This window comes from Watersipora subatra, chromosome 11, assembly GCF_963576615.1.
Source record: "Watersipora subatra chromosome 11, tzWatSuba1.1, whole genome shotgun sequence".
Lineage (NCBI taxonomy): Eukaryota > Metazoa > Bryozoa > Gymnolaemata > Cheilostomatida > Watersiporidae > Watersipora > Watersipora subatra.
In genome coordinates, this window is record NC_088718.1 from 36,710,598 (window position 1) to 36,854,776 (window position 144,179).

Genomic DNA, 144,179 nt, shown 5'->3' on the forward strand with positions numbered 1-144,179 from the left:
GAGTGATAGATGAAGGGCGTAGCATCTGTTTATTCTGAAATACTTTGATATTGTTCAACAAAGTTTTTAATTAGGCTTTTTAGTAAAGATTCTTTAGTAAATAGGTTTTTACTAAAAAATATAACTACAATGGTTGCTTGAAAACATTTTTAGTAAAAAAGTGCTTAAGCAAACATTTTCGTTAGATAAAAAAAATTTTAACTAAAAACCTTTTTAGTAAAAATGTTTCTAGTAAAAAACTTTTTTACTAAAAACAAAAGTTTTTTACTAAAAACCTTTTTAGTAAAATAGTTTCATTATGACTTTTTTGTTACTTTTAGTGCAGCAACTTATAAATATTAATATTTTCTAAGTTTATGTACTATCACGGTACGCCAAAGGGCAAGCATGAGGCTTTCAAATTCCAGGTGCGCACCCAACACAATTTTAAAGGTTGACTTGCAACAAAATTCACATTACAGTTATTTGGTATCAAAAGATTCACCATGTCATACTCTGCTGTGTTGTAGGTGCAAAATATGTGGAAATGTGATTACAAGCTTTTAAAATCTAAAGGACGAACAGTTAATCGCCGTCATCACGAAAACGCCGTAGATTAGAATCTTTTTCCAAAGCGGCTCAAATGGGACGTAGTTGTACAACATGGCTTTTGTTTACACGCTCACGCAACCTCATTCGTCAAAAAATTTTTACAAATATACCTCACGCATTCAATAAAACCATGTCTATTGTTCTTACGTGTCTATTTCATCATCATTGTAATGCCGTCATTTTGAGCACTGATATCTTAAAACCTACCGTGAAAATTTGTTTAATTTTTTAACCTTAGCTCGAATTAGTGCATATCATTCTCTGATAAACATGACGAACCTGTGGTAGTCGAAAAATGCTGCAAAAATTATTTGCGCTGTTTGGCAGGAAGTATGGGTCATATGATCAGATTACGACTAGCCAATTAGACCAAAGCCGAAACAAAACTGTAAACTAGCTAGCATCTATATTTGGTAAGGGCTCTTCGATAAAACCCGAAGTGTTTGTCATAAACTAGTGCTACGAGAAGTTTTATATTGAGCCTTTTATTGGCCTTTCAATTTACGTGAGAACATCACGTGAGAAAACAATAACCAAATGTAATGATTACGTCAGAGAAATAAACTGATTTCAATCTACGGCGGTTTCGTGATGGAGGCGATTAATTGTTCATTTTTGAGCTTTTAAGAGCTTGTAATCACATTTCCACATATTTTGCACCTACAACACAGCAGAGTAAGACATGGTGAATCTTTAGATACCAAATAACTGTAATGTGAATTTTGTCGCAAGTCAACCTTTAAAAGCATGTGGTTCATTTTCGCCTTGATTGTAGTAGATCCTAGAAGATAACTGAGTATGGTAGACTCCATTAACAGAAGATAAAAGTTTACGTGGTGATGCATCAGCAAAAGTCGTAGCCCCAAATCATTATACAGTTATACCTGAACATACAAGTGCTCCAACAAATAAAATAAACTGAGATTCGAGCAGAATTTTGAGCAAGTTACTGCCTTGAAGTATGAGAAACCTTTGAGAAACGAGCATGCCGTTGGCTCTCGATGGCCGTTATTATGACAAAACTGATGAGAAAATTAGAGTCAAGTTTTATAAAAGATTAAAACGTGGCTTTAAGCGTGTGTTTACTGAACTAAATTCTTCTTTCAAGTAAAATTCAAAGTTTATGCTATGTTACAAAGAGCCTAATCTCTCTCATGCCACCATTAGCCACTACATCTGTCTCAAAGGTATGAGCTCTATGCAGTACTATAAAGGATAATGTTACAATTTAGTGCAGATCATAACCACTAAATAAGTTAGCTGGTGAGCATCACTACTGAATGACAACAATTAAAAACATGTTTTTCCATCGTATTCTCTCACTTTTAGCTGGGTTTTTCATAGCATGGAAATAGATTAATTTGTGTTTAGTTACTTTATATAGGAAATATTGCATTGACATACGAGCGAATTGACAGACAAGCTCAGTTCCAGAGCAAAATGAGCTCGTATGTCAGAGTATGACTGACTGTATTTTAATGTTTTTAGCATTGAATAACCAAACTTTTGTTTTATATCAAATGTAATTGGCGAATTCCTAAAAAATGTTTAACTGGTTGCGCTTGTGAGTTTTCAATAGAGTTATTACGGGGTCAGTCCCTTATTGATGAAATCAGCATGCAGAAGGTAACTCCAAGCTTTAGGTTCGTCTGGGACAAAACAAATGCTTACCCCATAACGTATTCTACTCCAGATACTACTTTGACATTTTGTCACGTTGGCGCTGCTAGGGTACGAGTCGGGAGTTCAAAAACGCTTTTACTTTCCAAATAATTATCATTATTTATTTATTTCCTGTTATTGAGAGATTGTCAAACCAATAAAAAGCGTGCCTGCGGTAACATTAGCACGGAATCTTTCATAGACTTTACTGTATCAAAAACCACCACAGTTGAATATTCAATGTTATTTATTTATCAAAAGCGTCTTTTTGTCAAACTGCGGGCATTATGCGGTGTCTCTATTAATCATTGAATCTTTGCTCTCTGAATTGAAAAGGATTTTTCAGGTGATCAATTAAGCTCTTTCCTTCTTAGCTGGACATCTATTCAACTGATGGCTCAACATCGGCTGAACTAAATTTAGATGAGCAATCTAAACACCACTGCTGGTAATTGCGTTTCAAGGTTTAGTCACCAAGAACAATAGCTTTCATCTCAGAGAATAATTGAGTCGAAAGTATCAAAACAAAAGGCTATGACAATAGAATGACAGCATCGGCGGAGAGGCAGCAATAAACTATCTCGCTGGTTAACCATAACAAAGGCTTGCACTTAGCTGCCCGCAGCGTGGTTACACCCAGTAGTGGAGGCATGCAGCTGGTTCAGAGCTACTTATCGTTCAAGCTGTCTAGTGTGAGATGACGAGAATAACTGCCTGCTATGTAAACTCCTCTGCGCTTTGGCAAGTTTCATCTGCACATAAAATGTTACTTTTTAGCAATCTACTTACCATGACAAACGAACGGTTATTCTGGTATAAGAAAGACAGAGCCCTGGTCAGACGTTAACTCAACTATTAACTTCTATCAGAGAATGGCAGGTGCTGTTATTTAGCTGCGACAGTTACAACCTCGGGCTTGAAGTTTGGTGTTGCTCTGTTTAGGGCTGCTGTTCACTGTTTAGGGCAGCTGATTGTCTGCGGTCCTGTTGACCAGGACCGCAGACAATCAGGAAAAAAGAGAATGTCATGAAATACTCACATTGACACTCCATCAGTAAATCGTCATTTTGCATTTTTTATGCTACCTATGACACAACTTGTTTTATTATATTTTATGCAATATATATTCGTGGTGCGTGGTCACCACATCCTGCATTCTAGATTTTTTTCTAGCTTATCAATGTTGTTAATATTACCCTTTCATCTTGTCTGCAAATAGAGGTTTTTCTATTCAAGTCAATATATAGCTCATCATTATATTGAATTTGAAATTCATTGCTACGTGGTATCCTTTAAAAGGTCACTCACATCAAAGTTTAAAAATATTTTATCAGAAGTTATAGTTTTCTATCAATTGAGACTTTGTTTGTTGCTTTGAGTGGTCTGACTACCAGGATGTATCAAATCTAAAATCGACAAAACCTAATCACAGTTAAAATGCCCAAAAGACGATATGCCAAAACTTTCCCAAAAATGATACAAGAAGTCATGCATAGTGTTTATAAAATGTAAATATATGGTCTTATTAGCATTGGGTACTCATGTGTTTACACAACATTTAGAGAAAAACAATGAGGCAAATCTCAAACAACCTTTTTTTAAATCATTTTAAGCATCTATATTCTATGCCAATGGATCTGAGGCTGTATTAAAAGTTTTATTAAAACAATCTTGAGCAAATACAAAATATAATATATGTCAATAGGGACGTGTAACACTGCAACTTGAACATATTTGCCAATGTCATAATGAGATAGACAAACAGAAAGTGCAACTATTAATGGCATTTTTGGAGAAATATTTTTCTTATAAGGATTTTCACTGTGATCAAGTTTTGTGGATTTTAATCTTGATACATCCTGGGAGTCAGATCCCTTAAACCATAACTGTCACGAACAACTTTTATCGTATTTACTAGGTAAATCAGACACGCTGATTCCGATTTTGTACTCAAAATAAAGATTAGTCCACTAACCTTCAAAGTCATTTAGGCTTTTTTAAAGCGTTTCAATATCCGCTTCGAAAACAACACAATCGGCATTACAAGCTCTGCCCATAAATATGTGACGAAACCTAGCTTTTTCAGAAACGGAAGTTAGGAATGTTTAGTCCGATTTAGCATAATAGAGATGGGTGTCTTAAAACCCATTATTATCTAAATCCAGCCTGTAAAATAATTTCAGTTTTTTTATGAAAGGGATATAAACTATTTAAAATTGCTTGCAGCTTGTTACATGACGTTTAAATGGACTGGACACCAAGAAAAATGAGCTCAAAAAGCGTGGTTTTATCACAAGCTAGCGTTGTTATCGCGCTTTTTAAATATGCAATGCTAAATAGCTTATCTACCTTTCAGAAAAGACTGATATTATTTTTAAGGCTGAATTAAGATATTAATGGATTTTAAAACACCTATCTCTATTATTCTAAATCAGTCTAAACATCCCTACGTAACTTCTGTTCCTAAAAAGCTAGGTTACGTCACGTATTTATGGGCGGAGCTTGTTATGCCGATCGTGTTGTTTTCGAGACCGATATTAAAACGCTATAAAAAATCCTTCATTACTCTGAAAGTTAGTGGCCTAATCTTTATTTTGATTACAAAATCGGAATCAGCGTGTCTGATTTACCTAGTAAATACAATAAAAGTTGTTCGTGGCAGTTATGATTTGAAGCAACAAAACAAATCTCAAAAGATTGAAAAATATTTATTCTCTTTCATAAAATTATTTCTTATTAAAAATCTCATAACTAATTCCCGTAAATGAAATTTTATCTTTGGAAAAATGGATCTTTATCAAATGTTAAGTTGTGATATTTTTCAGTTGGTTCATGATTTGGTCTATTTTTTCAACTCAATCCATGGTTTATCATTCTTTGCTTTAGTGAGAGCCAAAGTAACAACTGAAGCGATCATGCAAAAGGTGCGTCAATGTTGATAGCAGCAGCACATGACTCGGCAGCAAGATGTCAGGCATATTTAGCTTCTTTCGGCAGAACTGACTTCAATGAGCAAGATTTTCCCATCGGAGTTGATCCTTCAAATTGCATCAACCTTATCTCTGTTGGTTTAATTTTTGTCAAAGTTTGACAACTTTGGGGCGATTAGGAAAACCTAATGAAATTACTTCCTGTATAAAACCTATTACTTGAAGTTTTGATCTGATTGGTCCATTTTGGCAACTTTTAGAAGGAAATGGAGGGCTAATTAAAAGAACCAGCAACTCTTTTGGGGAGCTAATCAGCTGTTAACTGTCAAATTTTTTTTAATCATTGACTGATAGCAACATCAGAAAACAAATTTCAAATCAAATGACAAACGCTCTCCGGATAAATCTATCAATGGTTTACTAATATCACATTTTTCTGGTCAATCTGAAAGTTTTCTCTAAAGATTTTAAGTTGAAGGAAATATTGAGTGTTGTCAGTCTGTGGTAACATTTATTGAGATAATTATTGATGCTTATTTATTTTTTGACTTATTGATCGATTGATTTATTCTCAATTGGCTTCTTGCAAAAAACATGACTTCATGAGGTTTTCTGAAATACTTTTGTGAGTTTCCTGTTTGAGTGCGGCTATTATTCGGAGCTCTTTTGTTTTCATACTGTTACAATTTTGTTTATTGCTCATAAGCTAGTGAATAACAAACCAGCTTTGATAGATATTTAAGAAGCTGCTGGTAGCTCATTTGATGAGAGGCTAGAAGCTTTAACAAACACCTTTCTGGCAACCCAAGAAACGGATCCCGCTATTGCGATCAAATGCTCTGTCGCTATTATGACTCAAATTTTCTAAAACGTTGTTCTCATGCAAATGTTGAAATTGATAGTCCTTGCCAAATAATATAATTCTATGGATATAAAGTTTTGCTATTATTATTTTGTACAATAAAGCTGTATAAAGAACTGTGCGAACTGCACTTAATGGAATTGCTTGATTACTTCCACAGAAGACATTCTGTCTGATAACAAACGATTTGCGTGCTTTTTCTGGCTGTTTTTACATTTTTAAAAAAGGTTTTGCAAGACAATTGTCTCTTACGCAGCGCCCACCTGTATGTTTATCAGTTGTAGAGAAGGAAAATCATTAGACAAGAATTTCTATCAAACTCGAAGAATCAAAGGTTTCAATTTCTATGGTTACTTTTGCTTCATGAAAATATTCAAAACAAGAGGTTGATTAACACACCGTAGAAAGAGATCAAAGGGGTGCGATTTTGGTACAGTAAAACCCCTGATCTTTGCATAAAAAACCTAAACCATTGTCTGCTGAAGAAAATTTTTTGTATGAATAGGTTGAGTTTTGTTTAAGTTAGAATAGAGCCTAAAAACAAAAATAAATATTTGTGGTAGTTGCATATGACATAAAACAAATGCAATAAATAAACTATATAAAAAAGCTAAATCAAAGAACCTAAATTGTATGTAACATTTGAGAAAACAAAGTAACAAATAAAAGATGTTGTTTTAGTAAGTTACTTTAGAGATACCTAAATAACAGGGTAAACTTGGTAATCGATAACTTTAGGGATGGAGTAAGTGATAAAATACACAGAATAACATACTCTAACTTAAACTAAAAACAGTTAAAATGAACGAAATTTATATATAACGAACATATATAACTATTTTTATGTTGTATTTTTTTATTTTCCGGGCTTTTTTATTCTTACTTGATAAAACATTTGTTGAAAAATTTTGGACATGGCATAATAAATAACATCATGCCATAAAACTTGCATCGCGTTTCACGACAAAAAGTTTATAAGGACTTGTCAAAAATTTTTTATGCAGAAAACCTTGTTAACCAAGGTTTGACTGTAATTGTTGAGGGGTTGACTGTAGTAGTTGAAGGTTTGACTGTAATTGTTGAGAACTCATTTGTCAATGGATTACTTATCATACTTGATGAGTGAACTAATACATTGCTTCAGCTATTACTTAGCATATAAATACCAATTAATTTACTGAATTAAAGGATTCAGATCTATTTCTGCTTCTGCAGAGTTTCATTAGTAATAATCCGAAGAAATTTTGAAACCAATTAAAAGAGAATTTTTTTTCTGAAACAACCTGTTCTTTAGTGAAAATATTGTGTTGGTTAGTTTACATTTAGCAGTAAAAAGTTTTCCTTGGAAAGTTTAAAAAAGAGTTTAAGTAATTGAAAAATTGACCAAAAACTTTTAGCAGAAAAATCTAAAAAAAGCATGCATCATTTATTAGTACATAATATTAGTTTTTAACAGATTCTAACCGTTTTACAGTTTATGCAAAGTTTAATGAACAGCTGGAAGAGTTGTATTATACATCAAATTTATGAAAGTTTTTGTTGTGCATGTATTCCATTCATTAATGAATAACTTTGTATCGGCATTGGTGATCATCAACCAAATGATGTTTTTCCTTACAATTTAAAGAACAAAAAATGAAAAACGGAAATCAGAATTTATTGAGTGAGGATTCAGGATTTATTTTGGTGATTCTCACCAAAACTGTTTTAAAAGGTAATAATCTAATATTAATACGTTAGTGAATTGAAGGTTGTCGTAACAGAAAGTTTATAAACTGAAATATAAGAAGGTAGATGTGGTATGTTGATGTTACAAAATAGAAAACAATGTTTTTCATATGTGTGGAACGATACATGCAAATGTTCTGATGGTAGTTAACACAGATTTTTGAATTTAATTATTTTTTGTCCCAAGTAAGCTTTGGAATAAGGCAAAATGTTCAAAGTTTTTGTGATGTGATTGGTGTAAGTGTGGTAGGCTGGAATACATGATAAGTAGTACAAATGTCTTAGTATAGATTTTCATTTTCATGTCTTTATATGTTTTAATGTAGTATTTATAATTTTCGTACACCCTCTGAACCTGATAAAAAATTTGGTGCCATCTATGCCCTTATACCGTTCTCTACATATACAGATAGTGGGGTTTCCTTTGAATGTTTAGTCTTAGAGATTGCTTTGAATATATCTATAACAACAAACAGCATTTTAAAGATGAAGGTCATCATAGCGACCCTTTTTTCAGAGTTAATGAATTCAATTAAAAATTAGAATGTTTAAATACACTTTTTAGTTATAACAGATGAATCCTAAAATCTCAACCGCTATTGTTACTAGAGACTCTTAGAGACTTACCAACTAGTAGTTCTGTTCATTGTGCGCATAAATGAAGAAATCTCAATAGCCACCGCCAATATTATATCTTAAACAAGCATGACGCTGACATAGAAAAATTCTTGTTATAAAGGTAAGGCATGACCTGATGCACTTTAGCTTATGTTCCTTCACGCTAGTAAAATATCGTTCGAACTATTTCTTTTGTAAATTGAAAATCTGGTCCTTTGGTGATGATTCCAGCTAAAAAAGCTTGCTTTTGATGAGAAAACTATTTTATAACTTAAAAAGTAATATTGCGTTTTGCTATTATTCTTTATGAGTGGTACACTTCTTTATCTGTTTCAATATGTATATAAAACTTCTTCTGAAGGAAAGATCTCTCATGCATCCAGATAACAGGCACATTTGTAGCATTATACATGTATGTAGCAATTGTATGCATTCGTATGGCTGTGGAAGTAAAAGCCCTCGGGGATTGTATTCTGCCAAGCTCATTCTCTAACTGAACAGATGAATAGAATTTATCAAAATAAATAAATTTGTTGATAGAGTTAGAATGGTAAAACAGTCTTGATGTGTTTTTTGTTTCATTTTTTTACTTCTCTGTAATTGGCTAAGCTTCTAACTATTGCTCGTAATTATATATTATTTTATAAGCAAAGCAATGCTTGAAAATTAACAAGAATATAAACTGCATAAAATTCATCTGGAAAGTAGGGGTTGTGAGCTAACTTCACATAGATAATTGATGTGGTACAAGGTACACAGGCTGTAGCAACTTGTACTGAATGTTAAAAGTCATACGAAACTGTAAATGGAGCTTTAGAAGTCTTTACCTTCTAGTATCTCTTCAACTATGTTGTGATGGTATTAATCCACTCTCTGGTAAAGCTTTACAGTATGGCAATTTAATTGTTTGGTGGCAATTGTAAAGGTAGATGGTTTGAAAATTGTCACCAATTAAAAAGATATTGCTAATCGTATAATTAATATAATTGTGTAATGGCAATTTATTTTATACCTGGTGATTTTAAGAGTGAGCGATACTGGAACTAAAACGCACGAGTTTTTTAGTCTTATAATACGCTTATTCCATGACCTTCCACAAACCCTGACATTCTTGAAATAAATGTTTTCATCTATCACAAACATAAAAAATTTTCTTTTTCAGTTAAAATATACATATATGTACTAACAAAATTTTCACGTTTGTTTAATAATAATATCGCACAATATATCGTGAATCGTCTATAAATAGACAATTCGTGACATAATGCGATTCGATTTTGCAAATTTGCAATGTCAAATCACCTGGGGATCCTTAAAAAATTAAAGACCTACTCACAGGATGCTTAGCAGCAAATGCCAGGAATGAGCCCACGAAAACATATTTTTCTCAACTGACACTTTGACCTTAATATGTCACAACACTTTTTGAAGATTGACATCTGAATCAAAGTGTCCAATTTAATTCTATCAACCGTAAAGTAAACAAACACTTATAGCTTTAGAAATGACTTTTTGGTATTAGTTCAAAGTTGGTTCGTGTATGACAAAACCTTTTATAAACTGTAGTGAAATAAAGATTTGCCCTCTGAGCTACCTACTAGGATGCTTGTCAGCAGTTTATGTTTTTATAATCAGTGAAGCAATAATGAAATGTTTGTGCTCAGCTCTTGTGGCCGGTATAGGTAACCACCAGCAGAAGTAACTTGAACTATCTTTATTTTTGAGTAACTGAAATATGCCGCTAGACCAATGACAATCTAACCTGATGACCTTAGATGATGTTTTTACCTGACCTGTTCAGTCTCTCACCAATTTTCACACAGTCAACTACATAATGTAACCTTCTTTTAGTAAAGTTGTAAACCTACTTATCCTGTATTATAGCTTGGATTGTTCAAAGAGGCACAGGTTAGTAAGTCTATCTTAAATAACAGTTTTGAACTATATATGTGTTTTGTTTTTTTTTAACTGACTGATTGCACTTGGATAATTTACTTGAAGTATAAATTTCTTGAAGATATCACATGTATTGTCAATTATGAATTTATAACCAATGCTAATTTCACTTAATAATTGTCTGTAATTTCACATGTTTCACGGTGTGAAGGCTTCAGCCCTATATGATTAACAATAAATATAATCAACATCAGTGATTCAAATCTCTCATTAACAATCCGAGTACAAATATGAGTTTGGAGTTTCTATAAAACTCTACATAAACTCTTCCAAACTTTGATGAGACATCTTTTTTCTATTGGTCACCTCTTTGTTGAACCTTACCTAAATATACTATACATATAGTATTGTTGTTTGCGATTTTTTAGCAGGTTGTGGTCAAGAAAATATGAAGGTGTATGTTTAGTCAAGCCAAGGCATGAATAGAAACACTATATTAAAACACTGCTGTAATTTCAATACAATATTTAATTTGTAGCTACTCCTCATAAAACAAAACAAACCAGTAGTGTAAGTAAATATAATAAATTTTCTTTAAACAAGATACATATTGAATGATTGAATATATTGAATATTCCAGATGGCTGTATCAGAATATTTAAAAACAGTCATTAGTTCTTTTCAAATGTACCTGAAAGTATAATCATCTGTAACTTCTAGTGATAGATTCATTTAATCATGACTTTTGTGTGCAATCAGGGTTTACAAAAAATATCAACTCAAAGTTATTGTTTGGATTTACAAAATGTAAATGTTAGTTGGAACCTTGAGAACTTTCAGAAATTAAGAACCTTCCGAAATTAAAGTTGTGAGATAATTTGGACTTTTTACTTTCCGTTTGGTACATTAAAGTACAACTTTTAAAACTGAGCATAATCTGTTTACCGTATGAGGAAGATAGACCACCAGTGGCTGATGATAATAGATGTTCTTAAGATGATAACCACTGCACTAGACTACAACCGTATTGATTTGGCAGATGATCAGTGATTTTGAGTAATTGCCTTTTGTCAAAGTAATTTGCAGACAGATGAGAGACTGCGGGTCAAGCTGTAAGGATGTGGATCTTGGCTAAAAAGTTGCGAAGCTCTCAAAAGGATCTGAACATTTTATTCAGTGAATTTAGTTTAAGTTTTCTATTAAATTTAAATAGTGTTCGTTTTATGGTTTAGCGCTTAGCTTTGTTATTGTATTATGCTTCTTCCAAAAGAATAAATGCCTTTAAACGTGTTTCAACTCATAAAAGTTGTGTTTACCATTTACTAGGATTACATAACTGGTAAATCAAACACAATGATTCTTTGAGATAGCAAGCTGGTATTTCATAAACACTCTGCAAAGTTTCAACTCTATCTTTTTATGAAGGTAAATTAGTTCATATGGTAGGCAGGTTCTCTTAAGCAATCTCAGCATTTCAAATAAGGAACTTTTAAAGATAATTTCTAACTAGTACATTGTATATGACTATTTTTAGTAGAACACGCACCGTGGCAGTACCTTGGACCATGAAAGATCATTAGGTGTAATAACTATGCGTCAAATTCTTCTGAAATGCTTGTCAGCGGGCGAATGATGCAGCTGTTAGTATGTTGGTTTGCTGTGCAAAAAGTTGCGTGTTTGATTCCCGAATGTGATTTTTTTAAACTTCTAACTGTGGCTGCAGACAGACGAACATACAGACAAACATGGCTCTTATTGCAGAAAAGATTATAGTAAAGATTAATGTTACACTTCACACAGAAAGTAAATTCGGGTTATTTAACATTTTTTACCCCTGCAATAGTTCTTGAAATGACTATTTGTAACTTTGATGTTTACTGAAAATCAGTCTGTTCCTATCCTTAGGTATATTTTAAATTAAAGGTGTTCATACTATAATAATAATGCTCTCTATGCATGGCTACATCAAATTACCATGAATGTAATTTTAGATGAGATGCCCTTTCATGAGATACCCAACACCGTATTTGCTTTACTCTGAGGTTAAAGCTTAAAGATAGTGTACAAGTAATTGCTCTAGGTTTGATGGTCAGATGCTCATGTTAGTCTCTGTTTAAAAATGAACTTTAAGTTTGGTAGACTTTATCAGAAAGTGTCGGATTTTCTATCATTTGCAATCTTTTTTTATGTTTGCGGTGGTCTGTCTGCCAGGATGTTTCAAGATTAAAATCGACAAAACTTGTGATCAATCGATCAAAAGAAAGCACAACTATCAAGTGTATACTTGCAAACTTACTGACAGAATTGAGACACGTCACGCTGCAACTTAAACGCAATGGCCAATATCAACTATAGCAACAAACTAATTAGTGACATCACATTGCGGGTACGTTATACTTTATAGATACACACAGAACATATCTCTTACCTTGTGTGTTATACTTTATAGATACACACAGAACACATATATTACCTTGTGTGTTATACACTACGCTATAGATACACGCAGAACATATCTCTTACCTTTTGTGTTATACTTTATAGATACATACAGAACATATCTCTTACCTTTTGTGTTATACTTTATAGATACACACAGAACATATTTCTTACCTTGTGTGTTATACTTTATAGATACATACAGAACATATAGCTTATCTTTTGTGTTATACTTTATAGATACACACAGAACATATCTCTTACCTTTTGTGTTATACTTTATAGATACACTCAGAACATATCTCTTATCTTTTGTGTTACACTTTATAGATACACACAGAACATATATCTTACCTTGAGTGTTATACTTTATAGATACACACAGAACATATCTTTTACCTTGCGTGTTATACTTTATAGATACACACAGAACATATCTCTTATCTTGTGTGTTATACTTTATAGATACACACAGAACATATATCTTACCTTGAGTGTTATTCTTTATAGATACACACAGAACATATCTCTTACCTTGCGTGTTATACTTTATAGATTCACAGAACATATATCTTACCTTGTGTGTTATACTTTATAGATACACACAGAACATATATCTTACCTTTTGTGTTATACTTTATAGATACACAGAACATATATCTTACTTTGTGTGTTATACATTATAGATACACACAGAACATATCTCTTACCTTGTGTGTTACACTTTATAGATACACACAGAACATATATCTTACCTTGTGTGTTATACTTTACAGATACACACAGAACATATATCTTACCTTGAGTGTTATACTTTATAGATACACACAGAACATATCTCTTACCCTGTGTGTTATACTTTATAGATAAATACAGAACATATATCTTACCTATTGTGTTCTGAGCCCATGTTTATGCGCCGTCTTTCTTACAAGTGTCGTGTCCAGCTGTTTGTCCAAAGCCACGGTTGGAGGTTTGGAAAAAGATTGCATCACACAGGGTTTGAACTTGCCGCATTCAGCGTGGTGGGCCAGAGCTTTCATAACTTCACCATTTGACCACCCTTTGACCTGTCTAAAGAATTTTACATGGAACTATTATACATGATGGTCTTTTACAGCACACTGAACAACAAGGGTAATAGTAATAGTGCAGTATAAACAACATAGACCTATTAACTATGCATTATATATATTATTATATACATTATTATATATTATTAATAGGTCTATGTCTCTATGATAAACTATGACAAGCTTTTGTTTGTCAGAGAGAGCAGAGCCTTATTATTGTAGTTATTTACAACATGGTAGACTCGTTTGTACTTGATATAGCCTATTACATACACCATGGAAATATTTGGTTGAAGGCAGCTAGAAATGAAAGCATTAATGACTACGTGTCAATGAAAAATTGTTACTTTTTTAAAGATTCCATATTTTTATGATTTGAAGGAGTATGAGCACTATCGTAGCTCATTTCTCTAAACAGTGCAGAAATGTATAAGATAGATATTTATTTAAAAGATTTTTAACTTTTGAAATATATTTCATTTTGATGTTTGGTACGGAGTATAGACAAAATAATTAACAGTAAAGTTGGGATTCTTTGAACATCATTAAATACGCTTTAATAATACCCACAAATCAATACATTCAAGTTTGCTAAAATAGTTTCCAATCCACTTGATTTTTTAATAGATAAAAATTGATGACAGGAAGCTTCCCAGAATGCGTCATGTTTCAATATTCAAAAATATGTATGGTATGTGGTGGGGGTCAATGGACAGCCCAAAGAACAAGGTCAGGTAATTGGGCCACGTGTAATCAAGCTCCACAGTGTCACGAGTGCGTTTCACAGCCTGGCATTTATTGATGGTGTCTAAGGAATTCCTTTAAGTTCATTGTAAATCAATACAGAGAAGAAGTGACCATTTAGTTTGTTCACCGCACATCTGCTTAAAAATAGAGCTCGATATTTTTAGAACCAACTCGTAACGTTCTTCTTCCGATAGTACAATTTCCTGATTGAAATTTACATGAGCTGTGATAATGGGTTAGATGACCAAAACTGTTTATTTATATATATAAGATTTGCCTCAGAGCATACTGAGAAACGAAGAGATGTGACGTATATTCTATTTTCTGGGACCCCGTTTGATGTTCCATTATGTGAGTTGGCTTTATAACTTGTCAATAACTTCAGTTACATAAATAGTGGTATATTGTACTAAAGTCTTGTTAGAGTTGACCTCTTTATTTCTTCTTTGGTTGTTCAAAGCATGATATATAAAAAGTACCGTAACTTTATTTAAAGATGAACTTACACAAAATTTTAGTAGATTTCCTCCGAAATTATCGGTATTTTTCTATCATTTGTGATTGTTTTTATTGTTTGAGGAGATCTGATTGCCAGAATGTTTCAATATTAAAATTGACAAAACTTGGTAGAAGTTATATTGCTCCAAAGGAAAATGTGTGCGAAATGACACCACTATACTGTAGTTGTTATCATTGCTATAGTTAATATCGGCTGTTGTGGTCAAGTTGAATCGTTACCAGTCTCTATTCTGTCGGTCTCTGCAATTATAGACGCCATAATCACACTGTTGTTTGATGTTAGCATTTTAATCGCGATCAAGTTTGATCGATTTAAACTTTAAAATATTTTTTTCAAACTTTAAAATATAAGACAAAATACATCTATAGAAATTTTTTTGTATCAAATGAGATAAAATACTTCTATAGAAATATTACAGTGAAGCTAAGTCTATCAAGGACAAGGTTTTGTCATAAAACTGACTTAGTTTTGTCAAATTACAGCCTGATATCAATGATATACAGCCCCACGGGGGGGGGGGGGGGGGGGGGCTGTATATTGCTGATATACAGCCGAAATATGGCAGAAAATGGACAGCTAATTAAAAGAACCATCAAATTTTTTGGCGAGCTAATCAGCTGCCAACTGTCAAATTTTTTTTTAATCATTGACTGATAGCAAAATCAGAAAATAAATTTCAAACCGAATGACAAATGCTCTCCAGATAAATCTATCAATGGTTTACTAATATCACATTTTTCTTGTTAATCTGAATGTTTTTTTTAGAGATTTTAAGGTGGAGGCAAGATTGAGTTGTACCTCAGAATGTATGTCTGCGGTGAAAAGCAATGGAAGACTAATCCACATTTTCCCCTCAAGTATGTAGTGGAAGCTTAGCTTTATTGATCAAACTCATTTGCGACCAAAGGCGTTCAAATAGCTCTATGTCGTAATGGATTTACTCTCTAGACACTCAAAATATGGTATTTGTGGCATTTTGAAATAGTGCAATAGATTTTTTAGATTGATAACCTAATTTAGTTACATATGTTTGCTGGGAGAAATACAAGAGTACGTGATGAGAAGAGAAAATTTTATGCTCAATTCCGGTACCACCCTGACCCCAATAGAAGGAAGCTGGAAACAAACAGAGATTAAAACGAGACAGAAGTATTGCAAAATATTTAAAAAAATGCGTACCAAAACAACATATGCCAACAAAGCAGATTTCAATTGCTGTCTTATATAATTTTAATGTTATATAATCTTATAAAGGACACGAGTACTAAAATGTACAACGGCACAATTTGGGTCTCAAATACTATTACAATAACGTAAATACATGCATACGGTTGGAATACTAAACAGCAAACATATGCAGTCCAGTTCTAGAGATAAATTGCATTGTGAAAAAAGTTTAGACTGATCCAATCATATTGATTTGCTGCAAAAGATTCACTTAGCAACCAGTCAGTTCTTTTGAGCTGATGCTAATGATTTTCATAGGTAAACAAGCGCAAAAAGTTAGCAATGGTAGATTATATTTAAGTGCACTTTTTAACTCATGTTGTTTAATTCTAAAATACATTATAAAAGTTAATTTCAAAATGACAAATTACATATTTAAATGTTTTGCAATAAAGTACATCGCAAAACATTTAAAGTCGCATTCATTTAAAGTCGCATTCGTACACCAATGAATGCAATACACATCTATAAACTGCAGATCCTGAGCTGTTTGTAGTGAAATTGCCATGTAGAACCATTGCAACCTTCTAAGAACATATGAGTAAATGAGGTAAATATATGTATTAACCGTATTTGTCAATAGCATAGACAAAACATTTTACAGAAAGATTTACAGAAGATAGTTTCCATAGAGACGCTAGCAAATAGCAGGCTTAAGAGCCACTCCCTGTCTGGAGAACAACATCGGTAAACACAGCCTGACGAAAGCACTTTGAATATTATTGATTCAATTTGCTAATCCTTTAGTTTTAGAAAAGGAACCTCCCTTTTGTGATATCCTGCAGCTGGACTCTTTCCTTCTGATGTATTTTAACACAACTTTCTACCAAAGTGTGAATCATAACATATTAGAGGCAGCGTACAATGAATGACCTTTTCACCAAGTCTTCTCTGTACAAAAATCAAACCGGTGAGCAAACTCGAATTTTGCTCTCAGAAAATTCTGACTCATAAATGATCCTAAACTTATAGCTCGTGTTGAAATTTCTCAAACATTTGAGTAATAACGACGCTCCTAATTTAATATCTAAACTTGAGCAAGACCTCTGATAATCGTGAGTGGTATAAAAACTAACTTTTTACTTGATAAAACTACGCGATAACAGTTGTATTGATTTATTTGGCGTTATTAGTGTTACATAGTCAGTTATTAGCACGCAAGACTCTCTTTAGGCGCATCAACGGTTCAATCCGCATCATGGATACTTTTGCAATATCCTTCAACAAACTGCCGATTCTCATCTGTTGAGTCTGGCTGAATCAAAAACTAAATTATGGACATTCTAAAATCAGTTTCTATTTGAGAACAAAAAATGTTTTTGGCATGTAGAATAGGCAGCTTCAACTTCTATTTGGCAGAAAAGTGTCTGGCTAGCAAAGAAACTAAAAAAAATAAATTTATCTTTTTTGACTTCTGGCAATAAAAAGGCATCAAGATGTAAAACTTGGAAAAAACCTTCAAATAAGTTAACATTGAAGTTACGTAGTTTGAATTCAGCTGAAGCACTGCCTAGAATGAAGTTGTGCTTAACTGCCATTTATAACAATGTTAAATCATATGTCTTGCAATCTATACTAGACAATAAACATATATTTTGATTATTTATTTTATATCTATGATTAAATGGTAAATATTCTGCCCAGCATATGTATGAAAACTGCATATAAAATCAAAGACTTGAAGACTGTTTTTGTCAGATAAACTATTTTCATGTTATAAAGTTTGAACTGTAAAACCAGAAAAATTGTTTAGCGTTGTTCAGGTAAGTAAACCTATCGAAAATTTATATTACAAAATTTGATTAATAAAACCAATTTTAGCATTGGAAAACTATAAAAATTCATTTAAACGCACGACTTAAAACTGTTACAAAAATGTGTATAGAATAGATGAGGTCAAAGGTCATGAAACAATAATGCATATTCACCTCTTTAATCTTGAAAAAAATGAGATAGGAAGGCAAAAGCTGACTGTTTACATTCATTTTTTTGGAGTATCTATGAATGTAATTTACTATATCCTGCAACTTCAACAAACTAAAGTGCAAAAAATACGCCAGTAACAAATAATTAACAAGCACATGATGTCATGAGATCCTGAAATATGCTTAACATTATTGGTTTGTTGCATGAATAATAAGTGATTCTCAAAATGCATCCAGAAGCCATCTGCAGATGGTCGCCTGCCATTTGTGGTTTTATAAGCCAAGTCATAATCTCACTCTTTCCTTGCTAATCTCCGAAACATCATACGTTTTCACAGAGTGAGGGGTGAAGAGAACAATTGCACTGAGAAAATCATACATAAGTTAATGAAAATAACATCTGCAACAACTTTAATGTTAGCATAAACTTTAAACCTGCTAGTAAGCTGGGATAAATTGTCTACTAATAAACAATACGTGTTAACTTTTATTACAAGACTTTTTCTTCAAAAGGTATTACGTCCATAAAATGTCCTCCAAGCCATTTTACATAACTAAACAAGATTCAATGGTTGTATCTCTACTTTTCGGCTAATAAAAAAAAACACATAAAAAACTATTAAAAAAACACATAGGTGTACTTACTAGAGAGTACTGGATACCACTGCAGATAAACCAGCTCAGAAGCGATAATGACTCGGCCACGTGAGAAAAATATTTTTCATGAAAGCTCCTGGAAATGGCGGCTATTTGGTTCAGCCCAGAGTAGGTGCGTAGCTAGCGTGCCACTCTATATGTGCCTCGTAACTCTCTAGATTCTAAGGCTGTTTATAGAAAAATGCAAACTAAGTTTCATATGGAGTTATGGTCAAAATACCAAAGTTTCAGTAGCCGAAAGGAAACAAGACAAAGACATTGACATTATTATGATAAAATCAATTCAAGGTACGTGGTTTTGCTTCCTTTATGACAAACATATCTGAAGGTCACTTGTGTGACTTCCTTTAGATTTCATAGCTGCCAGAGCCATGTAAAATTATTACAATTTGTGGCACAGTTAGCTTGTAGCAACCATATTTATCTCATCTCAATTATGGAAGAGCCGTTAACTTATTTTATTAGTTTCAAGAGAGTCATTTAAGGGTGGCTTATCAAGCGGTACCAACCCATAAACATTGAGCTACACTATTCTTTCTTACTAGTGAGCTGTTGAGCACCAAAGATAATGTGAACTTCTTTTGACCAAATGCTTTTTTCTTTATTTATTCAAGAGTTGTTAATAACCAACTTCAATCACTGCATTTCCATGCTCCGAATTGGTTTGAAGTTGTTCGCTACTAATGTGTTCGCGCCCATCTATTTCAATGATTCGTAGTTGCAATATAGATCTTTTTTAGATTGACAATTTATCCCTAAAAAAAAACTTATTAAAGTAGACTCACCTTTTCGCTGCAAATGCCTTCACACAAATTTAGCAAAACAAAATCGCGTCTAATGAGTTTGGATTATACTGATACTATGGTTCGAAGTGGAAGCAACTCCAAACCCACTTGAAGTTTGGAAATGCGTTAATTGCCAGTTTTAATAATAAAGTTTGCGGGTTGTGATTTCCCTTATGTGAGATTTGTTTTATGTCAGACAGCACGTTAAACTTCTTCCTCAAATACTCACTTGAGAGGCACGTTTGCACCTTTAGTTGGCACTTCACTCATTTCATCCAAGGTCATCAGTGATTGATAATTGCCAAAAAAGCAATGGATTGCATCAACCACAACTCACTTATTATTTCATTAGTTAAACATGTTTCTTCGTTGTTACCCAAAAGCCTAGTTTTCTAGCTTTTTTGTGTGAAAAGATATGAAAATTTAACAATGTTTATCATAAGCTAGGCACGCTGATAGATCTTTAAATTTAACAAGGAATATATTTAATTATTTTTTATAAAAAAGATTATAAAATGAATTTAAGTGAGTTCAAGTCGGTCTGAAGAAAATAAGCTACTATATTTTTTAGTTATTACCGGTATTTAACAAACTGATTAATTAAAATCAGACGATCAGATTAATATATATTATATATATTATTATATATTATATTAATATACATCTGGAAATTAAAGCCACTAAGAATAAGATAAAGCTCATTCTTTGCCAACATAATTTATATAGTCAAATAACTGAACCGAAAAGTTTTACACTTACCCAAAATGCAGTTTTGAAAAAGTTAAATTATAAATTATAAACAACGGTGAGCTTATGAGTTATAAAGCAACTGTTCAAGAATGCTACTCGTGCACTTTTTGTACTAAGTTTTTCGATTGCAATATTTTGACAAGTGCACAGAATTTGGGCAATAGCTACACATTGTTGCCACTGGTATGCACTTCTGGCGACTTTTGCAGTTCGCTACATATTGGATAACTGAAAACTGTGCAAGTGAGGCGAATGTGAGCTGAGAAAAGCTGAAAGACTGCTGATTTGTATTTTTTTAAATGGTTTTTTTTAGCAGAAAGCTTTAACAAAACTTTTATTAAATCATTGCTTATGGAATTAGGCTAATGCGCATCATTGTTATTGTTTTTCATAACTTGAAAGCCACATAGACCAACAAAACAAGACAGTAACTGGTTTAAGTCCATGTACTTTTGTATTGTATGATAGGAAGATAAAAATTTAAATATGCTCTTCAAAGTGTAGGACTAATGCGCAGGGGCAGGTGGAACCTGAGCTGTTTTCAAACTATGCGATGAAATTAAATAGTTACGCTGTTTTCGTACTAACTGAAGGGTTCACAATAAAAGGTACTTGAGTGATTTATGTCGTGCGTTTTGCAAAACCGTTCAAAACTACATCCTTGCTATGTTATCATAAAAACTTAATACACTGGTACAAAGGGCTTGGCGTAAAATCATAAACGCATATTTTTTTCTCTGCATACCGTGTTATTGTATTATTTTTGGCATACTTTGATAACAGAATTTTCATTAAATTTCTTGCAAGAGACTAATGTTAACTTTTTAGCTAATATTTAAAAATAGTATTGTGGCTAAATACTTTCTGCAGATTGCCAGTTAAAATGTTAAACAAAACATCTCACAACCAGGACCCTCGACTCAAGTATACTGCAGAAAAGAGCTATTCGGAAAGACCTCTAGAGGTTTACTCTGTGGTTTTAGTGGGTCAAGCTACTTGATGACACACAAACACAGCTTTCATTGCCTATTGTTACAATAGAGGGAGTCAAGAGCTCTTCTCACCTTTCTAATCTTTAGAATTGATTGTTTACGACAAGAAAAGTTTCACTCGGTAGATTCTGTGTGGGGGAAAAGTCGCAGTCACAAGCCACTGACCATCTCAATTCATTAGCTCAAGTATTTATCGACCACCATCTCGTAATGAGGCAAAAAAATGGTGGATTTATGCGATATTAGGAGGCTGGTTGAGGCGAAGAAGGCATAATTAGTTTAGTCTAAGAAGACGGATTAACAAACTTTAATGTTTCTGCATAACTCGAGTTGCAGACCAGACAAAAATAACAGAAATTACTCAAATATGTAATAAGTATTCGAGGAACTCCACAGCTAAACCACGTAACGTATTTGGCTATTTAGCTACTTGCATAGTTTTACTGATTACGAGTGCGTTTGGTGCAAAAGTTAATGAGCTGAGAATGCTGTGATTTAGCAGTAATTCAGCGTCCCGTGAGTCGTCTGACTACGCATTCAATAAGCTCGGCCTGAGAAGCAAGCCACACGGAAGTGAATATTAATAAACAACAAGGCAGTGCGTACCTGCAGCCCAGTCTTATAACTTAGAATCTTGATATGCTAAACTGAAAAGATCCAGGTGCGTTACTAAGTTTATCCGGATTGAGAACTTTGAAAATTACTTGAAATATATAGGAATGAAATTTGAGCAGGCAGAAGAGCACGAGCAAAGATAAAAAGTAATGGTGCAACAGGATAGGCAAGGCTACCTGAGCAGGAGAAACAGAACAAGCGATCAAATCACCAGGATGCAAATAAAGATGATATACTGAGTTAATATGATTTGATCTTCGGACTATAGAGAACTGAGCATGTAGGGAAGGTACTCAGCTTGTAAGGAAACTGAGTGCTGGCATAAAGAAGAGGCAAGGTCAGTATAAAGGCGTCAGCAGCTCTGTTCGGTAGGAAAAGAATAGAAAATTAACTTTTGCTTTGTTTAGCTGCTTATGACAGAGAGGGATCCTTATGATATCCTTGTATGATATACATTGAGTTCAAGATGAACTTGCGCAAACCTTTAGTAGATTTTATCAGAAAGTATTGATACTAATCTATAATTTTGTGATTGTTTTTGATGTTTAAGGTGATCTGGCTGCCAGGATGTTTTAGGAAACAAATCGACATAGCTTGATCGCAGTTAAACCGCTCAGATCAAACAAAGGTGCAATTATGACAACTATAGTAGCAAAGAGACCGACAGAATAAACACATAACACTGCAACTTGAACACAATAGCCGATACTAACTATAGCAACGATAACAACTAGTGACAGCATTTCGAATGTATTTTTCTTCTGAGTGTTTCAACTGGTATCAAGTCTTGTTGATTTTCCTCTTGAAAAATCCTGGCAGTCAGATCACCTCAAACAACAAACGAAATTTCAAGTGATAAAAAAATATCGATACTTTCTGATAAAATTTAGTAAATATTTTTGTAAGTTCATCTTTAGTATATTTTTTGATTAAAGATAATAAATATATTATGAAAAATTAAGCATTACGATTTTAGCTGAGTTTTGAAGCCATATTTGGAATTCATTTCGCTAATTTCAAATTTTCAGGCTAAAAAATTCTTCCTTTGCAAAGCTTCTTCTACGTGCTTTACAAAGGTCACAAATTCATATCAAAATCTTCATATATTGTGAAGAGCAGGCAACTTCCTTTTCACCTTACACTTTTTGTTTAAACTGCAGAACATTTTAATGCATTTACTTGCAAATGCCCTGTTCGTTTCCTAGATACTGTTTTTGTACTAGTCTAAGAAACCCAAGCTATACTTCCAGGCTAGTTGATGTTTATGTTCTATGCCTGTAGAGCAAACAATAATGCAAGGTATAAAAAATGAAAAGTATAATTTGATCGGAATATAACGTCAATAATCATACTGATAGTGATATATACCCCAAATACAAAAAACCGTATGTGCAAACTAAACAAGCCTGTCAATAAAGCTATCAAGCATAATAACCATAATGCAAAATACTATAAAAGGAAATAAAAATATGTTACAATAATAAATCTCTGCTGCGAAATATCCTGGACTGATTGTAAATCTTATAAGATAAGCTTTTTTAAGTTATTTAATTCAAGCCCTAATTAGTTTTAATTGCTGGTTGGGAAATAAAACTAATAGACAATTGCTAATAATGGTAATAGAAGAATATTAGTAATAATAGTGACAATAGGATTGGTATAAAACTACCAATAATAATAACAATATTTTTAGTAGTACCCTAGTAGTAATAGTAGTAATAATATATAGTTTGCATACCGTAATCATAAAACTAGAGACAGCAATAATTAAGGCAGTACTAACAATGGGTGATATATTTGGTAATAATAGTTGCAATTGAAATTAGTTTCCTATTGATATCCTTTTTACCATTCCGGTTAGGTTAATACCCATCACTATCATGCAAATCCTATGAATAATAATAATTAGTATCATAGCAGGAATGAGAATACTATAATAACAATTGTTGTAAGCTATCGCTAGTGTTGGATGAATGCTAACGGATTTTATGAATATCAGCTTTGGGTCTGACGCCGCTAGTAGCTGGCTGACCTTTAGTGAAATCCTGTGATAATGCTGCCAATATGGTAATTACCCAAATGGCCAAGAGAAACAATACTAATAAAAATCCCTTCATTGCTGAGCTATAAAAATATGTGACCTCTCGCGTGAAAATCGACCAAAAGTCGGCATTCACTATCGTTAGTAATGTAGCTTCGAAATTTGAATTAGGTTTATTGGGGAGCACATGGCTACTTTGTTTATTATTTTACCCTAGACCAATCAGAGTGTGAGGAATTCATTTCTGAAGTCAAAAAGTGATTTCATTGGCTCCTTATGCCAAAATTTTGCGATCATAGTCATTGCTATGCAATCGTGACGTCATCAAAATGGCGACTCGTGAAGATTCTAAAACTTCGAATTTTTTTTCAATCTGATGAATCTGAAGAAATCGGCACATTGCTCGATGATATTGATGCTGAATATGAAGAAACAATGTCTAGAGATACAGATTTTTATGTTACTGATTACCTGCAAGCTCGGATGCTCGAATTTATTAATGATGAAAAAGACGATGTTGAACCTACCGATGGATTAACTGTTATTCACTCGTATAGTACTCCGGTTAATGACTCAGAATCACCTGCTGCCAGCTTACCAACTCATCCTATGGTGCCTGATGAACCTATTAGCTTCAGTTGCAAGTGTGACTGCATCAAAAAATTTGATATAAATCTGATTTTCAGTCAGCTGACTTATAATAAAGGAATTTCAAAGACAGAGTTGGATTTGATTATCATGGGCCGAATTTCTACTTGTGTGGATGATGGAAACACCACAAAACCTTTCGAGCATAAGGAGAAGATCAGAAAAAAGCCTAGATGCAACTTTAAATATCATGGTGGGTCTTATTGAATTTTTTCTGATCAACCCTGTTCATTTTTGGTAGTAATAGTATAGGTGTAGTAGCCTACTAGTTGCTGGCCCAGTGTATGCCTCCCTGAGTCACATAAAATTACATCATGCAATACATGACTCAGTGATCAGTCGTACTCACTGGCCTGAGTTAGGTATGTTTTCACTCATAATTGATTGACAGTTGCCACATGACTTATTCAATGGGTCAATGCTTGTGTGTTTACTTTTTTGCCTGCTGGCATTAATCCTATGGCATGAGCAACCAATCCCTTCGTCACACGATCACTAGGCCACTAAGTCTATTACTCGTAAAAGTGTCTCAGAGTCAAAATCCGTTGCCAATCACCTCATTAGCTCATTCTTTAGATTTTTTTCTAAATTAATTATGAATTAAAGGAAACTCTAAATTAAAGGAGTTTAATTTTAATTTAAAGGAATTTAAGGATTTAATTCTAAATTAAAGGAATTAAGAGCTTTCACAAGTTTTCTATCAGCCAAGCTTACCCCGGTACAATGACAGGTTATTCTGATAGATTGTTGTGTGTACTGTTTGCTAACCATGCTACCAGGGTCACTTTGATGCACAGCCATGTTTTTGTTTTGTTTAGGAAAAGTTCAGACGTATCTAGACTTCCCTGCCATGAAGTAAGACTCAAAGGTATCAATGGACTGCTGAATGTAATAAAACCTGAAGGTTTAGACTACGACCGCCAAGAATACTTGCATACTAACATTCGAGAATGTTGCCGTCTTGGCACTGAGGGTTTAGTTTGCCTGAAGCCTCGTGGTAAAAGACATAGAACGTGACCATAGCATGAATTTTAGCCTTTTTCTGAGTCAGATGTGAGTAGGAATGTAATCGTGGTTTTGGGTCTGATACCCCATGTGTTTTTATACTCAGTGTTTTGGCAAAATAAACCTCAGTATGGATTTCAGATGTGATGTTAAATCCTGAAGCCTATCAGTTAGTGGTGATATACCTAGGAGCTTCTCATCTTATTCTTAATGTGCGGTTAGTGTAAAGTACGAAAGCGTAAAAATGACAATTCTTTTCAATTTGAGAGCAGGGTTTACCAGTCTTCTGTTGTCCTGGCCTTAAAATGATGTACACCAGCTGTTTCAGCATGCTTACTTACCCTATAGACCAAGTTCCACCTCAGTCAGTGAAATACAAATGGCCGTATCCAAGGAGAACCTAACGCAAACAACCTATTTCTGTGCGTCGCGTCTTTATTCGCGATTTTCTCCATTTCAGATTTTGGGAGTTTTGGCTGACGTGCCTTCCAAAAATTTGCAATATCTCATGAACTACTTAAGCTAACTCAAAAATTCAAAATGCTTTAAATGCTCCACAAAATTCTGCATCTGGCTGTGTTACTAACTAAAAATCTGAAAATCCCTCATTTTGGTTGATTTTCACATGAGAGGTCACATATTGTAATCATCAAACAAGGGAAGTAACTCCAACAGGAAATATATAGCGGAGCTAACTCTTAATAAAAAAACATTTAAGCTTCTTTGAAAGGCTTGAATAAGGTCTTATGGCTTGACAAGGGCACTATTGAAGAACAAACAGTTTGAGGCTGAGAAGATAAGAGAAAGTCAATCTGCTTCTGGTGTAATAAAAACATAACATGACTCGGCATAACTGATATATTAAGAACAAATCAAAAGACTGGAAATTTAAAAATGAATATACGGCACCTGGGTTTTATGACCCTTTTGTATAGAACAGCAAATCGAATGGGAGCATAAAATATTAACTAGAAATTTATGCAATTACCAGCCTTTGACTAGCCAGTGATAATTATAGTACCAGACATTGACGAGCCTATGATAGTTATTGTACCAGACTTGCCTAGCCAATGATAGTTATAGTACCTGACAATGAATAGCCAGAGAAAGTTAAAAGGCCGGATTTTGACTAGCCCATGGTAGTTATAGTACTAGACATTGAGTAGGCCAATATATGTAGTTCCAAGATAACTATGATGAACTCTCTGAATGTATTAAAAGAATTCTACTCACTTTTGCATAAGTTGAAGTTGACACTTACTGAATTTCTAGACAATTTTAAAATAAATTTTAGGTTGATTTCTAATGCTGCACTAAAGGGATCATATTATGCTCTCATCTGGCATAATATGATCCCTATATAAATATATTTAAATCTGTTGATGCGAACCAGATAAAGTTGAAATTAACCTAACAGAATGGAAAAGCAGGTATAGGAGTTCAATCATTCAATGTAGAATTTAAGGAAGGAGGAGAGGAATGGATGGGTGACTGGGCAGCCAAGACAAAAGGTCTGACTTGGCAGAGCAAACTTGAAGGATAAAAAGAAACAACCTCATTGATAGGGATGCCATAGTGAAGGCATTTGAGCACCTTTTCATGTGAACTGGATAAATTTATTCACTTTCATAATCCAGCTAATATTTTTCATCACTATGGGTACTAAAGGTGGTAATTTGAAAAAGATCTCGTATGCAGAGTTTCTATGCTCCCCATTTATTTATAGCTATTGAAGAGATTTGAGTGTTTTAAAAATCCTTTGTTGATGGTCTCAGTAACCTACAGTACAGGTCAAGACCCTATAGTTTGAAGCTTTTTTATGTAGTTTACTTATCTAAAGGTTTACATTCTGCTGCCATTAAAAACCACAACAATGAAACAGTGCGAGCTTTAAAACAGTAATGACCTTCTTACTGGGGCTGGAATGAAAAAGACTACTTCATTCCAGAAGATAACTTAATAGAAAAGTAGCAGAGTAATATTTGACAAATGATAGTTGCAAGTTGCTCTGATTCAGAATAAATAAACAGTTTGGAATATTTTATTGTGAACACCAGCAGTATCGGTACATGGAAGGTGTAAAGAGAATAAGTATCAGACTACAGGAATAGCTCGAAAAAAAGATTTAGTTTACTCATAGCAAACGTTAAATGATCAAAAACAAAAAGAAAAATTGTATAACAAAAATATTGTGTAAGCAAAAATATGCGTGGTGTAAAAAAAAGCTGAGGTCCATGAATTTTTTGATCATATTGTATCTAACAGGTGTTTTCAGTTCACTGCTGCAATTCCATTAATTTAGCAAAAAATTCCTGTTTTTGGTAAAGCATTATTAACAGTTACCAAAAGATGAGACATTAGAATCTATGATACTCACGGCTCTATACAAAGTTTTCAACAAGATCACAAATTTCTAGCATTTAGATAATAGAATGGACTTAACTATAGCATAACTATTAGCTTAAACCCTTCTATTTCTGGCTAATACTTCCTCACCTCCCACGCAAGCTTATTGATCGGGTGCAAACAGGATTAAACTGTTTAAAGACTGGATACATGTTTGAGATTAAGGTCAAGCAGGTGTCAAGTTTCAGTAGCAAACTCATGTTGCTTTTGCTAAATTCTTTTGTGACGCATTGTGCAATACTAAGAGATGGACTAGGAAATTATTTGATACAAACATTAATATTCAATGCAATATTAATAGACCACCTGATATACATTTCAATATTCAATACCGTATTGATAGATCATTTGATTCAAATATCATTGCGGTGTAGGTCGAGATGGTCCACATACACCGCATAGGTCCTATGCGGTGTATGTGGACCATCTAATATATAATTATATCAATGTTCCATACAGTATTGACGAATCATTATCATTTGCTACAAATTTCAATATTTAATACAGTATTGATAGATCGTTTGATACAAATATCAATGCTCAATACAGTATTGATAAGCCATCTAATACAAATACCAATATTCAATAGTTATGTTCAATAATTATATTCAATATTTCAACACACATCACAAATTTCAGCATGTTCAAGCCCAGAACATACTTTAGTATCAGATGTAATATGCTAACATGTTATTTATCGCATATTCTATGTGCAATAAATTACATGTCAAAATATTGCTAATATGTTGCTTGCTGTAGGAGCCAACACGTTTGCTATTTATTTAAATAGTTGAACCAGATCTGTTTAAAAAGACACGATGCTTGGCAGAGAGCAGTGATACAAATTGTGAAACAAGTATGAGCAAATTAAACAGAAAAGCATGTTTAGTTGGCAAAAAGACTGCAAGTTTTCTATTAACTAATGGGAAGATCAATGAGTGGGTGACATGAATTATGATTAGGAACGATTTATGAGTATTTCAAAATACTGACCACCTGTGGGAAACTGCCCACACCATTTGAATTGGTATAATCAGACACGAGACTTCCATCCTTCCAGATGCGGCACTTCTTCCTTACGAAACGAAATAATTACCAAGAGTAACAAACAACCACAAGAATGTAAGCTTGACCACATACACAGAGAATATTCATAGACACAAATACTTCACACGGAACAGAAAAAAACAGAGAACAGAAAAAAAGGCAAACAAATTCTTAATGTGTCATAATGAAAGAGATGAAAATGTTGGTGTGACCTAGAAAGGGCAATGATCTGCAGTGCCGATACAGGATAGAAATAGGAGAGAGGCTGTAGCAAAGTGAGTCTTGATCCATTTTCACTTAAGCATGTTTTTGTTTTTTAACATGACCACGACGCTGTCAAGGCTAAAATAGCAGCGTTCAACAATTTCAAAATGTGCCATTTTTTAATCATGGAATGCGGTTAAAAACTGACAAAGTGAAGGTACACGCATATACACAGATATTACCATTATCTCAAGTGGGAGGATAGATGAGGGGAACAAAATGATACATACCTGTGAATTTCCTCAAACCAGTTCGCCAGACAATGTAACAAAATACGATTATATCTATACCAAGTCTCACTCCAAACTGGTCAACAGTCCAGTGTCTGATTACAAAATATGTTGCGTTTAGCGCGCCATGAATAGTGCCAGTGTGTGTGGGCTACAACTGTACTTTAGACAGTATGACAAGTGTACTATAACAAGAGCATCTTACTTGGTTGACAGTAATTTCATTTCAGACAGAAATGTATTTCAAATTATGCTGTGTAACAATCATAAAGCAAGGAAAAAAGGAAAAAGAGCAACAGTTAGCCAATAAAATGTTTGACAAGGAGTGTTTAAAACACCTTTCTCTGTTAAGAGAACAGATATTAGGTGGAAGATTGTTAAAGCAGTTATAGCAATGATATTTTCAAAATAATTATAATTGTTAGATGTTGTATGTAATTTGTTCATATCACATAAGTTGAAATGAGGTGAAAACCTGTATTTGTCATGTAAAAATGAGGACACAAACCATGAAAGATCTTGAATCCTTTTATTGACATGGAATAAGTATTTAGCATAGGTAAAGTACAAATATGCAAAGATTTTGAAAGATCATTCTAAGAGTATCTCTTCGCAATTTCACAAAATCTGTTATTGTAAGTCGAAATAGCATTAAATCACTCGAAAAATAGAGAGAGACGCTTAAAAATGCTACGAAAAAGAAATTATACAATTGTTTCTATGTCCTTCATTTTCTTAATAGACCTAAATTTCAATGAAAATGGACTCATGTATGTTCGCGTCATAAACTTTAAGAAAAACTGGAAAGGAAAAAATGGGAAACTTACGGAAAGCTTTTTGTTTTTGGGACTAAAAATGTCTTTCTTATTTTAAATGCAGTTAAAGATGAACTTACGCAAGATTTTAGTAGATTTTATAGGAAATCTTTGGTATTTTTTTCTCATTTGTGATCGTTTTTTTATGTTTGAGGTGATCTGATAACCCGAATGGCTCAAGGTTAAAATTTATAAAGCTTGATCGCGATTATAACACTTAGATATAGCGAAAGTGTAGTTGAAACATTTACAATTGCAAAGAGACTGACAGAATAGAGATGTGTAATGCTGCAACTTGAATGCAATAACCAATATCAGCTATAGAAACGATAGCAACTAGTGATGTCATTTTGCACGTATTTTCCTTCTACGTGCATTAACCGCAGTTAAGTTTTGTAGATTTTAATCTTGAAACATCCAGCCATTCAGATAATCTTATACATAAAAAACGATCACCAACATAAAAAAATACCGATACGTTCTGATAAAATCTACTAAAATCCTGTGTAAGTTCATCTTCAATTGCAGCTAAACCTCTACATGAAAAGTTAATTATCATATGTTGGAGCAAATAGCAGAATTGGTAAAAACATAGCTTCGACTTATGTTCTCCAACAAGGTTGGTCATGAAACGTGCAGCTCAAGGACTATATAGCCTGTTTGCTTTCACTACTTATAAATCTAAAATAAAAACTTGTGGGATGCACTAGTTGACTTACCAACAGTGACGACCGTTGTCTCTTTAGGCAATGCTGAAGATATTCGACATGCTTACTGAAAATTGTTTATGAAATTCTCAAAATGCTCGATGGAACTAGATTGTTGCTTGTGATGCAAAAAACTTGAAATTCCGGTGAAAATAACTGAATCATGTTAGGTGTAACTTTAGCATTTACCGTTAGCATCATACATCTTCTGTCTCCCCAGCCTGGCTAATCTACACATTTTCATTTTAGGTAAAATTTTAAAATAAAGTATTAGACGTTACGTAGAACAAACTACAATGATTTAAACTGAATAAAGATTTTTAAAATTTTCACATTTTAGAGCATTTTATGAGCAGAGAATTCAATAGTCAGTAAAATGTGGCGAACTTGTCTAAAACGATATCCTGACATAACATTAATAATTCCTTCTTTTTCATTGTCTGTATGTTAGTCTGTGTTTCCACATTTTGTCTGATTTCATCCAAACTTCACACGCATATGCTTCGTGCCTCTCGCCAGATTGCTAAAAATATTTGGTTTCAAAGCTCTGTCTGGTTCTTTAGAAAACAGCTTCTAAAACATTAACCGGATTAAAAATGCAAAAATGCGCCTTCACGCATAAGGTGAAATTCCTTCAATAAAAGCATTTATGGGTTGTTGTCCTCAAAGCAGTGTAGCTGTAGCGGATCCCCTGGTTCATAGTTATGTTGTCACATACTGGTGATGAGATATAGGGTATATTCTATTCAAAATTATTATTTATGCTTGTTAACACTGTGAAACTACAATAAAACAATAACTTGATTGTCGATAAATGGTTATTGAAAGTATGTTAGCTACACAGCCGATCATCTGTGAAGCCATTGGTAACATATAAAATAAAACACATAAATGAAAGACAACATTTACCTCAACAACACCACCAGGAGATTTCTAAATAGCGTGTGACTCTCCTTCTAATTAATTCTTGATTATATAATATTATGTATATGATATTAGCGTAATGGTGAAACTTATATACAAATAAAAGAAGTATCATCATTGAAAGCAGATCTGAAACACTAGATGTTGTTGGCTCAAATACTGACAGAAAAATGACCTCAAGCACACCTGATCAAATGTATAACACTATGGCAAGTCAGACAGACCACACAGGATCAAGAGACCACCCAAGATCAACAGATCAACTAGTATTTATTCTGGGCAGAAGCAGTGAATCATACAGGGTGTCTGTATTATGAAGTGCGCTATCAAATTAGGAAATTTAACAAAGACAAGCAGAACCTTACAGTAGCAATTTCCATTGAAAATCTACACAAGTCCTGCTGGCTACCTGATTGGAAATAAAAAGAGTTCTGGACAACACCTGAAAATGCTGCCAATCTGTTTATTACTGGTTGGTAGATGATGATTATCAACATAGAGAATGTTAAATTTAATCTGTACCTTTGCTTAAACAGTGTTGACAGTAATGTGATATTACATGCAGTAGATATTATAGTGCTTGACTATTTTTATAAGTATTTATGTATCTACATGTAACACTCATTTTGCGATGACCAATCATTACCACTACTGCCAGCAATTTTAGTGAATCATATCCTTTAGTGTTTCAATTGTAATTCTTAATTCTTCATTAATGTTCAGTAAGTGCTATTACTCATATTTTTAATCCTTAATATTTGTCGATCCCTAACAGATTTCCTGGTTCTCTAGGTTCCCTAACATCGGCAGATATCGGCTGGCATCTGCAGATATCGGCCGGTATCTGCAGATATCGGCCGGCATCTGCAGATATCGGCCGGCATCTACCGTTTTATGATATATTAGGAACCACCAATTTTATAGGAAAGTAAAATCGGTAGGAGAGTCAGTCAGAAAGTAAGATCTGAAACATATAAAGCGAACCTCCGGATTACGATGTCCCTGTTTTACGGTTTCTTTGCCTTACAATGTAGAACACGATGCTTTTTTGTGCCCTCCATTTGTTACGCCATACGACATCAACAAATGTCTCTCGAAATTCAAATTTGACAGTCGGTGTGCTGAATACGTCGGAATAAAAAGAAGACAATATTCTATTTGTTGAAATCACTTTTACAACACCTTAAAAAGATACGTTGCTAGCTCCCTCTCAGTTCAATATAATTAGTTACAAGTTTTAGTGAAAATGAAACCGGAAACAGGTGATAAAGATTCAGAAGTATAAAGATGAACTTTCGTAAAATTTTAGTAGATTTTATCAAAAAACCATGGATATTTTTCTATCATTTGCGATCATTTTTTATATTTGAGCTGATCTGTCTGCCAAGATAATTCAAGACTGAAAATTGACAAAACTTGAAAAAAAACATTAAGATTAAGCAAATGTGTGATTATGACATCTATAGTTGCAAAGAGGCTGACAGAATAGAGACACGTAACACTGCAACTTGAACACGATAGCCGATATCAACTATAGCAATGATAGGAACTAGTGACATCATTTTGCAAGTATTTTTCTTCTAAAAGTTTTAACCGCGATCAGGTTTTATCAATTTTAAACATTTAACTTAAATTTGGAAAAGCTATTTATTGGAACAACTGTTATTAGTTTAACCAATGATATGCAAGCAAAGCAAAAGATACTCAAAGATGAACTTGCACAAAAGTTTACTGGATTTTATCAGAAAGTATCAATATTTTTTTATGATTTGCGATTGTTTTTGATGTTTTAGGTGATCTGACTTCCAGGAAGTTTCAAGATTAAATTCGACAAAACTTGATTGCGGTTAAAACGCTCAGAAGGAAAATGCGTGCAAAATGACATTACTAGCTGCTATTATTGCAATAGTTGATATCAGCTAGTGTATTGAAATTGCAGCGTTATGCGTCACTATTCTGTCAGCCATTTAGCAAATATACACACCATAATCGTACTTTCTCTTGGTCTAAGCAGTCTAACCGTGATCAAGTTTAGTAGATTTTAATCTTGTAACGTCCTGGCAGTCAGACCACCTCAAACATCGTAAAAAATCGCAAATGATGAAAGATACAGATACTTTCTGAGAAAATCTACTAAGATTTTTGTGTAAGTTCACGAGTATAAAACGTTTAACTAGCGAGAATTAGAACTCCGACATCTTGTCAGAATTGTAACTACAGCTCATATTATTTGTGATTTTTGTTTAAGGTAATAAAAATTGATCTCCAAAAAACAATATTCAGGAAAGTTCAGAAGAAACCATCAACACAGCAGCAGGGGTAACGCACTGATAACACCAAATAAGCTTTACGAATGTAAGTAAATCATCTCTACCCACGCACATAAGAAGTAACGAATATGATTATTCTATGCATTAGGAATTGCTAGACATGATTGAAATACGATCTTCTGAGTGCGACACTAGGTACGAGGTTGCCTAACATATCAATTTATTAAACGCGCAACCGGAGATTACAAGCAAAGCAAAAAACCCATAATAGCTATCCTCATATTGCATAAGTTGCACAAGTATCATGGTTTGATTGGATGACGTTAGATTAGGTTGAGCGATGAAAGAGCCTTCTCGCGTGTCCATCTTATTCTATGTACCAAAGGTGCGTTTTAACACAAAACGACGAGTAATTAAAAGGCTGGTAAGGACGCCTGCACTCCCTTCTCTACTGAGGGCGATCAAAAGAGATAAGTCAGATATTCACTAGGTCTTCATTTTGCGGATGATGGGGAGTTGGAGTTGTGCACACGTTGAGCTACGGTGTTATAAGTCTTTCAATGAACATTCGCATTTTGCGGAACCGTGGCCACTTTGTTAAAAAATATCAGGAATTCTACGCCAGAGACCATAGCAGCACACATGTCTTGCTTAGCAGAACACTTTTAAAATAGGATCGACTGAAGTGTGAAAAATGTTTAAAATGGAATAGCTAGCACGACATTTTCTTGCGCATCCTTAACAACAACCATTTCCATCTTTCGCACGCATGAAAAAACTCAAAAAAATGCTCGAGTAAAAAAACTCGTTTGACTTGCGGATCTCTACTGTTTTCAATTTGCGAATAATGCTAACTTGAGGATTTCCCGGGTCTTTGAAACAGAGTGATTGAAAAGCTCTCATCTTGTTTGTAGCGAATACTCTAAAGGAGAAGTTTAAATGTTTTAAGAAAATTAGACAAAGTTACATCTTACAGAACTACCAAAAATCTTACATTCATATACAAAATTTTACCTTTTCACAAAAATTCTACAGATTCATAAAAAATGCTGAGTTTTATAAGTGAACATACCAAATGTAAGGCTGTTGCAATGCCCTTTTGATAAGCAGAATGGTGAACATCACAATATAGCCGGTCAAACTAGTCAAAACTTTTTAAATGAGATGATTTATAAGACCATAGTATTATAATCACAACTATACCAACAATCAATCGATCAATCAATCAATCATGATGAAACACTCAATTATAGTACTTTTTAATATTTTGAGTGTTGAAACTATTCCTTAACTGTAATAAAAATGTAAAAACTATGTAAAAGATCTATTATTTGCTGTAACCGATTTTAGAGAGTAGGGAATGTTCTAGAAGGCTTATCGCTAGTATTGTTTGTTTAGCTTCTCCAAACTCTGCAGTTGAGTTTGAAACCAGTCAGATTAGACAAACAAAGCTCCATACTATTGCTTTGATTAGCTTGACAAGAGAAGCACAGCTAACTAATAAATTTTATATAACAAATATCTTCTGATAAAAGGCTAAACGAAATATACAGTATATCACAAGGAAGTTCTTCATATTCTTGCCGAAAAGAATAAGTGAAAGGATGGAAAATTCTTACGTCTAGTTCTGAAAAATGGTAGCAGCGCAAAGGGAAAGTTTTTAAAATCTGTAAAAATGGACTCGTTATTACTCATTTAGCAAGTAATAGCTAGACCATTTTTTACTGGTCGTAGAAACTTCATCTGGCGTTTTTATCTTGACACCGCTGCCTCTTTTCACACCTTCAAAAGCAAAGGAGCAAGTGAAAGTGATGGTTATACAAGGCACCATGGCTTGATTTTAATGAAATTTCAAGATCATCAAATTACGCAGACTGACATACCGTAAAACCTTTATTTGAATGCCATGGTGCTCTATTTTTCAACCCTTCCTTCATAGTGGCGGTTAAAGGGAGATGCCACTCAATTAAAGGGTGGCACTCTATTTTTTACTTTTCTCCTATAGCCGTGGTCAAATAGAGGTGGCATTCAAATAAAGATGGCGGTGGATTAGAGGTTTTACGGTATAGAGAACTTGGCTTTCATAAACTGTCAACACAGTTTTTTGGAAAATGCCACTAGTTCAAGCTATGCTGTATTTAAGGATCAATGCTAAAGAGTATATAACTATAGAGCTATCCTATATAACTATAAAACTATCCCTTAATACATGAAGATGGCAACATTAATAAATATATACATTTAATCAAACAAATTTCTAGCAAAAAAGAATTTTAATAAATCGTTTAATCATTTTGCATCATAGCAGTTCAACAGCAACACTGATTATTTAGCACCGGATCTTAGCAGTTTGGCTAACACTCAATTTTTCAATTGATATTCTAAGCTGCTTTTGCAATAATTTGCCAAGCATATCGATGAATAGTGAAATGTGAATCCAGTCGTACCCAAGCTTTTGACCATCTTATTTTACGTGTACCGTAAAACCTCTATTTGAATGCCACCTTTATTTAAACGCCATCTCTATTTGAACACCGCCTCCAATAGATCGCCCCTATAGGAAGAGGGTTAAAAATACAATGTCACCCTTTAATTGAATGTCACCTCTATTTGTCCGTCACTTTGATATTCTCTGATCTTTACAAATGCATAATAGAAAGTTATCATGAGAAAAGTGTCCACAAAATGGTATTAATAATGACTCGTTAAGATCAATAACAACTAATTCTTTTCATTGTTGCTGTAGAGGTTGCCATGGTTGTAGTAACCATGCACCTGAAAAGATCGATTGTCACAAGCATCAGAACTACACTCTGATTCAAAGTTACTAAGGTCTAAATGCAATCTTATTGTCATCAGTTTCCTCCACAATGCGGTTTACAATTACTATGTTTCCATGATGCGCAGTGCTTCGATGCAGCCCCCCTCTGAAGTCGAGGGGATTGTACGTTTACATGATGCGCAGTGGTTTTAAGCAAATTAGCCTGAGAAGAGAAATTGTATAAATCGAATCGCCGGATGGAGACATAGAATCGATCATGGATACCGAACGTCAGAAACGGTCTTTTTATGCTTCTGTCGTCATAATACTTTTATTTACAATACACATTCACAAGGTTTTACAAACCTTAACACAACTTTTACAAAGTAATATATTTTTAATAGGTATTTTTAAGTAATATATTATTTAAATGTTACTGTAGGACTTGCCATTTATTTTTCGAACAGTGTTGGCATCAATAACAAAGTCCAGGAATGTAATCACCTCATCATCCTCGTGGGTGCACACCATAATTAAATTTAAGTGAAAGAAAATTGGAAGAATAGAAAAAAAACAAGATAAGCGGGATAACTTTTGTACTAGTTTATGGCCCTCGATGAATCTGCCTTCACAGCAAGAGAGCTATGCGCAGCCACTGCACAACTGCCATTTCCTTGCTGCGAATTTGCACTGGCTTCGCAATGATCAGTGCACAGTGATTTCAGTGCGAAGACGCCGTTTCCATGATTCGGAGAGAGCGCAACTCCGAAATACTGCGCATCATGGAAACATAGTGATCCTGACCTGAAGGCTTTTTGATGACATTGAGCTCTTCACGAAGGAGAGTGCAAAATATAGGTTACATTTGCATCGCTTGGCCCGTCAAGAGTTCAATTTATTCTCCCAAAATTCTGACGAGCTAGTCGGAAAATACAGTGGCACCCTTTATTTGAACGTCACCTCTAATAAAACGTAACTTTAGACTCCAAAAACATAGCGTCATGACGTTCGAATAGATGTTTTACAATTAATCTCTTTGTAGGTCCTCACCGACATATTACTAAAGGCAACAATAGCCAAAGCAGTGACGTAAATCTGGGAAAACTGCTTTTAGACTCACACCTAGTGTCTACTTTCTCTATTTGTAACTACTGAGTAGAAGTATGAGATAACCCTCATGAGTGAAAGGTGGGATTCCACACTTCCCTGTACACAGTGAACCTTTGAGCTATTGCTGGACAATACATTATTGATTGCTATCAGCTTATGAGACCACTGTCTACGTTAGCAGGTGCTTGCAGGTGCTCTCAAGTAAACAAGCAAAAGCTAGAAAAGCCTACCGATTTCTTCAGCCTAACAGGTGTAAAAAAATTATAAAAGTATGTGAACATTACAACAACCTTTTCGCTTGTCATGGTGGCCATACCAACAAGGCTGAGTACCTAGTCAAATTGGCCACAGTTCAAGAATTGCCACCATAGAAATGAGCATCATGCAAAGATCAAGTATGTCTCAAAACATTAGCCAAACATTGGCTGCTAACTGATATTTGGCACACTTCATTTACCCTAGCTTCTGAAAGGCATTCTTCGCATTACACAGAAATGCAGCCAGCCAATGTGGACTTTTAAAAATGCTGAAGTAGATGACTATGAAATGGAAAAAATCTTTTCTCTTAAAGTTTTGTTAGGACGACCATCAAGCTGTAAACTTGGCGCTTAACCAACTGAGAGGCTGTTCCATTACGTTTAAACAATTTTTTGTGATACCCAGTCTGCGAAAGTTTGACCCAAGCTATGAGGTAGCACTGATATACCTTGTCAGCGGGTGGGAATATCATAAACATTTGATCCTCAGAGCCTTGTCTGTAAAATTGCCCACCCTGTCTACTCCACTAAGTAACCTTATATTGTCTCATTGTATGCCGCAACAAAAATAAAAGTCACAGGTTACTATCCGTAATACCATTGTATTCCTACTACTCTGCACTTGAGCATATTTTCCCTAGACAAATGCCTGGTCAGCACTTATTGGTGTTGTTTTCCGTCAACGCATTGTCATTTCGCCAAGGCTCCATGTCTCTACATCAAGGCACCGAGGGAGCTGTCTGCCGGAAATTGCTGCATTTAGTTCAGGCTGGCAGCATGACTATGTTGTCGTCAATGTTCCATCAATGTTAGCTATTAGAAAAAATAGCAAGTATTTAGATTAACGCAACTTAGCCCGCCATGACCCGAGTCATTTCGTTTGACAATGCTTATCCAAGTTGCTGTGGCCTAGAGCGCCTTCTAACAGGTTGTGGATCAACTACCAGAAATCCATGAAAGGCTTATGATGATGCCATGAAGGGCACCTGATCTTATAACGCTGCCTCTGCCATGAAAATTAGTCTGACGGAAGTTTGTTGAGGAAAAAATAGCTACGTATGAGCAATCTCTCAAAGTTGAATATGATGTCTGCTTACTGCAAGCAGAGGCGGTGCATGTTTTAGAGTACCGTTGTACAAACAATGGTTCCATTATTTTGGCTAAAGGCGTCTGAGACCAGTGGCAGAGAAACCTCAATGATTGGAGCCATGTCCAGTTGCAGAGAGCAATTTAAGGCTGGATGTCATTCCTGTTACCACCGAGCTTTAGACCATAGATAGACAACTACAATAATTTAAGTGTTTGAAATGCTCATTTTTAACAGCAGTCGGCAATTTAAATTTTTTCACAGAAAGTTTGAATAATATCTTCTCACAAGTATATAAATAACCTACAATCAAGTGAAATGGACTCTTTACAAAGGCTCACAAGTGAATTTTTTTGATCACGTACACACGATAAAGAGCTCTACCACAGCTTGCGTCATCCAGTCACAAATGTATATAAGCTTGAGAATATAGAGCAGTAAGTCTAGCGTATAAAAAAGATTAATTGTGATAGTATGGAATTTGTATCCAATGAATATTTTACCAATTATTTGAGGACAATAGTTTTGGTCAATGGTCAACACGGATTTACTGATAATTTATGTAGCATATTTTGTGAGCTTAATTCCTTAGCGTCTGGCTATGAGATACAGGGTAGATGACCACATACATTACTGCTAGCCAGCTAACCAGTCTTTTGAAAAAAGGATAACAAGCAAAACAGTCATGTGAAATATCTGAAACTACCAGACAACCTACGCGTTTGCATAGCTTAGTGGGTTTTCATGGCTGCCAATAAGACTTCTGTCAACCTAAGAATTCCAAGATGTACTGTATCAAAAGAGTAAACAGATTGAACAGTATTGACGGTGGAATCAGATGACAGACCACATTCATCAGCCTTTTTATGCTCAGTTATTAATACTAATGATAGTTAGGGTGGTTCACATAACAGCAGCGAAATCCTGGCAGCGATACATTGTAACAAGAGGCTCGACATTGCATGTTCTTGTAAAACCATATTGCTAAGGATTGCGAGGTGAGGCTGCTACAAATTCCAAGAAAAAATAGTCGCTGTCAACAGAGAATTAAAATTGTTAATATCCATATATTGATTACAGATAATAGTTCCACATCAACTATGAAAAGATCCCAGCGGCAAAATGCTAGACATTCTGTTTGGAAAACACTAATTGTAAACACTACACTGTCACTACAATGTACTAGTCAGTGTTAGTATGGCATCCTTGACATTCTGTACGAGGCTTGAATCAGCTCCTTGCCGCTTAAAGATCCGTACAGTAATACCTCGACGTACATGTACAAACATAACGTGTTTTGGGGCTGAGCTTGTATGTCAACTTACTCTTATGTCAAAGCACTATTTCCTATATGCAATAACTTGATACAAATTAACTCGTTCCTATACTGTGAAAAGACCTCTTAAAACAGAATATTATGATGGAAAAACATGCTTTTAATTGTTGTAATGCATTAAATACACTAATAAAGTAACAAATACTTATTAAATGGTTATGATCTGAGATAAAATGTAGCAATACTATCTTCAGTATTGTGTGGAGTTTTTACATTTGAGAGAGACGAAGTGAATAGCTGCGGAGTGAGAGAGATTTGACAGCGACATGTTTGGTAAACCAGACTTTTGTGATGCTACATAACAAACTTTAAATTTAACTTAAATGAATTCAGTTTACTAAACATGCTTGAAGCTAAGTTTTAATCTTTCACCAAACTTAACTCTAATTTTGTCTTTGTTTTGATTTTTTTATTATCTTTTTCAGCTTGGCACTTTTGGCCTCACTTTCGCTATAACTTTTACCCAGCATTTAAAAACTTCTTTAAATTGATTCAACGAGAAAGATTAAGTGATGCTGTCTTCCAAAACTGCCTCTTGAAAGAAACCTTGCCATTTAGTGGCCATCGAAAACTAGCTCGTATCTCAGTTTTCTCGTATCTCAAAGCAGAAACTTGCTCAAAATTTTGTTCGAATCTTGAATTCTCGTATGTTGGGGCAATCATACGTCAAAGTATGCCTGTAATACCAATCGCTATATCACAGCTGTTTTTATGTGAAATTGCTTAAAATCTAGGTGTCATCTTGATAATTCCTTGGCTAATTTTTCATCCCTGTGTTGAGCTAAACACAAAAACAAAATTGCCATGTTAATAGTAATTTTGTTCTAATTAAAACTGGCTTTTGTAAAGAATCATATAGAATAGCCTAAACACACACAATCCCAAATCATCTGTATACTTAGATTGAATGCGGTATATCTACAACCAAGTTCAATGCTATAAAAATTTTTTTGGAGTTGTCTGAGCCTTTCTAAAATGCCCTTCGACATGCCAGTGACACCTGATTGAGCAGATAATTAAGTTATGCCAAGAATCTTGTATCGATGATTTCTTTAGAACATTATGATAAAATTGTGTTACCATATAATTAACACATAGATAACTTCCTGTTAGATTACCCACAATGCGTACACCTAATGATCAATATTTACAGCCTTGCCTGAATAAGTTTCGCCTAATAGCCTCTTCGGTGAATTTCTGATAGATATGTATTTTTTGTTTCCGTTCATCAATATACCCTGATTAGATTAAGTTACTAGTTCTGAAGGGCAGTGCTGTTGTCCAAGAATTGTCCGCTCTTTGCTAAATGCGCCGGACACCGAGTTTGCTGTGTGGCTAAATAGAAACATTGTAAACACCGACATTGCCTAGTTTTGCTTTCTGTTGAAGCACAGTCCAAGAACTCTAGCCATCCACCTTCATTTAAGATTGACAATTCCTTTTTTTCGTGTCGACACAAATCTTAACCCTAAATTTCCAAAAAAAAAATTATTGAGACTAACAATTGCTAGCAGCAGATCGACCTCGCGATGTCGAGTCGATGCCCAAGATAGTTTCCCATCATTTATGTACAATTACAACTCAGAACTAAGTGAACATACTAACAGACTTGGATTTTTCTATAAGATTTTATTAGAAAGTATCGGTATTTTTCTATGTGATTGTCTTTAATGTTTAGAGTGATCTGACTGTCAGGATGTTTCAAGATTAAAATCAACAAAACTTGATCACGGTTAAAACACTCAGAAAAAAATACGTTAGAAATGATGTCACTAGTTCTATCGTTGCTATAGCTAATATCGGCTATTGTGTTCAAGTTGCAGAGTTACGCGCCTCTATTCTGTCAGCCTTTTTTGCAAATATAGACATTATATTCTAACTTCTACTTAATCTGAGCATTTTAACTGCAATAAACCTTTCTCGGTTTTAGTTCTTCAGCCAAACCACTCGAATCAAATCAAAATTAATTTACAACTTCCATAATTGCAAAGAAACCGACAAAATAGAGACGCATAATGCTGCAACTTAGCGTAATAATTGATATCAACTATAGCGATGATAACAATTCATGACATCATTTCCCCCATATTTTTCTTTTGAGCGATTTAACCTACTTATTCAGTTGCGATAACAAGTAGTTTTAGAAGGGTTCCTTCATGTGTAGTTATACTTGAGGCCCCAGACATACATGTACAATACTCAAATTACGACAGGTTACTAGGCACAACACCACAATGACCTTGAACTCACAATATACTTTGCAACTCAGCCCTAACTGCAGCAGGTTACTTCCTGTTGATGTATTACAATATTCAACTATTATATATAAAATAAAACATAATATGTAAGATTCTCATCATAGCGCTTGAAAAATGTGACTACAGGAAACAAATTAAATCTTAGTTTGAGGTTAAAATATATGTGGTTTATACATAGAAGTAATGTTACATAGAGGTATATGGTACACTATTTACACATCGAGCTAACACATTGATACAGTTTTATACTAAACGTGCATATTAGCAGATTAAGACATTAATGTTAACACATATTAATATAAGATGTTAGTGTTAACAGTAACCCAATGGGTTAGTGACTAGATATTTCACCTAGCAAAGTAAACCAGTGTGAAATGATTCCACAAGCCATAGATAAATACGAAACTAAGTACTTAGATTATAGATTATGGCAATAAAACTGCATACTAGTCGCAGTACAACGCAATACAATTAACAAAAATGAGATATGTTGTATAAAAAAAAAGGCGCTAGAATGCACAAAACAGAACGAATGGAATTTTTGAAAACTCCCAAAAATTAGTCTCTTGGTTGATTACCACCTTGCAGCCTAAGAGACAGTTTGCAACCTGAAAGTTTGGAAAAAAAAACAATGCGAATATGAGAGTCACATTCTGATTCTTCATATCAATTAAAAAAAAAAAATTAAGCTAACAATCCTCGCTCATTGTGATGCTGAATTTCGCAAAGCGATGTAAAACATACCCAGCCATGTAAGAATTGCACTATATCGATCACCACATGAGAGACAGACTAGATAACCTGGATTTATAATAGAGCTACACCAGGATTTGAGGAAACTATATGTCATGTTAGATATCCTTTGTTACTGCTCTACACACGACACGCTCGTCCAAAGTTGTCTCCACCTACACTAGGCAACATATTCCTAAAATAATTGATAAAATCCCGAAGCGCGCAGCCAGAGCCCGACCAGACTATTCTGGTCGTGCAGAACTTCAGCAGACGTGTCAAATCTTGGCCGTTATAAATAATCTTAAGCAAGAATTCCTCTGTATCGGCATCAACTGTTGGCCTGTAGAGCTCAAACATAACTCGGGACGCATATGGAGGCCACTGATTTAGAGGAAGTTCCAATGCTAAGAAAAGAGGTTTAATAGTTACATCGTGAGCAGCATACACTGAAAAAACGTCTTTAATAGAAGCGGGATGTGTAGCATGCCTTGTTAGCCTCTGAACCAGCTCCTGAAAAAGGAAATTACAGGCGTGTAACACCATCTTATAGAGCAAGACCCCAGAGTGAATATAGGACACAATGCATGACTTAAAGGGTCACTCGAGCCAAATTTTAAAAGATTTCATCAGAAATTATAGATATTTTTCTACCGTTTGAGATTTTGCTTGTTTTAGGTGATCCGACTGCCAGAATGTTTCAAGATTAAAATTGATCAACTTTTATTGTGGTTAAAACGCTCAAAGAAAAAGACATCTCCAAATATGACGTCAGCTGTAGTTGTACTTCGTGGTTGTCCCTCTTGTTATGGCATCAGTTATTATATTCAAGTTGCAGTGCTACACGTCTCTATTGGCATATATTTCATTTTGTATTTGTTCAGGATTGTTTAAAAAAAATCATCAAATATAGCCTCAGATCCATTGCTATAGATGTCTCAACTGATTTGAAGATAGTTTGGTTAGAAATTGTCCCATTGTTTTCCTCTGAACACTGTGTAAACATGTGTACCCAATGCTGATGACATCGTATATTTATCCCTTATAAACAATACTTCCAATTTTAAAGAAGTTTGGGCATGTCTTTCCTTCTGAGCATATTTATTAACCTCAATCAAGTTTTGCCGATTTTAATCTTGAAACATAAGATCACCTGAAATAACAAAAAGAATCACAAATGATATAAAGTATATAATTTTTCTAATAAAAATTGCTAGAATTTGGCGTGACTGACCCTTTAAAGGGTTAAAAGTACCTTTTCTCAAGCAGCTGAAGCTGATTTTGACGTCAGCCATTTCAAGGACGACTCGTTGTAACTGAAGTGCTCAATTTGGGCACCACTGAGCCTTGAATAGTCGAGTAACATCTTGAAAATTATTTTCTTGTTTATTTACAAAAACAAAGCAAAAAAGCAGACAACAGGAAATTTGTTAAGTGAGTTCAAGAAAATTTTCTTTGAGAAATAATCGTACACCTTTTTAAATCAACTAAAATATATCTAGGGATCTATTTGCAAAGCCCTAAAATAGTAAAAAAGAGAAGACAATTCAATTACGCAAAAGACTGACGATCATTTGATGCGCATTGTTCCACTTATCAGTATTTCACAGGGAACATTGATAGATCAGTAGTTAGCATGACAGCTAATGATCAGAGGGTCAGTGGTTTGAATCACAAAAGGACCATTGATGTTTGTTTTTTGACCAGAGGCGTTAGCAAGGCCATCTAATCACAATTGCTCCTGTGCTTCAACTATCAACCTACATTGTATATGTAATATCCAACATAAAATGTTGTTTTATTTCGAATCTAACATGTAATGTAAAAACAATTATCATGTCAGTATTTTTGCAAGATACTGCTGGCAGCAACAAGCGGCAGCAATAGTTTAAATTGCTAATAGAAGCAAAACTATTGTATAAAACGTAGCAGAACAAATCGATTTTCAATTTTCAAATTAAGTTTTGAATTTCAAATAAGGGAAATGAGCAGTTCATTGCCGAATTTTAATTCAAAATATGATGGGACAGAAAAAATCTACTCTCGGACTCATCACAACGTATCCCTAGTGATGACAGCATCCGCTGAGCCACAGAGTCAACTAACCAAAGAAAAATGTGGCACCCGGAAAAGTAACCCTAATTCTTAGAGAGCTAGACCATAACTTACCTGAAAAAAATGATACATGGCAAGCTTAGCCCAGCCTCTTGCATTTGAATTCTTTGACATTTCCTGATGATAAGAATTCAGGCTTCCCCAGTTCAGATCAATTTGGGCTTCTGAGAAAGAAAAATAATGGATACAGAGAGATAATTATGAGCTCTGAGCGAGAATACAATAAAAAGCTACTCAAAGCAAACAAAGGCATAAATTTGAGAAGTTTATTTTCAGATCATTTTAAAAATCCAGATTCTTAAAATCCAACAAAGTCAAGTCTTATAAGATTTGGAAACTTTTAAGAGAACAGCCAATATAATTTCTAGGTGCACAAGAAAATGGTTTTATTGAGGTTGTTTTTTACTGAAGTCAATAACCTTACTAATCAAACTCTGGTTATTCAAAAGTTGTCATTTAAATTAAATTTCACCCGAACAATTATTATTATTATATATAAAAGTTAACATCACAAATCAATGAAATACTTTGGTACTAATAAAAACTTTACCAAATGTTTTTCACGATGTTTAATATTTGGTTGAGCCTGTTTTAGTTTTCGATTAATGCTTGCATACCTACAAGATACATTGTGGATGACCGACGGAGTAAATAGCAATATTTTGTTTTAAATACTATTCATGACAAATACTATACAGCCTGTCAGCAAAGCAATTTAATTAAATTTTCTATGTAATAAAAAAATAACAAAATATAAAAACACAGGAAGAATGAATAAAAAAACCTACCATAATAAAGAAACTTGACCAGTGAAAAGGCTTTTATGAAAAGAAATAAAAATTGCAAAAAGTGACCTAAATGCATTTCTGCTAGTGAAATTCTCCCACAATTGCACCTTAGATATTTCCGATAACTGTGTTTTTATATTAATGGGAATGAGAATGGGGGTCTGTTTTTGAGACAAACTGCAACAACGATAGCATTTTTCTTTTGCAACTCGTTCCACTAGATTAAAGAAAATACTAAATTTGGCTTTTGCTTGTCAAATGCATTGATTCTTGTGTGGTTTTTTGCTAATTCTGAAAAACTCTCAATCTAAGCTCATGACAGAACTCTAGCTTTTAAAGCGAAAATACTGAATGTACGTTGGCAAAAATCTTTTGGCATAAAATCATTTGGTAAGAGCGAGCAAAAAATTCCACAGTGCAAGTTAAAAATAACCAAAGAATGAACAATATGAAGGATAAAACAACACATTTCCATAAAACTTTAAACTACTAATCGGAGCCATCAAGATGTCTCACCAAACTGGAGACAGTCACGAATGAGTAACACTTTGGTGTTGCGTGACTCTCTCACGGCCCAGTCTTTACTCACCAGTAATACAGGTGCCTCTTTGGCAGTATGGCCCCACACTAGAGCAAAACCGAGATGCCAGCATGTCATGCGCGGAGCTCCACGGATACTCCACTTCAACTGAACCAATTTTCGCTTGTTGAAATGTTTTGTGAATCGAATCGTTAAACTTGTGGAAATTCTCATCATGTTTTCTTAGGCGTGCAAGATCTCTTTTCGCTTCCAGAAGGAAGACTTCCGCCCGGGGACAGTAACACTCTTGCTTCTGTGAACATAAAACCTTTAGCAAACTGGATGGGAACAATGCGCGAACAACTGCAGACAAGCCTCTATGGCAATCTTTGCTATAATGAGAGTCATGTCTGTCCTGAAGCCAGGTTTAGAGGTTGAGATGAAATATTGCTTTTTACGAGACTCGAACTTGCGACATTCAGCCGGCCTTAGCAGCCCGAAACTATTAAAGGTTGACTTGCAACAAAATTCACATTACAGTTATTTGGTATCAAAAGATTCACCATGTCGTACTCTGCTGTGTTGTAGGTTCAAAATATGCAGAAATGTGATTACAAGCTCTTAAAAGCTAAAAAACGAACAGTTAATCGCCGCCATCACAAAACCGCCATAGATTAGAATCTCTTTCCAAAACGGCTCAAATAGGACGTAGATGAACGAGATGGCTTCTGTTTACACTTTCACGCAACCTCATTCGTCGAAATATTTTCTCAAATATACTTCATGCATTCAATAAAACCATGTCTATTGTTCTTACGCGTCTATTTCATCGTCATTGTAATGCTGTCACTTTCAGCACTGATATCTTATAACCTACCGTAAAAATTCGTTTAATTTTTTAACCTTAGCTCAAAGGAGTACCTACCATTGTCTGATAAACATGACGAACCTGTTGGTCACCTATAATAATCAAAAAATGCTGCAGAAAATATCCGTGCTGTTTGGCAGAAAGTATGGCTCACATGATCAGATTACGACTAGACGATTAGACCAAGCCGAAACAAAACTGTAAAGCATCTATATTTGATACGGGGTCTTCGGTAAAACCCGAAGTGTTTGTCATAAACTAGGGCTAAGAGAAGTTTTATATTGAGCCTTTTACTGGCCTTTCAATTCACGTGAGATCACGTGTCAAAACAATAACCAAATGGAATGATTACGTCAGAGAAATAAACTGACTTCAATCCGTTTCGGAAAGAGATTCTAATGATCTAATCTGTGGCAGTTTTGTGATGGCGTTGATTAACTGTTCGTTTTTGAGCTTTTAAGAGCTTTTAATCACATTTCCACATATTTTGCACGTACAACACAGCAGAGTAAGACATGGTGAACCTTTTGATACCAAATAACTGTAATGTGAATTTTGTTGCAAATAAACCTTTAAATCTGTGCTAATAAAATCATCTTCTGGCTTGCTTGAATAATTACACAATCACTTACTCTTTGCATTTCATGGCAGAAAGAGCGAACAGAAATATTATATGGATGAAGTTTCAAAAAAACATTAAATGATAATTTTCCACGACACACCTGACGATCTCTGATGGCACACTAGATTGCCTGGGTTCCAGTAGCCTTATGATATGAATTTTGTCACATATGAATTAAAATTTAAAAAAATAGTTAGCACTCAGCACCTGAAGTAGTCTCCAACATTCGACATTTAAAAATTTGGAACATCGCAAGGAGTAGGTGAAAGTAATGAAATTTGTGGCAAAATTAAAAAAACCGAAAAGTACATAAAACCAATAGGACTAAAAAATCTCAGTGTAGCTTAAACTTCATCTAGTCCAGTGGTTCTTGCCTCGGTCTGATTGAACACTAGGGGTTCAGTGAGTCAGTCTCAGGGGGTCAGTGAGTCAGTCTCAAGGGTTCAGTGAGTCAGCCTCAGGGGTTCAGTGAGTCAGTCTCAAGGGTTCAGTGAGTCAGTCTCAGGGGGTCAGTGAGTCAGTCTCAAGGGTTCAGTGAGTCAGCCTCAGGGGTTCAGTGAGTCAGTCTCAAGGGTTCAGTGAGTCAGCCTCAGGGGTTCGGCGGAGGTCTCTCAAAGGGATCAGTTGAAGTCAAACTTATTTGTAATATCAAATCTTCATGGAAAGATATGTTATTTGCTGCAAGTTCATGCATCGTATGATTTTGTTCTTTGAACACAACAGTGACGTTAATGCACAGTTCATTTTGTACGCCAGTAAAACATATATCTATGTATTAAATGTAAAAAAAGATTTATATTATTTTCAATAAAGGGTTCGGTAAAGAAAAGATGAAACTAATGGGTCTTGTACACCCAACAAGGTTAAGACCCACTGAACTAGTTGAAACCAGATGAAATGAATATGCATATCTCATCTCCACCAACTCAGAAGCAATCCAGTGCCACGAGTACGCTTTCAATTGATCTCAATTTTGTGAACCATCGGTTGCTGGAATGCGTCTGACACCGGTGGTAATTGACAAGAATGAATTGTGACAAACAATTAACACCTAAAGTTGCGAAGCGAAACTGCACAAGATGGGCTGTATACATATTTTTTATTGACTCAACGCAGGCGGATAATTGTTTCCTTTCGTTAAAGTACAGATATGATATGCTAATTAATTATTCACTAATCCAAAATATTTTGTACCAAACCTAGTAAAACCCGCACCATGCGGCTCATGGCCATACCCAAATGCTGTAGCAAGCTGCGCAATGCAGCTTGTGGGATGCAATGAGTTATAAATACAGCAATATGAAACTTGGGCACGGCTCAGATAGCCAAACGCTCAAACCTTTCCTCTTTCTGTTTTACGCTGATCAACCAATCAAGTAAATTTGCATTATAATGAGGAGCAGGATAAACATTTAACTTAAATTTGGAAAAGCTATTTATTGGAACAACTGTTATTAGTTTAACCAATGATATGCAAGCAAAGCAAAAGATACTCAAAGATGAACTTGCACGAAAGTTCACTAGATTTTATCAGAAAATATCGATATTTTTCTATTATTTGCGATTGATTTTGATGTTTGAGGTGATCTGACTGCCAGCAAGCTTCAAGATTAAAATTGACAAAACTTGATTGCGGTTAAAACACTCAGAAAGAAAATGCGTGCAAAATGACATTACTAGCTGCTATTATTGCAATAGTTGATATCGGCTATTGCACCTAAGTTGCAGTGTAAAGTGTCTCTATTCTGTCGGTCTCTTTTTTACTACACATGTCATAATCACACTTTTCCTCGGTCTGAGCATTTTAACCGTGACGGTTTTGTCAATTTTAATCCAGAAACATCCTTGCCATAAGATTACTTTAAACATTCAAAACAATCGCAGATGATAGAAAAATACTGATACCTTCTAATAAAATCTAGTAAACTTTTGTGAAAGTTTATTTAAAAAAAACAATACAATATTCTTGAAAAGAGATGAGGCACCAAATAAAAGGTAGAATATGGTTAATTGTGTGGAAACTACAGTAACCTAATCTATAAGCTACTAACCGTGCTGGAGCGACAGAGCATCGTGTTGTTTGTAGAGTCGACGTGTAGAGATTCAAAATCGATACCTTCTCCAAGCAGACCGAACATGAGAGCGATTGAGCTCTGATAAGTTCGACTAAATGTAGTGGAGACGACTCTAATATTTTTCTGGTCCAATATCAGCTGTTCCCCGTAAGCCTGGTAAATTGAAAATGAAATTAATGGAATATCTATAATAATGAAAGAATGAGAAAGAAAATCTAGCTAGTAACCAGTAGAGCTTTCTGAAAATTAAAGAGCTCTGTAACAGAATTGAGGACCAGAAGTAAAAATGATCACATATGCTACAGTCTCCACTACTGTGTCTTGTTTTTGATGTCTGAGGACACCACCAGCAAGAATCTGGTGACACAATGTTCTGTAAAAGCCTTTATTCGCAAAATTGATTGAAGAAAAGGTCGATCCAGTCGATGATTGATAAAAATATAACCGTTGTCTGACATCTTGTCATCAAATACACCAATAGAAACATAAATTTCGATCCTATAGCAAAGTATTATTCATGAAAGGTTGTAAAAGCAAAAAAATCTCAAAAGAATAGTTATATCATCTCAATGTAAAAAACTTCATATAAAATTTTTCTTCTGTGAATGATCGAATTGAAGAATCGCAGAATTATCCAATTCATGCTGATGACCTTGACATGGATCTCGCGGGGTCATTACTTATTAATTGGTGCCATAAAACCAATTGGAGATTATTATTAGTTTTATTTATTATCTAAGTCTAGAACAATAGTAAAGAGAGACTTACCGCTTCATCTACAGACTAAGGGAGAATAAAATATTAAGTAAAAATGCAAATTACAGAAGATAATTGCACAATCGCTAATTATTTTTGGGTTGATAATTCTCCTACCAACTGTAAATAAAGTAGCTAGTCCCCTTTTGTCACAGTCCGGTCTAAGTCAAGCAGTCTTATATTTCGAAATGACCTCATTCTCCTCACTTGAGTACCAAAATTTAACCTATCTAGAAAAATTAAGAAGAAAGAGGCGTTTTATTTTTATTATTAAAATTGATAACTCTAATAATAATAAAAATGTTTTCTAATAATATTCAAGCTGGAAGTGTTAAAATAACAACGAGGCATTATTTCAAGCCCCCAGTCCGCATTAAATTAAGCTGTCAAGTGTTAACTGGTCCGCAGCTAAAAAAAGGTTGGGAACCACTGATCTAGCCTACAAGCTATATTTTATTTCGTATGTACATACGATTTCATGTATGAGTCAGTCGATATTTGAAGACAAAAAATTGCATTATTACAGTAGACTAGTACGCTAGCTGTCTGGTGCCCTGAGACAGATTATCATGAGCAATAAGTATATGCAAAATTAATCTGTGTTGTAGCAAGGTGGTGAAGCGTTGTGGAAAGGTGGTGAAGTGTTGTAGCGAAGTGGTGAAGTGTTGTAGCAAAGTGGTGAAGTGTTGTAGCAATGTGATGGAATATTGTAGAAAGGTGGTAGAGTATTGTAGCAAGCTAGTGGAGTGTGGTGGCAAGGTGGTAGATTGTTGTAGTAAGGTGATAGTGTTATAGAGAGGTAGTGGAGTGTTGCAACAACGTGGTAGTAACAAAAATTGTGTAATGTTAATAAACGCCTGAATGAACGTTTAAAAATAATGCCTACATCATAAATATACAAACTCCTACCTAACTGTTTGCGATATAAAATTGACCTAGATCTAGCTCTAAAAGATTGTAAGTATATATGATCAGACAAACACAATAAAACCGGCCGGTGGCAGCACAAAACAACAATGACGGCTGCCACGATTGAAAGTGCCGTCATAAGCTTGTTCACTGGTAATATATGCCGTATTTTCATTGATATTTAATACTGGTAATTCTGTGAGCTTTAGCATTTATACGATGAAGCACCATTATTATGAGTGTATGTTAAGGTTTCATACTGCAGTGTGTATATTGCATGTATAATGATGGAGTTTTCTTTTCATATTCACATTCTATTCGACTGAACAACAACATGTCCATAAACATTACATGAGTTGACCCCCAAATATTTGACATTAAGATCGTCTCCTATATATTCTAATTGTGTATGAGTATTTATACGGCATTGACTGAAAATCTGGTGTTTCAATAACAGCTACAAACAAAAGCTGACACATGGTTCTTAACTTAAAAATGACCTTTGCACAAAATTTTGGTTGATTTTATCAGAAAGTAGCTGTAATTTCCCATCATTTGCAATTGTTGTTGATATTTGAGGTGATCTGCCTGCCCAAGATGTTTCAAGATAAAAATCGAAAAAACGGCTAAAACGCTTGAAACAAGCGAAAGTGTGATTATGACATCTACAGTTGCAAAAAAAACTGACAGAATAGTGACACATAATGCTGCAACTTGAACGCAGAAGCCGATATGAGTAACAACAGAAACAGGCAGCCGCACAACTAATGACATAATTTCAGCACACGCTTTTTTTCTGAGTATTTTAACCACAATCAAGTTTTTTCAATGTTAATCTTGGAACATCCTGGCAGTCAGATCACCTCAAACATAAAAAAGAAGGCAAATGATAGCAAAACAGCAGCATTTTCTAATAAAATCTACCAAATAGTTGGGAAGAAATGGTGGAGAAGGTACGGTGTGAGTTTGTGACCTTCAACAAAAAATAGAGAAGTTCTAATTAAAAAAAATGGTGGCAATTTCAGCCTGGTCTAATCATCTAGTCGTAATCTGATCATGTGACCCATACTTCCTGCCAAATCGCGCGAACAGTTTTGACAGCATTTTTCGACTATCGCAGGTGACCAACAGGCTCCTCATGTTCATCAGAGGATTATATGAACTCCTTCGAGCCAAGGTAAAAAAATTAAACAAATTTTTACAGTAGGTTTTGAGTTATCAGTGCTTAAATGGCAGCTTTACAATTGTGATGAAATAGACGTGCAAGGACAATAAACATAGTTTTATTGAATGCGTGAAGTATGTTAGTGAAAATATTTCAACAAATGAGGTTGCATGAAAGTATAAACAGAAGCCATCTTGTTCAGCTACGTCTCATTTGAGCCGTTTTGGAAATGGATTCCAATATACGGCATTTTCGCGATGGCTGCGATTAACTGTTAGTTTTTTAATTTTTAAGAGCTTGTAATCACATTTTCACATATTTTGCACCTACAACACAGCAGAGTAAGACATGGTGAATCTGTTGATACCAAATAACTGTAACGTGAATTTTGTTGCAAGTCAACCTTTAAGCCTGCTACCAGTTGAGCAATTATTGCACTGGAGCCGAGACAGTTGAACGTAAAGGGTAAACGTGCCGATGCAATTCTACAGATAGAAGTCACCTTTAGAAATTTAAAGCAAAAGTTATAAACTAAGTTTATAAGCTATCAATTAAGTGGAGTTCCCTTGAATCGTCATCAGACATCACATACCGAGATATCTAGCTTTTACTTTCATATTTTCACGTAGACAGCTCAGAATCGACACAGATAACCAATAAGCAACATAGTGAAGTGAACCACAAGGGTCTCATAGTGCGTAGACAAGGTCAATCGAGGGTGATTGCTGCTATGACATCACTAAGCATGTTAGACCCCTGCACTGAATTATACGAGCCACGCGGGGGCTTTTCATCTGCTGATCTCAACAACCAAGTTTCTAGCAGCACTCGAGGGTCTTATTAATGACAGCATTCATGCACACTCCAACATGAGATACATCAGAGCCAAGAGCTGCCTCGAAATCAGCCAGTGCCTAGTTGCAAAGTAGCATTTGGCTACAACTCAATATTCTACGCCAACAGTTGTAAATCTTCCCATGAAAAATACTAGCTTAATATTATAGTGTGAAATAGCAATTATTTTGAAAATAAAAGTATTACTTCATTTATACTATCAAATATAGCATAGTACTTAATTTCTATTTCTTTGGTGTTAGAATAATTTTGAATATCATGAAGTTATCATGTCTAAATTTGTCTAGTTTAAACAAAGATCTCTAGACTAGACAAATTTAGACAGAGAACTAAGATGTCTATATTAGTTACAATTTTTTAAAATCAATCATTTAAAAAGTTTCATTGCTAGCTACTTGAACAATCTTCCACCTAACATCTAGGTAGGTTTGTAAATGGGTTTGATCAATACATATATAGATATATTCCTATATAGCAGAAACCACCTAGCAGAGAAAGGTATTTTAAACATTATATTTATACGTCAACCCACTTATTTGATTTTAGTGGCTAACTGTTGCCCTTGAAAGGAAAAATGAATTAAGGAATAAAACAACAAACGGAATTACAGTGCACCTTCAGGATACGATTACCGTGATAAACGACTTTTTCACCTTACGAAGTGGAACATGATGATTTTTCCACCTCACCATACAATTTTTTTACACCATACGAATTCAAAAAAGTTTTCGCACGAGCTCAAAATTGGCAGTCGGTGTTCTTATTACGTATGTCAAAATAACAAAGACACCGAAATGCTGTTCGCCAAAAATATTTTTGCAACGCGAAGAGACACGATTACAGATTTTTCTCTGTTTAGCAATTTAGGGGTGTAAAACGGTAATATTTTTCCTTCAAACCAGTAGCAAAGTTGGAGTTGCGATTCCTTCATACCGGTGGTCAAACAACTTCCCTTAGCTTGCTAATACAATCCACTTCATTACTGTAGTGTATCAGGGTCATAAGTATGCCACCTGAATCATACTGTCAACAATTGCAATAATGTGGCAATATGTTTGCTTCTTGGTGCTGTTGTCTTTGCACCTGAAATCGTCACTATGGTGAATCATTGATGACTTGCATACACATATATATTGCTTGTAATGTAAAAATAAAACAGTCTTGAATTAGCCAGCCACCAGAAGTCTTGATACACTAAAATTACGAAAACAGCATCGTTTGGGTTTTCTTGCCAAATTAGGTTGAAAATGTTTTAAATAGACCTGCTAATAGTTATAGTGAATGTGAAAACCGAAACCGTGAGTAATAAAATTTTAGTGATGAAAAGTAGAAATTAGGTAAAATAGTTCAAAATACATATTAAAATTAAGCTATAAGTGTGTGTCTTTAGTAAACTAAACTTATTTGAAGATGAATTCAAAGTTTTTGTTTTACGTACGTCTGTCTTTAAAGTAAGAGCTTTCTATGGTAGTAGTTACTGCTCAGAGACATTGTAACGTTACATTTTAATGCAGATCATAACCATTACATTCAGTAAATTTAATAAAGTTACTGTAAGCAACTATAGTTACCAAAGTTAACATACTATTGTGTTATTATTTTTCAATATGTAGAGCACGTCTAAAATTTAGGCCATTTTCATTAAGGAATGTTTGCATTATATAATTACTATGGCTTCTCTACCCCACTACGATTTTTCCACCATACGATGCCAACCCTGGAATGGATCAACATCGTATCCTGAGGGTCCACTGTAATCGATTCCTTTTTGTTGTTTTATTATTTTTGTATGGCATAATCGAAAAACAATTCTATTTGAAATGATATTATTTTCAATAATGTAATTTATATAAAAAGTACAAAAAAGCTGCATATTAAACATATAAAGTAGCGTCTTACTGCTTCATAGAATAATTGCGTCCATAATGATTACTCATTACGATCTCTCATGGTGCACGAAACTGCCAGGCGTATTAGTACCTATAATAATGCATTTTTTATCACGAAATACCCATCAACTTATACCTGAGATCGATGTATACATGACTACGTACAGTAACTCATGAAGCACAACTCAACCCAAAATTGGCAAGCACTATAAGCCTGAGATTGAATGACAGGAATACCTCTCTAAGTAGAAGTCCATTCTTAATCTGTTGCTCCACCCCTGAAGGTGTCAGGTCCTCAGGATTACACCATCCAACTGGCCGAAGAGGAAATGGCCAATCTGTCTTTGGCATGTCCTTGGTCTTCTCTGTTTCAAATATTAAAACAGGTGCTTGATTTACCAACCAGCTAGTAGAATACTAGCACAACTACGACTACGCATTCGCGCAGCAAGAAGGCTTCAATGAAGACTTGGGCCAGAAGTCTTTTCATCAATAGAATGAGATTTTTTTAGTCATATCAAACACCATCTAGATTTAATATATAATTATATATTAAATCTAGATGGTGTTGGATATGACTAAAATTTAACGTGGCAGCTACAACGCTGCAGGGTGTGATTGAGGGTTTTCACAAAGCATTTTCATGATTTACGTTCACGATTTATGATCACGATATAGATCTATATCTATATATATGTATATACCGTACAGGATGAAAATATCCGATGGATATAAAAATTCGCGATTTCGCGAACAGTCAACTCCGCGAATTATTAAATTCCGTGAATAATTAGTTCTATTTTTTATCACAAGGGAGAATAACTACTGCATCAAATTGAAAACTAGTCGCTAGGCTAGTTTTTAATATAACTACTAAACGTAGGTGAGTTCCAAAACATTTTTAAAATCATTGCCTAGGCTTTGAGCTAACACCATTGCCAATGCATCACATTTATTTACAAAATTATTCAAGGTTGTCACAAGATAGGCAGAATGGCGTCATAGCGAAAATAGCCACTAGGCAGAAGTACTAAACGTAGCCGAGTTCCAAAACTTCTTTAAAATCCTCGCCGGGGCTCGAGTTTTATTGCTATTGTAGCAAACTTTACAAAATTATTCAAGGTTTTTACAAGTAGTTCGGCATGGCTTCATCATCACAAAAAAGCTCTCCTAGTCTTTATACATTGAAATCAACTCCATCAATCTCGAATACCGAAGTTGAGGACGATCATGATTCTGATCTGGACATTATGGTATGTATTTGATGTGCAGTGAAGATACGTTTTTTTCCATTATTAACTGCATTAGTTAATTCTTTTGTTTAAAAACTGATCGCTTTCATTAAATACTTCAGCTATTGTTTTTGTGCTTCCTTGACACTTGTTAAGATTTTTTTCTTTTTTGTGTTTACTGCAGATTGAGAATAAAACAACTTACTCCGATTACGAAAACTAGAGACAAGTAGTAATATTCATCAAGGCAGGAATATTGGCAGAGAAGCAACCAGTCAACCTAGACCCCTTCATTGACAACAACTCCTTGATATCGCTGCAGCAAACATGATTAAATTATATATCTTATTTCATGTATAGATATATTATAATTTATTACAAACTTGAGTGTACAAATAAAATTTTACAAACGATGAATGGAGTAAATATAAACAGTTTAGTCTATATTGCGGTTGTCTAGAGCAATAAAATTAAACTGATAGTCTTGATAAGTGAATACTAGCGTGTAATGGCGCTCTCTGACTAGTTATTTTGGTAATAACAGCTCTACATCGCTGTCACTGTCTTGGGTAGATGTTAAAGGCGATTCTCTTGCTACTACATGGCTGGTAAGGAAGTTATCATCAGAACTCTCCTCGTAGCTTACTATTGCAAAGTTCTGCCGGCTGGCCAAAGATTTGTGCTCGTAAAGGCGTTTTTGCTCTTTTTTAAAAATCAGATATATTCTCCTCGTAAGTAGCTGCGGTCACTTCTATCTGAATTTCCAGACTTCCCTGAATGATTCGTGATCTTCTAAAAATGACATACACCACCCTTGCAATCATTGTTCTTCCGTGTATGATGAAAAATCTCTCTCACACTAAAACAAATAATGAATTGGTAGGGATGGAAAACATGAATATTGCGTTTTACCGAAGAACCAAAGTAAGATTCAACTAATTTAGTAAATGTGAAAAACTCATTACTTACCACAAATTGTTGGTTCATCAAAGGCCTCCAAATCTGTGAATATTCGTGAAAACCTCTGAACGCAACAAAGAATTTATAGCTTAGTACGATCCACCCATAGTTGTAAGCTAAATAGAAAACGAAACGCGCAATGCGCGCATGCGTAAGGTTAACTCTATTGCTAGATGTAATAGAGTTAACTTTTCCTAGAGAGTGGCAGTTTTCAGCCGCGAATAAATTCATCCGCGAATATGCATGAAAAGACAATTTTCGCGAAATATAACTCCGCGAATAAATTCATCCTGTACGGTATATATATGTATATATATATATGTATATATATATATATGTATATATATATAGTATTAAAGTAGTATATATACTAAAATCTTAGAGCCTAATGTTCTTTTTCATACTTTGAAACGGCATCTAAATACAACATATATAAATTTATATATATATTTAAATACATTTGCATAAAAATACCATGTGTAAAATGCTGTGCAGCAAAATCACACATCCTTTATAGACAACCCAATTCTAAAAATCTGTTCGCCAACCTACGCAGATATATAAAGTAAACAAAAAATCACGACCAGCGGTTTTATAAAAATATTTTATTCAAATGCATGAGTATGGGTATGTGGGAGGCTATAAGATTACACAAACTTTAGGAAGTACCAAGTCTACACAAACAAGCTCATGCCCTCATTTCAGCGGAATTAAGGTATAGAAGGATGAGCTTACAGATCCTCTAATAAGCCTTTGGAGACACATTCAATATTGATTTAATTGGGCAGGGTTGTGATCAATAAGTAAAGATCATAACTTGCGCATTGACAGTCACTTAGTGATGCCCAGACGTAAAATGCATTAAAATTGTAGCAAATTCTGCCTGGATATCTATTTAGTTACATTAGCAGTGCAGTAGCAAACATGTCACGATAGTACACAGCGCAGTACCCAGTGCAATGAAGTACACAGTATAATTGCATCATGTACTTTTGCTACTGCTCAGTATACATGTGACACAACGTGCAGTATTGGTGCAGGGGCGGTATTAACCTGAGTTGAACATAGAAGAGTTTAGACAATCGTGTAAACATTGTTTTATATAAAGCCTCACTTCTGGTAGCGCGCGCGTTCAGAAAATTTGCATACACTTGCATTGAGCCGATTTTTTTTTACACTTTTTGAAGCTTAGAACCAGCGCTAAAAAGAAAAATATTGACTGGAGGACTTTTATATCAGTCTAAACTAGCAAAGTCTAAATTCTATTAATAATGAAAATATTAATTAATATTCAAAAACGCATTTTACCAATTATTTGATAAACAATTTTGGAGTTATCTTTTTAAACATCTAGGAAAGGAAAACTCCTAATATATGAGAGTCCACAGCAAAGTAAAGAATGGAAAAGTGGAATTATTGTGATTAAGTAACCTTAGCTACTTTTTGAAGTGGGTTTTTGGAGGGTGAAATTTAGTGTCTCAGTAATATGTAATCAATTGGAGGCGTGGCATTTCCGCCGCCACGGCTAACTAGCTATGACGTCATTGTCTAAACTCTTATAATCGTCAACTCAGGTATTAACTTCACAGTATGCAGGGCTGGATGCAATAGGAATGATGCTGGTGCATATATCATGGTGCTAGATACAAAAGGAAATGCATTGCATTGTAAGTACATGCACAACACATTTTCACGAAAACTCATCAGAGAATACAGAATCGTGAGTTGACGCTGATGCAACCACAACGCAATTACACGATGTGAATGATGATGAAACTAGAGTATAAGTGGGCGAATAAATTGATCACAATTAGCATGAATGTATGTAAAGTAGGTCATCGACTTACGACCTATGCGACATACATCCACCTGACTTTACGACCATGTCCGTGGGAAGGTCAGGCAGCTCAGTGCGAGGCGTAGCGTTAGCCATTCTTCGTTATTTTTTCGTTAGGGAAAATTTTTCTGTCGCACGATATCAACAATAAATTCTCTCAAAATTAACATTTGGTGATTTGTGTACTGATTATATACGGTTTAAGAGATATACGTTGCTCGCCAGGCGAGTTCAGCGCTATCCGTTATGGTAAAAACAAATTCGCAAATAGATAAATGATTAAGTCTTAGTTAGAAGTTTGAAATTTACTAAAATACTTACTACAACTTCCTTCAAGTATGTGTAAGTTACATGCAAATCAGAGTCGACAGAATACACAGAATCGACTTACGTCCAAATCGTATTTTGACCAGCCGGAACCAAACGCGGCCGGTTGGTATGATGTGGTTGGAATGATAATATAGCATGATTTTAATATATAGAATTAATGAGAATACATCGATAAGGAATTTACAGCACGTCACTAGCTTACTGAACATGGCATCTTACAAGTTTGTGCAATGCAGTGCAGATGCTTAGAAAGAAAGCGGTGTGAGTTGATCCACGATATCAACTTCATACTAATACATAGTTGTAGTGCACACACAGTTTCAGGTTTTGAAGAATGCACATTTGCAGTATGCATGAATTATTGGGTTTCAGGTAATGCTTCATGGAAATAAATGCACAGTACATCACAGTGGGCAATTTGCAGTAGATGCGCAGCTGCTGTAAATGTCTACTGCGCATTAGAAGACTGTAAGCTGAAAAATAACTGCGAGCGGCACTGCAATGATGCAGTGCATTTCTAATGCTTTACAACCCTGTAATTTGGATTTAATATACGAAAAAATTTGGTTGCTCATGAACAACTGTCATTGACACTGTCAACTGAACCTACACAAAATTTTTATAGATTTTGTCATAAGGTATCGATTTTTTCTATCATTTGCGATTAATTTCGATATTTGAGGTGAGATTAAAATCAACAAAACTTGAACACAATTAAAATGCTCAGGAGAAAAATGACATCACTAGTTGCTATCATTGCTATAGTTAATATCAGCTATAGAGTTAAAGTTGCAGTGTTACGCGTCTCTATTCTGTCAGTCTCTTTACAACTATAGATGTCATAATTGCACTTTGATTTGATCTGAGCATTTTAACCATGATCAGGTTTTGTCGATTTGAATCTTGTAACATCATGAAAGGCAGGTCACCTCAAACACCAAAAACTATCACAAATAATAGAAAAATACCAATAATTTCTTATAAAATTTACTAAAATCTTGTGTAAGTTCATCTTTGATTATGCATTTTTTAATTGCTTTTAGCTATGTAAGTAGACACACAGAAGAGCAGAAACTATAGACATGCCTCTGGTGCATAGCACTCATAAATAGCCATATTACTTTAATTGTAAAAAAAAATAATACTTCGATGATTTAATCTTTAAATACGGTTCCAAAATAACTCATTTGAACTAGCAACTACAATGATCATAAAATAAGTATGGCATTAAATTGAATAAGAAACAGTTAGTCGTGTCATATAATTTCCTTTGATAAAATTGAACAACTACTAGCACAATAAACATAATTATATATATAACTAACATATAAATTAATTACGTAATCCCACGAGCAAACACAAGCATAGCGATTGTTTGGGAGTTTTATGACAAATGCATATGTGCACACAACTTCCGGAAAAGTATCCGTTAACGGTCATGACCAAACCCTTGTACCGAAATCTCGTCAACAAATTTAACCATTTTTGTGTAGAGTCGTTTAAGTATAATAATGATACAAAACACATATAAACCTATTTAAATATGTTACCAAGTCTTTGAAAAGCTACTGAAATATCCTAAAACTAACCCATCTGATCAGATTATACATAAATAGACAGATTAAATTGGCCTAAAATCGAAATAAAAACTTGACAAGCCTATTTTAATCCAAATTAAGACCGGCCAACGAAACGTCGATAAGGCCGTGTGACAGAGAGTAGAACCATTAAGTCGTGCGCATTTCACGAGAAAAACCGTGCACAATTCACCAGTCTATGACATTGTCCAATTGCTGAAGGTTTTATGTAATTAACGTAGAAGTATTAAAAAGTAATCGTTTCTTTTTGCTGGTTCTACCAGAGTCTGACATTTTGGACACTTATAATGAGTACTTTGGTATTCCAACTGATGTCCAAAGCAGTGAAAGTAAAGGAAATGACGATGATATTTTTCTAACGATTCTTATAAGATTATTACAATATTTAATTGTAAGAATAATTATTCGATTTTATGAAATTATTATAATATTTAGTTATAAGAATAATCATTCGAATTTACAAGATCGAAGTATATAGTGACAATGCAATATGTTACTGTTATTAATTTTCTAAAGATTTTATTAGAGCTGTTCGATGTCTACCTGCGCTATGCATTCAATTTCAGAGTTGTTTCCTCCTGAAAACTGAATGAAACCGAATCTTCATTTGTTACTTCGGTTTGCTCATATGGGCATTATGAACCGCATCGAACCGAGATTTGTATATTTATTAATAAATAGTAAACTAATAATTAATATTTGCAAAATATGTTTAAGTAATGGTGTCATTTTCAATTATATTAATTAACCAACACAATTTGAAAAATGTTATCCTCTTTAAAATTTAATGAATCAACATCAAATTAATTAATTTAAAAACAATTGGATAAATATAAATAAAAAAATTACAATATGCTCAGGACAAATACAATCAATGAAGATTAATACCATAATAAGATATTACAAATATGAGTCTCTAACTACAAAACATCACATGAGTTAATTTGGCAAGAGTCAAGACTGTTGCTACTATTTGGATGAAAAAAAAACTCTAAACACATTTGCTGACCGATCAATGCTCTCATGAAACTTTGCTTAGGAAGCTGCTGCGTGGGCATGCGCAAACACTGAATCGAATCGTTATGTAAAATTCGGTTCATACGCAGTTGTCTTCTCCTTCTGAATCGATGCACCGAGAGAGAACAACTATCGAGAAACCGAATGCACTCGAATCGTTATCCAGCACGAGATTTTATTGATGATACTGTGTCTGTGCTTAATATGGTGGTACCCAAAATCGCGGTACTGCCAAGCCATTTTTAATATCTGCAAAATTAAGTAATAGGCCTACATTTTCTTATAGATATACATCTATTTCTATGACAACCAGCTAAAATCTGTTAGATTTTTAAATTCAGCATAATTTTTTAAATATAAATAAAGAAATCTAGATGAATATCACAACTTCTTAATATTGGTTGCTATGACCAATGATATACAGCCTCCCAGCCTGTGTATATTACACAGCAGCTTGCCATTTTACTTCTAATATTGCATTTCTCATGTTGCAGGGAAGAGATATAAACATATAATCTTTTCCTTTCATTATTGCTATTTGTTGTATATAATAACACCCACACCCAGTACATTACAGCTACCATTGCAGTTCTCCTATTGCACTGCAGTGCCATTTGACTGCTAATGTTGCATTTCTCAACCGGCAGTACCCTTTCTTTTCCCATTATCACTTTGGCCATGGGCTGTATGACAGGGGAATTTCTAGTTATATATATTAATATAATTCACGTATTCAGTTACATTTTTATTTTACCTTCTAATTCAAACAGACACAGAAATAAGTTTAAGAAGAACTTTATGAAGGCTGCGTAATAAAAATTGTTGCCCCAAATGGATAGTTTACACTGTATTTATGCATGAGCAATCTATACTTTTTCGGAGTGTTCGGTGAACAGAAGGATATTACTCCAATGTACCAACTTCGTCTCACAAATAGCTGTTAGTATGCAATGTTTGAGAGTATTATAGCAGGGAGTGTATGTGGTACTTATAGAAGATGAGTGTTTGTAAATTTATGTTTAAAACTTAAATAATTTTTGCGTAATTCACAATATTAAATCTGGAATTATCTCTCCTCGGAGCAACTTCATATTAATTAAAATGAAATTGTTGAGAAATGTTTCTTGTAACACAATAGTAACTTTTAACAGACCCTTTGAGTAGAAAAAATGCAGAAGTCTTACAAGGCAACACTTGACCTTCCGCTTGATAGCCAGCGTGTCTGACAATCGCTATACAGTAGATGCTTCTACACCATAAATAATCCGTTTTGAGAACATTTACATTAAGGGGTTTAAAGATGAGGTTGCATCAAAAAGGTCCATTTAATGAAATTAGGACGAGTATAGGGGTTTAACATGTTATGTTACAAACAGTAAAATACCCAGTAAAATAAACAGTGAATTGCCTGGTCCGTTCAATAGACTTTACAGCAACTGCGGTATTATTGGTTTGTATCAACAACCTTTCTCTTTTTTTATCATTTTCACTTGGTTTAGGGTCCATGATTATGGTAATTTTATGTAAAGTTGCGGAGATTCAACACCTTTAGTGACTATTTAAATCAACTTTATTCCTTTTTTCACTCCAGGGAGCTCTATGTTGAAAGGAAAAACATCAAATATGGTACATGTCTAAAATAAAGTAAAAAAATATATCTGCTATCATAGATGCGGTGTCTGTCTGTCTATCCGCTTTTCCGAAGACAGGCTTCGAGGTTAGGATAAAATATTGATTTCATTGAGACTCCAATCCAGCTGACGCTTACAGCACTTAACTCTTTCACTACTGCGCTAAATTCGTTATTCTGACCAAATTAATTCGAACGGATTTTCGAAAGATCGATATACCGCTAATATTTAAGTAATATCTCGAGAACCAGTACAGATAGTTTTACTGTGAATTGCATCTTATTCAGAACAAAATGCTCTACAAGATAAGTATAAAATTGTTTAGTGAATCTCACTCTCACAAAATTTCTGACGCTTTCTTTGCATTGAACGAACGCGGTGAGTTTTTTTTATTGCCATGACAACAACGATCTGGTTTTCCCGTTTTGAAAAACAATTAACAATGGAATTGTTGCATCCAAAGATATTCGATTGGTTGCACGTGATTGACAACAGAGTTGTTTTGTTGGAGACACAAAGATTGGTCTAGCTAATGTGTAGGTTTCGTAATAAAAAGAAAGTGAAACCCTATTGATAAGCCGATACATCGGCTTACGGTAGCGAAAGAGTTAATAGCAATTGCAGCTGAAAATGACAATATTTAGGTGAAGCCCACCACTATAGCCTGCTTTATGCATTTACATGTAGAGAAACTGTAAACATAAATCTCAAACACGAGTTTTACGCAAAACTAGTGCCACATCAAGTGTTCATACAAAGCCTCACCGATGAACATGTTGAAAAGGTGTGAAATTGAGCTGTGGGAGACATTCAGTTCACAGTTAACCCGAGGGACCATGAAAGGCCCTAGAGGAGGGCTGGCCAGCATTGGGAGCCTATCTCCATGTCGGATAAGTGTAGTGACAGATATCAGCTTGTATCCATTAGGAGGCAGCCCTAAACGTGCGTAAATAAGAAAGATTAAACAAAAATACACTAAAGCTTGATCAAAGGTGAATTACAACCTAAATCAAAATACAGCTACAAGACATGTCAAATGGCAGACAAAGACGATTGTGACATGACACACGCATGCACGTTAGTATTGTTGAAATTTCAATTTGCTTTTTAGGGTAAAAAATGTGGATTAGTCTAAAAAAATTTTAACTAGTCAAAAAATTAGAATTTAGTCTGATAATTTTTGATTAATATAAAAATTTCAATCCACAACATATATCTATACTCGATGAATGCCCAATGTTGCACAGGTAACAAAAAGTCTTTAAACAAAAAATTTATTTTTATTTAACAAATAATAACAGTAACTATTCTAATTTTCAAACTTCATTATCATGAGAAAACTGTAAAGATGTTTAAATGTGAAATAATTAGCGAATCATAACTAACTAAAGTCTGTTTTGCTACGAGCACAATAAAAATTATTTGGTATACAATTATATGATTTTAATTCGTCTAAGCATTGGCATCGAAAGGTGAAAATGGCATATTGAGTGGTATAGAGACCTATAACAATTATCTCACGCAAGCAACCACTAGCAGCATTCATCCAAATTTTATATTCGTATTGTATATATTAAAAATTAGTAACAAAATAATATATGTTAACCTTAGTACCTGTAGTTACCTACAGTAACTTAAGTGTATTTAGTACTTATAATCTGCAAGAAATTTAATATTATGATGTACTACATGCAGTACGTACCGTGAGAAGTTCTTACCTTCGTGACAGATGTATGACATAAAAGTTGAATTTAATTTAATGAATTTAACTTACTAAACAAATACTTCTTAAAGCTAAGTTTTTGTGTGTATTTCACTAAATTTAACTTCAACTTTCTCACATAGGCTGAAATTTTATCATTTATCTGTTTTTGGTTTCATTTTCACCAACACTAGAATAACGCTGAAGTGAGATAGGGAACAAGCGAGCATCGTATCTCTTTTCAGGCATTGTGGGAGGGATTTCAGCAAAGAGCGGCATTTTCGCTATTTCGTCGTAATTAGTCGACTGCCAAATTTTAATTTCAAGAGAAAATTTTGTTAATATCGTTAATAATTTAGTTTTTGTATGGCGAGGATGAAAGAAACATCGTGTTTCATATTGTATGAGGAAAAAGTCTTATAATAGGGGCATGGTAACCCGGGCTAATAATTTAGCGTGTGCAATCGCGAAAAGGATATATACAGTACATGGTAAGAGCAATTAGTATGATATAAACGGCTTAGCCTTGTGGTTAGCCTTGTTAGTAGCCGTGTGATTTGAATATGAAGAGTTCAAATCAAGTACGGAGGTGATTTCTCGTTGCTAAAACTGTGTCGGGATAACCAGACAGATGAGACAGATAAACATCAAGAATTATATAGATAAATATATATTTTAGAGCAAAAGTGCAAACCTAATCACTTTTGTGATTTGACACAGGAGGCACAAAAGGTTTTGGGTTTAACAAGTAAACCAGAACATCTCTTACCTTTTTAATAACACCTACAGGTGATATCAAGTGGCAATAATTAGCCATTTAAAAATGAGTAGGAACATGAAAAAAACTTTTCTTGCGCCATGTATGATATGCCAAATCAACCAATCAACTCCATACACCTATTTCTAGATTTTTTTTTAATATGGCGGCTATTTACTTGTATCCATAGGAATTAGGTACTTGGTCTGTTTCTGGTATCGATCAAGCAAAAAATGTCTCAACTTGAATTGATTCCCACATCTAGCTATTGTCAATTGCACAATACATTACAATGGAGTACCACATCTTGATATGCTGATAAACTTTTCGAAAGGAAAAAAAAAAAGATAAATTGAAACGTCTTTGTAAGCTATTGAGCACAATCTACCATCACTGGGTTTACATGCTTCAAATGAAATCGGAGTTTTTTTCCACTCCAAATCATTGAAATAGTAAAATCTGAACGAGTTCGATGCCAATTCACTTTGCTAAATTTATGCGAAGGCATTCACAATGGAACTACTACTCGACGTCCCAGAAACACTCACTGCTGGTAGATTCGAATCGACAAAACTTGGTGAAACTCTTCCCAGCACAGGTAAAAAAATTCCATGTGTTTCATCACAGTATCACGGGGATATATTTCAACTACTATTGTCAATGATAGGCTGTTCATACAATGAAAGAAAAATTTTTTTTTGTATTATTCAGTACATAACTGAACCAGCAGATTGTACAGATTCCCACTGCACTGGTACCCACTCCTTCCTATGCTCAACCCTTCTAGCGTAGAAAATGTTTTTTATTAAAAGCAATTGTTATTCATGCAACCTTTAAAGGTTTACCTGCAACAAAATTCACATTACAGTTATTTGGTATTAAAAGATTCACCATGTCTTACTCTGCTGTGTTGTAGGTGTAAAATACAGTGAAACACAAATAACTCAAACTTCAAGGGACCGAGCAAAAGTGTTCGAGTTATTAGAGCGTTCAAGTTATCAGGACAGTCATAAGTGCACGTATTTATCAGTAGATACATGTACATATACAAATTATATATCAATCAAAAGCATAGATTGCTTGTTGCAAGTTAAAGGGTCTCTCGGGTGAAGTTTTAAACATTTTTAATAAGTATAGATATTTTTTTATCACTTGAGATTTGTTTGTTGCTTTAGGTGATGTGACTGCCAGGGCGTTCTCAGATTAAAATTGGCAAAACTTGATAGCGGTTAAACGCTCAGAAAAATACATACATGTACATATTTTTCTACCGAGCGTTTTAACCAAGATCAATTTTGCAGTAAGTCAGTTATTACAAAACTGCTTTACTATTAAAAACCCATTATCAATTTTGCAGATATTACTTTAAAGTTATCCAAATTTTACCTCGCTTTTCTTGCTTTCGGAGAGCTTATCGCTAAGCGGATGTTTAGTAAAATTTGAGTTTTGCAAACCTTTAGAAAAGTCATTAATGAAAATATTTGCCGATGTTGGTAATAACGAGGCCTAAGAACTACTAAAAGTCGATGTTTACCTCTATGGCTTGGAATAAAGTGATATTCTAAAGCGATAGTAACAACCATCTCGGTAGCCGTTTGGAAAAAAAACTGTTCGAGTTAACGGAGTTTCGGTCGAGTTATCTAAAGCCATTTATCATTTCGTGGGAATGGACCAAGCAAATCCATTCGAGTTAACCATGTGTTCGATATATTCGAAGACGATTTATTCGAGTTTCACTGTATGTGAAAATGTGATTACAAGCTCTTGAAAGCTCAAAAACGAACAGTTAATCGCCGCCATCACGAAAACGCCGTAGATCGGAACCCCTTTCAGAAATGGCTCAAATGGGAAGTAGTTGAACACGATGGCTTCTGTTTACAATTTCATGCAACCTCATTCGTCGAAATATTTTCACAAACATACTTCACGCATTCAATAATATTATGTCCATTGTCCTTACGCGTCTTTTTCATCATCATTGTAATGCTGACAATGCTTTGAGCGATGATATCTCAAAACCTACCGTAAATTTTTTAACTTTAGCTCGGAGAAGTGCATATCATCCTCTGATAAACATGAAAAGCCTGTTGGTCACCTGTGATAGCCGCAAAAATGTTGCAGAAATTGTTCGCACCATTTGGCAGGAAGTATGGGTCCCATGATTAGATTACGACTAGATGATTAGACCAAACTGAAATGAACAAGTAAAGTAGCAAGCATCTATAGTTGATACGGGCTTTCCGGTAGAACCCGAAGTGTTTGCCATCAACTAGTGCTACGAGACGTGTTATATTGAGCCTTTTATTGGCCTTTCATTTTAAGTGAGAACATCACGTGCCAAAACAATAACCAAATGTAATGACTACATCAGAGAAATAAACTGATTTCAATCTAGGTTTCGTGATGGCAGCGATTAACTGTTTGTTTTGAGCTTTTAAGAGCTTGTAATCACATTTCCACATATTTTACACCTATAAAACAGCAGACTAAGACATGGTGAATCTTTTGATACCAAATAACTGTAATGTGATTTTTGTCGCAAGTAATCCTTTAAAGTAAGACCTGTATAGCAAGCAGTAAATTATGTTGTTGCTTTGTAATATAGCATCTTATTATTAATAATAAAAAATCTGATCAGGTCTCCTGGCTGAGTTAGTGCTGCAAATGTACGAAGTGAGAAAACGAGTCTACTTTAACAAGTTCAGTTTCAAGGAATCCATCGCTAGTCTTGGAAAATGATGAAGTACAACTCCCAATCGATAAACTTCAAATTATTGGAGCAATAGGGTGCAAATTGGTTGGCAGAGGTCGACTGCAAACCTATTCAAAGCATAAAAACCTAATAAATGAGCCTGAGCGGTCTGCTGGAAACCAATTAAAGCCATCTTAACTCGCACATCCTGTCTCATCCAAATAACATACCGAATGCTGGGTGAGATTTACTCACGAGTCAAAACATCAAAGAGCATCTTAAACTGCAAAGAAGCTCCAATCTCTTGAAGAACCTAAGGTGAGAAATTAGTGAACTTATTTACTTCATTAAAAAACACAAATGAAAGGTAAATCAAAAAGTAAATGTTTCAATTACCTTTACAGTTAATTGAAATTTTTGCATTCTCTTCATCTAACAGGTCATCTGCTAAGATGCTGAAACCTATTGTTATGGTATGTTCGTTGGCGTGTACTGCAATCAACTGGAACAATAATGTAGGTTCTAATTTCATATCTTATGTCTAAATAATAACATATACATCAAACTACTTTTGGCTTTTGATTAGGTGTTGTTGCTGTACCCATATGCTCTATATTTCTGCAGATACAGATGCCGCTGAACCACTTCCCAGTCTCAACATCCATCAAGTTAATTCAATTTTCCAGTCAGATCTCACCACACGCAACTGCTAATTCCATAGTGTTGGGAAAACCATTCCTGAGTAAAAGTTTCAGAATTCCGTCTGAAAAGCATCAGCCAGAGTTGTTCAAGAAGTTTTTAATGGACTGCATAACAAAACAGCCTTTAGTGCATTCGTCATATGAATAATATGCACCCTTCAAACCTTCACAAAGTATATGGCAAGAGTGTAATAGAAAAACCACACATAGAAAAACTATTTGTGACTCAGGAAATCTCTGTGATTGAAGGACTCAAGAGCAAACCAGCAGAGGTTAGAAAGCAAACAGGAGTTGAATGGTACACACAAAGCGATGGGTAAGCAATTAGACTAGTTGTATGATATTCTAACCTCTGGGTTTAGGTGCAGCCATGACTACCTGCTACATTTGCGCCATGCCCAATGATTATTGCTGCTTGTGTAAGATGGCGCTTGATCCTTTTAATAACCGTTCATGTTGCTATCTTACTTCACCACTGATGCTATTTATTCAAAACAAAGAACAATCATGACATCTTGCTATTTGACAACGACTTTGTATCTTCAACAAACTTTTGGTTTCTGCAACAATATGCGCCATTCATTTTGTTTATAGAACGTTGTAGAAATATGCATAAAAAAGGGTTGATCTTCTCATCATGTCCATTAACACAGTTATCATGACACATTGACTTTATCTTGCAAATAGTATCATTAATATTCATTTGGCATTCCTGTGTCTTGGAACATATCCAAGAAAAAATGTTTTGACTAGATAATCTACTATTGTGGCATTTTGGGCCTCCATTGGTTGCATAGAATAATATTTAAGGCAGGGTATTTTTAAGCAAGTGGGCTTCATACGAAAGATTATTGCTGAGAAAGTTTGTTGTGTTCCTTCTTGAGATATATATCGTTTATGAGACACGCTCGACTTTACCTAGAAATATCTACAAGCATTCTGTAAATACATTCATAGTTGAAATTACATAAAATCAATAAAAAAGTGAATGGTTTAGTTATAAAACTTTCATATCACATCTGAATAAAACATGGGCAAATTAATACAACATACTTTCCTTCAACCAGGGACTAGACATTAGATTGCACTAGTCATAGTGAAAAAGCTTATCGCAAGATTCCATTTTGCTCTATATATGTAGCTCATAAAATATCGTGAGCTCAACCTACTGACTTAGATTCTGGTAGAAACAATTTACATATGCACTATGCAACAGTATTTTTTCTACAAAAGTGGTGGTAGTAGTAGACTTCCATTGCTATACAGCTCCTTTTCAGTTGTGTTATCATGGCTGAATCGTTTCCCAACAGGCGAATTCAAGCAACCTACCTGTAGTGATTATATTCAAATCAAACAGTTGACTGCAGTGCACAGCTACAAAAATTACTCAAACGGTGGGGCACATGGTTTTGACAGATGAATGATTTGGTGAAAAGAATGCAGAATTTTCTATGGAGTAATAAATTTACCTCTTAATCGATCATGCATTACATTTCCGATTGAGGGATGAAGCAAAGGAGTTTGCTATTTGCTTACCTGGGTTTCTTCAAGTGGTGAGAAATTCCTTGCAGCTTGAGAAGCAGTTTGATGAACATTTTGGCTCACTATTAAACTTCATCCAGCACTCAGTGTCGTATTTGCATGATTCAACAGGGCGACTTGTTGAGATGACTTCAATTGGTTGGCAATAGGCCTCACAGGCTTTTTGTAAATAGTGCTCCATGGCTCGCAAAAACCTTGATTATCGACGTTTTCCCATTAGTAAAGCTTATAAGCTTAGTAAGATGCGATACTCAATTGTATTGAATTATGCAATCCATGATGGCTAGCTATGAAAATCCATTAAGTGAAGACAAAATATTCACAGCGACTACTAGCGTTGACAACGATAGCGATAGTGGAAACAGACTAAGGATCCAACGGCTATTGATGCAAGCAAACACCACAGATTAAAAATGCCACAGAATTGGGTTTACAGATATGATTGGCCAATTTGGCAGTTTGCTCAAGGCGTAAGAAACATTTTATTTTTGTAGTTCTACACAGTGATTGGACACCTGATGTGCAATTACTGGGCCAAACAAGTGCTAAAAGTACTAAGCCACCACAGACTCCATTCTCTGCCACCTGCTGACACGATAATGGTGTGTGGCAATCAGACTAGTTTGGTTGAACACTATATGAGAAGTGCGACACTATTAGCTTCATAAAACCCATAGCCTTCGAGATTTGAGATAAACTTCTTTAAAGTCTGTGAGACAACTTTGTTGTTTCCCGGCAAGAAGCCACTTCTCACTGGCAATGGGAGTTATCTGTCTTGCCAGCTATGAGCTACACTGATGAGGCATCAAAAGCCGAAACAGCACTGTCTGTGGCATGAGTATATGTATATACATTGTATATAGCCTACTTGTATGCAAACTCATGCTATATATATCTATAATATACCAATTTTTTTGAAGCAATGCAGTAATGATATTGATGTTATCATAACGATTGCGATAATCGTACTTGATAATCCACAAACAAGCTTAAAATGACTAGAACAGTGAGGATGTCAGAAAAAAGTACGAAACTTACCCTCGGCTCCGATTGTTATATTATCAGCGTGGTTGCAGTAGCCTTGGATTGCACTGCTTGAAGCTTGAGAGGGAGGAACTCTGTTATAAAGTGAGCCGGGAGATTCTGGGATCCGAGGCTGTGCTAATTTATGTAACTGATGTACTAATAATATGACAGAAACAAATGAAGCTGACAAAATTAGAACCAGCATTTGTCTCAGATTGGCCATGACGTCCAATATCTATTGGCTACCATCTGTAGCCTCTAGTTACATGTCTCCAGTGTGACTCCTTACAGGTTACCTGTCTCTATATCAACTGCTCCTGTGCTCAGCTATCTTTTCAGTCACCTGTTTCAAATGTCAGCATTTTCCTTGAGTGATTGTTATTGTTGTCAGCCAGCCTTTACCATAATCTGTGTAGTTTCTATTGCCAGTCTGTCGCTTCCAAAGTTGGCCTATTTAACAAAAATAATATTTCTCTTAATTATAACAACCTACATATAATCAAAATTTTATAAGTTAAAGCATTTGTTTTTATTGCTAGAAAATATTTTAAATGAAAACCTATAGAGCCAATAAATAAATAAAAAATAAAAAGCAAAAAGTTCCCTATGAGTGTTTCGTGAAAGAATGTGACGAAAACAAATAACTTGTACGCAGAAGAATTTTGATTGAAGATTTCCAGAAGAATATCTGGATTGGAATGATTACTATTATGCTACAAAACAAAAAAATTTCCACCAAGTTATTGAACATCTCCTTTAACCATTTTACACACTGGTATCTGAATGCAAAAACTGAACATTTAATCAAATCGGAAAATGTTACTAAGACCAATGATATACATATCTGTATATCATGCTAAGACAAAAAATGTGTGTGTATTTTCCCTACAATATTTTTCACTGATTGACAATCGGATAGCTCTATGTAACTTATCAATTATCAAAATACTCCTTTTTCAAAACTTTATAAATGCAACTTTAAGCTCTCAAAGACCACGCGTAAGCAAAGTGAGTAAAAGGCGCTTTATCTCGCTTATTTACTAGGTTAATCAGGGCTGGCAGGCCACGAACGGATGCGATTAATAAGTTTACAAATTACACCCGCTAAATTTAATAGTCGGAGATCTGAAACATTTTTCATAAAGATAAACTTTTATTGAAAAAGACCTTTATGGACATTATCCATAAAGCTAACAAACCGTTGACCTCTCCTACAAGTGCAATACAAATTAACTAGGCGGTCTTGGTCATCAGCGCGTAACATTTCCACGCTTTTGTAAGATAAAACTGTACTCTTGTCGTATATGCGGTTCTATCGGTTTATAAGATACTGTAGCGTTTTTTGGAAAATGCGTGATATCACAACTATCTAATATCATTTGTGAACACTGTACTATTTTTGTTTTGGTCTTTAGTACAACCACGTTTTCCTTAGTAAGACCAGGTCTCGAATATGGGTCCATGGTTTGGAATCCACACTTTGAGAAAGCTGTACCATCATTGGAGCAAACACAGAACATAGCACTGAGATTTATAATTGAGAGAAAGGGAATTGTTAGTTTTAGTAATTTATGATAGTCCGTTGCGAGTTGTTGATTAAAGAATTAAGATTGTTTTAGCTCTTTATGTCGTAAAGTCCACTCAACATACAGGAGTACAGTACTGTAAACAGAAAATAAACAATATTACAAGCACTGCTAGTGATTGCACAGAACCCAAATAAGCTAACAGACAGGTTATCAGCACAGTGTACACAATTTTCAGTAAAACTCATAGACTAGCAAGTGTAACAGGAGTATTGGTATGAGTATTGATATATATATATATATATATATATATATCATATATATATATATACATATCAATATCATTTACTGCTTGTCACTAGTAAATGAATTTTATCTGAGGATTTTACATTTTACTATGTATATGAAACTAATAGTAATAAAGCTTTTTAGTCAACTCTCACTTCGCTATATATCATATATATAGATATATATATATATATATATCAGATTGTGCTACATGAAAATGGTTGTTTGTCAACATGCCTCCTCAAGCATTAGCATGTGTACAGCCTGGCGGTGGTGTATCTTGTCAAGTGATTTTGTAAGTACATAGGCTACATTGTTAGCTGTTGCAACATATTTGTATTCGACTGCTGGCTGATCTTTGATAAAGTGATGTCGTATGTCAATATGTTATGTGCGGCTATGCTGGCTGCCTGTCTTGCTGGACAGTGCGATAGTCTTTTGATTGTCACAGTAGACAGGAGTTTTATCGTTGAGCGTTCGACCAAGTGCTCCAAGAAAGTTTCTTAGGTAGTGTTTCCTTGACAGTCTGTCAGCGCGAGATACTCGGCCTCACATGACGAGAGGGCCACTGTCGTTTGCTTACGTGTATTCCAGCTAATTGGTGCTGTGTCTAACGTTCCGAGGCAACCACTTGTCGAGCGACGATCTTAAGTATCACCTGCCCAGAGTCAGTAAACATGGTCAGCTCATTTTTTGGTTTAGCCGAGAATTTCAAGGTATAGTGTTTGGTTCCCTTCAAATAGTGAAGAAGGCGTTTGGCGGCTTGTACGTGTGTGATGTTGGGTTTTTCGAGAAACTGAGGGAGCTTTGACATGGTCCAACTGATATCTGGTCGTGTACCAGTCATAAGACATGAAATATGCAACGGCTTGACGATACGGAAACCAAGTGTCCTGATTGTTCTCATGTTTGTCAGCGCTAGCTGTCACAAGGCGTGTGTTCGTGTCGGCAGGCGTTGCAGCTGGGTTACAGTCGGTCATATTGAATTTTGATAGTATGGCATTGACATAATGTTCTTGGCTCATACAGTAGCTGCCATCAGGTTGACGTTGGAAGTCAATACCCAGAAACTATTTTAGTTGGCCTCTGTCATCCATCTTGAAAGCAGTGTTTAGCATTTCCTTTACAGTGTTGACTTGTGTCATGTCACTGCTAGCAACTACGATGTCGTCAACCCAAAATAGCAGGTATACATCATTTGTGTAGATGTGTTTCTTGTATACACAGGTGTCACTATCATTTGATGTGAATCCATTTGATTTTAGGAATTCTGTCAATAGTTGGTGCCAGTTGTTACCACTTTGTTCAAATCCATACAATGACTTGTTTAGTTTGTGTGTCAGACGTGCGTTGTTTTGGTGCGTTACGTACCCTGGTGGTTGTTCGACTTATATCTCCTTATCTATCGGTGCGTTCAGATATGCCCCCTTAAAGGTTGACTTGCAACAAAATTCACATTACAGTTATTTGGTATCAAAATATTCGCTGTCTTACTCTGTTGTGTAGTAGGTGCCAAATATGTGGGAATGTGATTAAAAGCTCTTAAAAGCTCAAAAACGAACAGAAAATCGCAGCGACACGACACCGCCTTAGTTTGGATTCGTTTTCCAAAACGGCTAAAATGTGACGTATGTGTGGGAGATGGTTTATGTTTACACTTTCATGCATCCTTATTCGTCGAACTATTTTCACAAATATACTTCACGCTTGCGATAAAAACCATGTCTATTGTTCTTACGCATCTGTTTTATCGGCATCGTAATGCTGCAACTTTGAGCACTGATATCTCAAAACATAGCTTAAAAATATGTTTAATTTTTTAAACTTAGCTTGAACGATTGCATATCATCTTTTGAGAAAAATGATGACCCTTTTGGTCCGCTATGATGGTTGAAAAATGGTGTAGAAGTTGTTCGCGCCATATGGCGGGAATTGTAAGTCACATGATCAGATAATGTTAGTTTCAGTTCAAGTTTGATCTATCGCAAATAACAGATACGCTTTCTTGTATTAAACTTGTTAATTTCATTTCGTCATAATCTCTAACGCACCACATCGCGTTTGTGCAGCTGGCAAGCTGAGAAGCACCTTTTTTCTTAGCCAAGAGCAGAGAAAAGACCAGACCTTCACCGGGCGTGGAGCAACTGGGTGAAGCTGGATGTGACAAATTTTATTTATTCGCCTGCTTACTCTCACCTTTGTTTTCGCCATTTCAAAGACGACATGTTTTCTAACCTGTTTGCATACTCCACATGCCACCAAAGCGTGTGAGTAATTTATTTTATAAACCAGTTGTATTAGTAGTAGTAACTCGGGTTATTTTCTAGTATTCTCCTAATACTACTGTATTAATCTATATTTAATATTGCAATATTAATGTCATTTAATTGTAATATGATATTAGTATTTTATCTTTTTAATTACGTGTATTATTCTTATTATAATAACAAAGCTAATTCATACTGCATATCTATCTGTAAAACGTAATACATTAATCTATAATTGATAAAATAATGTTATAAGTTTCACGATTAATTTTGCCAAATTTCTTAACCCTACTCACTTATAGATATGTTATATAAAATAGTTATTGTCATTTTCCGGTATCATCGTTAATAGCATATTAGTATTATTAGATGATTATTATTAGATGATGAAGAGTTTGTGCCAACCACTGAAGACTGGGAAGAGTTTGAGCGCTATGTTGGCCAGCGTCAAACACTCTCCAATTACATGTAAGATAGAGCTGAACTTAACCAAACTTGACAAAATATAAAGAATATCCATAGAGTTATTACTCACATTTTTATGTTTACAATATCATGGATTCTGATAAGGTTTTGTAAAATCTGTGTCATGATTGCATGGCTATATGTTTATTCTTTTTCTGATCAAGCAAATATGATATAATAACAGGAGATGATGTTGTACAAATCTCATTGCAAGTCAACTATTGTGTTGTGATTTCAGACCCGAATCCTCCTTCAAAGAGGAGAAATTAATAGTAAGTGTGACAGCACTCCAGCGACTATTTCACTGTCACGCCTGCGCCCTCTCCTGCTCATTCACGATGGTGCGAGAAGGCGGATGAGTAGAGTTCAAGGTTACATGTGCCTCCTGTCACCAATCGTACACTTGGGAAACAACTGCCGGGGTGAACAGAGCTCACGTCATCAACCCCTTGCTGGCAGCTGCATCACTCTTTTCTGGCGAATGCCTTACGCAGAACCTCTGTTTTCTGTAGCTCCTGAACATCGCGATACCAAGCCACAGCGTTTGCCTCTACCAACAAAGAGAATACTTATATGGTGTGAGTGTTAATATTTACCCATAAACTTGGAAAATGTGAGTAAAAGCTAGGCACACTAACTGAATAACGACATTTAGAAACAATTTTTTTCTTGAAATGAAAATATGTCATCCTTCGAGCGAAATATATTATAATTTGAAATTCTGATTCTTCATTATAGTATAACACAAAAAAGGGGGAAGAGGATTCTACATTCTTAGACTAATGATAATGATACAAATTAATATTGTATAATGAAGTTTTACAATATTTTACAGTGTATTGCTGAGCAGTACACCCTGCATAACGAGGGACTGATGGCAGCAATCGATTGGGAGCTTGATTTGGCAGGTGACAGTAGATGTGATAGTCCGGGGCATTGCGCACTATACGGGGCCTACACTATGATGGATCAGAGTTGCGGTTGAATAGTCAGCAGCCATCTTGTCAAGGTAAAACTTTGACAGTTTTTACTTCACAGCCTGACAAAAACCGAAATTTTTTAGTAGTTATTAATACATAAACATGAAGTTGTTGATCTAGCTGAATAATTCATTCAAATAATGTGAAAGTGATTGTTGGTCATAACTTTTTTACTTTGCAGTCAACGGAGACCACCAGCTCTAAAGCCATGGAGCTGGAAGGCTCCAAGCGATGCCAGTCCGATCTAATTTCCCACGGCCTGAGAGTGAGGTCCATTACAACGGATGTTGTTACAAAGGTTGTGTGCATACCGCAAGCTTGTGTTTTGGCTTATGCCGCAAATTCGTCGCGGTGAGCGACGGCCTCTGCCTGCTTGGTGTCTAAGATTCGGGCTCTTTTCCCACCAACGGATGATGAAGAAGAGTTTGCAGACTTGCAAACAAGATTTGCGGCATAAACCAAAACACAAGATTGCGGTATGCACACAACCTTTTCTGAGCATTTGACGATGGCTCTCCAAATGGGAATAGATTATCTACCAAAATAATTATTGAAAAACAATAATTGCTGATCATCAAAATAATCTCGATCTTTATATAATAAAATCATAAAACTAATACACTCTCTACTGTAGTAAGTGTACAAGCCAAATATAACAATTCTCCTTGTGTTCCACTAGTTCAGAATATGTTTGCTCAACCGATGCATTAAATGTGTAACACAAGAATTGTAGATAATGCATTACACATTAGCATAGCTTTGGTGTTATTGGCATTAAATGAAAATCCAACTCACTATGATATCGCAGGTAATTATTCCACCCCAACTCAAGGGGTGCAGGCACCACAAGTTCGTCCACACCAGGATGCATACACAGGCATTCATGCTCCCCGCGATCATGGAGACGATGCGCAAACTCAACATCATGGCAGCACAAACATTCAAGAAGAAATGGCATGTCTTGACAGCGCTTGCAGACACACCACTCTGTAGCCGGTGGTATTAGCTCCTAAAGAAATGAACAGATATGTCTATGCAACCATAGCTAATACATCAGGTCGATGTTATCCAACAGTATATCAGTGCAGCACTAGATTTAAATAATAAAATTGTTAATGTTGTCATTCGAGAAAAATCTGTAATTATTTTTTCGCAGTATGAAGCGATCATTATTAAAATCATATACATGTATATAATAATAATATTCGTTCTATCACTCTCAAGCTAAAACTATTATTACTAGCTAGCTTGGCACATAATAGCTGGCTAGTGGCGGTGCTTACTTGTTGGGAGGTTTGATTCTGTCGAGGATCTTCTTCAGATAGAGCGTCAGGCTCGAAGTGCCAGGGTCTTAACTCTTCAGAGTTTGACATTTTTTATGATCGCAACTCGGACATGTACACGTATGTTGAATAGTCAGACGAAATGGCCAAGCTGAAACTGTAAAGTAGCGAGCATCTATATTTGATACGGGGTCTTAGGTAAAACCTGAAGTGTTTGTCATAAACTATTGCTACGATAAGTTTGATATTGCGATTTGTATTGGCCTTTCAATTCACGCGAGAACATCACGTGACAAGACAATAACCAAAATCCGCGGATACGTCATCGAAATCAAGAGATTCCAATCTACGGCGGCTTTTTGTTTTTGAGCTTTTAAGAGCTTTTAGTCACATTTCCACATATTTGGCACCTACCACACAACAGAACAAGACATGGCGAATCTTTTGATACCAAATAACTGTAATGTGAATTTTGTTGCAAGTCAACCTTTAACATCAAGTTGGTGTTGATGTAAGTTGGAGTTTGCGGCCAGCTGGAGAATCATACGAATAGATGTGAATCGAGTGGTCGGTGAGTATGTTTTGTGGAAGTCTTGGCCTGGTATTTGTGAATATCCATTGGCTACATATCTAGCCTTGTACTGAATTTGTCCATCAGCGCTTGTTTGTATGTACACACCCACTTCCCTTTAATCTCGTGCTGGTGAGGTGGTAGTTCTGTTACTTCCCAGGTGTGATTGTCACATAACGGACGAATTTCAGAATCCATTGCTGCCTTCCATTTGTCGGTGCCGTCGGCCTTTATTGCTTCATCATATGTTGTAAGTAGTGTGGGTAATGCAGCACATGCATAGTCGATGTTCGTCAGTAATTAATAGTCGTCAAGATACAACAGAGGGCGTCGAGCTCTCTGGTCGTGACGATGTTTATGTTGGCTCAGCATTAGTGATGGTATCAACTGCACCTTGTACTGGTGGTGGTATGGGAGTTGTGCTCTCATCATCTGAAAGGGAGTCATTTTCTGGTTTGTTGTGTATGTACACGTTACGAGTAGTGATCACGTTGTTATTGGTGTTGTTGAGAACTAAATAGCCATTGTTAATCGGGTTGATACCTAGGTACTTTGCACGCTGTCCTCGAACATCCAGTTTCTGTTTGTGGGTTTCGGTGTAGAACGTGCAGTTTGAACCAAATTCGTGTAGGTTTCTCATATCTGGTTTTCTATCTGTGAATAGTTCGTAGGCGGCCGGTTTTGACTTTTGCTGGAACAATCGGTTACGTAGGTGTTGAGCATAACGTATAGCAAATGTCCAGTATTGTTTGGGGAGCTTAGATTCATTTATGAGACATCTAGCCATATCTAACAGGCTACGCTAAGCTCTTTCGGTATGTCCATTCTGGAACGGCGAATATGGAGTGGTTGTCAAGCGTTTTATACCTTTGTTTTGTAGGATGTTAGCGAATTCATTACTAGTGTATTCGCCACCATTGTCTGTGTGTATTTCTAGAATGTTTCCTATCGGAGCTGTGTCACCAATGAATCTCTTGAATGTGGTTGGCACTTCATCTTTAGATCGAATTGGGTATACAAAAATCATGCCCCAGTAGTCATCACAAACAGTTTGCTATGTATCGGTGTCCATCACGTGAAACGAGTTCTATCGGCCCACATACATCAGAGTTCACACGTTCTAGCGTTTTTTTGCACGAGGCAGTGTGTCATCACATGATTTTGGACTTCGACTCTGTTTTCCTTACATGTGTTGCATGTCTTTACTGCCTTCGTGTTGCGGACGGGCATGCTTTTAGTCACTGTCAGTAGTTTTATGAGATCAATCTGATTCATGTGTCCGAGTGCTCGATGCCATTGCTTAAGTGTACGAACATTGAGTGATGTGTGTTTGTACATTGCCTGTCGGTAACAAGCACAATTGTCCTTTCCGTGTAACAGTGAGTGCTGTATTTCTTGATGTAAAATGTGTCTTTTCTTTACAGAATGTCAGGCTGGCACCGAATGTCAGGCAGGAATGTCATGCTGTCGGTAACAGCGCGCACAGAGAACAGGCTCATCGGAAATGACAGGGCGAGTAGTGCTTTAGTGAGCAGTATTCGTTTGGATTACCATCCGTTTCGTATACATGGATTTTAGCTGTTTCTTGTGCGGTTGCTATTTGATTACTTCGAGTACCGTCGGCAAGTTGAATATAATGGTTGTCGGCTTTAAAGTCGGGGTCGAATGAAATGAAGCGTTCAGCCTTGTTCACAATGTGTTTAGTGGCACCACAGTCCACTAAAGGAAACAGCTGTCGTCAGATTGTTTTTGATTGGCGTTACTTTGAGCAATTGTGGTGTCTATTGCAAATGAGTATGTTGCTTCAAATTTGGAAGCAACATTGTTGGCGGATGATGGTGTTTCACTGCTACTGCTCTTTCTCTTAGCGAAGCATATAATCTCAACATGTCCAGATTTTTGGCATAAGCTACAGCGTAATTTCGAACATTGATGGCACGTTTTTGTGTTGGGCCTAGTTCCCACATGAGAGGCATACTTTGCTGCTGCTAGGTTTTGTTTTTGCGTTGTAGTGACTGTTGTAATTGTTAGTATTACTGCGGTTAGCAGGCGGCTTATACATCTTAGAGCTCATGGCGGTCGTGTGTGTAGGAGTGTGGATAGCTTCTGTATTTGAGTGGTTTGTTAAAGCTGCCTTAAACTCGGTGAGTGTTTTGGTTTGAGTATGTACTACTACGAACGAATTAAATGAAGCAGGTAAACCCTTTAGAGCATAGCCATAATTAAATTTTCTGATGTTGTCTCACCTGCAGAGCGAAGACGAGTTGCGGCTCTTTCTGCTCTTGTTAGGTAGTCGGTGACATCTTCGGTTTCTTTCATTGATATTGTCGTTAGTTCTTCATATAGAGTTATTAATCTGGGCTTCTATGTACTGACAAAATGTTTCCTTAATGCTGCTAAAGCTTCACGTCCAATGTTAGAAGCGTCATTTACGATTAATTGCAGTGATCTGTCATCCGAAACTTGGACAAGTTCAGCGAATGCTCTTCTGTTTTTGGCATTAAAGTCCTCATCATCTTCTACGCCCGTTGGTAGTGGGAGTATAGCTTTGTGTACTGAAATGTCCAAAGCGTATAGATAGTTAATAAAACGCGTTTTCCATATACTGTATGTTTCTATATTACCGTCAAAGTGCAGTCTGTTCCTGGGCCCATAACCTATTGAGAGTTGCTTATGATGCGCACTGGCAGCTATTTATGCCTGAATGTCGCACTAGGACAGTATTATACTGTAAAAAGCCAATAAACATTGGTTTTTACAGCAGCAATTTTATTATATAGAACGTTTGACGCTGCGTCAAGCAGAAGATAATAAAAAAGAATATGATGTAATTTAATATAACAGTTATATATGTAGTATAACTGAATATGAGTTGTCATTCCGTGGTGCACATAACTCACAGTTCGGTGTACACAATATTCAGTAAAACGCATAGACTAGCAAGTGTAATAGGAGTATTGATATGAGTATTGATATATATATATATACTTTTGTTTATTGCTTCTTAGTATGGTTTCATGTGCTTGTTGAATGAAGCTTCATTAGCGGACAGTTCTGATAGTCTATTTTTGATGTTCTCAGGGATAGCTTTTAGGATGCACGGTGGGTGGTTAGATTGTTGGTGCACGTGCTTTGTTGAGCAGGTCTTCGGTTATTGATGGGTAAAAACTTACCACACCAAAAGTGATAAAATGGTGCGAGTTCTTGTTCATCACACCATTAAACCATTCTATGACTGCTTTGGTATTTTTTCAATGGTTGATGTTGGTTGCTGCGAGGATTTTATTGTTGATCTTCTCGAGCATAGTTTCACTTATTCTTCCTGTTTCAGTCTTAACTGAGTTGATCAAGCGGCAAGTATGTCTGTTTTCAAAGTTTTGTTTGTGATCTTTCAATGTTATAAATGCGTTCTTCTGGGCTATAACGTCTAATCTGTCGTCTAGTTGGAGTGATTGTGCAATGTGCTTCCCGCTTTTGAGGATGTTGTTCACAGGCTCTTTGTTGGATTTGTCATAGTCATTCGTAATGGTGTTTTGGAGTAGGGTTTGGTATTGTTGTGTATCTATTCTATAAAAATTAGAAGTTTTGTCTGCCTTGACCAAAAGTTTGCCATCAACTTGTAAGTTGTTTATATCAGTTCTTAATCTATCCATGAAACCGGTCTTACTTTGCTAAATTCCACATTGCTGATTAGCTTGAACAAGTTGTCTTCAAAATTCTTCAACTCGGGAACAGATGGTGGGTTTTCATCGAGTTAAATCCATGTTTCCTTGACAGTTGTCGAAGATGATGGACGCAAAAAGAAGTGTGCTCTCCATCTCATTCTTCGTCCAAACTTTTCTGTCTGTTCTATAAGTTTCTTTCTGTACATATTTCGAGGTGGTATCGGTATGTTCTTTGTAGAATAATTAAAGTTTATCTTCTCCATGTCAGGTAGATTTGAGAATGCTTTACTATAGTAGGAGCTGAGATACTAAGATATCTAGTGGAAATCTTCTGACTAAATGTTCAATGCCGTAAAGGCAATGCAAATAGAATAATTTAAAAGAAGATAAGAATCTTGACTATTATATTTACACTACTAATAGTTTTGTGTTAAAAAACACTCATCAGGTGACATTCATTTATGTTCAGAAGCTTATATATACGTAAGAACATACAAGCTAGTTAGTGATCTCATAATGAGGCATGCAAGCACTGTAAATTCACAAATTGATGGCAGTAGTAAAAGTGCGAAGGCTAAGTATTAAAATTCTAAACAATAAAACAATTTGATTGTTTAGAATTTTAATACTTAGCCTTCGCACTTTTGCTACTGCTATCAATTTGTGAATTTACAGTGCTTGCCTGCCTCATTATAAGATCACTACCTAGCTTGTATGTTCCTACGTATATATAAGCTTCTGAGCATAAATGAATGTCACCTGAGGAGTGTTTTTAACGCGAAACTATTAGTAGTGTAAATATAATAGCCAAAATTCTTATCTTTGGAATTATTCTATATATATAGATATATCTATATATATAGATATATCTATATATATAGATATATATATCAAATTGTGCTACATGGTAATGAGTGTATGTCAACAAGGCCTCCTGCATTTTCTACTCTTTATTTAAAGTATTATCTGCCCCACATTAATACCGACCAGCCAAGGTATTCTTTTTGGCCTCGGACTGTGAGGGAAGTCCATGCCGAGATTGAGTAGCTAGCTTGTTCTAAGTAGAGTTCCGCCATTTTTACCTCCATTAAAGGGTCTTTTGCGGAAAATTTTTATCTGATCAGATCTGAGATTCGTGCTAACAAAACCTCTTATATGATTTTTGCACATCACTATAATGGGTCTTTGAGGCGAATGTGATTATGTAGTCACTTGATTATGTACTTGCTCTCAGCATGACGTGTTTTCAGCGTTATTGCTTGCGACTACTTAGTCTCCAACTTATTTTATTATTACTTCGATTATTGGTTGCCAATTATTGCTGGTATATGATATGATTACACCATATATGTCTAACTCACCCCTAGGAGTTAATATGTAGAATATGATGGTCGTTGTGTGTGCACACATGTCTGTGGCGCTCGATAATGTTGTGTTAGCTAGATATCAAAGGATAAAAGTGAAGAATTCTCGGAAGATGTTTTGTGGAGATACGATTAAACTTTTGCGAGCTTAGCCCAACGCTACAGCAACAACAATAATGTCCGTACGTAAAAGCAATCCTATCAAACCGGATGTTAATAATAATAATAGTGTTACAATAATACAACATCTCACCTTTTCATCTTTCATGATGGAGTAAGCCCTACTATGCAGGGATAGGCAACTTCCAACTCAAGAGCGATCCCACACAGACTCGGTGGTGAGTCTGTTAGCAGAATCGAAGGCGAGTCGATAAACAGACTCAATGGTGAGCTGATAACAGACTCGGTGGTAAGCCGATAAACAGACTCGATGGCGAGCCGATAAACAGACTCGTGGGTGCCTTCTCCCAACCTTTACACCCTAATAAGCCAATCGCAATAATTCTTGGTGTTCAGCCAATAGCACTTCTAGTGAATGCAGCTATGATACGCTGGCTGATATCACAATGCTAAAGTGAGAAACAGTGACAAAAAACTTTATACGTAATTTGCCTTGAAAATCAAGCAGAGCTATAGTTAAAGAACGCAGTATCTTTATTCGTGTTATATAACACAACAGCAATGACAAAACTGAGGGATTATATAGCAAACCAAGGGAAAAATCTACAGTTGATTGGCTGCAGAATAATTAGGTCAACTGTTGTCACAAAATATTTCGAATGCAAAAACAATAATATTAGTCGCTAACTAATCACGCAATACGAGTATTAATATTTTCCTGAGTATTTATATTGTAACTTGCAAATCTTAGAGACTTGAAACAATATAGTAATAAATGGTTAACATGAAAAATGGCTGGAATAAAACATACATATACACTAAATCGGACAGGTGTTAAACGTGCATCTTTTTAATGACTTTAAATTCGACTGAACCACGATAAATTACATAAAACGTAATACAGATACATTGAGTCACCAATTTGAAGCTGCCGTGTTACTGACTTGGAGAACGCGTCACCAACTCTATTACGTATGCCGGCAACCTATAAATACTGATACAAATTGATTGTCTTTTCACTCGCGCTACAAGCATGAAACATTGTACTTTCTGTGACTTCTAACAGGGAGCGTGGCCTGCAGTGGCATGCTCGTGTTCACAGACACCACTGTTCCTCCTGTAACGAAGTGTTCATGACCCAGCCTCTCGTGCAAGCACACATCTCTGCTGAGCACCGGAAAACGCAGTCTACCCCAACCGAACCTCAAAGACCAAGAGCGTGTTCACCGTGTCGCCCATACCATCACCGAGGGCAACGCTACTTAAGGTCATGACAAGACCGACGGCCGTGCTGAAGGCCAGCCCGCAACGCTTGCCATACTTTATGGCGCGAAGTAGAGTCCAAGATAGTTCGTCTTCCGGTCGACTCTATCGGAGACGACAGTCACCCTCTCGAGCTACTGGACTCACCAGGAAAAATCGATTTATGGGTGCCGGTAGTCCCATCACCTGCCTCGGCCCTTTTCAGGGCCATCATTTCCATTTCAAGGGTTTTTTTCTGCGACGACAATGGTGGAAACTCAGTGTCATACTTATTGTCCACTTTTTTTATTACATTAACCAATACAAAGGCGACTGTGTCACAGACAAAAATTAAAGCTAGCCTATAGGGAATAACATGACAATTATGCAAGGAACAAAGTAAGCAGTAATACAACGATTCACAGCACATGAGATAAGCTTACGGCATTTCGATATAAGGTAAAATCTTAACTTGCTAATATCTAGGTACATTGACATATCCATTTACTTACAGTCAGGATCGCAAAACCTACAGGATACTGCGAGCGGTCGAAATGGAGCTATACCAACTAAATGTCAAGTTTCTGTGGCAGCTTTACGACACGTCCGAATCTAGTCATGGTTATTTTAGAGTCTTTAGCAGGTTTTGCAGTGTTGAAACTAGAGGGAGCAGTGTCAACACTAGAAGGAGCAGTCGACACTGGAGACAGAAGTTTCTTTGGGGCTACTTAAAATGTTCAGACGATTGCGTCTCCACTCATTGCCACGATTCTCTTGGAGAATATACGATCTCAGTGTTTCCGGCATTGGACCTACTACTTTTCCATTTCTTTGCAAGTTTAATAAAAATGTCATCACCAGAGTACATTGGAGGCATCTCAGTAGCACAATAGGGATTGTTATAGCTAGTTCTACTCGCTTGACGCTGTCTTTGTTTCTTCTCTTGTTTTTGTTCTCTTGTTTCTTCCATATACTTCATCTCAGTGAGATGTAGCTTCATTTTCTCTTTATTAATCTTGACTCCTCTCCTTCTGATACGAAGTAAACTAACTAGTTTACAGTCATGATCTTGTCGAGCTTCTTCTTTGTTATCTTCAACTCCATACACCAGAATGTCATCTGCTATGACTTCCATACCACTTGAGCCATCCAATATCATGGGAAGTATTTGCTAGTATTCTTCTGGGCTGGAGCTCAGACCAAAAGGCAAGCGGTTCCAGCAATAATTACCCAGTGGTGTTCAGAATGTGGTTAATTCTTTAGAATTTTTAGCTAGTTTTACCTGCAAAAAATCATCTTTACCATCTAATAAGAAAAGCACTTCGCATTGGATAGTTTTAGCAGGACATCCTCCAGAGTTGGAATAGGGTAGTGGTTCCTCATGATAGCCTTGTTCAGATCTTTAGGATCAATGCATATCCTCATGGTTCCGTTAAGTTTACATACCGTCCCGTGATATGAGATCCATGCCATTGGCTCATCCACGCGCAATACAACACCAGCTGCCTTTTATTTTGTTAATAACATCGCCTCTGAGCATTATGAGTGTTTTTCTCAGTCTGTGCTGTATGGGTAATACCGATTCATCTATTCTGATCTCATACTCGCCTGGCATTTGTCCCTTAAAAGCCTTTAAATATGTCATCATAGTTATCTACTATCCATGGTTTATTAGCTCTACAGTTATCACTGACTGCATTGATTGACTCAGACAATTGTACAGCTCCTAGCTCCAGGCATGCTTCAATGCCAAGCAGATAGTATGGCTTCACTTTAGTGTCAATAACCTCAAAAGGAAGGCTATGGTTGAATTCTTCAAGCTTTAGGTAAACTCTCCCTCTTCTCCCCATTTCACTTCTGTCATTTGTGCCTAATGTGACATCACTTGAACACAAATTCGGCTTTCTTAGCCTCTGGTAATCCGAATAACTAGTGGCATTCCTAGCTGCTGAGGTGTCAAACTGACAAGCCAGTTTATCATCCTTATGTTGCAAAATTGTCAGTAAGCGTTTTTCAACCTTGCTAACAGCAATGTTGCTCATAACTAAAAACTCATTACAATTAGCATAGTACACATGATCTTGTTCTTTGGTATCTAGCGCTTTGCATCCACTTTTAGCTTCATCCTCTGCCTTCTTTCTGCACTTTTGCTCAAAGTAGGTATCCTTTTTGCAGAAATTACATTTTTTCTTGAATGCCGCACAGTGGCTAGGTCCTTTCCGATGCTCACACCCACAAAAATCACAGGCTACTGTGGGTCCGAGTTTTCTCTCTTGTGTTTGCTTTTGCTTCCTTGTCAGTTCGTCAAACAGCTTGTTGGCACTTTTTCCATGCTCATCACCGAGTTTCTTCATGTTTGCACTCGCCGTAGCAAACTCACACGCCTCTTTTACAGCTGTCCCAAGCGTAAGGGGTCCTTCACCAGCAGTTTATCTCTCAAGCGCTTGTCGTCCACCCCTTCCACTAAGGCATGGCAAGTGAGGTCATCCGTCAGATCTAGGTTACACAGTCTAGCCTGTGTGCTCAGCTTTGTTTCAAATTCTTCAACTGGAATTCCATCTTGTTTCACACACAGCAATCTGTGTCGAGCTGTAAAGGTTTCATCTTGTAGTTTGCAAAACCTGTCAAATTCCTCAATCATTTTCTCATTATCAATTTTATTAGTTCCCTCCAAGTTAAAATTTGTATGAATGTCATTACCTCTAAGACCAATTACCCTCAACAAAATTGCTGTCTTTCGGAACTTGTCTGCACCAGTTTACCGATCACCATCAAAAACTGATCAAACTCTTTCTTGAACCTTTTCTAATCCTTTCACACTGCCATCCGTCAAGGGCTCTGGAGCCAAAGACTGCTCCATTATTGCTTCAGTTCTATTGCCGGGGCTCGTTAAAACTTATTTTCTGACACCATATTGTCTGATGGTGCGCTAAACTCAACTATGATATCGGATTACATGTGAATATGAATAGTGTTTGAAAATTAGCAAGACGCCATGGGCGAACAGACAAATATCTGGGTGAGTCTTGATCGGATGTGACATCAGATGGCGCCTATTGTTTATGCTCTGTTAACAATATGTGTAAAAGTTTATTTACAATATGTAAATGACAATATCATAACTATTTGTCAATGGATTACTATATTATTAACTGTTTTGTCCCTTTTAGTCATATGTATGTTTTCCTCGTTGCATAGCAGTCAGTCAAATGTTTAGTCTTTCTTCTTTGGTTGACCACATTTTGCTGCTTGATCTTATTGATAAAAACCTTGTTGTTATTGTGCTGTTGCCTTTGTTTAGCATTTTTTCCTTAGGCTTTCTTGTGGTGTTGCCCTTGGTTTGAATTTGGTTTATTTTTTCACAGTTGTGAGACTCATAATAATACCACATATAGTATTTAAATTTTTCTCAGAGCCTATTATGCCGGTTCGAATTTCCTTTCTGCGGTGTTTTTGATGCTGAATTGTTTTTGGCAATATTTTTTTGGTATACACAGTTGCGATGTTGTACTCATTACTACTTCATAAATTTTTGATAAGGACTTTTAGTAGTAAAATTAAACAATCGAGAAAAATTTGCTAACAAACAAACTATGAAAGGATTAGTGATCCTGACAATGGTCAGGAGGAATAACTCCGGAAAGTTACCCAATCTGAATGTTGCTGGTTCCCAAAACGTCGAGCTTGTCAAGGCCCAGAATGTCTCTAGGATTTACCGCAACAACACGAGAGACTACCTTTCTTACCGGTTGTAGCAAATTTCTTTATGTCGTTGGTATGTTAAGTTACAATTTTCTAAAGAGACTTGATGTTATAGGTTCACTGCTGTTTATTTGCGTGATGCTAAACACCGTGAAATCTGAAATACATATCCAGGAATAATAATGCGCAATGATACAACATGGTATAGTGTGCCATAATATAATGCATGAATAAAGACACAAGAAATAACTCGGCAAGTACAGAACAAATAGCGCAATAAACAGCAAATATGTGATAGCAAAATTAAACAACTGTTGTATATATTATTATGTAATTTACTTTTGCTAATTCTTTGAATAAAATGTAGTAATATATTTAGTAGGTAATATTATTGACTAAAAGTGAAAATATACAGATAAGGTGTAGCCTTCCATTATTGGCTCTAAAAAAACCTACTGACTAGAGCTGACAGAACACGCAGGTTGAAGCTGGACACAAACTCCATTGGTCAACAGGTGATGACACCACTCCCATGTCCAATCACACCTAGGCAGCACAACAACTGCCAGCAAGAAAGCTTGTGAATGCAGCAAAAAACAGCTATTCCTAATACCTAAAAACAATTAGCCACTGCCTCTGTCAATCAATTATTTTACTGTAGATAATGGCTATGATAAGGTGTATGATAGCAAGTGTGGTAACCATAGTTTATTATTGGAGAGTATAATTCTTACACTCCCATCAAAATTTAGGTTAAATTGGCAGAAGATTAAAAGAAGGCAAAACGCATAGGGAGTTATTTGACTAAATGAAAGGTAAATAATATATTCGCACATGCACTACAAGAAAGGAAGCTGAAATACAGTAGGCTGTAAGCCTTACTCCTGGCGGTTCTCAGCGGTCATTAGCTTTATAAGTTTCTGTATTGGTCTATCTAGCGTTATCCTCGGCCGATTTGGTTTTCCAGAGTTGTTCAGGTCTTAAGTTTCGAGCATTACTTTGGTCTTCCTGACTAGTCCATCTGGTCCTTGATGTGTAGCCATTACACTTCCCGTTTTTCATAGGTTTCGAGGTTCATTGTTGTCCACAATAACGACAATGTCTCCCACCTTGGTTTTTTTTGGGATTCCCACTTTGAACAACCTTCGATTTTGGTAAAATATTGAGCCTTCTACATGGTCCAAAGTTCTTCAGCCAGTTGCTGAGATTTCCTGTACATAAGTCTGCCATAAATCTCCGTATTGTCAAATTCTCCAGGGGAGGTGGAAAGTGTTGCGACTTCATGGTTAACAAATGGTTAGCTGTAATGGTGGTGTCCATGTCGCTCAATGAGTCTGTGGAGATGGGGCTGCTGTTAACAGTTGCCAAGATTTCATAAAAAGCTGTTCTCAAGCTCTCTGTTGTCATGCGCTTGCTGTATTTAGTTGACATTTTTTGCAAAATTGATCTGATGGTTCTTATCTGTCTTTCCCGCAGGCTTACCCACAGGCCGCCGATAAGTCTACACCACATGCTGGTTTATTGCCGGCTTGGTGAAAAAGACCGGCAAGTTCACAAGAAAAACATGACGGTTTTTGCACATGGCACCTCTGATGTCTGCGCAACTTCCTTAATGAAGCGAAACACTTAGAAACACTTAAAAACACAAGTACTTGGAACAAGGAAGCATAATGTGTTGTATAAATATAACACTTACATGAGATTGAAGCGAAAAAGGACCCTGTCTGGGTCTTTCCACGCTTATATACTCTTCTCCCAACTACTACGTCCTTGACTTCTTGTAACCTCTCGTAACTACCACGACCTCGGACATTAGCGTAGCCCGCGGCCCACCAACCCGATTATACAACATGCCCTTTTTCTTTTTTTCTGTATGGGCCACTAACCTTCCCGAAATACACTTGAACTCATTCAGTGACTCACCCTGCTGGTGGAGTTTACCTTACTCTTTAATCCTGGTCCATCAACTCATCCGAAGTACCATCGCTCCCGAGCAACCCTGGGCTGCCATCGTACTTGGCGGCACCACTCTTTTCACTCTCCTGATTCTCTCCACCTCCTTCACTACTACCGTGACCTTTGTCACCAACAACATCAACACCACTGCCTCTACCACTACTCTCAACTGGCTCGGAAACTGGTGGTTGGGTCAGTAATGACTCCTCAACCTCAGATTCCGCTCCTTCCGTCTTGACCACGCTCTCGCCAATGGAGATGGGCCTAACAAGCATCCTGTGGGAGGTCTTCCCCTGGGCCGTAATCGACTGCTCAGGAGATGGCGCTACAGAGCTGGGAGTTGGTATAGGCCCAGACCTATTTACCTTGGCCTGACCCTCCTTCGGTGCAAGCCTACTTCCCGCAATCCTCCTCTGAACCTTGGCCAACTGCTCAATGGCCGCCCTGAATGTCTCTGCATTCTCCAACTCACTGATTGCTACCCTGCGCCCGGCAGCCAGTCTGGCCAACTCTGCCTCAAACTTCCTCCGCACCTCCAACTCCTCATGTTCAATACTAGCGATCCTCCTCTGGCACCCTTCCCTGTCCATCATCCCGTCACTGGACTCATCCGGTAAAAAAGAGTTAACCTTCCCCATAATGGGTACCGGTATAGCAGCTTGCCTAGCATCGCCACTCACCTCAGCATAGCTCCTCACCTTCCTCTGAGGCACTGGTACCTCCTCACTGCCCTTCCTTTTCTTTGTCCCGTTACTCCCTGGACCCCGGCAGGGGCATCCACTTATCGCGTGCCCGGTTTCACCACGCCACTGACAGATGGGTACCTTGTAGTCCTGCCAGTGTCCACTTCTCCCGCACTTCCTACAAGCATTGCCAGGGCAATTCACCGCCAAGTGATCTTGCTTAACTCTACAGATCATGCACCACAGCTTACCGCTACTACCATATACCACAGGCTTCTTAGCCGCGCTACCATCTTTCCTCTCCACTGCTTTCTCATCGCTGCCCCTCTCCGGTCGTCTTTTACCACCAGCCTCACCACCTAAACTGCTTGCCATCGAGATTGAATAGTTGGTATTTCTTTACAACAATCTGCAACATAGCGATTACCTTTTAACAGCAGTTAGTAGTAAAAACTATCATCTAACCGGGGTTTACCGACTCGACCGATCTTTGTAATTGTGCTTTTGGCTATTGCCCCCTTCTCTGGTCCCACGCGGAGTTTGGGTATCTCGACTGCTAACATCGGGATCCCCACTGGCTAGGCCACTTCCGACTGTGGCACCAGGTGGTTTCTCCGATTCATCATTAAACCACCTGTTCTCTCCCCACCTTCACTATGCCTAGGTTGGTTGTCTGCAAATTACTGTTTCACCTTCCTCACTTCAAACAACTCACAAAAATCATTAGGGATGTTATGATTAGCACCCTCATGACTACCGGTGTTAGTATCGTTAGGGGATCCCCAGGAGAGTTTGTTATTAAGAAGAAACAGATGTTTTCTATTTCTCCTAATCTCACCTGAACCAACCTTTACCCAATAACTTTCTGGCGTACATTCCTATCTTACCACCGGTACCTGCTGCTCCGGTTTCAGTAGGCGCTTTCACGTAGACGACCTGTCCTGGCTCTAATTCTGGCAATTTGCATACTCTGCTGAATATCCCAACTTTTCAATTTCAACTGCCTTTCCCTACTTTCGAACTCCTCGTAGTTTACTTCCCCATTACTGCTTACACCCAAATTCGACTTAACCACTCTGCCAAACATTAGTTCCCCGGGTGAGTACCCAGTTGACAAAGGGGTTGTTTTATCCACTAACAATGCCATATCCTTATCCTGCTCTTTTTTCCACAAAATTCTTACTGTTTTAACTGTACTTTCTGCCAAACCATTACTCTGCGGATACCTAGGACTACTAGCAACTACTCTGATGCCGTACAAATCTGCAAAATTTCTGAACTCTTTACTATCATAACAAGGCCCGTTATCTGACCGCAGAATGCTAGGGATATCGAATCTAGCAAACACTTTTTTCATAACAGTTATTACCTCCCTAGATATTTGAGCGTTGATGTGCAGTGCCTCAATCCACCTGGAATAGTAATCAACTATCAACAAATATAACTCGCCATCCAATACAAACACATCACTACCGAGTACTTCCTAAGGCTTTGTTGGTAACTCATATTCAACCATGGGTTGGTGCTTGACTGTCTCATGGATGACACAGGTATCACATTGCCCTATGAACTCATAAATGTCTACGCTCACTCTTGGCCACCAGAAGTGGCACCTAGCTCTCCGGCGACATTTATCAATTCCCTGGTGCCCAACATGACACTTCTCTAAATACAACTTTCTCATCGACCTAGGTATATATACCCTGTCTCTAAAGAAAAGTAGACCATCCCGTACAGTGAGCCATTCTCTTGCACTATGAAGCTTTAAAAGCTCACTGCCCAACCTTTTGCCACCTCTCAGCCATCTTTCCATAACAAATTTCAAACATTCTGCAGCCTCTTCATCTTTCAACACCTCTGACCTTAATTCTATCGTTGAGCTGTCCGTAAAATTTCCAGTAGTCGCACTGCTAACTACAGCAGTATTTACATCTTCACTCCTAACCATTTCACTTTCGCTGTCCAATTTGCCATTAGGTCGGCTCTAAGAGTCAGCCAAATACATTTGCTCTCCGGGTGTATGAAGTATCGTGTATTCATACCTCATTAACCTCATTTTAAACCTCTGGACCCCGACTGGTAAGGCTGAGAAGTCCTTACCTAACAGTGAAATAAGTGGCTGATGGTCAGTCTCAACCTCCAACTTTCTGCCTACTAAATAGTAGTCGAATTTCTCACATGCCCACGTAATTGCCGATGCCTCCTTCTCTATCATTGCATACCTTTCCTCTGTATCGGACACTTTCCTCAACACATATTCCACTGGCTGCCACACATTACCCTCATTCAATTGTAGCAATACTGCCCCTACTGCATTTCTACTGGCATCTGCAGACACCCTATGCCTCCTATTCAAATCGAAGGCCCACAATTATACTGGTGCTTTAGATAAAGCTATCTTAACCTTCTCGAAAGCCTGCTCCTGATCTGGACCCCAATACCACTCTGACCTACTCCCTTACACCTTGTAAATAGGCAGGCATAGCTCTGCTAACTCTACTGAACTTGTTCAAATAATTTACCATCTCTGTAAACCTCCTAGTCTCTGTTTTATTAACCCGCGACTTCAAGCCTAAACCTGCCTCTACTTTACATGGGTCTGGCTTAATGCCAGCCGCACTAACCAAATGGCCCAGAAACTTGATTTCACTTTTGCCAAACTCGCATTTATCCTTTCTTAACGTCATGCCTGAACACCTGATTCTCCCCAGTACCTCCCTCAATCTCAACCAATGTTCATTAGCGTCTCTTCCATATACTAGGGCATCGTCCATTAGTTAAGCATACTACTTCTTTCATGTCCCCAATAACCTTTTCCATCGCTCTCTGGAAAAAGTCAGGAGCCGAGGAGCTACCGAATGGCATCCGATTGAACCTATATCTACCCCGAAGGGTGATAAAGGTTGTCAATGTCCTTGACCCCTCCTCCACCTGAACTTGCCAAAACCCTGAATTCGCATTTAACTTCCAAAACATCGTTCCCTTAAACAATTCCCTGAGCAGATATGAAATCTTAGGCGAAGGGTAAACCTCTCGCTTGACAGATCTGTTCAGTCCAGTTAAATCTACACACATCCTTATCTTCCCCCCTGCCTTAGGCGCTATAGTTAGCCCTGAGCACCTCTCAGTAGGTTCTTCAACCTGCTCAATCACTTTATTTGCCAACATATTATCCAACTCCTGCTTAGCCTGCTCTCTTAAACCTGCTGCTATAGGTCGAGGCGAGTACAACCTCATTGGCTCTATACCTTCCTTTAACTTAATCTTAAAAAAACCTGGCATAGTGCCTAGACCTTTAAAAACCTCAAAATCTTTTACTGGGTCAAACTCGCTGTTGCTCACCGCGTTGACTACAGCCAACAAATTCAGCTGCCTCAACTCGGTTATACCCAACAAGTTTCCCTTAGATCCCTCCATCACGTACACTTCTGTTTTCATAAATCTATATTTACTTTTCAACTGAACACCTGCTTTACTGACCACTCTTAGTTTACGACAAGACATTACGTTATATTTCTCACCACAAATTTGCTCTACCCCACTCGTATAAATTTAATGTAATTCTCACCTCCGAACACTTAATAAATATCTACACCTCTCCAACACCGATGCTTCACCCCTACAACACCTCACAGCCTCACAACACCACCCTACCTCACGTCACCTCACCTGCACGCTCGTGAAAGGGTCTTATTAAACGTTAAACTTACACCGAAACAAGAAAATTATCGCTAACAATAACACACACAAAAATTTAGGGCTTCGTCAACTGATCGATGTGGTATAAATCTAACACATGAAATTGAAGCGAAAAAGGACCCGGTCTGGTTCTCCTCACGCTTATATACTCTTCTCGCAACTACCACACCCTTGGCTTCTTGTAACCTCTCGTAACTACCTGTAACTACCATAACCTCGGACGTTAGCGTAGCCCACTGCCCACCAACCCGATTATACAACATAGTGTGCTGATGGAGGGGAAAAGGTGACCAAGCTGATATATATGGGAGATAGAGTTCTGGGACAGAGGTTGACCTAAAAAAGATGGCAAAGGCCGTTTGCTGAGATTTATATACAAATTTTCACACAATGGACATGCTTTAACAAAATATATTCTTGCTTTTCGCGTGCTAGTAAAATTAATTTATGTTCATGAGGGCCTGCGGGAATAGTATACATGTAGGCTACTGTTCTATTTAAGTACTAGCAGTTAAAGTTCCTTTAAACAATATTTTTCCGTTTTTGTTTATGTTTGCTCAATATAAAATTTCGCATTTATGTTTTTTCGTTTTCCAGATATGTCCTACTATTTTTGAAGAGTACTGTTTCCTACATATTGCATATAGTGTAATTTTTTGTGGGCTTTTGTTAACGTCTAGTTTCTGGCATCACAATGGCTAGTTGTCCAATAACTTTTATTATTACGATTGTGAAAATCTTACTAAATCAGCAAAGTGATGTGATTGGTCGGTTTGAACCATAACCGTTAGGTTCTAGCCCATCTGCTTGTGCAATATAAATGCTGCTGCAGATTTTTAGGCAAGGAAGCTTGCGTTTGCTTCTCAAAAAAGACATGATACTATTGCTATAATCAAGTTGTTTATTCATTGAAGAAATATTACTTCTGATCGTTATTAAATGACTAGCAACAAGTTCAGACAGGATTGCAACAATGATTAGATATCTAAAGAATTATTGTCCCTACAAAGAGTTTCTTTCTATAATGAGTTTAGTCCTGCAGGTTGTGTTTTAGAAAGCGTTGGGTTCAGCTCAGTTTGTTGGTTTCAGCAAAGCACAAGTAAGTTGGTCTCGCCAGTGTATCATAGATACATGAAAAGTGAGTTTTCTCCATCCCAATCCAATGCATTTCCGTCATTGTGATGTTTTTTCTTTTCACCAATTAGTATTTATTTTATTTTTGCCATCATAGTTGATATTTGTGGTGTGTGTAAGAAAGTAGTCAGATCTAGTGACACTGATGTACTGTGTGACCTTTGTCATTTTTAGGGCTTTAAGAAGTGACTCGATTCAATCAATTTTCATCAAAAAGTTTGCAATTCAATTTCCAATTTTTTGCATCATAAATCAGGTAATCGATTCATTTCAATTCAATAAGCAATACACTACAGTTCAGTTATCAACTTTTTAGGGATCCCAACTTCCAATGATTAATTCAGTTCTTTAGGCAAGATCAATTGTCTAGTGATTCGCTACGTGTCCACTAGCTGGCCTGTTCAGTCTTCGCTCTGAAAAAAAGCTGCTCACCTACACAGATGTTGTGCGGTAGCTACTAGGCAAAATAAGTTTAAAAATTAATTAAACATTGATTGTTGCAGCTGTATTTTATCATATGACAGTTTCTCATTGCGCTTGGTGATTACATTACCCGGTAAAGTTGCCGGGGTCATCCTCGATCTATGGGGGCACATAATGATTCCCCATGACTAAATACGCGCTCCACCGAGACACCGGTTGCAGGCAAGGTGCATAGATCCTTAATTTCAGCCAACTTGGGCATCTGTCTCTTGTGTTTACTCCAATACTCTATGTAAAAACTGTAACTCTATGTTACTTTATGAAACACAACTCCAACACTCTATGCAGTGACTTGTGTGAAAGTATTCAGTGATGACAATCGAATTGCTTTTTACAGTTTGTTCCGAATGCTTATTGAGCAACACCAAAGCATGACGTTTCTCATTTATAGAAACTAGCTACCAGATTTGCATCATCACCAACACTCAAGTGATATCACATCGGATTAGTCAGCACACTACCACAGATAGCTTACAGTTACAGCAGCAAAAGCAATAACTAGTAAAACAATTTCTGCCAGCTGATATATACAAACAACCGAAGTAGAATACTGCAAGTTAAATTACCTTTATGTGTAGCTGCGAACTCATGGTATTCATGTGGTTCACCCTCTAAGCCATTGTAACACACTGATGGAGCAATGACTATTTTCTTCAGTTTGTTATAGAGTCTTGAAGTGTTGTTCCAAATGCTGTGAACACATTGCAGTGTCTGCCCACTCTGCTTTGCTTTCACTATGCATGATTTTACAGTTTGTATTGTACGCTGAGCTAGCCTATTTGATCGACTGATGTATGGACTCACTGTGATTTGCTTTACATCTATTGACCCTAGGTATGACCTAAATTCAGAACTGCTGTAATACGATGCATTGTCACTCACGCATGCTTCTGGTCAACCAAGTTCAAAAGTTGCCTTTCCCAGTATGCCAATAATTTCCTTGGCAGTACAGTGCTTCAGCTCAAATCAGCTGGGCCATTTTAAATATCGATCAATAGTTAGCAGGTAATCCCCTCCATCCATGTGGAATACGTCCGTCCATGCTCAGTGTTTGCATTGGGTATTGTGGTATCTCATAGGTCTCAAGTATTTTCTTGTCATTTGCTCTCATGCTTTCTTGGCAGACAGTACAACCTTCCACCATATCGGAACCTGTCCCTGATACCCAGGCCAATAAACTACATATCCTGCTCTTTCGTGGCATTTTGAAATTCCCAGATGGCCATTATGTATATCCCCTAGAATTTCCTTTCTTATTGATACTGGAACTGCTATTTGACTATTTCTCAAAATCAGCTCCTCATGGATTGAGAGCTCGTTCCTTGCATTCCAGTAGGCACGAAACGGTTCTATGCATGCTTTTTGGCCAGCCCTCCTACTATATAGGATTTTTTGCACACTCATGGTGTGATCATCACATGTGGCCTGTTTGGATTTTTCTCTTAAAGATGGCTTCGCCAGGATACCAGTTACTACCGCATGCACTTGGTTATGATCATTTGTGACAAATTCATCACGTGACTCACATAAATCAGCTAGGTAATCTATTGACAGAGTGACAGAGTATCAGCAATATATAGCTGTGTTGTAGGGTTGTGAAACAAATTCAAGTCATATAACTGCATCCTTAACCTCATGTGCAGTAGTCTAGGGGTAAGCTCTACCAAATTCTTTTTGACTATCACTAACATTGGCAAGTGGTATTTCTCTGCAGTCACTGATTGACCATAGATGTACTGGTGGAATCTAGGGAGCCTGTATCGAGCAGCAAGAAACTCTTTCTCAATTTGTGCAAATGCCTTCTGACTGTCAGTCAGAGTGAAACTAGAATACTTGATGAGTTGGCCCTCTTGCATTGTAATTGCACCCATGCCGTTCTCACTACTATCCTCAGTTGTTGTCACATGGAGAGCGGGATCATAAGCTTCTAGCTCTGTTTTTTAAACAAGTGTGCGTTTTAGTGTGGCTAGCGCGTTGCGTTGCAACTTCCCCTAGACCCAAGAGTTACTTTTTCTTGTCAAATCTCGCAATGGTGTGGCTACCTCTGTTAGGTTCGGACAAAGTTTAGCATAATTTGTTGCCATGCCTATCAACCATCTTACATCATCAGCCCACTGCGGTTCAAGGATTTCACTTATGGCATTTACTTTAGCAGGGTCTGGTTTGATTTGCCTGTTACCAATGATATGCCCTAGGTACTTGCATTTGATGAAGTTCAACATTAGACTGCTTTTTTGCATCGCTCCAAAACCTCTTTGAGCGTTTTGTTATGGGTTTGCTTATCTGGTGCATGAACTAGAATGTCATCAACATAGGTGTTGACATGCGCCATATCGCTAAATAGCTATGCAATTGTTCTATGAAATACCTCGGCGGCACTACTTATCCTATATGAGTGTATAAAAACCTGTAGTGGCCAAAGGACGTAGCACATGTGGCCAGATAACTACCTTTTTCATCTAACTAAAGCTGAAGGAACCCTGATTTAGCATCTAATGTGGAAAACACCACCTGTGGTGGTTGGAACCTCTCACACCTCCTAACCTTTTAAACCCTGGTCATTCTTGTCGATGTGTGTCAGTAACTCTGGACAAATTGTCTAACGATCCAAAGTTTTTAAACTTTTAGTAAATATATCTAAATGTCCTCATAATACAATGATATTTGGTAAAACACAAGTAAAATAGTCCGGCAACCCACAGCAAATCCCAGTGTTTCACCGTTATTGGGGCTAAAACTATAAAAGTTCATAAGATTTTAAAAACTCGTAAAAGTATTTACAGTAGTATCATAACAATGAGCACATGTTCATCATCATTTCATGATTCAAAATATACTGGAAAGTTATAGTATCATAAAATTCTTCATTCGCATCGCAATCATTTATGAGCTACTAACGAATGAGACATCGATTTTTAGCCATATCATTCTAATAAAAATTGTTATAACGAAGGAAGTAGATCAAAATATTTGAAAACTGCTACAAATGGAAGTGACATTTCTGGTTTAACATCCTATGCAAAAATTAATTTGATAGATTTACATTGTTACTTAGAAACAGCTTTTTGTAAACATCCGTGTGAATGCCGGTATTCCTGACGTTAGGGTTTTTGACACACCCTACACAATGCCGGAATATTGGCTGTTTGGGTTCAATAGGTTAATGGTTAGTTTAGCAATACGGATATGTAGCAGCTTATTCAAATTAGTCATTAGCAATGTGCCAGACTAATGGCAAGTGGCAGGCAACTACATTACCTGCCACTGTTTCTAAGCTGTTTTTAATTCCCGGCTAGTCTAACCTAAAGTAAATTCGGCACAATCACATAAAGTATCTTAAGCAAATCAAATACTATCTTTTGCAGAAACCTCAAGCTTGCCAAGATGTAAAATAGCTTTTTGTTCAATGGTGAGACCTACCTTGGAATGTGCTTCTCAGTTGGGGCATGCTTACTAAAATTCACAAAAAAGCTTGCAAACGGGGAGAGCAAGGCCCTGCAATTGATTTTTTTAGATCAAAGTTATTAAAAGTTTCACTGAAAATAAATTAATATCCAATCATTGAAAGAAAAGCAACAAGCTGGCAGGCTTCAAGTTTTTTTCTAATTGCTCAAGTTAAGGCATTAAACCTTCCTTAAATATCATCAAGAAAAGCTGTACAGCACTTATCAAAAGCGGAACCTCCTACGTGCCACATTCGGACAAATATTTTATGTATGCAAATACTCAAAAGTATGGGTATTGAACATAGGACACCTGATACCATACGAATAATCGTATTAACAATTAAATATGTTCATTTATATCACTTTTAGTGACTTTGTCAAACTGTAGCTTTTTTGTTGTAATTGTATTCCAATGACTTTGTGAATTCACAAAGAGGTTTCAGTTAAAAAACTTCTTATCTAATTTGTTCATCAAATGTTTCTGTAAAGCATGTGAACTAGAATCCAATTTTGGGAAAAAATAGCAACCATGGCATGTCATCGAGTTGGACAAACTTTTGGTTTTTTTATGGCCAAAAATTTATAAGTTAAAATGCTTATGCTAACAATATTCTACAACGCTTTTTGACGCTTGGAAGGCATTTTCACCTGATTAGCAGCGTCTGATTATGAAAAGCCGACAAGTCGAGACCAAACGATGACAAATAAGTTTCTAGAATAGGCAATCATGAAACTTCATGCTGAGAATTTAGTATGCTCTAAGTGTTTGCCATAGTTGTCAATAAAATAGTTTTAAATGATGAATAAGGTATTCTAACCTAATCGTAATGAAGTATATCGACAAATAGTTCATCAATTTATTTGTATTTTTATATTTATATCACGGTGGGAATGACCACTATTTTGCTACGACATCGTTAGAGCTCCATGAAGTAGAAGTAGCACGTCTTATTTTTATTTGCTGTTTTGGAGTGAGGTATGAATATCATATGACTATTTTCATAAACAGAATGAGCAAATTAATTGAACCATGACCAACCGTGTAGCCTTGTTTGCATTGAGGACTTATATTGCACTGCAGGTTTTATTTTATGTTGTTTTACGTTATTTTCACGTTACTTTTTAGGTCATGGGTTTATTCATTTGTGGTTATATTTTCATCGGGTTTGTTCGGGTTTATAGATTAATATATTGCAGCATGGATTGTTCTAAATTGATATGAGACACAGTTACCAAGTATGTATTTATAGAAGGGAACTACTTTTGTCATTTTGATATTCCTTAGAAGAAATATGACTGCGCAGAATTCTTTAGGCCAATTTGAGACTTGTACTGAAGATTGAAAGGAAATAGCTGCGCTAGGTTTTTTCCATAGTCCATTTTCATACTACAGGTCCCACCAAAAGTTTTGTTCTGCAGAAAATGTTTGGCAAAGCATATAAAGTATATATTATAACAGAAAATATAAATTACATCAACTATCAATATGAGACAGTTTGAATCAATCGAAACAAACATATTTACATGTTGAAAAAGTGACATTTAAATAATATTCGCCAATGATTTGTGTTGTTTGTAAGTAGAGTGTTGACGAGATCTCTAGTAATTGTTTTGGAGACCTATTGTAATAACTGACATGCTAGCTGTGCGAGCCCAACGTGACAAGTCAAATTATGTCGCAATCATGCAAGTGTAAAAAAGTGGAGCAGAAGATGAATCAACAATGACTATTAGTAGAAAACAGCATTGGCCTAATTGCAACACTAATTACAAAATATGAATACATGTCATTATAAAACTCATCTAGTTCTTTGTAAACGTTTCTTATCAGAAAAGTGTTATTGAGCTATTTGGTTAGCTCATCAAACTCTTTTATTTTTTTGCCGTTCTGCCCAAATAGCTTTGCTAGTAACTCGTAAGCTTCTGCACCAATCCATGACATCTGAAGCCCGCTGTTGAGTACTGCCCATTATGTTGTATACAGTAAAGTGTTGTCTAAAGCATTGTTAATACTGTACCTAAGATTCCTTTTCTCTGCAATAATCATCAAAATTCTACGTTTACAGATGATGGTGCTGCAGTTGATTGGGCTGTTTGGTTAATAACAGATTGCCCAAAAATCTCTGTAAACTGCTCCATTTGTGTCTGTTGCGCTTGCATTGCTGCTATGAATTCTGTAATATTCTCTGCCATGATTGTGCCTGTAATAACTTCAATAATCCCACTTCTGGCACCAACTGTTTTGTTTGTAAGTAAAGTGCAGAAATGATCTCTAGTAATCGCTTTGAAAATGTGTTTTAATAACTGACATGCTAGCTGTATGAGCCCAATGTAACAAGTTGAAGTATTTCGTAATCGTGTAAGTGTAAAAAAGTAGAGAAGATAGGTCAACAATGACGGCCAGAAGAAGACACTCACTTAATTGCAACACTAATTACAGAATATCAATGCATGACGATTTGGCTGGCATATTTGATTGTCTATATTTCATTTCTTTCAAGTGAAAGCCTAATGATTAATATTCTAGTTTTGCATATAGCTACTTTATTACATTTTCATGAATGTTCAATGTTAATGAATTGAAGAAAAAAAACCAACTTTTCAGCAAGATATGACTTGCTTAATGAGACTCATTCAAATAATTTTAAAAGCTTGTATATAACATTAGTAGCTTACCATTCTCAGGGTTGTGCTTAGTTCATTAACTTTTAGTAGTGTCTAATTTGAAGGTTTTAGTATCTAGTTTGAAAGGTTTGTATAATGAACTGGGTGTCTGCAGATATAAATATTTTTTTCAGATTCACGCTTTTGTAGTTTTTAGGTATATGACTTGCCTTTTACTAACAGTAGTCATACCCAGTTCTGGAAAAATTCAAGATGGTGTAGTGTTAGTTTGGAAGAAAGTTTTGATTTTCAAAAAGTAAAGATTTTAGGATAGAACTAATAGCATTCTTTGCATTCCAAACAGTTGTTTTAGCCTTTTTTTAATAATTTTATTCTGTATGTAAGTTGTCAATTTTACGGTACTTTTGGCTAGTTAGTGATGCTCAGAGAAATCACTAGAGGAGATATAAGAAAATTATAAAAAAAATTTCCGCATAAAGATAGACACTTAATAATAAAAATATTTTGCAGGTTGACCATCATATTCAACCCTCATACAAGAGATTCAATATACGATGGTTTTCACCCGACATTCAGCAAGAACTATAGTTTCTAATCAAAGCACAGGAATTATTTTTAACGAATCTAGTGGAGATAAGAACAGCCGCATAGATGACCAAATAAGTCATAAACAAAGTGACTGCACTATTGACCAACCAATGGAGAATGAAGTTGTAGACCAATCAGTATATGTATCACAATCACCAGAAACCACTCAACAGTCGTTCAGTGTTTCCGAAATAGCAAAGCCTCGAACTTTAGCTGAGCTAGAAAAAGAGTTATTCAATTCTGATGATTCTAGTGACGATGAAGATTTCTCTTTTATGCGAAAAGACAAGAAAGCTGATAAGGTCACAGAAGCAGATGAGGCAGCTAGCTTCATGTTTATGATTGACCGATCGGCAGAAGGCAAGACTCAAGATCCATCATCGGGTGCAACCATTTCAAATCAAACCAAAATCTATACCGATGAAGAATGCTGTCAAATATTGTATGTATCGCTCATTACATCTCTATCGATCCAAAATATTCATCGGGAATTTTTTTTTCTATAGTTAAAACAACTAAAGACTAATGCGAGTGGTTGGAGAAGTGAAGAAGGAATGAGGCAATGTCTTTTATAGATTCAACACAACAAATAATAGAACATGAGTAAACTTTTTTAAATATAGCTTGCTGCGTAGTTCTACTTATTCGAGAGAAATTGAAAATGTTGCGTAAACAAGCAATCCTGAGATGATAAAAGTAGAGAGTGTTTGTGGTAGTTAGAAATAATGTGCAGAAGGAATTCGGTATGAAGTAAAAAAATATAATTTATTAATTGTTGGTTTAAATTTGCGTCGACCAGCTTTCATCTTCATCATATTTTCCTACGCGTTATCCATCTCCAACACCTCAATTTCCCCTGTCACAAATCTGAAGAGGCTGTAATAATTCATAATATTCTCACAATCAAACACGAGCAAAGCGAGTGTTTGGGAGCTTCATTATAAATGCATATGTGCACATAACTCCCGAAAATTATCCATCAACGGCCATATCCAAACCCTTGTACCGAAATCCCTTCAAAAAATTTAACAATTTTTGTGTGGATTTTTTTAAGTAGAATAATGATACAAAACACATTAGGAGAAATAGGAGAACTGCATTGGTAGCTGTAATGTACTGGGTGTTATTATGTACAACAAACAGCAATAATAAAAGGAGAAGATTATACAGTCAAACATTGATAACTCAATCTTCACCGATCCGAGTGAAAGTGTTCGAGTTATCAGAGCGTTAAGTTATCAAAGCACTGTCATAAGTCCATGTATTTATTATTAGATACATGTACGTATACAAACTATAATATAAATCAAAAAGATGAATGGCTTGTTTCAAATTAAATGCTTCTAATGTAAAGTTTAAAATTTTTTATCAGAAAGTAGAGGTTGTCCTATCACTTGAGATTTGTTTGTTGTTTTATGTGATGTGACTGCAAGGACGTTTTCAGATTAAAATTGGCAAAACTTGATCGCTGTTGAAATGCTCAGAGGAAAATGCATCTTCTTCTGAGCGTTTTAACCAAGATCAATTTTGCCGATTTTTCTTGAAGTTTATGCGAAGGTTATCTCGCTTTTTCTTGCTTTCGAATAGCATCGCTAAGCGGATGTTTGGTAAAAATCAAATTTCACCAAACCCTTAGAAAATTCGTGGAGAAAAATGTTTTGCCGATGATGGTAATAACAAAGCCTACGAACTACTAAAAGTTAAGGTTCATCTCTATGGCTTGAAATAAAGCGATATTTTAAAGCGATAACAACCGTCTCGGTAGTCGTTGGGCAAAAAACAGTTAGAGTTAATGTAGTTGAGGTCGAGTTATCTGAAGCAATTTATCGTGGGAACGGACTAAACAAAACCGTTCAAGTTAACCATGAGATTGAGCTACCGAGGGCAACTTATCCATGTTTGACTGTATGTTCATATCTTTCCCCTGCAATAAGAGAAATGCAATATTACAAGTAAAATGGCAAGCTGTTGTGTAATATACACAGTTTGAAAGTTGGTTGTGTTGAATGTAGAATGGTTTTGACAGCGATCTGTAACAGAAAGCAAGCATTAGCATTCACGTGTGTCTGGAGGTTTTCTGCAAACTGGAGCAAAATAAAGAACTGTTCTTGTCATCAAGGGGCATTGTAGTTCGTCCCGAGCTTGTACATAAGATGTAAAGAAATTTGGCTAATGTTTTAGATAATTTAATGGGACCTTCGGTAATTGGAGAAAAAAACATAGGCTGATAAACTGTGTACCACATTTTCATACCTGTAAATCAGTCTACGCCTCAAACAGTCTACGTTTATCACAGAAGCCTTCGGCAACTGGACAATGCCATAAACTAGTGAAATGTGCACGTTTTTCTCGTGAAATGCGCACAGCTTTATGGTTCTATTATCTGTCGCACGGCTTTATCGGCATTTTTTTGGCTGGTCTTAATTTTGATTAAAAAGGCTTGTCAGGTTTTATTGGCGATTTTAGGCCAAATTAATCTTTCTAGTTATGTATAATCCGATCAGATGGGTAAGTTTTAGGATATTGTCGATACTTTTCAAAGACTTGGTAACATATTTAAATAGGTTAATATGTGTTTTGTATCATTATTATACTTAAACGACTCCACACAACAAAGGGTAAATTTTTTAAAGGGATTTCGGTACAAGGGTTTGGATATGGCTGTTGATGGATAACTTTCGGGGGTTGTGTGCACATATGCATTTATCGTAAAGCTCCCAAACATTCGCTTCGCTCGTGTTCGATCGTGGGATAAATCTCAGTGTTTGTCATCTGCGCGTTTTAGTTATAACGATGAAGATTTAGGGACAAAAATCGCTTCGCACTAGGATTCAACTTGGAACCCTCTAGTTTACAGGCAGACATTCTATCCACTAGATCAAGTGGCTACATTGCTGTAAAAAGGAATAATTGTGCATATCTTACTTGCCAATATACCAACTTGCCAGTACACCTGCCAATCTTTAAACCAATTAGAGGTTGACTTGCAACAAAATTCACATTACAGTTATTTGGGGTCAAAGGATTCACCATGTCTTACTCTGCTGTGTTGTAGGTGCCAAATATGTGGAAATGTGATTACAAGCTCTTAAAAGCTCAAAAACACAAAGCCGCCGTAGATTGGAATCAGTTTATTTCTCTGACGTAGTCATTACATTTGGTTATTGTTTTGTCACGTGATGTTCTCACGTAAATTGAAAGGCCAATAAAAGGCTCAATATAAAACTTATCGTAACACTAGTTTATGACAAACACTTCAGGTTTTACCGAAGACCCTGTATCAAATATAAATCCTCGCTACTTCACAGTTTTGTTTCGACTTGGTCTAATCGTTTGTCGTAATCTGATCATTTGACCCATACTTCGCGAATAATTTTTGCAGCATTTTTCGATTATCACAGGTGACCAACAGGCTCGTCATGTTCATCAGACAATGATATGTACTCCTTCGAGCTAAGGTTAAAATATTAAACAAATTTTCACGGTAGGTTATTAGATATCAGTGCTGAAAGTGACAGCATTACAATGACGATAAAACAGATGCGTAAGAACAATAGACATGGTTTTATTGAATGCGTGAAGTATATTTGTGAAAATATTTCGACGAATGACGTTGCGTAAAATTGTAAACAGAAACCATCCTGTAACAACTACGTCCCATTTGAGCCGTTTTGGAAAGCGAATCCAAACTACGGCGGTCTCGTGTGGCTGCGATTAACTGTTTGTTTTTTAGCTTTTAAGATCTTGTAATCGCATTCCCATATATTTTGCACCTACAACACAATGGAGTAAGACATGGTGAATCTTTTGATACCAAATAACTGTAATGTGAATTTTGTTGCAAGTCAACCTTTAACTAACCTTTATGGTAGTACGCTTCAACTACCCTAGGACACTTTCATTTCGCTAGTATTTAGTTTTGTGAATAGCATACAGAGTAAAATTTCGCTGCAACTTAGGTTCGCAGCTCTGATGAGTGCGAAAATATAGTGATGTGAAAATAAATGCAGCGGACCGAAGATAATTAGATTCCTCAGGTTCAGTTCACCGATAAGAAAAAGATTTCAATTTGGAACTAGTTTGTAATTGTGAACCGCAGGTAGAATGGTGTGGACGAGGTCGATAATGCAATTTGATCGCTTGCTGCCATTTGTTTCTAGGACTATCAATGAACAAAGCTATTTAATTTCGTGTTTTCGCTCGTTCGTTATGATAGTTTAGTTTCGCACATGAAATTTTCGCGAGAGGATGACTCCGCGAAAGTCAGATGAGTCGAATACATAGGTGTCCTAGGGTAGCACACTTGATGACCATGATTGGGTGAGAGACTGAGAGTTAACGTTGTAATATTTTTTCTATAATGCTGGCTTCGGGAGGGATGCACACGCTTCTTACTATAGTAAAGATTTAGACTAGCTCAAGTTACTCAAATTCATTGGGTAAAGAAACTTAGCCCATAATAAGTTTAGTATATTAAATTCTTTGTATTACCCATTCAATGTCAGGCATTCAGCTAGTATTGCATATAATAAAAACATTAAAATAAGTCAATTTTATCCATTGCTGCTTCATATTTATTGGTTTCTTACCTATCATTTAGGTTTCACCGGTCGGTTTTGTTGTACATAGCTTGTTATAATCTATCTGTAGTTACCTTATATATTCTAGGTAGGTTTTTGAGCTTTAGAGTGAATTATTTGGAGTTACACTGTGTTCTTACAAAAGTATTTGCCACAGCGTGCAGGAGTTTTGCTATACAAAGTAATATTGGTATGTATATGCCAATTTTACGTTGTATGACAGAATTTTAATGTAGCTTCTGAGTGTGTTACTAATATTACCTTATTATTAATACAGGGAGGAGTTGTCCAAAGCCCCCTCCAACATTAAGGTTGATGAAGCTGTGCTAAATTACAGTTCTGCTCTTGTCTCCTCTACCAAAGATTTGCATTCAGAGGTACTGCACCTTGCTATCAGCTAAATCATATCCTATAAATTATGGCTGCCTGTGTCCACTTATGGTTTTCTTCTATATTTTGTATAGACACTGGTTGAATTACTTGTGTGTTGCTGCAGTGCACTGTTTTATAGATTTGGTATTTATAGAGTAGTTATTTATAGAGTTGTTATTTATAGAGTAGTTATTTATAGAGTTTTTATTTATAGAGTAGTTATTTACAGAGTTGTTATTTATAGAGTAATTATTTATAGAGTAGTTATTTATAGAGTTATTATTTATAGAGTAAGTATTTATAGAGTTGTTATTTACAGAGTTGTTATTTATAGAGTTGTTATTTATAGAGTAAATATTTATAGAGTAGTTATTTATAGAATTATTATTTATAGAGTAAGTATTTATAGAGTTGTTATTAATAGAGTTATTATTTATAGAGTAATTATTTACAGAGTTGTTATTTATAGAGTTATTTATAGAGTAGTTACTTATAGAATTGGTTTTTGTAGAGTTGTTATTTATAGAGTAGTTATTTTTAGAATTGGTTTTTGTAGAGTTGTTATTTATAGAGTAGTTATTTATAGAGTAGTTATTTATAGAGTAGTTATTTATAGAGTAGTTATTTATAAAGTAGTTATTTACAAAGTAGTTATTTATAAAGTAGTTATTTATAGAGTTGGTATTTGTAGAGTTGTTTTTTATAGAGTTGTTATTTATAGAGTTGTTATTTATAGAGTACTTATTTATAGAGTTATTATTTATAGAGTTGTTATTATTTAGAGTTGTTATTAAATTGTTTGCTGTAGAACTAAACTAGGGAAAAGTATTAGTGAGACTGAATAAACCTGTGAAAATAAAAAAGAAACCTTGCAAAATGTAAAAATAGTAACAAAAAAGTAAGTTGTTAGCTTAGACCTTACCTCGTGTGAGCTAGAGTAAGTTATCCAATCTTAAAATTTCTATCAGCACTTCATCTGAACCAGCTAAGGGTAAAGTTTTGTCGTCTTTTTTCTAAGCTAAATTAGGAATAAAAACCTCTTTTTAATGAGAATTTCTTTATTAAATTACTTTTTTGCATATAACTGTTTTTTTACAAAGTCGTATATCATTAGTTTTTATTGGCTTGTCTTATATTTAGTCCATTTCATCATGTATTGATGAGATTTTGGTCTTTCAGGCTGCGGAATGATTTAGGCGAATTATAGGAGTATTTGCTTTAACAAACGATAGCTTAATACACAAAACAGATCCGAAAACATATTATTTTTGTATTTAGATGTAATATATCTGAATGTACTTGTTGAAACTTGTTAATGCACTGGTTGTGATAATGATACGGGGCAATGGGAACCAAGAGCAACAGTAGAACGTGACAACCAAGAGCAACGGTAGAGTGTGACAACCAAGAGCAACAGTAGAGTGTGACAACCAAGAGCAACAGTAGAGCGTGACAACCAAGAGCAACGGTAGAGCGTGACAACCAAAAGCAACAGTAGAGCGTGGCAAGTTTGGATGACTATTGAAGTGTTATAGTCACACTAACAACATAGATGATGGGCAATATGTTACTGTTATTATTTTTTCTAAATAGTTTTGTTAAATAGATTTTCTAAAAATCTATATAAATATCACAACTTCTTGATATTGTTAGCTATGACGTTTTGAAATGTAAACAAAATTGTGCATTAGTTTTCTATTATTACTGTATTACTATATTAATAATATTGGTTATTCTAATAGTATCAGTGCATTTTACTTATAATATTGCATTTCTCCTATTGCAGGGGGAGAAATATAAACATACAATCCTTTCCTTTCATTATTGCTGTTTGTCATGACCAAACACTTTTTTAAATCGATTTTCTAAAAATCTATATAAATATCACAACTTCTTGATATTGTTAGCTATGACGTTTTGAAATGTAAACAAAATTGTACATTGGTTTTCTATTATTACTATAGTAATAATATTGGTTATTCTAATAATATCAGTGCATTTTACATCTAATATTGGCCAATATTGCATTTCTCCTATTGCAGGAGGAGAGATATAAACATAATCTTTTCCTTTCATTATTGCTGTTTGTTGTACATAGTAACACCCACACCCAGTACATTACAGCTACCATTGCAGTTATCCTATTGCACTGCAGTGCCATTTGACTGCTAATGTTGCATTTCTCAACCATCAGTACCCTTTCTTTTTTCCAATATCACTTCGGTCATGGGTTGTATGACAGGGGAATTTCTAGTTAACTTGTTCAGCGTGGTTATAAATAAATATTTGAGTGTGTAGGGTTTCAAATATAACTAGAAAACGAATAGCATGACCCATTGTGTACATAGGAGTGTAATGTGACTCTTTAATCATGTTACCAAAAATAGTGAAGTGCACTTTTCTATGCTTAAAGTCTTCTATTATGGAATAATAATTATTTTTATGAAAATTTATTTATATTCAAATTTACACTATAAATAGAATTTATTTAAATTTAAAATGTTTATTATGAAACTAATTCGTTTGATATTATACCTTCGTGCTTTTGCAAAATTAGAAGCAGCTTAATCTATTTCTAGTTTTTAGCTGTTCTTTCAGTTAATTATTTAAGACATTTATAAGTTAGAACTGACACATCCACTTTTGTACAATGCTTACTTTTAAAATTGACTCCAAGCATACATTATCAACAATTGTATAATAATTGTCAAGTTAAATCACTTCGGTGGACATTACTAGTAACCGTTCGTTTGCATGTCTTTACTGATCTAAACCAGATGTTTTGGGCGCCATTTGTTTGCATGCCTTCAACTAAACCGGATGCTTTGGCCGCCATTTGTTTGCATGTCTCTAACTGAACCGGATGCTTTGGGCGCCATTTGTTTGCATGTGTCTAACTAAACCGGATGCTTTGGGTGCCATTTGTTTGCATGTGTCTAACTAAACCGGATGCTTTGGGTGCCATTTGTTTGCATGTCTCTAACTGAACCGGATGCTTTGGGCGCCATTTGTTTGCATGTGTCTAACTAAACCGGATGCTTTGGGTGCCATTTGTTTGCATGTCTTTACTGAACTAAACTGTGGATGTTTTGGGCTATAGGTTATGAAAAAAGCTGCCATCTCTAACGACTTTGAGAAGCGTCACTCAGTGCCCACCTACAGCCAAGGGAAGAAGGCTATGGCAAGGAAACGCAGAGTTAGTATTTGAATATCAGGAGACATTTAGTTGTGTTTATGTTGAAACAGGAGTAGTGTAATTAAAATTCTTATTTTAAAGATAAATGCACACTAATTTTTAATAGATTTGATCAAACAGTGTTGGTATGTTTCTATCATTTGCGATTGTTTTTTTGTGTTTGCGGTGATTTACAGCTTCAAGATTAAAGTTGACAAAACTTGGCTAAAATGCTTTGATCAAGGAAAAGTGTGATTATGTCTATAGTTGCAAAGAGACTGACAGAATAGAGACGCGTAACGCTGTAACTTAAACACAATTGCCGATATCAACCATGGCAACGATAGCAGCTACTGACTATTATTCTTTTGAGCGTTTTAACCGCGATCAGGTTTTATCGATTTTAATCTTGAAGCATCCTTGCAGTCAGATCACCTTAAACATCAAAAACAATTGCAAATGATCGATAAGTACCGATGAATGCTGACAAAATTTACTGAAATTTTGTGGAAGTTCTTTAATAAGTTATCTAGTAATTTCAGAGTTATCTTTGTTGTTTTTGCTTTTCAAGATTATATCCTTTGTTATCTGGTGTTATACTCTTTAGAGTTTTCCATTTGATTGTTGATAACTTTTTTCCAGCCATTATCTTGTTAGAGTTATCTTATTTGTAGCCCTTGTCGTGTTCTCTGGTTTTCTTTTTTTCTCTAGATCTTGTTTTCATGCCCCGAATTGTGCTTCATAGTTTTTGCTTTTTATTCCTTGAATTGAGTTATCTTATGTTTTCTCAGTATATATGTTGATGTGCTTCTTCGCTCCTGATTTCAATACGTGTAGGAAGAGAAGATGAAGACTAAGGCAGATTGGTTTGACATGAAGGCACCAGAGATGACTGAAGAATTAGAGGCAGATCTGACAGTCATGCAAATGAGAGGATCCGCTGCCAGTTGGACTGGCTACAAAAAGAACGATTATAAGAAAGGACCGCGATTTTTTCAGGTGAGAGCAGTTTATGTGCCCACGATGTTTCATTTGGAGTTTATATGTAATGTAATTTTCAATGAACACTACCGTATGATTGGCTATTTCATGTTCGAACTTTACTTGGAGAGGTTTACTTGGAGCTGTTACCTCTAGTCCTATGGCCAAGAGATCTCCCACTAAAATAAAGCTTTGTTTTCATGAGAAGGCCGAGTGCTGGCTCAGGTGTACTTCTGAACTTTCCATTTTTATTTCGAGGTTACAGATTGTTTATGCTTCAAAATTATTTTTGCAGATTGCGACTGTGCAAGACTCGCCTGTCGACTTCTATCATTCGAGAGTTGTGAAGAAGGACAGGAAACGAACGATTGTTGATGAGTTACTCGCTGATGCAGAATTTAGGAAGTGGGTTTCTTGCATTTTTTTCACATTTTTCATAATTCATACTCAGCTGATAGCCTTCTTGTCGTATGCCATCTAAATTTAATGCACTGCTAATTCTGAAAACGTCTCATTTTGCTGTCCAATATATCCTAGTACTTATTGAATCATAATTTAATTGAGATATATTTTAATGATTGTAGCATTAGTGAAAAGGTTTTGCAATCAAACATTGACACACAACTTCATATCTTATGATATTTGCTTGATACCATCATATGGCGGAACAAGTATTTATGTAAACAACTTATACATCTGGTGTACAAGTTACATAAGTGTACAAGTTTTATTTAATCTTTATATATAAATCTAAGTGTCTGTCTGTCATCGTTTGTATATCCAGTCAATAGCAATTGGTTAACTCTTTCACTACCGCAAGCTGATGTATTGGCTCGGGTTACCTGCTCTTTGTGGCCGGAAGCCGATACATCGGCTTTTAGACAGTGCGTTTAGTTTATTTATAATTACTCACCTTTCGCTTCAGATAGACCAATAAGATCTGGTCCCCATGAAAACAAGCTTGTTGCTAACGGTATAGACTGATCAGCAGGCCTCTCACTAGCGGTTCACTGATTGTCAAACAGAAAGTTCACCGCTGAAAAAGCGCGGACAAAAAAGAATACCCGCGATAATTTAAGCTGCAGAAGCTTCTAACATTCGTAGCCATTCGGACTCCAGTAACCCTATATCGAGTGATTCTGACTCTTCTCGGGCATGTATTTCATGTGAAAAACTGTAATAGTAACCGAATATTATGGTGACATTCAAAATACAACTACCGAAGTTGCTGGCAAAATATTGTTGGTAAAGTTTGTAAAAAATTTACCATTTTTAAATGAAGTTGATTTGAGATTTTTTGTTTCCTAATAGAGTATCTTCTTTTCAGCAACCTGTTTTTTTTAAATTGAGTCAATATCTTCATTCTTTCTCAAGTTATCACAAAATTAGTGACGCTATGTCAACATGTGTGAATAGAAAAAATAAATTCGGGCAGAGCTAGAAATAAACTCGGTAGCGAAAGAGTTAAAATACACAAGCTTGAAACGCTTTAGCTACTAACTAGAATCAAACTACCAGAAGCACACTTGAGTTACCAAAAGAAAGATATGTGCTCAGATATTCCGAAGAACAACACTTGCTGTTTGATACGCCGTGGGAGATCATGATGTGTAACAATTATAAGTATAATTATTCCAAGTCATGGTTAGTGGTAGTGCGTTTAGTTTAACATCCGTGCATCCGATTTTACAGGTTTGATTCTAGCGAGGCGCAAGCATTTTCATTAATGCCTTGACGGAAGGGCAGACACGGCTCTTATTATAGTAAAGATTTAGAGTAGCTCAAGTTCATTGGGTCAAGAAACTTAGCCAATGGCAACTACATTACCTGCCACTGTTTATATGTTGTTTCAAATGTTTTTAACAATCTGTTTTAGCTATGCCTCGAGCTTTCAAATATTTGAATTATGCATTGGCTGGATACGTACAAAAATAACAAACACCTTCACTTAAAAGTTAGAATAGTAAATGTTGTATATGTTAATTAAAACAAATTTTCTGTGCAAAAACTTTTTATTATCTTATTATTATTATTTAAAAATTTTATTACTTGTGCAATGCTGAGCCTTCATCTAGTTTATACTGAAGCCCAAGAACAATGAAGGCTTTGAATGATTCTATATGGCATTAGAACTAATAAATTTTTTATAACAAAAAACTAGGTAGAACGCCAAATTTAAAATCCTAAATTATATGTAAAAACTAAATTAATAAAATAACATTGACTAAAAATAAGTTTTTTTTTGTTCCTTTGCATTAATGAAACATAATAAATGCTGCCCAGCAATCCATAGGTTTGATAGTACAGTAAGTGACACAAGCAAGTAGCGTAACGTCTTTCAACTCATGCTATGTATAGCTTGAAGGTTTACTTGAAGCACAATTCACATTACGGCTATTTGGTATCAAAAGATTCACGATGTCTTACTCTGCTATGTTGTAGGCTCAAAATATGTGGAAACGTGATTACAAGCTCTTAAAAGCTCAAAAACCGGCTGTAGGTTGGAATCCCTTTATTTTGATGACGTATTCAACTCGACAGGGTTATGGTTTTGGCACGTGAAATGAAAGGCCAATAAAAGGCTCGATATAAAACGTCTAGCAGTTTATAACAAACACTTCAGGTTCTACCGAAAAGCTCATATCAAATATAGATGCTCGCAACTTTACAGTTTCGTTTCAGCTTGGTCTAGTCATCTAGTCATAACCTGATCATGTGACCTTTTTGCAGGAGCAACAAAAAGATGCACATGAAGGCTGTTGAGAAACTAAATAAGAGACACCCTAACAAAAAAGGAGGACGATATGTAAACAAGACTAGGCGTTAATCTCGTACAAACAGGGACATGATCTTTCCTATGATGGAATACTGTAGACAAGTGTTTGTAGTTAAGACACTGAAATAAGTCCTGTTATGTTGTGTCTTCTTGTTTGGTTTGTACCAAGTTGAATAGAATGAAATCATTCTATTGTCATCTTGTCTCAAACATCTATAGTGTATATATAAATAAATATATATATGCAATATATCTATGCATATATTTATATATATTATAATAGTAATAAAATGGGTGAGAGAAAAGAATATTTAGCTAATAGTCACTATAAATCTGTTCTATACAACCGCGCTGTTCAGGTGGCAAGCGGCTACTATATATATGTATATATATACACCGGTATATATCTATATACATGTATATATTTCTTAAAGTTCATTTATGTGTATGCGTGCCTGCAATAGCTATTAAAATCTAGGAGTAAAGAAATAGTATCACTGAAGATTTGATCTCGAACCCTCTGATTCATCAGCCCGAGCCCTTACAACATTAGCCACACGAGGTTGATAGGTTCATTAGGCTATATAGGAGAAAATCCGCTACGCTTTCGGTCTGAACGCTAAGTCATGAGAAGCCGTAACTCTTATTAGTAAGCTTACTCAAATTATCCATTGGCAATGTGCCAGATTAATGACAAGTGGCAGGCAACTCTCATTACCTCTCATTGTTTATAAGCTGATTTTTAATACCCGGGCAATGCCAGGTAGCACAGCTAGTAACTGTATATACCCGTAAAACCTCTATTTGAATGCCATGGTGCTCTATTTTCTAACCCTTCTATTATAGTGGTGGTCAAACATAGAGGTGACATTCAAATAGAGGCTGGCGTCGTATTTTTCAAATGGTTTGTCAGAATTTTAGGAAGTTCAATTAACCTTTTTACGGAAGAAGCGATTGTCGCCTATATTATTCGCCTATATTTTGCACTCTCCTTCGAGCGGAGCGACATTAATCTTATTGGAGGCAATTAATTCGCTAACTTACCTCTAACTTTTCGTAGATCTCGAAATAAGTATGCATTAGGAATCCAAAAAATATCTTTACCAGTTAGTATCTAATGTTTGCAATTAACTTGCGTTGATATTATAGCCTGTGCCCTGCAGTGCAATCTGTTGGAACTTTCAATTTTTTTTCATCCTTAATTTGAAAGCATATTTTTATTTTATAATTATATTAAACAATGTTGCATAAAAACTCATTGCATTCATTAATACGTTTGCTACAGTTTGCAACAAAAACTGGCTTTTTATGTGCAATAGAAGAGGAGTTCGATCGTCGAGCGTCGATCCATTTTAAGCTGAGTCTAATAATATGCTATAAATTGGCAAAGTTATATAATAATAATCTATTAAATGCTACAAATATATTTATATTCAGGAACAAGAGACATAGATGAACCATACTTAAAATATATGCAGAAACAAAAGTATTTGCATCGTTTGCTCTGCCAGTTGCATGCTGATTGATGCTTTCGATGAAACGAACATTTTCTTCTGGCTGCCCAATATCTTCTACAATGTCTTCTGACCTCAGCCCTTCTTCTGCACTGCCGAACTAGTCGATATTAGCTTCCAAACAATTTTTGGCAGAGCAAAATTTTTACGCGTTGCATTTGTGATAAATGCAACGCGTACAAGTTTGGCTCGCTAAGCACAACTTTTAAACCTAAAAATAGTCATTCATATACCATCGTAAATTTTAACTGTTTTTTACTTACGTCAAAGTATCAAGACCTCGTTAATCCAACAAGGAGCTAATATTAACTTGATACAGTGACTAATTATTTTATGATGTCACTTTCAAGGTTCTAACTGACAAACTGAAAAGTTTCGGAGTTGAAAAATAATCTGAACGGAAACAGCAAAAGAATAAGTTGTTATTGATGTGAACGAGTCATTACATATGTATTAGTACGATTTTGTGAACACCTTTCTACTCATCACCTTCTATTGTGGGTCCGTAAAGATCGAAAAATGTCAAAGTGGTGGTGAAATGGAGATGGCGTTCAAATAAAGGCAGGATTCAATTAGAGGTTTTAAGGATATATAAACTAGATTAGTGCCCGGGCTTGGTGCTATGGCTTCATCTATGAAAGCTGTAACAAGTCATGTGATTTGTTTGGCTGTTTCAACCGTGAAGAAGAAAAATTGCTCAATGGAGCAAATTCCTCAATGGCAATCAATCACTGTCTTGCTCAAGCTAAACTTTCTACAAAGCAATGTGGAAATATGTAGACAGATTTGATACAGAACCTGATTCAGTTTTTTTATAAGTTTCATGAAAATTGAACTATTAACACTTGTAAAGGGAGACTAATGACCTAATGAACTGTGAATAGAAATACAATACTTTAAGATTTGGTAATGATTTATAGAGTGCCTCTGAAATACAAATGGTAACTTTCAAACTACTTTGGTCATTGGCACCATATCCATGACTGATATATGACCAGCTAGAATATGTATTACATTGCTCTTATGATTTCTGCAGTACTAGCAAAATGTTAACAAAAATCCGTGATAGCATAATTTTTTAAAAATTACCTCTGAAACTTAGGATTTTATTTGAACAAATATATTGTTGCTTATACTGAATACATGTAAAGTAAAAGGAAAAGATTTCTTACATTAAAATCATTTGGGGAAAGAACAAATGATACCCTATCCAAAAGGGCTTATGTAACATGATTATGTAATATGATTTAAGAAGGAATGAAACTGTTGCTAGTTACAAGTGACTTCAGTGTCCAAAATCCAAACAAATTAAGATTTTTAGTACATCCATTTGTTGCAAATACTATCTCCCATTTTAACCATGATTAGAAATAAATAATTATCCATAACTCTTTTCATCTGGTCCTTACGAATGGCAACCCCATTTTAGAAACGCCAGTAGCCATGTCATCAGTTTCTATGGATGTTATATTTTCGATGGGATATACTTGCCACTTGAATATGATGAAAGATTATCACTTGCCCACACCTACACAGAGAACAACCCATGGTTAAGAGTTGATCTGCAGACTATCCATTGCGTCTGGGCTGTGAGAATTCCCAATCGATCGTTTATTTAGAACTTGGTATATTAGCTAGCTTAACTCATCACATGCAGTAGCTAGATAATAAACCTTAATTGCATTTTTTATCAATACGTTATCATTTACAGGCACCAAATCGGTTGAGGTTCGTGAAAGACAAGAGAGATGTAATCATAACGACCTCTATCTTTGAGGACAGCATGTTCGATGATGCCGGCTCTAAAACGTTCTGTGGTCAGTTTCCCAGTATTCTGAATTGATATTTTACAACCATCACTTGTCAACAGCCAATGAGAGCTCAATTTGTGCAAATTCAAATTAAGAAGTCTGCAGTTTTAAACATTTATGAGTTTGATGTTCATGGTTTCAAAAGAGTGTAACTTTAAACTTTTTTGGTTAAAGTTATTTTTTGCAAAACTTTGTTGATTGATCTTAATGCAAGTTAAGCTGATTTATGATTTTATTCTTGTGTTTTCAATGCATTTTTCTATTTGTACAAAATGTCAAATAAACAATTGTTGTGTTAGCATGAGTTTGCTTTGTGTAGTTTAATTCACCTATTGACTAACTTGGTCATATCTTACCAGTATAACACACTTAGATTTTGCTTTGTTTTGACTTCTAAATTTGTTGACTATTATCAGGTGTTGTTCTTTTGTTTTACCCTTGACACTATTTCAATGATGTTTTTAATGTGTTAACGTGAACTTGCTTTGTGTAGTTTAACTCGCTCAATGATTAACTTGTTTATATCTCACAACTATAACACACTAAAATTTTGTTTTGTTTTTGGCTTCCAGATTCATTAACCTTACTTTGTTTCACATAAATCCAATGTTACATTAATTTAATTTTATTCATCAGCTGATTTAACTCTGTCATTTCTTTACAATCTCTACATTCCTTTTTGTTCATCTTTACTTCTATGTCTGTATATTGTATCTTTCTGTTGATATGTCACCAATTCAATCTGTGATATATAGTAAGTATATATGAACATTATTGTATCATCCTGGAGGTAAACGATTAGTGTAGGCAACAGTGTGTTAGGAGGCTAAGCAGAATATCTAAGAGTTTATGTTTGGCACGATGCCAACCTTGCCAACTGTCGCTAGGTAAGTAATAAGCTAGTAACTCCAAACTAGTAAGCTGGCTGGCTGTTATAATTTGAACAGTTAAATTTTAATAAAATTCATGTATGTCTCCAATTAGAGAATTATGTATTATGAAGAGAAAAACAGGAGTATTGGCACTGATTAACCTGGTTTGCCTGCTTTACACCAAAAAGTGGTAACATGAAACAGTTTTCTTGAAGTTTATTCATTTTTGCTTAACTATATCGGTTAATAGAACAAACAGAACAACACTAGACAGCACCATGAAATTATAGGTTATTGCCGCTGTAAGAAATATTACGCCAGTGATTAAATTTCAATTTAAAGCTACTTGAAAGATGACTGACAGAACATCCTCTCAGTCTGATAGTATTGGAGACACTTTATAGTTTCTCTAGAAGTATTGACTAAAAATTTTCCAAATGAATTTTAGCTTTAAGCATGATAACTCATTTCTGCAAGAGTAATTAGATATGGTGTTGGTCGATGTTGAAAATAGATTACAGCTTAGAAGTCTCACTTCAGAATATGTTTGTAGAAGATGAAAGGTTCTGTTTGTCTCTATGCCAGCTTCAGTTGTGAATAGGTTTCTTCTTATTATTTATAAAACTCATCGTTCAACCGTTTACTAATGTGATTAACAATCAATATGTAATGCAGACTCTTTTGTTAACAGAGCAATAAATATGCTGGATGATGTGTAAAGAGACCAGATGTGGTTGCACCATGGAAGGAAAAACAAAACTGCTAGTAGGTAAGTACAGGATTAGGTACATGAGTGTAACTGAATGTATTTAGTATATAGATTTGCAAGAACACCTGATACTAAATTTATCTTCAATTTTGAAGCTTGTTACTTACTGAACATTTTAGGTATATCCTTGAGGCTCATGCTCGCTAGAAGTAATGGCGATGAAAAGTTATTCAGCAAGTTGAATTCACTAAAGGACGACCTACCAGATATTTCAAATATCAGCATAGCTACGAGGGAAATCAGGTGTGCTGACAAATGCATTGTACAAGAGGAATGCTATGGCTTTATCTACGAAAACTTTAACAAGTCATGTGGTTTGTTTGGCTGCTTCAACCGTGAAGAAGAAAAATATCGTATTGAAGAAAATGGCACCAAGATTTATGCAATGGCAATTGATCATCATCTTGCTCGAGGTAAAATTTGGTTAAAAAAGTAGAAATGTTTAAATGTGCTTAATGCAAAATTACTTCAGGTTTTTCATGAGGTTTGACAAAATTTTATGAATTACAAATTTTTGCAAAGTACTAATCACCAATAAATAGAAAATTTTGGATAAAAATAATAAAAACACATTATTTTAAGATCTGGTGTCACTTTTCTAGGTAGTAATATATAGAGTAACCCTGAAATACAAATTTGTATTGCCAAACCCCTTTGATCATTGTAACCTTGATCACCTTGATAATTAACATGTACTTGGTCTAAATTTATATTTCCTTGTTTTTTTATTTTTATTCCTAACTGCACAGCTAGCAAAAAAATTTTAAATGTTGACTTGCAACAAAATTCACATTAGCCTACAGTCATTTAATATCAAAAGATTCACAATGTCTTACTCTGTTGTGTTGTAGGTGCAAAATATGTGGAAATGTGATTACAAGCTCTTAAAAGCTCAAAAACGAACAGAAAATCGCAGCCACACGAGACCGCCACAGTTTGGATTCTCTTTCCAAAATGGCTCAAATGTGATGTAGTTGTGAGAGATGGTTTCTGTTTACACTTTCTTGCAACCTTATTCGTCGAAATATTTTCACAAATATACTTCACGCATTCAATAAAACTATGTCTATTGTTCTTACTCGTCTGTTTTATCGTCATTGTAATACTGTCACTTTTAGCACTGATATTTTATAACTTACTGTAAAAAATTGTTAAACGTTTTAACCTTAGCTCGAAGGAGTACATATCATTGTCTGATAATTATGACGAGCCTGTTAGTCACCTGAGATAATCGAAAAGTGCTGCAAAAATTATTTGCGAAGTATTGGGTCACATAATCAGATTACTACTTGACGATTGAATAATGCCAAAACAAAACTGTAAAGTAGCGAGCATCTGTATTTGATACGGGATCTTCGGTGAAACCCAAAGTGTTTGCCATAAACTAGTACTACGATAAGTTTTATATTGAGCTTTGTATTGGCCTTTGAATTCACGTGAGAACATACGTGACAAGACGATAACCAAATTTCGTGGCTACGTCATCGAAATAAAGAGATTCCAATCTACAGCGGCTTTTCGATTTTGAGCTTTTAAGAGCTTGTAATCACATTTCCACATATTTGGCACTTACAACACAATAGAGTAAGACATGGTGAATCTTTTGATACCGAATAATCGTAATCTGAACTTTGTTGCAAGTCAACCTTTAAACAAAAACCAAAATAAATATTGAAAAAGTTAACTGCAAAACTAAGAATAGTGCATAAGTCAATAGGTTGTATAGGTCATATTGGAAATGTTTAAATTTTTCAGTAAATAATGGTTAAAATAAATACTTTCTAGGCTAAACTAAAAGTATGCTAGGTAAAAAGTTTTATGTAACACGATATCACCACAAAACAAGCTGTAACTAATAGCTAGAAGTAGTTTCAGAGTCTAATATTTATATTAACTAAACATAATAATTGTTGAAAAAAAATTATATCTTATTTTAAGCAAGATTAGATATAAATGATTAATCATAACTATACTCATCTGTTTCTGATGATCGAGAACATAATTTTAGGAAAGCCAGTATCTATGTCATCGGTTTACCAATCTGATACCAAACCAATACCTTTCTATGGATCATTTGCTGTCGATGGGATATACCTGCCACCCGAGTACAATGAAAGATTATCACTTGCCCACACCTTCGGAGAAATGAACCCATGGTTAAGAGTTGATCTGGCGACTATTCACTGCATTTGGGCTGTGAGGATTCTCAACCGTGGAGGTAATTGATAATAACAGTGGAATAGCTTATCTAGAACTTGATATGTTAGTTAGTTTAATGTTCTCGTAGGTGAACTCTCGCACACTCGGCCACCTAGAAACCTAACTGGAAACTGTCTTCAATGCTCGTATTTCAAATTTGTGTGATATCTCAATATTTCAATAATACCTGCCATATGCAGTAGACAGAAGTTTCAAAACAAACACATTCCAACCAAAAACTCAATGTTGCATTTTCTGTTGATCATATATTTATCACTCACATTTACAGACACAAATAGTGAAAGCAAGCAAGAGAGACTGAGAGATGTGATCATAACTGCCTCTATCCTTGAGGACAGCATATTTGATGACGTCACTTCTAACTCATTCTGCGGGCAGTTTCCCGGTATTCTGCATCGATTTTTTACAACCATCACTTGCCAACAGCCAATGAGAGCTCAATTTGTTCAACTTCAAATTAAGGGGCATGCAATTTTAAACATTTATGAGTTTGAAGTGCATGGCTTCAAAAACTAGCAGCTCAAAACTAGCCTGCTTGATTAGAATGGATGAAAACTGAAGAATTCTTTGCTAAAACTTGTTTATTGATCTTAAAGCAAGTTACGCTGACTTGTGTGCTTTTTGTATCCGTGACTACAGTTTCTTATTTATATAAATTAATAAACGGTGCAATAATTGTATTAATATGAATTTAAATCTTGTAGTTTAACTTGCTCATTGGTTAATTTTTTCATATCTTACTAGTATAACACACCCTACTTTTTTTGTTTTTGGCTACCAGATTTATTGACTTTACTTTATCGTAGATTAACTTAATTTTACTCATCAGCTTATTTACCTTTGTCATTTTTCTCCGATCACTACATTGTTCTTTTGTTCATCTTTCATTCCATGTCTTTTTATTGTATATTTTTAGTTGATATGTCATCAATTAAGTTTGTAATAGTAAATATATGCAAATTATTGTATCATCCTATAAGCAAACAGTTAAAGCAGTCGATAGTGCGAGACTAAGCATAATATTTTGAGTTTGTGCTTGTTATGATGCCATCCTTGCCAACCAATCTTCTTGCCGACCTCCAACAGTAGCTTTGGCCAGATGGTCGATCAAAGCACTTATCATAGTAAAAACTAGCACCCTAGCTGTCCAGCAAGCTGTGAACCGTGTAAATAGGCGTGCAAAGTAATAAAACAGAACAAGTATTTGAAGAACAAGTATATATATATATATATATATATATATATATATATATATATATATATATATAAATTATTGATATATATATAAATAATAGATATATATATAATATAATATATAATGCTATATATATATCTATAATTTATATATATACTTGTTCTTCAAATACTTGTTATATATATACATGTATCTATATAAGTTATAGATATATATAATACTATATATATACATTATATATATACATGTATATATATGTACATATATATATGTATATATAGATATATACAGTATATATATATATAGTATATATGCAGTATTTGGGCATTTGGGTAGTATATATACTACACAAATGCCCGGCGCTGTATGGGTATTAAAAACAGCTTATAAACAGTGACAAGTAATGTAGTTGCCAGCCACTTGCCATCAGACTGGCACATTGCCAATGACTAGTTTGAGTACGCTACTATCCCTATTGCTAAACTTACTAATAAAAGGCTGTGAGAGCAAGCTTTAGTGACGGTGTGTAACACAGAGTGTTATGCGTATTTTAACCAAGATAGCAACTTATATCATCTAATGAGCCCATTGTATCTCGCATCACTTAATTGGTCAAGTTATAGCCTGGTGAATGAGAAGTTCCGAGATCAAATCTTCTGCAATACAGATTTTTTATTGCTAGATACTAATCGCTCTAATGGACAGACTGAACGACAAGCTTTGAGGTTTATATATTGTCACAGATTCTAAGTGCTGTATATAGTATCATAAACAAAGTTATAGCATGACAATAGCTATTGCGCAATACGCTGATGAGTCATGATCATAAATTTAGAAGCATTGTTCTATTACTAGATTTTTCCTGAATGGATTTTCTGGAAGTTTCTAGAATAATTGTAAGGAGGTATAAATAGCCTGACTGCAGCAGTTCAAAACAATTCAGTTTACAGCGTGCATGTCTACAAGTCAGCAATAAAGGATTATTTTATACTCTCACAGCAATCTTCTGCATATTATTATATAGACACTATATTACTTATACATAGTTAGCCGCAATATTACACCCGGACGTCTTAACTCTTAGCCTTGTGCAGACATCAGGATACAATCACAACACCAGATATCTCGAACCTGTCACATTGCATCACCACTTTGTGACAACTTGGGGGCTGCTTCGGGAATATCTACTGTTGATCAGGATTATATCAGTCTAACTCACGCAAGAAATAACGAGTACCAAAAGACAGTCAGTAATGGCGGAGACTAGTATGAGCAGTATGCGGAGGGCAATGGATATGGGCGAGAAGCTTGGATTAAAGGATGCTGAGCTAGCCAAATTCATTGAAGAGAACGAACCAAAGTTTGCAGCGGAAATTGAACGCGAGGAGAGACGGATGGAATGAGAAGCCAAAAAAGAGGCTGAGGACAGACAACTCTAAATGCATATGAAGCAAATGGAGATAGACAGCCAGAACCAAGCTAGAGAGTTGGAGATGCAAAGAGAGATAGAAGAAAAGAGGTTAGCGCATGAGCTCGAGATGAAAAAACTGGAAGTGGAGAGTATTAGGATGGATGACTCCAAAAATGAGAGTACAGGACTAGAGCGGCCTAGCAGTAAACCTAAACCGAAACTACCAGTGTTTGATGAGAAAACAGATGGCATGGATAGTTACCTGCAGCGATTTGAATGGATAGCTGAAAACTATCAGTGGGATAAAGCTGAATGGTCATTCCATTTGAGCCAATATCTCAAAGGTAAGGCTACAGAGACTTACACTAGAATGGCGGCAGAGAATAGGAAGGACTACGATCAGGTGAAGGAAGCTCTGTTAAAACGCTACAATCTCACGGAGGAAGGCTACAGAAAGCGATTCAGAGAGAGTAAAGCCGAGCCCGACGAAACACCACAACAATTTCTAGTTCGACTCAGTACCTACATTGACAAGTGGGTGGAGCTATCGAACTGCAAAGACCTGAAAGAACTCAACTTGCGAGAACAATTCATAGCGGCATGTCCTACGGATCTCGCTGTACATCTAAAGGAGATGAAATTTGACAGCTGTGACAAGTTGGCTGAAGCTGCTGACCGATACCTGACAGCTCATGGTTGCAAGATGTCATTCATAAGGAAGACAACTCCAAATGAGACAACCATCACCGGCCACAGTTATAACGAAAAGGGGCATATTGCAAATCGGTGTAATAAGAAGCCTCAAAAGTACTGCTCACACTGCAAGATGAATAACCATAACACAGCCGAATGTCGAAGACTCAAGACACCTACGCACAAGGCGGGTGTGGCTGAAGGGGAGACAAATCCAGAAGGACAGAATACGGATGAAATTAAGCTAAGTGGGAAGCGTTACATACAAGTAGCATGTTGTAAAGGTAAAGTTGGTAAAATGCAAAATGGAGTAAACCTGGTTGGAGGTTATGTAAATGGTAAGCAGGTGGAGATGATTAGAGATACTGGATGCACCACAGTAGTGGTCAAGAAATCACTGGTAAAAGCTGATCAGTACACAGGAGAGGAAGGATATCTACAAATGGCAGATAACACTGCTAGAAAACTGCCATTTGCCAAAATCAGCATCGATACACCATTCTATCAGGGAGATGTAACGGCGATGGTTATGGAGACACTCATTCACGACCTAATGCTTGGAAATATTTCAGGCGCTCGATCCCCATGTGATCCACTACCAGAACCGGATCAGGAGTGTTCTGTGGTTACACGTACACAAGCTATAGAAAATAAACGAGGAGAAAAACCACTATCAGTTGTCAGCAATGAAAACATCGAAGTAAACAGAGAAGACCTCATCAAGTCACAGAGAGAAGACGATTCTCTAAAGAGGCAGTATGACGCTACAGAAGCAATAACAAAAGGCAAACAACAAACCAGGTTCATGGTGAAGAAGGACATCCTTTATCGGGAATATTATCACCCAGGGTACAACAGTGGACAGCCGATAAAACAAGTAGTTGTACCGAAAACTCTACGTGTAGCTGTGATGAGACACGCCCATGATTCTTTATTGAGTGGACATCTGGGAATCCGTAAAACTACTGATCGAATCCTAACCAACTTTTTCTGGCCGGGTCTACATGATGAAGTTACGAGATTCTGTCGATCCTGCGACATCTGTCAACGCACTGTAAAGAAAGGTTCAGTACAGAAGGTTCCCCTACAACGGACTCCACTAATTGAGACTCCATTCAAGCGCTGCACTGTCGACTTGATTGGACCGATTAACCCTCCGAGTGAAAAAGGGCATAGATATATACTAACTCTGGTGGACTACGCTACTCGATACCCCGAGGCTGTTTCACTGAAAGAGATAAGCTCAGAAGCAGTGGCTGAAGCTCTAATCGACATTTACAGTCGGGTTGGAATACCTGAAGAAGTAATCAGTGATCGAGGGACCCAATTCATATCTGAGTACATGGAGGAGTTCGCCAGACTACTCGGCATGAAGCAGATGCCGACAACCCCCTACCATGCTATGGCTAATGGGCTGGTGGAGCGATTCAATGGCACACTGAAGTCAATGCTGAAAAAGTTATGCCATCAGGAGCCAAGGCAGTGGCACAGATACATAAACCCGGCCCTATTCGCCTACAGAGAGGTCCCACAGGAATCTACTGGATTCTCACCATTCGAGCTGCTGTATGGAAGGACAGTATGATGGCCGATGGATATTCTACGACAGCTCTGGACACAGGATGATGCCGATGGAGAGACCAAGAGTAGCTACCAACACGTATTTGATCTGCGTGCTAAGCTGGAAGATACGATGGAGTTGGCTCAGAAAGCGCTCAAAGGAAATAAGCAGAGGTACAAGCATTACTTCGACTAGAAGGCGAAGAAGAGGGAATTTCAAGAAGGTGACAAAGTTCTCATCCTGCTCCCTACTAACCACAACAAGTTACTAATGCACTGGCAGGGACCATACAACGTAGAAGAGAAGGTCGAGATAAACGCATACCGAGTTCAGGTCAAAGGTAAAAGCCGAACCTACCACGCTAACATGCTGAAGAAATACTACGTGAGAGATAGTGAAAAGGAAATAACTGAGGTAGCTGGTATCGGAGAAGTAGAAGAAGAGGAAGGCACGCTGGTGGAGTTGTATTCGGGAAAGCCAGTCGGAACTGTGAAAGATCTGAAGATGGGAGAAAATATATCTGATGAGCAGAGAAAGCAGATCACGGACATCGTCAAGGACTACACAGATATATTCACAGACAGACCGGGAAACTGCAATCTCATCAAACATCCGATTACTCTAACCAGTAACAAGCCTATCAAATCCAAACCCTACACATTACCTTACGCGGTGAGAGAATCACTTAGAGAAGATATAAAAGATATGCTGAACACAGGGATCATCAGGGAATCGAACTCTCCATATGCATCACCAGTCGTACTCGTGAAAAAGCCTGATGGATCCAATCGACTATGTGCTGACTACCGGAACTTGAACAAAATAACAGTGTTCGATCCAGAGCCAATGACAACAGCAAGCGATCTCTTTCAGAAGATGAGCGGTGATCACTACTTCTCGAAGGTAGATCTAACTAAGGGCTACTGGCAAATTCCTGTAGAGGAGAGTGACATACCGAAGACTGCATTTGTCACTCCAGATGGGCAATACGAGTTCATCAGGATGCCGTTTGGGATGGTCAACTCTGGAGCAACATTTGTACGTGGCATGAAGAAGCTATTAAAGGATTTACCAGGAGTAGACAACTACATCGATGACATCATCATACACACTGCCAAATGGGAGGATCACATGGACGCACTGAGAGAACTTTTCACTCGTTTGGCCAAGGCACAGCTCACAATCAAACCGACAAAATGCTACCTCGGTGGAACATCTATAGAGTTCCTAGGTCACAAGATCGATCGGGGAGAACTGAAACCGATGGAAGACAATGTGGAGAAAATCACTGAAGCTCCAAGGCCTCTGACCAAGACTCAAGTACGGTCGTTTCTAGGATTGACGGGCTACTACCGAGAGTTCGTCCCAAATTACGCGGCGATAGCAAGTCCTCTGTCGGACTTGACTAAAAAAGGACAACCTAATAAAGTTATCTGGACAGATGCGCAAGAGAAGGCATACCGGAAATTAAGAGCGACCATAACCGAGAAACCAGTTCTGAAACTACCAGACATAACAAAGCAGTTCACCCTAAGGACTGACGCGTCGGACACTGGACTCGGAGCTGTACTACTACAGGAACATGATGGAAAGCTATTTCCTGTCAGCTATGCTAGCAGAAAACTACTGGACCATGAAAGGAATTACTCAACAATAGAGAAAGAATGCCTGGCAATTGGATGGGCTGTAAAGAAATATCTACCATATCTCTACGGCGTGGAGTTCATACTACAAACGGATCACCAAACACTAACCTACATCAATCGAGCAAAGTATGAGAACAGCAGAGTGATGAGATGGGCACTATATCTACAGGATTATCGCATGACGGTGGAATCGATCAAAGGGAAAGACAACGTCGGAGCGGACTACATGAGCAGAATAGACTCAGAATCTTAATGCTGGAAATTTGACTATAAATTTCCTCTTGAATGGGGAGTTGTCACAGATTCTGAGTGCTGTATATAGTATCATAAACAAAGTTATAGCATGACAATAGCTATTGCGCAATACGCTGATGAGTCATGATCATAAATTTAGAAGCATTGTTCTATTACTAGATTTTTCCTGAATGGATTTTCTGGAAGTTTCTAGAATAATTGTAAGGAGGTATAAATAGCCTGACTGCAGCAGTTCAAAACAATTCAGTTTACAGCGTGCATGTCTACAAGTCAGCAATAAAGGATTATTTTATACTCTCACAGCAATCTTCTGCATATTATTATATAGACACTATATTACTTATACATAGTTAGCCGCAATATTACACCCAGACGTCTTAACTCTTAGCCTTGTGCAGACATCAGGATACAATCACAACACCAGATATCTCGAACCTGTCACATTGCATCACCACTTTGTGACATATATATTAATCTCAAAATATCTTTGCATATCCGCACATCTTTGCATATACATGTATATGTTTTTCAAAGTTTTTGTGTAGGTTTGTGGGTATGTGGTTATGTGTGTAGTTCCAGCTATAGCTATTAAAATCTTGGAATAAAGAATCCGTAGCACAGAAGATTTGATTTTGGACCCTCTGGTTCGACGGTCTGACACCTTACCGATTCTGCCACACTAACTTTATGAAATCATTGGGCGATACATGTTGTTATATAGGAGCAAATGAGCTACAATTCTCCGTCGCTACGCAAAGTCATGAAGATGGGTAGCTCTTATTAGTAAGCTTACTCAAATTATTTGTTGGCATTGTGTCAGGCTAATAGTAAGTGGCAGACAACTCTCATTACTTATCATTGTTTATAAGCTGATTTTTAAAACCCGGGCAAAACTGGGTAGCACAGCTATTAACTAGTATATTTATATTTCTCAAAGTTGGTATGCGTGTCATTTCAACTATTAAACTCTTGGAATAAAGAACCCGTATTGCAAAGCAATTGATCTCGGACTTTCCTGTTTGCTAGTCTGACGCCTTACCAATTCAGTCACACATGATGAATTCATTAGGCGATCTATGCCGCTATATGTTAGCAAATAAACTACTGCTTTCGGTCATTACGCAAAGTGATGCCGTAATGTCATGAGAAGCGGTAGCTCTTATTAGTAAGCTTACTTCAACTATTCATTGGCATTGTGACAGGCTAATAGCAAGTGGTAGGCAACTCTCATTACCTCTCATTGTTTATAAACTGATTTTTTAAACTCGGGCAACACTGGGTAGCACAGCTAGTATATCTATATATACGCATAGGTATACATATAAATCTCAAAGTTTGTGTGTGCGTCCGTACTTGGGTTTGTCCAGCTATTACAATATTGGAATGAAGAATCCGTATTGCAGAAGATTTGATCTTGGAACCTCCGGCTTGCTAGGCAAATACCTTACTATTAGATCGAGATCGGTGAATTCATAGGTCGGTTATGTCGTTATGTAGGTGAAAATACGCTACCGCTCTTTGCTACGACGCAACGATGTAGCTAGACATCAAAGGCTTGAAAAACTTAAAAAATCGCTAACTTTTTCAGAAAACTAGCTAGCTTCTTTCACAGCTGCTGATAAACGTGCTACAGAAGCTTCTCTACGAGTGTCAAAGATTCTAGCAAAAGCAATGCTTCCCTATTCTCATGCTGAGATTGTAAAAGAATGTATGGTTGGGGCTATGGAAAGACTTTTTCCAAATAAGCGTCATGTGTCTGGTAAAGTCAAGGCAATACTACTTCTTAGAAAACTGCTACTGGTAGAAACGAAAGCATTAATGATTATCAAAGAATATCTTTGCTAACCCATATAAATAAGGCTGATTACTTTTTAATCGCTACTGATAAATCTACTGATATAATGGATGTCTCAATTAGCAGTCTTTGTAAGGTATGTAGGCTACTGTGTGTACGCTAACAACTGGTAGTGTAATTTTTACAATGTAGTTGCAAGCTGAAGTCATACAAGTTCATTTTAAGGGGCAGTAAAGAGAGAAAAACAATTCCAAGTAAAAAAAGATGCACCTATTTTGTGATATTAGTTTCAAAGTGACTAGCCCACACATTTATACTACATGCTTCCTTATAAAGCATCAGCATGTTTCTTTATAAAGCATAGTATTATGCTTTAGTCCTATACCCTGTGTTGCAGATTCTTTGATGGCGAAGAAATGAAGGAGCTTCTTACTTTGGTTGGATTAGAAGGAGAAACCACCGGCCAGGCTATCTATGATGCTCTCGTTAAAGGACTTGATAATAAGAAGATACCTCTCTACAAGTGCATATCTGTAAGAAGAAATGGCGCACCGGCCATGGTTGAAAGAGAGCAAGGTGTCATAGCTAGATTGAAGAAGGATATGCCATCAATGCTAACGCTCCATTGCATCATCCACCAAACTGTTTTATGCGGAAAACTAAATGATCACTTTCAACAACTGATGTGTAAGGCTATGAAAATGATTAACTTTCTCAGAAGTCAATCAACTCTCAGACACAGAAACTTGAGGAAGTTTCTCAAAGAAAGCGATGCAGTGTGAAGATTTATTAATATACAATAACATTAGATGGCTAAGTAAGGGAACTGCTCTGTCGAGGTTGCGGAGTATTCGTCAAGAGCTAACTTCATTTTTAAATACATGCACAAGCCTGAATGCAAGACAGTTTCAAGAGATGATGAGCTCGTCTAAAGATATGAGTGACTTCGCCTTCCTTGTTGACCTCTGTGGCCATTTGAATGATCTAAACCTCAAGTTTCAAGGGAAGAACAAACTATCATTGATAGACTACCAGCTGTTCAAGCCTTCTCCTATAGGTTGGAGTTGTTTCTGGTAGATGTGCAAAGTGATATGCTTCACTTTCGTACTCTAAAAGCATTTTTAGATGAGGATAAAAAATTGGCCTCTTGTACAGCTGATTACACTCACTTCATAGAAAAACTGAAACAAGAGTTTAACAATCGATTTAGTCAGTTTCAATCTTTGAAACACATTATACAACTCATAAAAGCACCTCAGAAAGCAAAGCCTAATGGAGAGTGGATTACTCAGTTGCCAATAAAATGTGTTAATGTCTCATCTCTGCAATAGGAGTTGTGTAACCTCAAAGGTATAGATATAGTACAGTAGGAACATGAACTTATCTTTCAGCTTTTTCCTTCAGAAGGTGGGCCACTTAAACAGAAATGCTTCATAGTCAGAAATCTATGCTGAATTCAATTACAATGCTTCTACACCTATGTGTTTTGAGATTTCTGAGCTAGCGAGCGCTTTCGAAATGGGAGAGGGCAACTCCAAGTTTGCTTGGAAAAACCTTGCATATCAGACAAAGAAAACGATTTTATAATCTCAAAAAATAATAAATGCTTTTATTTTAGATTAGGTGAGTCAACTCTCGGCATTTCTTAACCCATGCCAAGAATGCAGCAAGACTGCTTGTTTCACTATCTTGATCAGTCTGTAAATGAAACTCTAGTCAGAGTGACTAAAGTTTAATGTGAGACAGCCAAACAGTATTCAAACAGAGGGTTGATGTTGGAAGAAGAGAGCATTTCATGTGAAATTGCTCAAAAAGTGCTAAGCATTGAGAACTTTGATGAGAGTTCAGACTTGTTGTCATTATGTTTGTTACAAAAAGTATTGTAACAAACTCGTTATGGAAAGAGCTGAGAAAAACATGAGAAGAGACAGAAAGAATGTGACACAGCAAAAAAGGTGAGACTACATATTTATTACTTTACAAATTCGTGATGATTACTCCATGATGATGGTACTTTGGTGGGAGAAAAAAACATTTTCATTTTTATCTGCACATTTTGTGTGCAGCAAAACTAACTATTTTCAGTTTACATGACGTGTTGTAGCCTACAATTTGGACATGAATGTATAGATAAATTACATGTATGATCTGCAATTAAAAGGTGCTCAGTTTTGAAGGATTACGTGTCATACCTGTGTCAATCAGGTTATAGTATTGTGCTATGTTTGTTAGCCTGTCACTAAGCTTACCAGATCTGCTGGTGTCCGAGGTGAAAGTCTAATATTGCCAGAAATACGTGTCATCTGTTTGAAGAAAGACAGATTTATTAAAGATGCGACCAAAAACATGTCTGAGTCACTAAGTAAAGCACAAACCATAACTGCCGGTAAGTAGGCCTTGTAGTGTACAAGTCAGTTATTGTAATTGGTGACTTACTAGCTTCTTACTGATCTTCTTTGAACGCGCTTAAAAGCAGATGCCTACAATATATTTTTATTTGCACAGGGTTGTTAATAGAGAGTGCCAAGATGAGACCAGATGGCAAGAGAGTGTTGGACTTTATTGATGCAAATGATGACCTGGTTGCCTGCAAAGCAAAGTACCGCAGATCCTGCTTCAGAGAGTTCACTCGTAAACCCAAAGAAATCTAAAGGTTAGTGACTGAATGTTTATGTCATGATGTCAATTTAGTTTCATCATTATATATGTATATATATATATATATATATATATATATATATATATATATATATATATATATATATATATATATATATATATATATATATATATATATATATATATATATATATATACATATATATATATACTATATATACTATATGTGTACTATAGTAAACATCAAATTATACCAAGGTGGTGGACTCACAGTATGTAAAAGATAATCACATTTCAATAAATTCTTCAGACACCACAAACTAAAAGCAGAAATTAAAGCAAACAAACAAATCATGATTCATTTGGGTAAACTCTCAATTTGGAACAAGCTCACAGTCTTTGCTTAACACTGGACAACATCAGACTACATGTACACAAACTTAGCAACCAACCGAAAACCCTCATCAGCAATATCCCTATAAACATAGACAAATGCCTATGCACACTGCTGTCAAGCAAACCAGAAATGGGCAAAATGAAACAATCACACCAAGATGCACTAAAACGCAGTGGCTATAAGCCTAAACTCTGTTGCAACACTGATTAACAATTATTATGTTTAATTTGTATGAATTTTAGACGATGAAGTTACTTCTAATTGTTAGTTACAGCTTGTTTTGTGGTGAAATCGTGTTATATAAAACCTTTTACCTAGCATACTTTTAGTTTAGCCTAGAAAGTATTTATATCAACCATTATTTTCTAAACATAAGCACTGCGTATTTTCAATATGATCTACATGTACAACTTATTGGCTTATGCACTATTCTTAGTTTTATAGTTAACTTACTCAATTTTTTTTGTAGTTTAAAATCTTTTGCAAGCACTGCAATTGGGGAATAGAAGTTATAAAACTAAGGAAATATAAATTTTGTCTAAATACATGTACATGTTTGTTATCAAGATGGTTACCAATGATCAAAGTGGCTTGACAATAGACATTTGTATTTCAAAGTCATTCTATTTATCACTCACAAGAAAATTGGCACCAGATCTTGAAATAATATATCTTTATTATTTTTATCTTTATTCAAAATTTTCCATTTATTGGTGATTAGTATTTTGTTGCCATTCATAATACATAAACTTTTGTCAAGCATAAAAACCTGAAGCAATTTTGCATCAAGCATATCTAAGCATTTCCACTTTTTTAACCCAATTTTACCTCGAGCAAGATGATGATCAATTCTCATTACATAGATGTTGATGCCATTTTCTCTAAAAAGATATTTTTCTTCCTCACGGTTGAAACAGCCAAACAAACCACATGACTTGTTAGAGCTTTCATAAATAAAGCCATAGAATTCTTCTTGTACAATGCATTTGTCAGTGTATCGGATTTCCCTCGTAGCTACGCTGATATTGGAAATATCTGGTAGGTTGTCTTCCGGTAAAATGAATTTGTTGAATAATTTTTTAACACTGCTATCTCTTGCAAACAAGAACTTTGAGGCATTGATCAGAATGGCCAGTAAAAGCAAAGATTGGCTCAGAATTGAGGATAAATTTAGCATCAAATGTTCTTGCAAATCATTATGCTAAATACGTTCTGCTACATTCACTTACGCAAACATATCCTTATTAGCAATTTTACTTTTTCTTTTATTGCTTTTTTGCCAATATATACCTGGCTACACTACTACGGGTCGGCTAATTCTCAAGTTGGCAAGCAAGGAAGGCCAATAGAAATAGAAGATGATGAGCAGGCAGCCTTCAGCAGCCCGAAAATTCAGTATTTATTTGGCACTCATTCTGGAACATCCCAATCCAAACCAGCCGTATATCCTGAACCCTGATGCAAATGAACATGGTGTAGGGGCATTGCTGTCCTACATGCTGAGCAAACCTGAGAGGGTAATCTCCTACTACTCCAAAACAATGGCACCCCGGATGGGAATTATCCTGTCAACTTGAGGGAGCTGCTGGCAATGGTCAAGTTGGTCAAACATTACTGACCCAGCCTATATGGAAGGCAATTACTGCAAGAACATATAGAAACCAGGCCAGAGAATCAGAAAGAGCCACCCTGATACACAACCGGCAACTGGGTGTAGATGATCAACACGCAAAAGAAACAAAAAGACAAGTGTCAAACCAAGTACATAGGGCCATACCAAATAGTCAAATATTTTCTATACCAAATATACTTGGTACAGTGACAAAAATAATTATCCATATAAAACCTAAACTGACTCAAATCCTACCATGCAAGCCCAGAAAAACTGGGTGATGCGCCAGCCACTTTGGAGCCAAGGAGGGGCCAAAGTACAAAAGCAGTCACGTGAGGCCACCGTGTACAGAGAAAATGTCAAGCCAGTAGAAGAGGCAAAGGATGCAGCTGCCACAGCCGGTCATTCAACATTCCCTCAAGCCAACATGTAGGCCAAAGGCTAGAACGACAGGCCAAGTCATTGCGACAACTGCGGAGCAAAAGAAAAATCAAGTGCAGGATATCTGAGACCGCCAGTCTTGTCAGAAACTCAGGAGGAATCTGTCAGGGATTTTGTACCCCTGCTGGTCAGAGTAACCATCAGGTCAGACTGTTACCAAGATTGGGCATGCCTTAAAATCGCACAAGCCAAACTCATAGCGCCTTGGTCAACCAGGGTCAGGGCGTCAGAAAAGCACCATGATGAACTGCTAATCAGTCAAAATTCATTTCCATTACAGACTGCTATCAAGCTAGAGCTACATGACAATCTTTCAATTATCCATCAACCAAGTAAAAGTATACCCAACTCAAATTGAGCTTAACAACTCTTTTAAAATCATATTGAGCCAGCTTGTGCCATGCCCGGCTTTTGAAGATACAGTGGTGTGAAAAACAAATGGACCACCTTATAAAACTTTATCATTGCTACTATTCAGCACTTGAAGTGAACTCATTAGACTCTTGTTCTTGAGTAGAACCCATATGTCACAGTATTGCTATATGTGACAGGGTTGTTACTCACTGCTGCTGCAGTCAAGGCAAGGCCAAGGTTATTACTGCTGTTTATCTAGTGTTTTGCGACATTATCACAGACTCATTATATACACATTATGGGGCTCTCAGCATGAAGGGCCAGGCTAGTAAGGCAGAGTTAACTAAAGAGTGGTCGAATACACATGTGAATAATAAAGCCTTCTCTGAAACACTTACTAGAACCAACATCTACATACAAACTTAAAACACTATATACCAAAAGAAAGCTTAAAGTGAGTAAAACTTAATAAACTCAGTTTTAACTTGAAACAACAATGCTAGATAAGTTTTAGAGAGTCAAAGTTAGCAATTATTTTCATAATTTTCCCTCATTTTGACTAATATTATACTTGTACTTTATTTGCATTCAAACCTAAAGCTGTGATGTTACACAGGTCAAAGACGTTCTGTAAAACAATCCTTATGTCATTACGTTTTGCTGAATGGAAAACTTTGTCTTTGAAATTGCTAAAGATTAAAACTACCGATTTTTACTTTCTGTGCTAGTAAGCAGCACAAGTCTGCATTTTATGTGGTTAACTACTTTAAATGTGCTTTTAATGAGTATAAATTTTACTCGAGGTGTTTCAGGGAGGTAGAAGTTTTGGTAGTATTTGAGTTTAAACTCAACTCCAAATTGTTTTTTATATGTGAGCTCAATTCTTGTTCAGTTTATTTGGTGCCATTGTGGCTTTGTATATTATATATGTATATAATATTGCAAGGGAGAGATATAAACATATAATCTTTTCTTTTCATTATTGCTGTTTTTTGTACATAATAACACCTAGTACATTACAGCTACCATTGCAGCTACCATTGCAGTTTTGCGCTGCAGTGCCATTTGACTGCTAATATTGCATTTCTCAACTGGCAGTACCCTTTCTTTTTTCCAATATCATTTTGGTCGTGGGCTGTATGACAGGGCAATTTCTAGTATATATAATAATATATATAATATATAGTAGTATAATGCATTCAAAAAATTGTTTTGTTTTATGATGTTTTTTATGCCATATCCCATACTTTGTATTCATAGTTATATTTACAGGTTCATTAGCTCAATAATCTATTTATTTTGTGAACTTATCAGGTTGGATCTCTTGTGATGTCAGTAATTATGGAACAACCTAGTGGCTTTCGTCATTGGTCCTTTATGATATAAACTCTCTCTATTATCTCAGACCATATATATTATACTATTATCTAAAGATAAAGTTTTGTAGACACTCTACTCTTTCTACCACCAAAATTATTTTCAAGAACAGCCATTTATTTATTGGTGTCCATTTTTACTAGCAGTTAGTCTATTTTCAAGAATATTTTGAACAGGCTCCCATTTTTGTACACAATTTACAAGGTTTTTTATATGTTCTTCATGAAATCAACAAAATTTTATCCCGATTAAAACGCTCGAAAGAAAAATATGTATAAAGTTATGCCACTAGTTATCGTTGGGAAAATTGATATCAGCTATTGCATTCAAGTTGCAGCATTACGCGCTTATATTCTGTCAGCCTCTTTGCAATGCAATTTTGTTTTATCTGAGCATTTTATATAGGCTCAACTTGTATCGACTTTTATCTAGAAACATCCTGGCGATCAGATCATCGCAAGCATCAAAACAATCGCAATCATTAGAAAAATACTGATAATTTTTGATAAAGTTTACTAAAATTTTGGGCAAGTTCAAGACAGTTCATATGTTAAGACAGTTCATATGCTAAGACAGTTCATATGTTAAGACAGTTCATATGTTAAGACAGTTCATATGTTAAGACAGTTCATATGTTAAGACATTTATAAAACAGGAGTCATGAAGGAATTTTTACTTTTCATTATACATGTCATCAGTACCATCCAGATGGCCAACAATAACATGGCGCATATCAATATCATTAAGATTGTGTAATAAATAAGGTTGACACCAAAGTCTGTTGTTAAGACAACCTTGTCTACTAAAGCTGCCTTAACATGATGCATGATGCCTATGCAGAGCAATGTGATTGGCTAAATTGCTTTATAAAAATGAAGGCTGACTGCAGCGTTGCGCTCGAGTCAGTGCTATCAATGACCTACCCACTTTCAAGTAACAAAACAGTTGAAACCTCAAATATTTATGTTTCATATAAACTGCGGACATATCTTATACTCCTAACTATTACATTCTCTGGAATTAAGTGTCATGTGTATACTAACCAACATCTCTTCTGTTGTTTTATTTTTATGTTGCCATGAAAAGTAATTTTTAGTTGCTAGTAACTTTAGTAACTGATATTCTAGGGTTTTGTTTAATTTTATGTTTGAATATGACTTATTATTTTAGCAATAACTTTATTTATTGCTCAGTAAATAAAAAAAGCCATGATTGTTAACGGAACAACTACGGCCTATGGTCCTACAAAATAAATAGTTCGTTCCGAGAATGTTTGCGCTATACGAATTTTCTGATACACGGACAGTAAAATATATGTAAATTCTCTAATTCATTCCAATATATTTCAAGACTCACCCTTTTGGCTCATGAAATAAGAACAAATTAAGCATACCTCTTTAATTTAATGACTGTACAGTAACTGTGGTATTATTGGCTTGTATTGACAACTTTTCTTTTTTTTATCGCTTTAACTTGGTTAGGGCTCCTGATGACAATAATTTCACATTAAGTTAAGATGAAACTATGAAATCTTACCAAAATCTGAGATAAATGAAAAATGTTAAAATCTGTTAAAACATTAATTGAAATTAAAAAATATATTTAAAAAATAATATAAAATCTGTAAAGCTAACGATGAAATCTTTGCCAAACAAGTCAAGTTTGAGTGCTTGCACCAACTTGACGTTTTAAGTTTTTATGTAATACGAAGCAAAAACTTTACATAGGCTCTTTAGGTTAAGTCGAGTTTATGTTATAGAAGTGTCTGCTTTGTTATTGGTTTATGGTAAGAGCTAAGCAGGTCGATAGGTCAACAGCATCGTCTGACCTTATAACACAAAAGGTATGATAAGAAACAAAGCACTGTACAAATGAGGATTTCTGGATCGTCAAAAAGTCAGACAAGAAAGCTGGTCATTTTAAAACAGACAAGAGTTGTCTACACTGAATTTTCTGTGCCAATATTGATGGGAGTTGTTTTATTTTTTCTATCATCATGTGACCGCTTAGATCTGCATGTGCACCCTAACTTTTTCTTGAGTGTTTAACATTTGTAAGAGCTGAGGAGAAGTAAGCAATTCTTTTAGACATAACTTTGACTTCTTACCTGACTGATTGGTTGAATGCCAAAACTGACATCTACATATAGTAAAATTGTAAAAAGAAATAGGCATATGCGTTAAAGGAAATGCACTTTTGCTCTAGGAAGCTGATAAATTTCCTACAATGCTTTTTTTGGCAAGATTATGGAACAAGTCGCTGTGCCTTTCAGCTATTCTGGTTAATGCTGTGAAATATCATTAGTGGCATATCTTTATTGACATAGCGAATTATGTTAAACTTTTATATTTGATAGTTAAACAGCAACTGAGTAACTACATAATTCACTGTGTCATTAATGACACAGTGAACTTTTTTACTCAACTGTTTGTACTCTATTACAAGAATGCTTATTGAGAGATCATAATGTACACCAGTGCGGCACGCCTCAGTGCTTCTGAAGATAGGCATAAATGTTACTAATGTTATAATGTTTGGGAAGTGCACACTGCGTCTTTGTTTCCTCGCCATCTTCCACAGAACTCTTTTAATTCAGGATTAAAAAAGGAAGGATAAGAGAAAAATGGAGGGATGGCATTACAAGACACTGATCATTGTCATAATAGTTGCGTCATTGTTTGTCACTATTTCCTACCGAAGTAACAAGGGTGCACAACTACTAACAGGTGAGACGTTAAAACATAACACCGTTTTGACTTGCTTCAACTTTAAAAAATATTTGTAAATAAAACTGTTGCTTATTGTTCATAAGCTATTAGTTTTGTTATTTTTAAGTTCAAATATCTACTCTCAATATCCATATGTTTCCCAGTTGACACAATTAATCTGCAAGTTAATCCTCAAGTTAGTATCGTCTGCAAGTGTCAGTATTTTTCTATCATTTGCGTTGATTTTTGATGCCTGATGTGATCTGCATGCTAATATGGTTCTGAATTAAAATCGGAAAAAAGCTTGATCACTGTTAAAATGCTCGGATGAAAAAGATGTGCGAAAGGACATCACTAGTTGCTATCGTTGCTATAGTTGATATCGGCTATTTCGTTTAGGTTGCTTTTTCACAAGTATCTTTTTTGTCGATCTCTTTGCAACTATAGATGTCATAATCGCACTTTCGCTTGTTCTGAGTGTGTTAGCTGTGATTAAGTTTGGTCGATTTTAATCTTGAAACATACTGGCCAGTCAGATTACCTCAAACATCAAAAACAATCGCAAATGATAGAAAAACACTGGTACTTTTTGCTAAAATCTATTAAAATCTTGTGTTTAATCAAATTTTTCTTCTCATCTTCAACTTTCTAAACTGGCATCAACCTGCATATTTAGTGACTAATCTAATTCCCACAATGTATTATCCTTCAGGTAGTGATTATAGACAACACCTTGGAGTTATAAAGTGTGTCAATTCTACATGTAGAATGGAAGCTGATCATCACAGCTGCAGGAGGTTTCATCTGATGACTATGTACTTTAGCAGTATGTATATAATATAATTTCATCATAAGAATTTTTAATGATAAAATTTTTTAATTCACCATCATTGTTTACATTTCACTATTTGGTTTTTTATTAGTGCTGTTATTTCTTAGTCCATAGTGGTATGTAACACTCAGATGTCATTGTTAAGATGTGGACACTAACAGAGTAATTAATAAAGACATACATGTAGGTATTTTCAAAAAATCAAAAAAAATTCAAAAATTCAAGAATGATTTTAATGCTTGCATCCTTCTTTTAAAAAAGTATTTTTTTGTTGGTTACTCACATGGACATTTTTATTACAGACATTCATTGCTGAGACCATAACTTTCTCAACATTATCTTATTTAATTTTTTTATCTCCGATATCTCATCAAACTAAACAAAATTATTTAAATTGTGGTGTTTTTGGACAATCTACCAAACTTTTAGGTTTTAGAAAAAATGTGATTGGACAATAAACTATTGATGAGTGTCAGATTAGGGGTTAGTCGTAACCTTAAAAGCATTTAAGCTGATTTAAATCTATTTAGAGGGGAACTTGCACCAAATTCTAGTAGATTTTGTCAGAAATTACCGGTATTTTTTTATCATTGGCGATTGTTTTTGATGTTTGTGATGATTGGA

General features: G+C 35.8%; 3 protein-coding genes and 1 long non-coding RNA gene across 4 annotated transcripts; 3 read left to right on the forward strand and 1 right to left on the reverse strand.

The window, feature by feature from the left end:
• The first annotated feature begins 10,215 nt into the window (after positions 1-10,215).
• LOC137408817 (uncharacterized) lies at positions 10,216-16,098 on the forward strand. The gene is made up of 3 exons (XR_010980141.1): positions 10,216-10,299; positions 12,499-12,673; positions 15,832-16,098. It is a non-coding gene; the product is annotated as an uncharacterized lncRNA (long non-coding RNA).
• Positions 16,099-43,216: 27,118 nt separating this feature from the next.
• On the reverse strand, positions 43,217-73,931 carry LOC137408458 (2-phosphoxylose phosphatase 1-like). The gene is made up of 7 exons (XM_068094994.1): positions 73,515-73,931; positions 65,848-66,018; positions 56,715-56,842; positions 50,880-51,056; positions 47,408-47,651; positions 46,085-46,194; positions 43,217-44,428 (listed from the first exon to the last, which is right to left on the reverse strand). Exons 1-7 carry the CDS (start codon positions 73,723-73,725, stop codon positions 44,057-44,059), a joined length of 1,413 nt encoding a protein of 470 aa, XP_067951095.1. The 5' UTR covers positions 73,726-73,931; the 3' UTR covers positions 43,217-44,056.
• A 31,580-nt stretch (positions 73,932-105,511) lies between these two features.
• LOC137408567 (deoxynucleotidyltransferase terminal-interacting protein 2-like) lies at positions 105,512-117,759 on the forward strand. The gene is made up of 6 exons (XM_068095143.1): positions 105,512-106,031; positions 110,447-110,546; positions 113,642-113,737; positions 114,554-114,715; positions 114,993-115,102; positions 117,428-117,759. Exons 1-6 carry the CDS (start codon positions 105,556-105,558, stop codon positions 117,522-117,524), a joined length of 1,041 nt encoding a protein of 346 aa, XP_067951244.1. The 5' UTR covers positions 105,512-105,555; the 3' UTR covers positions 117,525-117,759.
• A 9,534-nt stretch (positions 117,760-127,293) lies between these two features.
• On the forward strand, positions 127,294-129,265 carry LOC137408024 (uncharacterized). Its single transcript, XM_068094415.1, has 2 exons — positions 127,294-129,118; positions 129,240-129,265. Exons 1-2 carry the CDS (start codon positions 127,294-127,296, stop codon positions 129,263-129,265), a joined length of 1,851 nt encoding a protein of 616 aa, XP_067950516.1.
• The last annotated feature ends 14,914 nt before the right edge of the window (positions 129,266-144,179 follow it).

Excerpts from the sequence above, each read along its gene's own strand:
- LOC137408567 (XM_068095143.1), top strand. The coding sequence starts at position 105,556 with ATGGTTTTCACCCGACATTCAGCAAGAACTATAGTTTCTAATCAAAGC. Across the intron at positions 106,032-110,446 it reads GAAGAATGCTGTCAAATATT|GGAGGAGTTGTCCAAAGCCC; the intron begins GTATGTATCGCT and ends TTATTAATACAG. Across the intron at positions 114,716-114,992 it reads AAGGACCGCGATTTTTTCAG|ATTGCGACTGTGCAAGACTC; the intron begins GTGAGAGCAGTT and ends TTATTTTTGCAG.
- LOC137408024 (XM_068094415.1), top strand. The coding sequence starts at position 127,294 with ATGCATATGAAGCAAATGGAGATAGACAGCCAGAACCAAGCTAGAGAG. Across the intron at positions 129,119-129,239 it reads TGGACCGATTAACCCTCCGA|TCGGGTTGGAATACCTGAAG; the intron begins GTGAAAAAGGGC and ends CGACATTTACAG.
- LOC137408458 (XM_068094994.1), bottom strand. The coding sequence starts at position 73,725 with ATGGCCAATCTGAGACAAATGCTGGTTCTAATTTTGTCAGCTTCATTT. Across the intron at positions 47,652-50,879 it reads TGCTCTGTCGCTCCAGCACG|AAGCAAGAGTGTTACTGTCC; the intron begins GTTAGTAGCTTA and ends TTATGTTCACAG. Across the intron at positions 44,429-46,084 it reads CCATGTATCATTTTTTTCAG|GAGCTGGTTCAGAGGCTAAC; the intron begins GTAAGTTATGGT and ends TTCCTTTTTCAG.